Source organism: Hemitrygon akajei, chromosome 19 (assembly GCF_048418815.1).
Source record: "Hemitrygon akajei chromosome 19, sHemAka1.3, whole genome shotgun sequence".
NCBI lineage: Eukaryota > Metazoa > Chordata > Chondrichthyes > Myliobatiformes > Dasyatidae > Hemitrygon > Hemitrygon akajei.
Genome location: NC_133142.1, coordinates 51,289,724 through 51,422,136, shown reverse-complemented (window position 1 = coordinate 51,422,136; position 132,413 = coordinate 51,289,724). Strand labels below are relative to the sequence as shown.

The following is a 132,413-nucleotide window of genomic DNA, read 5'->3' as shown; positions in this document are numbered from 1 at the left end:
CTAGGAACTGCTCTTGAAGCTCTTTTTTCCCCAATTCTTCTTGGAGGTCTCTTGCAATGACAGAACGGAGCACCTGTTTCAATAAGCTGGTGCCAAATATATTGATGATGTGGGGACCCACCGAAGCTGGTTAAGCATTGGTTATCTAACCCTTGCAATGATTTTGAAGACAACAGCACTGATGCTTCATCTGCAATGTTTCAGAGTTCTCTAGGATATCTGTGTATCTGAAGCACACAAGAAGCTGATGATCATAATTGTTCAATAGACCATGAACTTGGAGACAAATTTTAAGCCTTTTACCTTCAAATACATTTTCCTCAGTCAGTCATCCACATTTTTCAGGTTTTACTCATAGATCTGAATTGTTGAGAGAGGCCATCTGCCGCAGATGCAAGTTCATAGAGGGTTGGTTGAGGTCATTCAACTACTTAGTTCAAGACCAACCTATCACATATTGTATTTCAGTTTCCAAGTCAATAACAACATTTTAACTGATTCCAGATTGCACTGATTTTCTGAATTGGGCACAATGGTCACAGATTTCATGTCACAGAGCTAGACAAGCATGATAAACTTCTAAAGATATACAGATTTGAGCAGGATTTGCCTTCTCAGTTCACAGACTTAGACTTAGCTGCACATACAAAGTGCTGGAAAACTCAGCAGGAACTCTATGGAAAAGAGCACAGTTGACATTTCTTTGGAGAAGAAAAAGATGAGGATTTGAGTTAAAAGGTTGGGGGAGGGGAGGGGATAGGGTTCCTCTTGTCCTCACCTGCCACTCCACCAGCCTCAACTTATACAAGTACTTCTCTGACAATAGACGTGTAACAGCCTAATGTAACATTGTATAGAAATACAAGATAACACTGATGCAGACATGTTTTATACATTTAACAAGGTGCTTTATTAATTTATTTTTTTTAGTTTTGAGTTCTCCTCCGCGAGAGCCAACAGCTCTCTGTCGTTTTAAGATTTTCCAGTCTGTAACTACACAAACGCGTACTTTTACGGCGAGATTCGGTACCAAACGTGTCTCTTGTTTTTGGGAGATGTGTCCTGCGCATGCGCAGGAGATTCGCCGACATCTCCGTTTCACTGTGGAGAGAGATATTTTTAAAAACGCATAGTGTGGACACGTATCGTTTTCGCGGGAAACAGGCGTTTTCAAAATTATCCGGTCTAGTGTGGATGTAGCCTTTGAGAGCGTTCGAGAGCCTGAAAAGCTCCGATTTCGGGGACAAAAACGCCGTTTTAGTGTGGACGAAGGTGATGCACCATCAATAACTCTCGGAGACGTGAGTGAGGTGGGCTTTTATTGGCTGGAAGAAAGCACAAGCAGCAAGTGACCACCACACTACATCCTGGAGACTGAGGAAGGGTCTGTGCCTCCGATCGCCTTTATACCGGGGGTCTGTGGGAGGAGCCACAGGAGCAGTCAGCAGGGGTCAGTGGGAGGAGCCACAGGAGCAGTCAGCAGTGGTCTGTGGGAGGAGCCACAGGAGCAGTCAGCAGGGGGTCTGTGGGAGGAGCCACAGGAGCAGTTGGCAGTGGTCTGTGGGAGGAGCCACAGGAGCAGTCAGCAGGGGTCTGTGGGAGGAGCCACAGGAGCAGTCAGCAGGGGGTCTGTGGGAGGAGCCACAGGAGCAGTTGGCAGGGGTCAGTGGGAGGAGCCACAGGAGCAGTCAGCAGGGGGTCTGTGGGAGGAGCCACAGGAGCAGTCAGCAGTGGTCTGTGGGAGGAGCCACAGGAGCAGTCAGCAGGGGTCTGTGGGAGGAGCCACAGGAGCAGTCAGCAGGGGGTCTGTGGGAGGAGCCACAGGAGCAGTTGGCAGGGGTCAGTGGGAGGAGCCACAGGAGCAGTCAGCAGGGGTCTGTGGGAGGAGCCACAGGAGCAGTCAGCAGGGGTCTGTGGGAGGAGCCACAGGAGCAGTCAGCAGGGGTCAGTGGGAGGAGCCACAGGAGCAGTCAGCAGGGGGTCTGTGGGAGGAGCCACAGGAGCAGTTGGCAGGGGTCAGTGGGAGGAGCCACAGGAGCAGTCAGCAGGGGTCTGTGGGAGGAGCCACAGGAGCAGTCAGCAGGGGTCTGTGGGAGGAGCCACAGGAGCAGTCGGCAGGGGGTCTGTGGGAGGAGCCACAGGAGCAGTTGGCAGGGGTCAGTGGGAGGAGCCACAGGAGCAGTCAGCAGGGGTCTGTGGGAGGAGCCACAGGAGCAGTCAGCGGGGGGTCTGTGGGAGGAGCCACAGGAGCAGTCAGCAGGGGGTCTGTGGGAGGGGCCACAGGAGCAGTCAGCAGGGGGTCTGTGGGAGGAGCCACAGGAGCAGTTGGCAGGGGTCAGTGGGAGGAGCCACAGGAGCAGTCAGCAGGGGTCTGTGGGAGGAGCCACAGGAGCAGTCAGCAGGGGTCTGTGGGAGGAGCCACAGGAGCAGTCAGCAGGGTTCTGTGGGAGGAGACACAGGAGCAGTCAGCAGGGGTCTGTGGGAGGAGACACAGGAGCAGTCAGCAGGGGTCTGTGGGAGGAGCCACAGGAGCAGTCAGCAGGGGTCTGTGGGAGGAGCCACAGGAGCAGTCAGCAGGGGGTCTGTGGGAGGAGCCACAGGAGCAGTCAGCAGGGGGTCTGTGGGAGGAGCCACAGGAGCAGTCAGCAGGGTGTCTGTGGGAGGAGCCACAGGAGCAGTCAGCAGGGGGTCTGTGGGAGGAGCCACAGGAGGAGTCAGCAGGGGGGTCTGTGGGAGGAGCCACAGGAGCAGTCAGCAGGGGGTCTGTGGGAGGAGCCACAGGAGGAGTCAGCAGGGGGTCTGTGGGAGGAGCCACAGGAGGAGTCAGCAGGGGGTCTGTGGGAGGAGCCACAGGAGCAGTCAGCAGGGGGTCTGTGGGAGGAGCCACAGGAGCAGGGGGTCTGTGGGAGGAGCCACAGGAGCAGTCAGCAGGGGTCTGTGGGAGGGGCCACAGGAGCAGTCAGCAGGGGGGCTGTGGGAGGAGCCACAGGAGGAGTCAGCAGGGGGTCTGTGGGAGGAGCCACAGGAGGAGTCAGCAGGGGTCTGTGGGAGGAGCCACAGGAGCAGTCAGCAGGGGTCTGTGGGAGGAGCCACAGGAGCTGTCAGCAGGGGTCTGTGGGAGGAGCCACAGGAGCAGTCAGCAGGGGGTCTGTGGGAGGAGCCACAGGAGCAGTCAGCAGGGGTCTGTGGGAGGAGCCACAGGAGCTGTCAGCGGGGGGGTCTGTGGGAGGAGCCACAGGAGCCGTCAGTGAGGGTCAGTGGGAGGAGCCACAGGAGCAGTCAGCAGGGGGTCTGTGGGAGGAGCCACAGGAGCAGTCAGCAGGGGGTCTGTGGGAGGAGCCACAGGAGCAGTCAGCAGGGGTCTGTGGGAGGAGCCACAGGAGCTGTCAGCGGGGGGTCTGTGGGAGGAGCCACAGGAGCAGTCAGCAGGGGTCTGTGGGAGGAGCCACAGGAGCAGTCAGCGGGGGGGTCTGTGGGAGGAATCACAGGAACAGTCAGCGGGGGTCTGTGGGAGGAGCCACAGGAGCTGTCAGCAGGGGGTCTGTGGGAGGAGCCACAGGAGCAGTCAGCAGGGGTCTGTGGGAGGAGCCACAGGAGCAGTCAGCAGTGGGTCTGTGGGAGGAGCCACAGGAGCAGTCAGCGGGCGGGGAGGAGCCACAGGAGCAGTCAGCAGGGGTCTGTGGGAGGAGCCACAGGTGCAGTCAGCGGGGGGTTAGTGGGAGGAGCCACAGGAGCAGTCAGCAGGGGTCTGTGGGAGGAGCCACAGGAGCCGTCAGCGAGGGTCAGTGGGAGGAGTCAGCAGGGGTCTGTGGGAGGAGTCACAGGAGCAGTGGGTCAGTGGGAGGAGCCACAGGAGCAGTCAGCAGGGGTCTGTGGGAGGAGCCACAGGAGGAGTCAGCAGGGGGGTCTGTGGGAGGAGCCACAGGAGGAGTCAGCAGTGGGTCTGTGGGAGGAGCCACAGGAGCAGTCAGCAGGGGTCTGTGGGAGGAGCCACAGGAGCAGTCAGCAGGGGGTCAGTGGGAGGAGCCACAGGAGCAGTCAGCAGGGGTCTGTGGGAGGAGCCACAGGAGCAGTCAGCAGGGGGTCAGTGGGAGGAGCCACAGGAGCAGTCAGCAGGGGTCTGTGGGAGGAGCCACAGGATCAGTCAGCGGGGGGGGAGGAGCCACAGGAGCAGTCAGCAGGGGTCTGTGGGAGGAGCCACAGGAGCAGTCAGCAGGGGGGTCAGTGGGAGGAGCCACAGGAGCAGTCAGCAGGGGTCAGTGGGAGGAGCCACAGGAGCAGTCAGCAGGGGCTGTGGGAGGAGCCACAGGAGCAGTCAGCAGGGGTCAGTGGGAGGAGCCACAGGAGCAGTCAGCAGGGGCTGTGGGAGGAGCCACAGGATCAGTCAGCAGGGGTCTGTGGGAGGAGCCACAGGAGCAGTCAGCAGGGGGGGGTCTGTGGGAGGAGCCACAGGAGCAGTCAGCAGGGGGTCTGTGGGAGGAGTCACAGGAGCAGTCAGTGAGGGTCTGTGGGAGGAGCCACAGGAGCAGTCAGCGGGGGTCTGTGGGAGGAGCCACAGGAGCAGTCAGCAGGGGGTCAGTGGGAGGAGCCACAGGAGCAGTCAGCGGGGGTCTGTGGGAGGAGCCACAGGAGCAGTCAGCAGGGTCTGTGGGAGGAGCCACAGGAGCTGTCAGCAGGGTCTGTGGGAGGAGCCACAGGAGCTGTCAGCAGGGGTCAGTGGGAGGAGCCACAGGAGCAGTCAGCAGGGTCTGTGGGAGGAGCCACAGGAGCTGTCAGCAGGGGTCAGTGGGAGGAGCCACAGGAGCAGTCAGCAGGGGTCTGTGGGAGGAGCCACAGGAGCAGTCAGCAGGGGTCTGTGGGAGGAGCCACAGGAGCAGTCAGCAGGGGTCAGTGGGAGGAGCCACAGGAGCAGTCAGCAGGGGGTCTGTGGGAGGAGCCACAGGAGCAGTTGGCAGGGGTCAGTGGGAGGAGCCACAGGAGCAGTCAGCAGGGGTCTGTGGGAGGAGCCACAGGAGCAGTCAGCAGGGGTCTGTGGGAGGAGCCACAGGAGCAGTCAGCAGGGGGTCTGTGGGAGGAGCCACAGGAGCAGTTGGCAGGGGTCAGTGGGAGGAGCCACAGGAGCAGTCAGCAGGGGTCTGTGGGAGGAGCCACAGGAGCAGTCAGCGGGGGGTCTGTGGGAGGAGCCACAGGAGCAGTCAGCAGGGGTCAGTGGGAGGAGCCACAGGAGCAGTCAGCAGGGGGTCTGTGGGAGGAGCCACAGGAGCAGTTGGCAGGGGTCAGTGGGAGGAGCCACAGGAGCAGTCAGCAGGGGTCTGTGGGAGGAGCCACAGGAGCAGTCAGCAGGGGTCTGTGGGAGGAGCCACAGGAGCAGTCAGCAGGGGTCAGTGGGAGGAGCCACAGGAGCAGTCAGCAGGGGGTCTGTGGGAGGAGCCACAGGAGCAGTTGGCAGGGGTCAGTGGGAGGAGCCACAGGAGCAGTCAGCAGGGGTCTGTGGGAGGAGCCACAGGAGCAGTCAGCAGGGGTCTGTGGGAGGAGCCACAGGAGCAGTCAGCAGGGGGTCTGTGGGAGGAGCCACAGGAGCAGTTGGCAGGGGTCAGTGGGAGGAGCCACAGGAGCAGTCAGCAGGGGTCTGTGGGAGGAGCCACAGGAGCAGTCAGCGGGGGGTCTGTGGGAGGAGCCACAGGAGCAGTCAGCAGGGGGTCTGTGGGAGGGGCCACAGGAGCAGTCAGCAGGGGGTCTGTGGGAGGAGCCACAGGAGCAGTTGGCAGGGGTCAGTGGGAGGAGCCACAGGAGCAGTCAGCAGGGGTCTGTGGGAGGAGCCACAGGAGCAGTCAGCAGGGGTCTGTGGGAGGAGCCACAGGAGCAGTCAGCAGGGTTCTGTGGGAGGAGACACAGGAGCAGTCAGCAGGGGTCTGTGGGAGGAGCCACAGGAGCAGTCAGCAGGGGGTCTGTGGGAGGAGCCACAGGAGCAGTCAGCAGGGTGTCTGTGGGAGGAGCCACAGGAGCAGTCAGCAGGGGGTCTGTGGGAGGAGCCACAGGAGGAGTCAGCAGGGGGTCTGTGGGAGGAGCCACAGGAGCAGTCAGCAGGGGGTCTGTGGGAGGAGCCACAGGAGGAGTCAGCAGGGGGGTCTGTGGGAGGAGCCACAGGAGGAGTCAGCAGGGGGTCTGTGGGAGGAGCCACAGGAGCAGTCAGCAGGGGGTCTGTGGGAGGAGCCACAGGAGCAGGGGGTCTGTGGGAGGAGCCACAGGAGCAGTCAGCAGGGGTCTGTGGGAGGGGCCACAGGAGCAGTCAGCAGGGGGGCTGTGGGAGGAGCCACAGGAGGAGTCAGCAGGGGGTCTGTGGGAGGAGCCACAGGAGGAGTCAGCAGGGGTCTGTGGGAGGAGCCACAGGAGCAGTCAGCAGGGTTCTGTGGGAGGAGCCACAGGAGCAGTCAGCAGGGGTCTGTGGGAGGAGCCACAGGAGCTGTCAGCAGGGGTCTGTGGGAGGAGCCACAGGAGCAGTCAGCAGGGGGTCTGTGGGAGGAGCCACAGGAGCAGTCAGCAGGGGGTCTGTGGGAGGAGCCACAGGAGCAGTCAGCAGGGGTCTGTGGGAGGAGCCACAGGAGCTGTCAGCGGGGGGTCTGTGGGAGGAGCCACAGGAGCCGTCAGTGAGGGTCTGTGGGAGGAGCCACAGGAGCAGTCAGCAGGGGGTCTGTGGGAGGAGCCACAGGATCAGTCAGCAGGGGTCTGTGGGAGGAGCCACAGGAGCAGTCAGCGGGGGGTCTGTGGGAGGAATCACAGGAACAGTCAGCGGGGGTCTGTGGGAGGAGCCACAGGAGCTGTCAGCAGGGGGTCTGTGGGAGGAGCCACAGGAGCAGTCAGCAGGGGTCTGTGGGAGGAGCCACAGGAGCAGTCAGCAGGGGTCTGTGGGAGGAGCCACAGGAGCAGTCAGCAGTGGGTCTGTGGGAGGAGCCACAGGAGCAGTCAGCGGGCGGGGAGGAGCCACAGGAGCAGTCAGCAGGGGTCTGTGGGAGGAGCCACAGGAGCAGTCAGCGGGGGGGTTAGTGGGAGGAGCCACAGGAGCAGTCAGCAGGGGTCTGTGGGAGGAGCCACAGGAGCCGTCAGCGAGGGTCAGTGGGAGGAGTCAGCAGGGGTCTGTGGGAGGAGTCACAGGAGCAGTGGGTCAGTGGGAGGAGCCACAGGAGCAGTCAGCAGGGGTCTGTGGGAGGAGCCACAGGAGGAGTCAGCAGGGGGTCTGTGGGAGGAGCCACAGGAGGAGTCAGCAGTGGGTCTGTGGGAGGAGCCACAGGAGCAGTCAGCAGGGGTCTGTGGGAGGAGCCACAGGAGCAGTCAGCAGGGGGTCAGTGGGAGGAGCCACAGGAGCAGTCAGCAGGGGTCTGTGGGAGGAGCCACAGGAGCAGTCAGCAGGGGGTCAGTGGGAGGAGCCACAGGAGCAGTCAGCAGGGGTCTGTGGGAGGAGCCACAGGATCAGTCAGCGGGGGGGGAGGAGCCACAGGAGCAGTCAGCAGGGGTCTGTGGGAGGAGCCACAGGAGCAGTCAGCAGGGGGGTCAGTGGGAGGAGCCACAGGAGCAGTCAGCAGGGGTCAGTGGGAGGAGCCACAGGAGCAGTCAGCAGGGGCTGTGGGAGGAGCCACAGGAGCAGTCAGCAGGGGTCAGTGGGAGGAGTCAGCAGGGGTCAGTGGGAGGAGCCACAGGAGCAGTCAGCAGGGGTCTGTGGGAGGAGTCACAGGAGCAGTCAGCAGGGGTCTGTGGGAGGAGTCACAGGAGCAGTCAGTGAGGGTCTGTGGGAGGAGCCACAGGAGCAGTCAGCAGGGGTCTGTGGGAGGAGTCACAGGAGCAGTCAGTGAGGGTCTGTGGGAGGAGCCACAGGATCAGTCAGCAGGGGTCTGTGGGAGGAGCCACAGGAGCAGTCAGCGGGGGTCTGTGGGAGGAGCCACAGGAGCAGTCAGCGGGGGTCTGTGGGAGGAGTCACAGGAGCAGTCAGTGAGGGTCTGTGGGAGGAGCCACAGGATCAGTCAGCAGGGGTCTGTGGGAGGAGCCACAGGAGCAGTCAGCAGGGGGGGTCTGTGGGAGGAGCCACAGGAGCAGTCAGCAGGGGGTCTGTGGGAGGAGTCACAGGAGCAGTCAGTGAGGGTCTGTGGGAGGAGCCACAGGAGCAGTCAGCGGGGGTCTGTGGGAGGAGCCACAGGAGCAGTCAGCAGGGGGTCAGTGGGAGGAGCCACAGGAGCAGTCAGCGGGGGTCTGTGGGAGGAGTCAGCGGGGGTCTGTGGGAGGAGCCACAGGAGCAGTCAGCGGGGGTCTGTGGGAGGAGCCACAGGAGCAGTCAGCAGGGTCTGTGGGAGGAGCCACAGGAGCTGTCAGCAGGGTCTGTGGGAGGAGCCACAGGAGCTGTCAGCAGGGGTCAGTGGGAGGAGCCACAGGAGCAGTCAGCAGGGTCTGTGGGAGGAGCCACAGGAGCTGTCAGCAGGGGTCAGTGGGAGGAGCCACAGGAGCAGTCAGCAGGGGTCTGTGGGAGGAGCCACAGGAGCAGTCAGCAGGGGGTCTGTGGGAGGAGCCACAGGAGCAGTCAGCAGGGGGGGGAGGAGCCACAGGAGCAGTCAGCAGGGGTCAGTGGGAGGAGCCACAGGAGCAGTCAGCAGGGTTCTGTGGGAGGAGCCACAGGAGCAGTCAGCAGGGGGTCTGTGGGAGGAGCCACAGGAGCAGTTGGCAGGGGTCAGTGGGAGGAGCCACAGGAGCAGTCAGCAGGGGTCTGTGGGAGGAGCCACAGGAGCAGTCAGCAGGGGGTCTGTGGGAGGAGCCACAGGAGCAGTCAGCAGGGGGGGGTCTGTGGGAGGAGCCACAGGAGCAGTGGGTCTGTGGGAGGAGCCACAGGAGCAGTCAGCAGGGGGTCTGTGGGAGGAGCCACAGGAGCAGGGGGTCTGTGGGAGGAGCCACAGGAGCAGTCAGCAGGGGTCTGTGGGAGGAGCCACAGGAGCAGTCAGCAGGGTCTGTGGGAGGAGCCACAGGAGCAGTCAGCAGGGGGTCTGTGGGAGGAGTCACAGGAGCTGTCAGCTGGGGGTCAGTGGGAGGAGCCACAGGAGGAGTCAGCAGGGGGTCTGTGGGAGGAGCCACAGGAGCAGTCAGCAGGGGGTCTGTGGGAGGAGCCACAGGAGCAGTCAGCGGGGGGTCTGTGGGAGGAGTCAGCAGGGGGTCTGTGGGAGGAGCCACAGGAGCAGTCAGCAGGGGGTCTGTGGGAGGAGCCACAGGAGCAGTCAGCAGGGGTCTGTGGGAGGAGCCACAGGAGCAGTCAGCAGGGGGTCTGTGGGAGGAGTCACAGGAGCTGTCAGCTGGGGGTCAGTGGGAGGAGCCACAGGAGGAGTCAGCAGGGGGTCTGTGGGAGGAGCCACAGGAGCAGTCAGCAGGGGGTCTGTGGGAGGAGCCACAGGAGCAGTCAGCGGGGGGTCTGTGGGAGGAGCCACAGGAGCAGTCAGCAGGGGGTCAGTGGGAGGAGCCACAGGAGGAGTCAGCAGGGGTCTGTGGGAGGAGCCACAGGAGCAGTCAGCAGGGGTCTGTGGGAGGAGCCACAGGAGCAGTCAGCAGGGTCTGTGGGAGGAGCCACAGGAGCAGTCAGCAGGGGTCTGTGGGAGGAGCCACAGGAGCAGTCAGCAGGGGTCTGTGGGAGGAGCCACAGGAGCAGTCAGCAGGGGGTCTGTGGGAGGAGCCACAGGAGCAGTCAGCGGGGGGTCTGTGGGAGGAGCCACAGGAGCAGTCAGCAGGGGTCTGTGGGAGGAGCCACAGGAGCAGTGGGTCTGTGGGAGGAGCCACAGGAGCAGTCAGCAGGGGTCTGTGGGAGGAGCCACAGGAGCAGTCAGCAGGGGGGTCTGTGGGAGGAGCCACAGGAGCAGTCAGCAGGGGGTCTGTGGGAGGAGCCACAGGAGCAGGGGGTCTGTGGGAGGAGCCACAGGAGCAGGGGGGTCTGTGGGAGGAGCCACAGGAGCAGTCAGCAGGGGTCTGTGGGAGGAGCCACAGGAGCAGTCAGCAGGGTCTGTGGGAGGAGCCACAGGAGCAGTCAGCAGGGGGTCTGTGGGAGGAGTCACAGGAGCTGTCAGCTGGGGGTCAGTGGGAGGAGCCACAGGAGGAGTCAGCAGGGGGTCTGTGGGAGGAGCCACAGGAGCAGTCAGCAGGGGGTCTGTGGGAGGAGCCACAGGAGCAGTCAGCGGGGGGTCTGTGGGAGGAGTCAGCAGGGGGTCTGTGGGAGGAGCCACAGGAGCAGTCAGCAGGGGGTCTGTGGGAGGAGCCACAGGAGCAGTCAGCAGGGGTCTGTGGGAGGAGCCACAGGAGCAGTCAGCAGGGGGTCTGTGGGAGGAGTCACAGGAGCTGTCAGCTGGGGGTCAGTGGGAGGAGCCACAGGAGGAGTCAGCAGGGGGTCTGTGGGAGGAGCCACAGGAGCAGTCAGCAGGGGGTCTGTGGGAGGAGCCACAGGAGCAGTCAGCGGGGGGTCTGTGGGAGGAGCCACAGGAGCAGTCAGCAGGGGGTCAGTGGGAGGAGCCACAGGAGGAGTCAGCAGGGGTCTGTGGGAGGAGCCACAGGAGCAGTCAGCAGGGGTCTGTGGGAGGAGCCACAGGAGCAGTCAGCAGGGTCTGTGGGAGGAGCCACAGGAGCAGTCAGCAGGGGTCTGTGGGAGGAGCCACAGGAGCAGTCAGCAGGGGTCTGTGGGAGGAGCCACAGGAGCAGTCAGCAGGGGGTCTGTGGGAGGAGCCACAGGAGCAGTCAGCGGGGGGTCTGTGGGAGGAGCCACAGGAGCAGTCAGCAGGGGTCTGTGGGAGGAGCCACAGGAGCAGTGGGTCTGTGGGAGGAGCCACAGGAGCAGTCAGCAGGGGTCTGTGGGAGGAGCCACAGGAGCAGTCAGCAGGGGGTCTGTGGGAGGAGCCACAGGAGGAGTCAGCAGGGGGTCTGTGGGAGGAGCCACAGGAGCAGTGGGTCTGTGGGAGGAGCCACAGGAGCAGTCAGCAGGGTCTGTGGGAGGAGCCACAGGAGGAGTCAGCAGGGGGTCTGTGGGAGGAGTCACAGGAGCAGTCAGCAGGGGGTCTGTGGGAGGAGCCACAGGAGGAGTCAGCAGGGGGTCTGTGGGAGGAGCCACAGGAGGAGTCAGCAGGGGGTCTGTGGGAGGAGCCACAGGAGGAGTCAGCAGGGGGTCTGTGGGAGGAGCCACAGGAGCAGTCAGCGGGGGGGGGGGCGTGTCCAGACAGGTATATGTAGTTCACCACAGAAGGGTAAAAACGAAGAGACGAGGCTTCGGTTACGGATTTATCCGGTGTAGTGTGGATGTAGCCTGAAACTCTCTCCAGGAGCACCCACAGGCTCTGTCAGTGGGAGCAACAAGAGGGTGAGTCGTATGCTTTAACTTGAGTCCACACATATCATTGGTTAAGAGGACCGTCTGTGGTCCTATCCACTTGGGGGCAAACCCCGGCCTTTCTGGCAGCACCCTCACCATGATTTTGTCGCCGGGCTGTGGAAGGACTATCTCCTTTCCCTCTGATCAGCGATTCACTGCTGCTGTTTCGCTAAATTGGTTACAAAGGTTTTTCACATATTGGGTCATTCTATCCCTGTAAACCCCAGGCTCCCCGCAACCCGTAATTACCCCATAGGGGAGTCGCATTGTTCGCCCCATCAATAATTGGTAACGGTTGGGAACCAATGTGCGTTTCGGGGTTGCGTGTAATCTCAACAGGATTCCCGGCAATACCTCAACCCATATATCTCAGCTATAGCTTTTGCCAACGCATTCTTGATTGTTCGGTTCATCCTTTCTACCATCCCTGAACTCTGAGGGTGGTAGGGTATGTGGAACGGTTGTCGAGTTCCTAGCGCTCGGCACATTTCCTTCATCACTTTCCCCGTGAAATGTGCTCCTTGATCTGAATTCACCTGGACCGGGGTTCCCCACCTTGGGAGGATTTCCTGAACTAGAATCCATGCAGCAGAGCTGGCAGTGCAGTCCCTTGCTGGGAATGTCTCTACCCACCGGGTGAAGTGGTCCATAATTCCTAGACAGTAGCTTTTCCCCCTGCTATTTTGGCAGGGGCTGATGATTTGCCAGCTGTAGCTTTCTGCCCTTACCAGGGTTATGCTGGGCACAAATGATACAACGGCGGCAGAATTTCTCAACATCCCCACCCACCACAGGATCATGTTCTGTCTTCCCTGATGCATCGCCCCATGGTATAACTTCAATAGTATCTGCTAATACATGGTGACTCATTCCTCCCCGTGTGTCCAGCACCCGTCTGGTCCCTCTTTTGCCCCTGTTCTCCTCCATTTTTCCTTCTCTTCTGCCTCCATCTCTTCATATAATTTTACTAAACTGGCTTCGCTCGTTCCTTCCCGCACGCTTACAATTTCAATTGCCTCTTGTTCCCCTGCTGCCTTATTCGCAATAATGTCTGCCCTCGGAGGGAGTGGAAAAACATTTGAGTTCTGGAGTGGCTGCGGTCCCTCTGAGTATCCCCTGGTCTTTTTGTTCCTTCGTTATATTCTGAACAGCGGTCAGTGCATCAGTTTTTATAGAGTCCTGCTTAGGGAGTTTATACAGATCCTCCTCTGTTTTAACTGGGTTTATCTTTACTCGACCACAATCGTGCTTGTGTGTAGCCCACACTGCTGGGAATTGATGACAAGGTAACCCAGACACCATCCGGGCTGCATTCTCTGGTGATCGGGGCAGTTGCGACTATGCTAGACAGGTTGTGTATTCTGTTGGTTGTACGCGTTCGCAGCCGCTGACTTGTCCATATTATTTCTCCCCTTCCAGAATCTATAACAGCTCCTGCTTCCCTTAGGATGTCTATTGCAAGGATAGTGCCCTCGATATTTGGACATACCCAGAAATACACTGGAAGCTGCACTCCCCGATTTCTAGTATTTGCGACTCGCTTCTTTCTGCTTTTTCTGTTCTCCCCCCCCCCCCCCTCCCCCGTAATATAAATGGCCTGTCCGATTGTTGGGAAGGGTAGGTCAGTTATCCATACCGATGCCCCGGTGTCCACTAACATCGCATTGCCGCCCCCCCCCCAACAATGCTGTTGTGTACATCCGCGGTGGAGCCCGCCGCCACATCCTTTTCTGACCTAGGAGCCGTCTTTACTAGTTCTATGATCTGATCGACAGTCAGACTGGGCACGATGGGGTGGGAGATTTTGTGTGTCTGCTGTGACGTTCGCCTGGGTTTTCCCCCTCCCCTTTGGACACTGTCTCCAGCCATGTCCCGATAGGACACAGCCGTAGCATATTAACTCTTCCACAGTCTATACCTAGTCCGGCAGTCCTTTGCTAGGTGCCCGGGTTGTCGGCACCTGAAACAAACCCTCTGTGTCTTCGTAACAGCTGCATCCACTATAGCCACTTTACGATTCCTCTTGCCTTTCCTTTGGTCTATCTCACTGGCCCACAAAACTATCGCAGAGTAGATCGACACCACTGTTGTGCCTAAATCTAAAACTTCCTGGTGGGCTGAGCTCAGGCCATCCTCCAGCATTTTGAGGAAGACTGGGTCGTCCCTCCTGGATTATCCAACCCTGAATACTACTCATAAACTCGCTATTTACGTTCTGCATAATCCATGGCCGCCTCATCAGCCTTTTGAGTCACTGCCATTATCGTTTCCCAGTTACTCTCACCTCCCCCCAGTCGCTGCCTCACTTCCCCTTTTTAAAAAAAAGTGATATCTTTCTTCATTGCTGGCGCTCCCGGTACCATCCCGCACCCCTTGGGCCATCCTGTCCCACACATTCCTCGGGCACTTCGCTTTTACCAACGCGTGCATCTGGTGAATTTCAACAATTTCCTCGAACTTACGCCAGAATTCTGTATTTCCATATGCAACTTTAAGTGAGGGTAACTCTGACAAAATGCTCTGTTTCTCCCTGGGGGTGAAGGGTTTATGAATGGTCGTAATCAGGGTCAAGGTCTGGCTCGGATCATCAGGGTTCTCAACCCGACGTTGCCTGACCTCAATAGGTGCCATTCTGGTAGTGTCATGGTCCGGATTGGGTTCCCTTTAAATTTACCTGGGTTGTGTTACGATCCGGACCCTTGACTCCTTGTTTCCTTTTAATTCCCTGTTTTCCCGTGTCCCTCGGGCATGGTGATTAAAGGCAATTTACACTCGACCGGACAGGCAGTTTATAAATCTCAGGCTTCAGCTGGTTGGTGCTAAAGCGGTAACGAAGTCACCGAAGCTAGTGCGAGCCAAAGTCATCTAGCTGGAGCCAACTAAGTCTCTTGCCGGAGCAAGCCAAGACTCCTCCCGAAGCAAGTGCCAGCAAGCTTCCTGCTGCTTGGAACAAACTTGGGCCCAGTTATAGCACCGTCCATTGTTTTGCCGTCTCGTATCCCGCTCAGTAGGCAGGCCGTTTGCCGCTACTCAAGTGGACTGTCGTTTGTGTTCCGTGTATGAGTCCCGGCCTTATGTCCTGTTCCCAAGGAGGGGTCCTGACTGTGTAAAGCCCCGGCCCTACGTCCTGTTCCCAAGGAGGGGTCCTGGCTCTGCGTTTGGCGTTCCACGTATCAAGTCCTGGCTCTCTGTCCAAGTCCGGTCCGGGTTCCGAATCCTGTCTCCGATCCCCAGCTCCAAGTCCTAGGCCCCACACCCTGAGTCCTCGTCCATTACGCATATTCCTGCTTCCTCTTTGCTCTGTTTATCTCGGTTCTATCCTTGCGTCACGGCTCTCCTTGTGAATGGTAATAAACTCTATTTAGTTAACCTTGTACAACATATTTGGGTCCTCCTCCAGCACCCTTGCCCCTCCGCATTGTGACAGGTAGATCTATCTGGGTAAAACTTCTCCCCGAGATATCCCCACACTAATTCCCACGCTACGCAAAATATAAAAGACAGGTACCAGTTAAGCAGTACATACTTAAAACTGAAATATATATTCCACAATCTGCCACTTTTGAGCACCTGAACTCATGATGCCTGCTGTATTCCTTTGCATCACACTTGTAAAACGTACAAGAAAATGCAGCTTCTCGATCCCGAACTGTCGGTAACCACCTTCAGCAACTTGGTGGCTCGGTCTCACCAAGTTAACACTTAGGATGTTTCCTCATTTACATAAACACACGCACACATCACTTTGATATCTACCAGTTCAGCTCTCTGCGTTCGCGACACCTCGTGTTCCTGTGAACCACCGACCCGAACAGATCCCAGTGTGAGAGCTATTTTAGAAAATACTCACAACTTAGACTGCTAGGATCACTGGTCACACGATGGATCACAAAGGTATCCCACTCCTGACACCAAATGTTGTGGCGTGAATGTAAGCACAGGAGAGGGAGTTACTGGTAGATACAAAGCAGCTTTATTAGACAACACAAGGTTCAGCAGGCATCATATGGACGGAGACGCTTTCGGTGGAAAAGTCTGTCCAACGTGGTCTCGATATTTGTTTGCCACACACCCAAAGGACAATTCCATATCTACAAAGTATAGACCATGCTTTCTTTTGAAGCTACATACATTCTTCACGCCTCCCGATTACACTCATCCCACAGACGCCAGCAGGTCATTTGCTAAGTGTGAATGACCTCAACCCAAAAATTCACACGAACACACCCATTCTGCACATCCACATGCCTGGTTGGATTGGGTGGGATTTTGGGCGCTCCAGCCTTAAAGGATTCCCTTCTAAGATTCTAGAAGAAATTGAGCACCAACTTCTTGCCAGGAAATCTGTTGCAAGCTTTGGGGCTGAGGTTAACGAACCAGTACTTGTCTGTTTGCAAAACTAGTAACACTGAAACTCATCCTGCCACACTGGAATATTCACTAATATGCTTACCAACAGAACTGCTCTGCAACAGATGGCATAGCATCAGTTGTGCAGCTGGCCCTGACACATCTGGAAACAAGGACACTTACATCAGAATGCTGTTTCTGGATTTCAGTACTATCATCCCAGAGAACTTGGTGAACACACTTCTAATCATTAGTTTAAATATACCTCTGTATAACTGAGTGTTGGACTTCCTAACCAAAAGATCTCAGACAGTCAGGATGCTCTACTGCTCCTCCCTCTCCATCATCCTCAACATGGGTGCCCCCCTCCACAGCTATGAGCTGATCCACTGCCGTACACTGTTCACACGATTGCACAGCCAAACAGCCGATCAATTCCACTGTCAAGACAGTCGGTGAGCTCATCACCAACAAAGATGAGACGACCTTTAGAGAGGAGATGGAAGAGCTAGAAGCCTGGTGGCAGGAAAATAAGTTCTTCCTCAATGTCAACAAGACGAGAGAGATTGTTAGTGATTTCAGGAAAACCCACACCACTCACACCCTTCTTCACATTGGCGGCACAGCAGTGGAAAATGCAAGCAGTTTCAAACTCCTAGGAGTGCTCTTCTCACACAACCTCATGTTCCCAGAGAACACACCCCAGTCAGAAAGTTCATCACTGTCTCTATTTTCTGAGGAAGCTGGACTATACACACAATACTCACAATCTTTGACAGATACACAGTTCAGAGATTCCCAATATACTGCATCACTGTGTGGTACAGAAACTGCACTGTGGGCAGTGGGCTCTACAATGTACAACACAGCACCAGCCTATCCACCATCAAGGACATGTATACAGAAAGGTGTTGGAAAAAAGCCAGCAATATAACAAAGGATCTCACCCACCCTGCTCATGAACTGTTTATCCCATTCCCAGAGGGCAGGGAAGAGACTACAGTGGGACCACCAGACTCAAATTTTTTATTAACGACCTGGATGTGGGGGTAGAAGGGTGGGTTGGCAGGTTTGCAGACGACACACAGGTTGGTGGTGTTGTAGATAGTGTAGAGGATTTTCGAAGATTGCAGAGAGACATTGATAGGATGCAGAAGTCGGGCTGAGCAGTGGCAGATGGAATTCAACCCGGAGAAGTGTGAGGTGGTACACTGTGGAAGGACAAACTCCAAGGCAGAGTACAAAGTAAATGGCAGGATACTTGGTAGTGTGGAGGAGCAGAGGGATCTGGGGGTACACGTCCAGAGATCCCTGAAAGTTGCCTCACAGGTAGATAGGGTAGTTAAGAAAGCTTATGGGGTGTTGGCTTTCATAAGTCGAGGGATAGAGTTTAAGAGACACGATGTAATGATGCAGCTCTATAAAACTCTAGTGAGGCCACACTTGGAGTACTGTGTCCAGTTCTGGTCGCCTCACTATAGGAAGGATGTGGAAGCACTGGAAAGGGTACAGAGGAGATTTACCAGGATGCTGCCTGGTTTAGAGAGTATGGATTATGATCAGAGATTAAGGGAGCTAGGGCTTTACTCTTTGGAGAGAAGGAGGATGAGAGGAGACATGATAGAGGTGTACAAGATATTAAGACAAATAAATAGAGTGGACAGCCAGCGCCTCTTCCCCAGGGCACCACTGCTCAATACAAGAGGACATGGCTTTAAGGTAAGGGGAGGGAAGTTCAAGGGGGATATTAGAGGAAGGTGTTTCACTCAGAGTGGTTGGTGCGTGGAATGCACTGCCTGAGTCAGTGGTGGAGGCAGACACACTAGTGAAGTTTAAGAGACTACTAGACAAGTATATGGAGGAATTTAAGGTGGGGGGGGTTATATGAGAGGCAGGGTTTGAGGGTCAGCACAACATTGTAGGCTGAAGGGCCTGTAATGTGCTGTACTATTCTATGTTCTAAAAACAATTACTTCCCCAAAGCTGTTGGGCTGATTAACCCCTTCCACAACACACAAGAAAAAAAATGTTCTTGCCTACTTTCAGTACTTACAACAGCAAGGATGGAACTCAAGCAACACAAAGTGTCTCTGTAATTTACCGGTAATCATTCCCTGTCAAGAATGTCACACTTTTATATTGCATTGAATATGGAATAACAATCATTATGTTCTCCTTTACACTTGTGTACTGAAGAATGACAATCTTGAATCTCAGTTGTTTTGTCAATTCTTTATATCAGATTTGAAAGAAGGCTGATACTTGATAACAGTTGCACCCTCCACCCCAGAAAGCAATCATTCAAGAGAAAACCGGTGGCCAGAAAGAGAACACAAGCCATTGGTTCGTGACACATAAAGACATCTTGTTTGAGTTGTAAATCAGCAAAGCTAATCAGATATTTAAGTGTCTGATCGTCTTTCAAGTTCTTTGTAGTTGAAACATCAGCAGCATCTAGTAATCAAAGTTGACTACAAATAATGCAGTACTCAATTAAAAATAAAACAAATAAATCATGTAACCTTAGAAGGCACTGTTGGAAAAATAACAGTCTGAACTGCCATTATTTCCATGCAAATTTTCTCTTGCACTCTATTTTCAAAATGCAAGTAACTGGTATTATATTTTGAGAGATTTTGTCAGTCGTTTATATTCCATATAATCCTTCGGTATTTCTTCTCAATGCATAAAGAACTGTGGACAGTTTCATCGCTTTCAGCCTAGCGATTTCCTTTACAGTATACAAGCCAAGTCCTGGGTGGGAATAGGTACAAATTCCTTTAGAAACCTGAAAGCAAAGCAAACATACATTATGTTTAGGTTCAAATATTTACTTCCAGCACCCTGCACAGTAATTTTTAATGTTAAGTAGTAGTAAGAGCATGTACAAAGGTTTTTTAGTTTTGTTGCATTTATAATAAAATCTTATCTGCTTTCCAGCATTGTGAAAAAGTACCTGGCTCTCATCTACATTACTGCCACTTTGATGAAAAATTGTCTTCAGTACCAGCAAGCAGAGCAGTAGTAAAAGGGCATTTCTTTGTCTGGAGTTTAAAGTGGGTATTCTGAGGTTTGCTAGGGGGACCTCTGATTATAATATAGATTAATGAAGTGGACAATTTTGAATAACCTAGAGATGTAGTGAACATTAAATGGAGATAATAGGATTCAAAAGCTTAGATACAAGACAGATTGTAAAATGGGCAGATGGGTGGTGGGTAAAATTTAATGGAGGGAGATGCAAAGGGTCATGTTCTAGTTAGAAGAACAAAGGGGCAATATAAATCAAGGAGCAACACTGGTTCACCTGCATCTGCAGTGATTATTTCCAATTCTATGTGCTTCATTTCAGAAAAAGACAGGAAGACCTTAGGAGTGCAGAGAGGGACTTTAGTTACATAAATAGGCTTCAGAATTTGGGGACAGAGGAAGTTGCAAAGTACAGATAGTTACAATCATGAGCGTAGCTATATTAGAAACTTTACACTGGCAGAAGGATTGAGGACTAGAAATACTGAGGGATATGCAGTACATCATCTGGAATGCAGGGTGGAGCAGTGGCAAAAGGAATTTAATCCAGAAAAATAAGGTAATACATTTTGGGGTGTCACATACCAATAAGACACAGTAAATGATGGGAAACTCAGAGGAACTTGGAGTGCAAATTCATAGCTCTCTGAAAATGGCATTATACATGGACAGACTGCAGCAGTGAACAGAAGAATTGGGATGTCACATTGCAGCCATGCAACATGGTAGTTGGGCGCTACAACTCTAATCCTCCATAGACTTTAAGTATTTTAACCATTTTAAATTCTGTCCAGATTTTCAAATAGACATCAAGATTGTATGTGTGTGTATGTAATATGTATGAAATGCACATTTCAGTAAGCTTACAACTTCTGCTTTTATCTTTGGAGCTTGACAACATGGGAAATATGAAAATTGTACAACTGACCCCTCTAGGTAAAAAGTATGGTGCATCAGTCTCTACAACAATCCGTTCCATTGGGATTTTTCTGACTGCTTCCTTGGTCACACCAGCAGATGGGTAGGTGATTAAGGCTGTGAATCCAACGGATAAATTTGGAAATTCATGTAGAAATGGTTCAATCACCTCATAAGAGCCTGTGAAGCAATGCCTGCAGAACCAAATTAAAACACAAGCAATGTAACAAAATTATTGTTTCTCACAGGGATGAAGTTTCCTTAAGTATTCTTTAAAATTCATCTTATGCCTGGGAACATTTATCCAGATGCTGGAGAGAAAAATATATTGCCCTTAGTAGAACTCAACACCACGTTACTAGTTAAAAATTCACTTCACTGTGACATCTGTGCACCTCTAGGATCAGGAGCGTGGTTGTTCTCTTATCCTTGTTGTACAGTCAACTTACTGCAACAGTTTATCAATCTTGAAAATATGGACTATATCTGATTTTGGACAGACCACATCTGAGAAATGGTAGTTAGATTGTTCTAAACCTACGGAACATGTCATATTCTGAAGTGGTTCGGTTTGCCTGAACATGTCATGATGAAACTTTCCACAGAACTTACTCTCTTTTTGCTCTGGAGTTGCTTCTCTCAGTCAGGGGTAAGTGCAGGAGGGTGTTTCCTCCTCCCTCTGCTCTTTATACTCATTATTTCTCTTGGTCCAGACATTGGCAAAATTTCATCAAATTTAAAGAGATAGGAATTGTTCTTGTATCAACAGAGCATATTGCAGTGTCAGTGAAGTTGTTGGGAAAATTCTCCATTGGCTAGTCATACCTAGTACAAACTATTGGGAGGTCATTCAACTTCAGGACCTTGCTAGAAGAGTTCCTTACCACAGTATAATAAGCTCTATTATATTCAAATATTCCATCAATCACCTTCTCAACATCATAAAGGCTAAGAGTGGGAATGTTTGCTGTTCATTGCAAGTTCAGTTCCATTCACAACTATGCTAATAAAGCAGCTGTATCTGCATGTTGCATGGACTGAAAGTAGCATATAGCTGTCGTACCACACAACTGAAAGTTAATTATCAAATGTAACAAAATCTCTATTGTCCACCTGTCCTGGACATTCAATGGTATAGATAGTCATTGCTCAGAAACTTAAATGGACCTGGACACATCAATAGCAGTCAGAGGACACTATTTTGGGATGAGACTCTGTTGACTCCCAATGTCTTTCTACTACTTATAATAAGAGCATGATGGAATGCTTACTATTTATGAGTTCAGCCACAATAATGTCCAAGAACAAAACAGCGTCTTGGATAGAACAGCTGCCACATTGACCACTGTTGTCCTCCACACCAAAGCATTGTGGCTTAAGTACAAACCACCTGGAGGATGCAATTCAGCAACTAACTATAGCTCTTTGTATCTTCTCCTAAATCCACCACTCCACTACCTAGAATGGCAGAAATAATTGGTAGAACACCATCATTTGCAAAGGTTCTTATTCCCTGTTTGGATAAATTTGGAAACTGCAGAAAGGATATAGACAATAGGTGCAGAAGTAGACCATTCGGTCCTTCGAGCCTGCACCGCCATTTTGAGATCATGGCTGATCATCTACTATCAATACCCGGTTCCTGCTTTGTCCCCATATCCCTTGATTCCCCTATCCATAAGATACCTATCTAGCTCCTTCTTGAAAGCATCCAGAGAATTGGTCTCCACTACCTTCCGAGGCAGTGCATTCCAGACCCCCACAACTCTCTGGGAGAAGAAGTTTTTCCTTAACTCTGTCCTAAATGACCTACCCCTTATTCTCAAACCATGCCCTCTGGTACTGGACTCACCCAGCATCTGGAACATATTTCCTACCTCTATCTTGTCCAATCCCTTAATAATCTTGTATGTTTCAATCAGATCCCCTCTCAATCTCCTTAATTCCAGCGTGTACAAGCCCAGTCTCTCTAACCTCTCTGCGTAAGACAGTCCAGACATCCCAGGAATTAACCTCGTGAATCTACGCTGCACTTCCTTTACAGCCAGGATGTCCTTCCTTAACCCTGGAGACCAGAACTGTACACAATACTCCAGGTGTGGTCTCACCAGGGCTCTGTACAAATGCAAGAGGATTTCCTTGCTCTTGTACTCAATTCCCTTTGTAATAAAGGCCAACATTCCATTAGCCTTCTTCACTGCCTGCTGCACTTGCTCATTCACCTTCAGTGACTGATGAACAAGGACTCCTAGATCTCTTTGTATTTCTCCCTTACCTAACTCTACACCGTTCAGATAATAATCTGCCTTCCTGTTCTTACTCCCAAAGTAGATAACCTCACACTTATTCACATTAAACGTCATCTGCCAAGTATCTGCCCACTCACCCAGCCTATCCAAGTCACCCTGAATTCTCCTAACATCCTCATCACATGTCACACTGCCACCCAGCTTAGTATCATCAGCAAATTTGCTTAAACTGCTTTGGGTAAACTGCTTACAGCAATATGGTATGAGGTCCTGTCATGTAGGGGAAGAAAGGAGAACCAGTAGTCTAAAGAATTACATATTTAGGGTTCTAAACAGCAAAGATGAAATGTCTGGGTGCAGCATTGCCTATCCAGTACCAGGTTTAAGAATGTCTCTTTTGGGCTGAAGCAAGTGTGGAAGAGGGAGAATCCAGTTAAATGTAAATATTAACAAAATACACTGAAAATCCAAACATACAATAAATGTGCTAGTTTTCACTTTGCTATATACCAATAACATCCTCAACTAACTAATGTAAGTTTGTCCCTTTCATAAATTAATTAAAAATTCCTGGGGTGCTTTAGCAGTAACACTTAGTTTTGGAGAGCTTTTTTTCTTTACCATCCTGTATAACTTACACTCAGTGCTATTTTATTAGGTACCTCCCGTTGTTAAGGTATGTTCATGGTCTTCTGCTGCTGTAGCCCATCCTCTTCAAGGTTTGACATGTTGTGGTTCAGATATGTTCTTCTGTACACCACTGTTGTAACACTTGGTTATCTGAGTTACTGATATCTTCCGGTCAGATTAAACCAGTCTGACTATTCTTCTCTGACATCTCTCATCAACAAGGCATTTTTGTCCACAGAACTCTACTGAGATGATTGGCAGTTTCTGAGATACTCAAACTGTCCTGACTGACACCAGCAATCATTCCATGGTCAAAGCCATTTAGATCATATTTCTTCCCCATTCTGATGTTTGGTCTGAACAATTGAACCTCTTGATCATGTCCATATACTGTTATGCATTGAGTTGTTGCCACATCATTGGCTGATTAGATATCTACATTAACGAGCAGGTGCACAGGTGTAACTAATACAAGGTGGCCAGTGAGTGCAAGTAGGACTAGAAAAGAGATTTTGCTGAGGGAGATCACATAGATGATAATCTCCCTATCATGTGAAATTTTCGCCCTACTTGTCTCTCCTTCAACTTTCCTGCAACATAAATTTGTCATTCAACCATACACATGTATACAGCTGAATGAAGCCTCGTTCCTCAGGGACCAAGGTGCATATATCATACATATGAAATAATAGTTATAGATTTTAAAATTTTCTATGGATGTACAAGTTGACATAAAATGCATTAATGGCATTTATTTAAGTACACACCGGTATTACTGCTACTGGTGTTGTCATAAATATGTCCTGGGTGGCAGCAAAGTGCTCAGAAGTTTCACAGCCTGAGGGGAAGGAGCCAAACAGCCCTTGTTCTTATACTGTGGTACTTTCTTCCTGATGGTAGGAAATCAGAGATTGGTCCTTGCCAATTCTGAGGGCTCTGTGAATTCAGCATTTCTGGTGTATGGCCTGGATGGGAGAGGAGGGGAAGAGATCTTGATGATTATCTCAGCAGTTGTCACAATCTGTTGCAGGGTCTTGCTATTCCCATACCAGATGGTGATATAGCTGGTCAGGACCCTCTCGATGGTGCTCTGGTAGAGTATGGTTAGAATGGGAGTAGGGAGCCTCACTTGCCTCAATCACCTTAGGAAATGGAGGTGCTGTTGTGCTTTCTTGAATAAAGAGGTGGTGTTCAGGGACAAGGTGAGATAATCCGTGATGTGCACTCCAAGAAACTTGGTCCTCCAAGTGGTGTTGATGTGCAATAGTCAGCCTTCACCTTCCTGAAGTCCACAATCACCTCTTTAGTGTTGTCCATGCTGAGACTCAAGTTGTTGTGTTCACACCAGACCACAAGCTGCTCTACCTCCTCTCTATCTGCTGATTCATCATTGTTGTGGCTTTCTCCAGGTAACCCATACGGACATGCTCCTTGATGCGGGCTTCCACTGTGCCCCGTCTGGTCGATATATGCTGCTCTGCATTCACAGAGAATCCTGTAAACGCCAGCTACCCTGAGCCCAGGTAATCTTTTATCTGTATAAACTGGGATTTGAGCTTTCTTATGGGTTTGTGGATGGTATTAATCCAGTATTTCTTCAGGATCCTGGCGAATCTTCCAGAAACCAACAGTAGCAGAATATTGCATGTGCAACAGCCACAAGATTGACTTCGATGGCACAGAACTACTATGCTGCACCAATGGCTTTTGGGACCACCTGGTGAAGGAAGCCATTGAAAAAAGACTAAAGAATTTTCACAACGACGAAGGTCTCTAAGTAAGATCTGGAATATGATTGTAAACAAGGTGGGACAGTGGAAACCTGATTAGTTGAAGACTAACCAATCATGAGGGACAGTCGACGGGTATATATACCATCGTACCTGATGAAAAAGGCGGAGCTTGTCATTGAAATATTGGTTAAAATTGACACGTAACTGGCTGGAAGGCAAAGAAGAGCTTATGCATCATATACACAGGGAAAGCACTAGATCCTTTTTGTAACAGTTTATTCTGCATTCTGTTATTGTTTTACCTTGTGTTACCTCAATGCACTGATGTACTGAATTGATCTGTATGAGTAGTAATAAGGTTTTCACTGTATCTGGGCATGTGTGATAATAATAGACCAATTTACACCTGATACACAGTAATATACCCAATGGAGCCAATGAGCATGTATATATATTAATAAAATAATCCACCTGACCACTTCTTCTTGTTTCCAATCCTGCACTATGAGGAATAGGTCTTGCATGAGCACAAATCTCCAGAATGTTTTTAATTCTGGAAGCGTTCAAGGCAAATTTCCGACAGCCAAACAAAAGAAATACAAATTACCTACAAGTTCCTTATATTACGTACCCTATAAAATATCAAGCCTCAAGATCATTTTACCATCAGGGAAACATAGCTGAATCATTGGTTGATAAAAACACTAAATAAAACTAAAACACGAATATAATGACCTTTTACCTATGAATTTTGTAGTCCTTTGGCACGTTGATTTTCATTATCTCAAAAAGATCCCGATCGGCGTCCCTGCAGTGGATAACGAGTGGCTTTTTTAATGCCACCGCAAGTTTCAGCTGCCTCTCAAAGACCTGGCATAAACAAAAATCTAATTATTTATAAATAATTATTCCCGTATTCATTTACCCCTTCCCACTTACCACTCCACCTTTGTGTGAGTACCTGTATTTTATTGATTTATTTATAACCTGATTCTAATTGTGACATTTAATTTTTAAAATTCATGGATTAATGGTGTGAATTTCAAGAAAAACAAATATTTAATGGTTTTTGAAGGACAGATTTTAGCAAATCTTGTAAGTCAGCAGACAAATTCACTTGTTGATGAACAAGTTGTCCCACTTGTTTTTCCACTTACCTGTTTTTGTTTAGGGATGTCTGTTGTACACTTGTATGAATAGTCCAAACCCATCTCTCCAAAAGCAACAGCTTTTGGGTGTCTCAGTGCTTGGATAATTGTGCCTTCTTGTACATTTGTGTAGTAACGGGCAAAATGCGGATGACAGCCAAAAGCACCCCAGACAAGAGGGTCTTCCAGTAAACTTTCCCATAACTTTCCAAGAACTAGATGGCGAGGGTCACAGAAATCGGTGATACAGCCATGAAACTCAGCTGGAAACGTGCTGTCATAAACTTTCATAAACTTTGCAAAAGTCCCCTTAAAAGATAATTTAGAGTATAAAAAGTCCAGATGACAATGTGTATCCACAAAGCCATTCCTCTGGTAATTCAGTCCCCAGTTATGGTCCAAACATTCTGAATCTTCAAATGAAGAGTTGAAAGAACCTTTACTAAAATCCATGCTATTGCTATGATCAAACTGATGTGGTGAGTAACTTAATGACTCAAAAGACAAATTATTGCAAGTAGCAGACGATGAGCCTTGTAAACATTTTTTTGAATGTCTTGAGGAAGATTCTGTTTCATCGTCACTAAGGTTAAGATAACAGCAGTCATCATTAAATCTGTTGGTTAATGAAGGTCGCTGAGGTGTTTCAGGGCTTGACCAATGTTTTGAACCTGGATAGGAGGGTGTAGAATACACAAAAGATGGTTGTGTGATATATTCGGCATTCAGTGGTGTACCAGATTTGTAACTTTCCAAGTTAATCACTGGACTGGAATCTTCTTGTGAAAAAGTAGCTATTAGAGCAGGATCTTCAACATCAGACCAGTCACTTCCAGCAGATGCATCATCATCAGAGTTCAGTTTCTATTTTTTTTTAAAAAAGGAAGAGATGTCATAATTTTGACAAAATCAAGTTCAAAACAAAATAGAAATATGCAAACAGCTAAGGCAATACATTTGTATTTCAAGAGGTGAATATACACTATACTTTTTGGGCTTCAAAAAATTAACCACTGAAAACAAAAGATTAGGTCATAATAGGATTTGCTTTAATATCTCTGCAACTATCTGCTGACTAGTAATTGGAAAATAGAGAAAATGTCTTTGAACAACCAGCTCAATGAAAACAAAGAAAACATATCTTCTACTCATTCACAGACGACGTTCACAAAATATAAATATTTTTGTAAAAGAGTTAAATAGGATAAATTAAAATAAATTAAAATGTTGAAGGATCAGTGGACAGAAGTGGCTGGCTTCAGGCAAAATTGAATTTTACCCCCTTAACCTGAAAATAAGAACTCCCATCAAATGGTTTTTCATTGACTTTTAACAAAACATTAACAGAATACACACGATGGAAAACATTCTGAAAAGTTAGTTATAAGCAACCAAAATAAATATCTTCCACCCAACTTGTCTGTGTGTATCCATACACCACAAGATTCCAATCCCATGCGCTTACCCTGTTCTAAACCTATATTTTCATTCAAACACCTATTCAGTGTAATACAAGACAGTCTGCTTCAGTCACTGAAACTCTAGTAGCATATTCCACCAACCTTTCTGTAAAGTCAGTTTCTCACACTTACTTTTCTAAATCTTGCATCCTATCTTTTTTTGCTCTCGACTTAGCCCCTTATTTACCATGTCCCATATTATTTTTAAATACCCATCAGACAGTGTTGAAATCTCCTACTAGTGGAGGATTTTTTCTTTTGTATTTCCTCCCTTAGATAGACTTCTATTTAATATTTTCTGCATCCTTAGTATTCCTTCAATATTCTTTATTTGCAAATGAAGTCTGAAGATTTGTATAGATTTATAACTCACAATTCTTATAATTTATACTTTGTCATAAAGTTGGTATTTCATTAAAATGTAGAAGGCTTTTGTCTTTTTCCACTTGGCATACTGCTTTTAAAATCATTTGAACCCCAGCTCATGATAGCTCCCTTCTCATCCACAGCACTTAGATGTTTTTAATTATGATTACTAAAAAAAGGGGAGATAAGCCAAAACTGGATAAGATCAGTTGCAACAAAGTGGGGAATTCAAGGAAATGTCAAATAAGTATATCCAAAAATAGATGGACACCCTGAAAGACTGAAAAAGGTAAAAATGTAATTTCTAATTACATTTAAAAGTACCTGGACATACACCTAGGAATGAGGATCAGTCTGAATAATTTTCTGGCCAGCCTAAAGATGATGGGCCAAATGACCTCCTGACTGTAAATATCTATAATTCCCCATACTATCTCCCAGCTACTGGTATTAGGCTCAATTTGTAATTATTTTTACCCATTTTATCACCCCTCAAGGTCCAACCCTGTGAGAGGTTGGAAATGTGTAGGGTTGGCCAACAAGGCTCTGGTGATGTTGTATAGGCCAATTCCCTGTACCAATGGATTATGGAAACAGTGATGAACTCCAACCATACCATTGGCTTCAGAGGACAATGGAAATAGGAGGTCATCAATGTCCTATGCTCCGCTAAGGGCCCAAGTAAGTACCGGTAAGTACTTTACCATTTTATCATTCATTACTTCATAACCTCTTGCAGTTCTTTAGCTAAACATTTGGAATTAAATGTATTGTTGGTGCTTATTTTAATAAAAATGGTTGCAGGTTGAAACTAGATGATACATACCAGATAGCAAGAGTCTTTTGTAATACTTATGTATGAACATTTTCCTGAAATCTCAGATTTTTGTATAACTTGTTTTAGATTCAAAAATAACATATGCAAAACAATTGTTCCAATTAGCTCTGAAAAGTATACCTCTATCACTATATAACATTGAGATAAAACGAAGTCTAGATATGAATACCTTGTAGCCAACGCTCTCACTTTGTGGACAATCACTACTTCTTTCTTTCATATGTGTCTTAGCATTCACAGTTACATCTGTAGATACCCGTCTTTCATTCATGTTATTTTCACTGGCCTTTAATCCAACATTCCATTTTTGCTCCACAAAATAATTTTCAGAATCATTTTCTTGTTGTTGATTGCTATATTGAGAACAAACCACATGAGATGCTTCCCGACAGCTGTTTTCTTCAGTTTTCTTGCATTCTTTCATTAGATGTTTAGCCGATCCAGCCAATATCTCCTCCGAACGATCACTGTTTTTGGTACGGCAATGCTGATGTGCTTTCTGGAAATCTCTACCAATTGCTTCTGATATTGCTTTAAGGTAGAGAACTTTAGTACCCTGTGGTGGCACTGCCTTCCGAGCCTTTGGCTGAATGATGCTGTTGTCATCTCTGGTCTGAAATGTAGACTGAGAGCTTTGTTTTGTGGATCTACTTAATGCTGATCGACATTCCTCTGCTTTCACATTCTGAAATTTAGCATTAAAAAGTAACATTAATAACAATGCAAATAACAAAGAGCAAGTAACAGGTTTTTTTTAAAAAAATAGGGATTTTGCTTGTATGCATTCAACCAAACAGAACATCCTTCAGGTACTTTAATATATATAGTGCAACCTTTGTTAATCATATTTAGAATCGTCAGCACCTTTTATGGCTATTCTTTTATAATCCCAAAACTTTCAATTTCTCATGCTAACTAATCTTTTTGTGTCTGATGTACGAAAAAGTGTTTTTCAAATGGGGCAATGAAACTGTCCAGGCTCCTTGCATATTTGGGAATACACTCTGATAAAGCAAACACGAACTTGGCTTCCCCCCCCCAGAGACTTGGTGAAAACTTTCAGAAATGGTTACCAGCACTTCACAACAAAACGGTGATGATTTGTGTGCTTCATATAACATTTCATTGCTCATCACATTCTTGTTTGTCCAACAGATGGGGCACCAATGATGGAATCAACTATGGGGTTATTACTTTATTAAAAAAGTTGTACTGAACATATTTGCCATTCACTATGCTGTAAACAACCCAAGTGATCGGCTGCACAAATCATTAAATACTTTTATCACAGAGTTAAATAAAATCAAGTCCCATACTCTCAACAATTTTGAGAGCTTTGTATTTAGAATGATGAACATTTTAATTGTTTGCTTTTTGCACACAGAATTCAAATGGCTCTCAAAAGGAAATTGCCTGAGACTCTTTTTGAGACGGTAATAAAATTCTTTGAAGACTCAAGCGCTTCATTCAATAATCAACTCAATAATATTAGGCATGACATTGCTTATTTGTCAGAATTATTGGCAAAGTTTAATTATATCAATCTTCAATTGCAAGGAAATAATGTGAATCTAATCAAAGTCAAATTGGTCATCTCCACATTTCTGTCCAAGTTAACCTTATATAAATTATTGCCGTCACAATCTTTTCCAATTTCTGAGCAATTCTGAGTTGGAAGAGAAAGAGAGAATACCAGATGATGATCTTTAAGAATATTGTGCCCACCTGGGTAAGCTAAATAAAAGCATATCAAAGAGATGTTAGGGTCTTCGCTCAATCCAAATTCTGGATTAGATAATAAATCCGTTCTTGAACACTTGTAATGAGGAATTAACAGGAAGGATGGAGGAAGAACTGATCTCGCAACAAAATGATTTTGAGCTAAAGCTGAAATTTAAAAAAAAATCATATCAAGACTTTTGGTTGCAGCAAGATATCGCTGAACACTATCTGCACTGTGGAAAAAGGTCAAGCGTTCTTTATTGCTTTTCCAACATATATTAAGTGGAGCGCAGTTTTGGTGCAGTCACCCAACTTCTTTCAAAGCAATAAAACTGCAAATTACTGAACGTGGAGATCTGAGACGCATTCTGAGTGACATTCACCCTGATGTTCAGAAGCAGATATCACTGCACCAAGCCTGTGCATCTCATTGAAGGGTGAAAAAAGCAAAGAAGTAGTGAATAGTTGGACTACTAATGTACGCTCTAAAATTGCTGATGAAAACTATTGTTTTTGCAATTAATTAATGAAATAACTTTATTTGTAGCTTTGAATGGAACTGAAAAATTTTTGCAATTATTTGTTACTGCTTTTAATTTGCAGTTTCCTATTTTCTTTTACTATGCATTGTAAATCAAAATTCTTTATAGTTTTTATGTAATGGCCAGAAAGGGAAAGGGGGCACTAGGGAAGTGGCCAGGAAGCCAAGGGGGTGGTAGCCCAAAAGTTTAGGAACCACTAATCCAAGATAATCCTAGGCAATAATGGCTTTATACTTAAGAGCCCTTCTACTCCTAATTTCTTTCAACAGTTTAGTTTGCTTTCCATAGGCTTTGCTCATTCTCATAGTAATGCTGTAAGCTAAGGGGAATGCCTACTAAAAACATGTAACTGGTTTGCACAAATTGTGAACTCACTAAATAGTTGTGCAAACCTTGCTATATCATTTCCATTGACTTTACAACTGGAAAGATGATAGAATGCAGTAAACTGTAAATCATTCAGCAATCAACTTGCAGGCAATTGAGTTCTTTAAATGTTTGTGGTAAGGAGTTTCTCTTGCTGGTTAATACATGATCAATGTACAAGTGTAAAAGACAGTATAGGTTGGAGTGCTGATCTACAAAGAGGCAGCAATGCACACGAAGATCAGAATTTTCCTGTTCTTCATAATTTAATGGACAGGTGCTAGTTCCATCAGTCAGTGAAATTAATGTTAAACATGGAAAGATAATTTGTTTCATAAGTAACTCATGTCAGCACTATTAAAAAACAACCCCTGATGCTGATTTGGTGTTTAGAAATGTACTTTCGAAATGGTAATTGAGGTAATAGCATTACAGCTAACCAAATCTTGAACAAGAGCTTCAGAGCAGGAAGAAAGTTCTGTCAAGTTGATCTTGGATGGTAGCTTAAAATGGCCAACTTGCTTTCCTAGAATGCAAATGATTATCAATGACATACAACTAATTGTATGATTAAATTATTGAAAGTCTGCCATGCACAAAGTTACGAAGGCAGTTTGAGAAATTGCACAAATGAAAAACCAGGCACTAGGTGGAGATACAGTGCCATCCAGGGAAGGACATGCACATTTCTAAACACAGGTTTGGAACTGCATGACTGCTGGAAATGTAACATATGACAGAAAAATCATGTATTTTTACCTTGCATATAATTTATTTTTCCTAGTCATAAGGGACTCAGACATGGACATCACATTTCTGAACAATTTCCATTAGCAATAAATTACACAAGTTATGCAGCTAAAATCACCAGATTGCGAAAAGAATTATTCCAGTGGTGCACACCTTTTCTTAAAATAGAGGGCTAGATTATAGAGTTTGGAGAAAAGTACAGCTTTTCTGGATTGAATTCACACAAAAGTATTTTTTATTTGCATTACAGTACTGGTCACTGACAGTTTTCTAGCAGGCATCAAACAATCTTAGATAAATTTTGCAGCCTAATCTATTTCCCCCCCGCCCCAGTGTAACTGCATTTATAGCAGAAAAAACAAATCACTTCAGACAATCACAGATGTGAAACAAGTTAGCCATACTGAGATTCTTACCTATGCATTTGCTTACAAATGCCAGCCTAGTTTCGGTTTAGATTGCTATGAATCAACAAGTCAATAACAGTTTTGTTGTTTAAAATGCATGAAATTATGACTTGTTTTTTACTTGACAGCACAATTTGCAGAGTCAGGTTTAGTCTTTACAAGTGCAGGCAATCGACAAAATTTAACTGTCTGCTTATTTGATGCATCTGATAACAACTGAATCTATATTCCACACCCAAGACTGGTCTTGTCAAATATGCTACACATCTTGCATTTAAACCAGAAAATTTAGAACATAACATTAAAAAAATCAAGAGCAGTAGCAGACATGCGTGAAGTCTCCTTCTGGTGCTCCTTCCCTCTTTTTCTTTCTTCCATGGCCTTCTATGTCTTTCACCAATCAACTTCCCAGCTCATCACACACGTCTGCTCTTACCCCATCCACCGACCAGCCTACCAGGGACAGCGTTCCTCTTGTCCTCACCTACCACCCCACAGCCTCCGCATCCAACACATAATTCTCCGAAACTTCTGCCACCTCCAACAGGATCCCACCACCAAGCACATCTTTCACTGCCCCCCACTTTCTGCTTTCCTCAGTGATCACTCCCTACGTGACTCCCTTGTCCATTCATCTCTTCACACTGATCTCCTTCCTGGCACTTATCCTTGCAAGCGGAACAAGTGCTACACCTGCCCTTAAACCTCCTCCCTACCATCTAGGGTCCTAAACAATCCTTCCTGGTGAGGTAACAATTCACCTGTGAATCTGTTGGGGGTCATTTACTGCGTTTGGAGCTCCTGGTGTGGCCAGCGAAATGTTCCCCATGCCACTGGCTGCAACACAAGCCCAAAGCATGATCAATCCAGCTCTGTGCTTAACAGTTGGAGAGGGGTTCTTTTCTCCAAATCCTTTCCTGCGTCCTCATCACAAAATTCAGCACCAGAAGTTTGCAAAGGAACATCAAACAAGCCTGATGCATTTTGGAAACAAGTCCTGTGGACTGATGAAGTTAAAATAGAACTTCTTGGCCACAATGAGCAAAGGCATGTTTGGAGAAAAAAAGTGTGCAGAATTTCAGGAAAAACCTCTCCAACTGTTAACCACAGGGGTGGATCGATCATGCTTTGGGCTTGTGTTGCAGCCAGTGGCACGGGGAATATTTCACTGGTAGAGGGAAGAATGAATTCAATTAAATACCAGCAAATTCTAGAAGCAAACATCACACCGCCTGTAAAAAAGCTGACAATGAAAAAAGGATGGCTTCTACAACAGGATAATGATCCTAAACACACCTCAAAATCTACAATGGACTACCTCGAGAGGCGCAAGCTGAAGGTTTTGCCATGGCCCTCACAGTCCCCCGACCTAAACATCCTCGAAAAATCTGTGGATAGACCTCAAAAGAGCAGTGCATGCAAGACGGCCCAAGAATCTCACAGAACCAGAAGCCTTTTGCAAGAAAGAATGGGCGAAAATCCCCCAAAGAAGAATGGAAAGACTCTTAGCTGGCTACAAAAAGCGTTTACAAGCTGTGATACTTGCCAAAGGGGGTGTTACTAAGTACTGACTATGCAGGGTGCCCAAACTTTTGTTTCACACCCTATTCATTTGTTGTTATTTTGAAACTGTAAATGACAGAAATAAAAAAAGTAATCTTGCTTAAATTATTAAAGAAATGTGTCATCTTTAAAACTTTATGCCTTTTGGAAATCAGGTCATCTTTTACTCGCTTAGCTATTCACAGTAACAGAAATTTTGACCGGGGTGCCCAAACTTTTGCATGCCACTGTATGTACCTTTTCACTGGACAACAAAGATTTTGCTTCCTGAATACCTTTAGGTGTATCTTATGAAATTTGGGCTACTGATCATGAAAATCACCAGGAAATTTCCCTATTACACACCATTTTTAAATAAACTTATGTTTATTATTTCAATTCATAATTCAAGTCAATTAAAATGTTGCCTACAATATAAGCCAGAAAGTTTCCTATCTTGTCCAGGCATGCTTGGGCATGCTTAGGCTGCTGCATGGCAGGACAGGTTTTAGTAATAATTATTGGGTTCAGGACTGTAAGAATGGAATTTGCTATCACCAGGCACAAAAATTTCTATGAAGGATTTTGATAAGCTTCCCAGAATAACTGATGCCAAGATTAAGCAAAGCATTTTTGTTGGTCCACAAATCAAACAGGCCATCAATGACAGGCAATTTGAAGAATTTCTAGTGGGACCGGAGAAAATCACATGGAAGGCATTCAAGGAAGCTGTTGAAATTTTTCTCAGTACCTACACAGCACCAAACTACATGCAGCTGGTTGAAAGCATGCTTCAAGCATATAAAACCATGAAATGCAACACATCACTAAAGATTCATTTTCTGCATTCCCATTTAGACTTCTTCCCTGCAAATCTTGGTGCTGTTAGTGACGAGCATGGTGAAAGGTTTCACCAGGACATTGTGGTCATGGAGAAAAGATACCAGGGCAACTGGAATCCATCAATGCTGGCAAATTATTGTTGGACACTTAAGTGAGAAGCCTCAATACAAATGAAAATTATTAACGAAATATTTTTAACTTAGTTGAACTATTACAAAGCATCAGCACCATCATGCAAACACATTATATACAATAAAAGTTAATCTGTTGTTTCTCCAAACTCCTACGTGATACAAGTAGTCTGAAATAATATTTGTGTTCATCTTCAAGCAGTCTATCATAAACAAAAAATTTTGAGGAAGCAATTGAAAAAATTTGTTGTCCTGTGTAATAAATTTACTTTGAACTTTGATCATCTAAGCACAGACAGCCATGAAATAAGGGAATGAGGTAACCCTAACCCATCCACAAAACTCACTACATGTTAGACAGGGCCATTAAATTATAACATTTTAAATGATTAAGATAGGCTGTATTAAATGTAAACTCAGATTAATAGAGCATGGAAACAGACCATTTAGCCCAATCCATCCATGCTGATCAGTGGCATTATCCATTTTAATCCCACCTTCCAACCATTCGTTCATAGTCATCCATGCCTAGGCAATTCAAGTGTTCACCTAAACACCTCTTCAATGGTCTTAGTGACACAGCTTCAGCCACTCTCATGCCAAGTACATACTATTTTCTAGGTGAAGAGAGATTTCACCCCCTCAGGTCTCCTCTAAATCTCTGCTCACTTACCTGATGTCTAGTTTTATACACCTCTGAAAAGGGGAAAGTTTCCCTACATGTACCCCTCATGTTTCCTCACTCCTGAGAGAAATGACCCATCTTCTCCAGTGTCTCTTCATAACAGAACTGCTCCATCTCACACACCATCCTGCTGAATCTCCTCTGTACCCTTTCCATTGCTATCACATTCATACCATTGTATGCTGATCAGAAATCCATGTAGTGCTCCTGTTTAGGTCTGTTCAAAGTTTTATAAGGCAAGAGCGTAACCTCCCTACTGTATTCAATGCCCTGACAAATGAAAGCCAGTATCCCATAAGCCTTCCTAATCACTTAACTACCTGTGTTCCACCTTCAAGGATCTATGGACTTGAACCTCATGCCCCTCTATTTCTCAATACCTTACCATTCCTGGTGTATGTCCCAGCCTCAGGAATAGTCCAAAGTGCATCACCTCACACCTGGATTAAAACCTGAACTGCCATTTTTCAGCCCGTTTCACCAGTACATCAATCTCTCAGCTACCTAAACATCCATTCTATCAACAACTCCAGCAATTTTGTGTCATCTGCAAATCTCCTGATGTCTCTGACTTCGACTTCATTCAGATATAATTCAAACAGCAAAGGACCCAAAACAGATCCTTGTGTGACACTAGTCACATGCATTCCATCAGAATAAAATAATCCTCTACCATCAAATGTCTCCTACTACCAAGTCAATTTTGGATCCAATTGCCATCTTGACATGAGGGACTTGTCAAATGCTTTACTGATCACACATATGACACTGCCCTCATCAATAAACCTTGTTATCACCTTAGAGCCATGCTTGCCGTCTTTGATTAGCCCTACCTTTCAAGTGATCATTTATTCTCTCCGAGAAAAATTTCCACTATCTTCTGCACCACTTACCGGGTATGTTAGGATAATAGGGCTTGAGTGCTCGGTGGAGGGTGCAGATGCTTTTCTTGCTGGTGGGGGAGGGGGAGTTGTTGCTTTGCTGCTGCTTATGCATGGGAGGGAGGAAAGGGGGGGGCTTTGGGTTCTAACATTTAACTGACTTTCATTCTTTGGCGCACTCCTGTTTTCATGATGTTTGCGAAGAAGGATTTCAGTATGTATATTGTACACATTTCTCTGACATTAAATGTACCTATTGAAACTATAATTATCATGCTTTATCCTGTTGTCTTTCTTGAGAAGGGATAGCATGGTATTTTCACTTGTATCAGCAAAGATTTAAAAATCTTAATCAGAAGTCTTCCCTTGCGTCCCATAACAGACTGGCATAAATCCCATTCCGTCCTGGGGAGTTTTCCACCTTTAACCCCATTGAGGCATCAAGTACTTCCTTAATTATGAAGAGCTATGATTTGCCTTCATACGGAGGGGATCTGAACTAAATGTTAGGACTTGCAGTCCAGCTGCCCACACTGGAGTCAGCAATGGCTGAGTAGACAAAAAGAAAGACCTTGTGAACCAGCTGCAGGCTGTACATCATGCACCAATGAACTATCCCATCTCACATCACAAAAAGGGACTCATCAATTTAATTGTGTACATTTACAGGGATTATGGGTTTTGTTTCACCTACCTGATAGGTGATTTTTTTAAAGAAACAAATTCTTTTGCACATAATGTTGAGTCCAAATAACTGCAACCATCAGATTAATGCAATATGGGTTCATAGCTCTTTAACTACAAAATAGAAGATTATACTGTTATAAAGTACCTTATCAGGCTCCACCATCACAGATCTTGACACAAAACTTCGTCGATGGTAACTTTTGTCACTAAATGAAGTTTTCCTCAGTGGATAACACCTTTTTTGTTTATCATAGAAACTGTGGCCTCGTGAATGATCAGAGTTTTCAGAAGAAATTATATTTGATGTGACATTCATTTGTTCATTATGGCCATCAACTGGCTGCTGTCCTTTGCCAGTTTTCTGAATGATCTTCCTTGTGTGATCACATCCTAAGCCGCCACTATCATCTGTTTGGTCCTGTTGGAGCTGAATTGCGTATTTCCTGTATTTTAACGGAGAGGCAGTGATGGTGTCATCCCTGAACATCTTTTGCTTCTGACAACTCGGCCTCAAAGCTAGCTCACTGCAATAAAATAAAATCGTGGTTATCAAGCATTCAAAGACCCTCATATAAATGAATGACTTCAGCATCAATACAAAGACAGCAAACACACAGGCAATTATTCATGATCACACCCATATTCATTGTCCATTTCAATGGATAGTGAAGCTGTTTGCAAAAATTAATGACTTAGATCCCCTGATCATAGACACTATATACTTCTCTAAATTCAATAAGAATTTTTTTTTAAACTTCAGATGATGAAAGTCTGCAATGAAAAACAAAAATGCAGTAAACATTCAATAGGTCATGAAGCATCTGTGGAAAAATAAATGTATCTGAAAGAGTTGAGAAAGAAGGGTATTGAAACAAAGACTGTTCTGGGGGCCGCACAGAGGCATAACAGCCATGTCATAACTTGATCCTGACTTCTGGTGCTGTCTCCATAGAGAGACAGTAGAACTTGCACTTTCTTCCTGTGCAATTCTGTAGGCTTTTCCTGTGTTCCTCCCGTATCAAAGATGTGGGTTGGCTACGATGAGTTGTCCATATGTACTGAAGAGTGTTAGAATTTGTGGGATGGGCATAAAAAATGAGTAAAATACATTAGTGCAAATGTGGATGCTTGATGGTCAATGTGGATTTGGTGTGCTGATGGTCCTGTTTCTGTGCTGTATCTTTCCACATATTCCACAAATGAACAGATATAGGTGGGCCTATGAGAGTTCCCATAGCTACTTTGATCTGGTGAAAGCAAGTAGACCTGAAGAAGTTCATCAATGCAAGATCAAGTCCAAGTATGTGAAAGCATGTGTTGGTGGAGAGAATTAAGACCATCTAAGAATGGAATTGAAGTGTAAAGTGTTTGTATGTCCATGGTAAAGATGGACCAAATTGGCTCAGGGAGTTGAAAAAGGTCAAATGGCGGACAGTACAAGACATACTATATTTGTATCAGATGAAAAAGGATGGAATCAAATTAGGAAGAGCTAAATTTGATGGAGGACTAGATGGTGTTCTCCGAAAGTCCTGCTCGTGGATCTTGATTATGACATAAAGCTAGCCATACAAGGATATGAGATTATAGTGCTGGAAGATATAAAGGGAAGATCTAAGGAAATATTACGGCTGATATTGATTAATGGGGTAGTGGTCTACATGGAGATGAACTAGTGTCTGAAAGATGATGCTTGGCCTCCTGCAAGAAAGAAAGAATTTCAAAGTGTGATACTGCCAGTAAGTTTGAAGATGGTACTTAGTTGGTCCTGAGCGAATGCAATGCTGTAAGATCAGAAAGAGATAGGGTAGAATGAGCAAAGGATGTGGAAAAATCAAAGAGGTCAATATTGTGTCAGTGATTAGTAAGAATAGGTCTGAAGAAGAGACCAGGAAGATGATCCAGGTGAATTGGGAATTCTGGAGAAAGACATAAATTAACAGTGATGTGTTTTTTTCTACAATAGCAAATGAATGCCCTCCAACATCAATATGTCCTTGGCTACGTAGCATTTTAGCATGTAGGACCTCCAAAACATACACTGTTACTACTGTCTCAGATTTTGCAAAGGAATCCCTGTCTCATTCCTCTGTGTACTTGAATTCTCATTGCTTAAGCCTAAATTGTACATTACCAATCTTTGTTCTTATCCAAGGTGTCTCTCCTCATCCTCACTTCCCCGATACCTTAGACAATCTTAACTCATAACTGCTATTTATTCTTGCTATCTTTCCACCCAGAACACCCTCAATGTTCACCTGTACAAAACTAGTACCCTACACTCTTACTCGGTCCTTATTACTTTCTCATTTTCCCTTTATGCTTACTTTAAACCGCCATCTTCCCTTTGAACATCATCATAACCCAGGCCCCCACCAGCATCACCTCACCACTCCTGATTTCCGCTCCTTGAATTCAATATCACTCTCATACTCATACTCCAAAAGCACCTCCTCAGACTTGCTCTCACTCATGGGGACCTCCCACCATACATCACTCCTCACGTTAATTCTCTCCTCTCCATTAATTCTGCCCACCCCACCCCAGCCATGCAGTGCAGGCCATGACACCCTATAGCCCATTTTGGAGCTCGTCGTCATTCGCCTCACATCTTCCACAGCAACCTTTTCCTCACCCTCGCACTTAATTAGGACAACACGCCGCGCGCACCCTCTCTCCTACCCCGACCTATCCTCCCCTCCCCCGCGCGCGCACCCTCTCTCCTACCCCGACCTATCCTCCCCTCCCGCGCGCACACCCTCTCTCCTACCCCGACCTATCCTCCCCTCCCCCGCGCACACCCTCTCTCCTACCCCGGCCTGTCCTCCCCTCCCCCCGCGCACACCCTCTCTCCTACCCCGACCTATCCTCCCCTCCCCCCGCGCACACCCTCTCTCCTACCCCGACCTATCCTCCCCTCCCCTGCGCACACCCTCTCTCCTACCCCGGCCTGTCCTCCCCTCCCCCCGCGCACACCCTCTCTCCTACCCCGACCTATCCTCCCCTCCCCGGCGCACACACTCTCTCCTACCCAGACCTATCCTCCCCTCCCCCACGCACACCCGCTCTACTACCCCGACCTATCCTCCCCTCCCCCGCGCGCACCCTCTCTCTTATCCCGACCTATCCTCCTCTCCCCCGCGCGCGCTCCCTCTCTCCTACCCCGACCTGTCCTCGCCTCCCCCGCGCGCGCACCCTCTCTCCTACCCCGACCTGTCCTCGCCTCCCCGCGCGCGCACCCTCTCTCCTACCCCGACCTGTCCTACCCTCCCCCGCACGCACCCTCTCTCCTACCCCGACCTATCCTCCCCTCCCCCGCGCGCGCACCCTCTCTCCTACCCCGACCTATCCTCCCCTCCCCCGCGCGCGCACCCTCTCTCCTACCCCGACCTGTCCTCCCCTCCCCCCCGCACACACCCTCTCTCCTACCCCGACCTATCCTCCCCTCCCCCGCGCGCGCACCCTCTCTCCTACCCCGACCTGTCCGCGTGCGCACCCTCTCTCCTACCCCGACCTGTCCTCCCCTCCCCCGCGCGCGCACCCTCTCTCTTATCCCGACCTGTCCTCCCCTCCCCCGCGTACACCCTCTCTCCTACCCCGACCTATCCTCCCCTCCCGCGCGCACACCCTCTCTCCTACCCGACCTATCCTCCCCTCCCCCGCGCGCGCACCCTCTCTCTTATCCCGACCTATCCTCCCCTCCCCCGCGTACACCCTCTCTCCTACCCCGACCTATCCTCCCCTCCCCCGCGCGCGCACCCTCTCTCCTACCCCGACCTGTCCTCCCCTCCCCCGCGCGCGCACCCTCTCTCCTACCCCGACCTATCCTCCCCTCCCCCCGCGCACACCCTCTCTCCTACCCCGACCTATCCTCCCCTCCCCCGCGCGCGCACCCTCTCTCCTACCCCGACCTATCCTCCCCTCCCCCGCGCGCGCACCCTCTCTCCTACCCCGACCTATCCTCCCCTCCCCCGCGCGCGCACCCTCTCTCCTACCCCGACCTATCCTCCCCTCCCCCGCGCGCGCACCCTCTCTCCTACCCCGACCTATCCTCCCCTCCCCCGCGTGCGCACCCTCTCTCCTACCCCGACCTATCCTCCCCTCCCCCGCGCGCGCACCCTCTCTCCTACCCCGGCCTTTCTGCCCGTCCGGGCGGACCCCCTTCTTCTATCTCTCCGCTTGCATGCACCTTCTCTACCCCGCTTCCCCATCCGTACTCACCCACTCTCCGAATAGTTTCGCTTTCTCCTCGCCGCTCGCTGTACGGAGGAAGGCGAACTCTGCTGCCAGTCACAAAGTCAGCGATGGTGAATGCGTAATAGTTTTCTATTGTAATGTAAATAAGCGGCGGAAACCGGTTGAGCCGGAGGTTAGACTGCTCCCGTCCAATGGCGTGCGGGGCCATTTTAACTCCGGCCCGAGATGAAGCGCCAAGTGTTGGTTAGGGAGAGAAAAATGAACGTGCGGCGAGCCCGGATGCAGATCTCTCTTTTGAATTATGAATGTGTTGCTTATGGATCAGCCTCACCAGCGGTCTTAAAGCCCGAAGGTGAAGTTGTGATTATGTTGTGGTGCTGTTAAATCTTCCCCAATTTGGTCATTACTGGATTACCTTTACATCGATGCAGATTATAGTTAGAAACGGTTTGTTGGGTTAACTTGAGGATTGGTCTGTCGGGCTGGTGGGTGGTGTAATGGCATCAGCACAGATCTTTGAGGTACCGAATCTGGCAGGGTCCCCAATCTGGGCAGCAGTATCTGCGTGGAAGAAAGGCAGATAGCCCTGTGGACAACTAATCTATCCCATAGGGGAGCCATCATTGACAGCACTCAACAACAACATAGAGTTGGTCATCCAAGAGTGTTGGGAGGTCTTGCATTTTGGGTTGATGGGAAATGAATGGGCACAAAATCCAGCTGCCTATCACCTCTCTCATGATTCTGCCTTCTTCTACTACCCATAATGCTTTCCCCTTACATTCCTTCTTCACCTCTCCTGCCTATCCCCTCCCCCATCCCTTGATCTTTCCTCTTACTGGTTTTCCAACTGGCACCTACCAGCATTCTCCTTCCCACCTTCTTTATACATGTTGCTTTGACCCCAGCATCTGCAGTGTACTTTGTGTAAATGTAGTGGTGCCTTTGCACAAAGGGGAGATGAAAACCATAATTTAAAAGTCTATTCAATCATTGTAGCAAAAAAGTTGGGATAATGAAAATAAATGATAGCTTTTATATAAAATTCAAAAGATGGTAGGAACTCAAATGGGAATGGGTATAAAAGGAAAGAAGAAGTCAAACTTACATATTTACTTATTGAATATACTAGGCTTAATAATTCCCTGTTCAGAATTGATATGCATGATACTGGCATCTGTCAAGAGATGGTGCGGTATATAGTGTTTCGGTGCAGTTCCAATGAGACGTAAAGGAAACATAATTGGTAAACTGAGATCTTTGGGACAGATATAATTTCACATGAAAAGTTCTTTAGGATATCACTGCTATTGTAATGTATATAAGAGGGTATTTGACTCTGAAAAGCATTAGACTTTTTAAACTTATTTGTGTCTTTTGGGTGGGCGGGGAGAGAACTTAATGGGTATACTTCCTGTCTCTTGGCTCCACACTCCAACTCAGTGGCAAAATGTACTTTATGTTGGTTTGCCAATGGCCGTTAAACTTTACAAGAAGAAAAGCCCAGAGTGGTTAGAGGGATAGGTGGCATTAGAAATAGGGAGTGGGGATGGGGCTAGAGTGGGGACAGGAGCTTGGGGATGGGTGGGCAAGACCAGAGTGGGGGCGGGATCAGGGGATGGGTGGGCGGGCTTAGATTGAAGTTAAGGGATGGGTGGGCATGAGGGAGTAATTGTGAATATTCAGCATGCTGGTTGCAGAAATTTAAGAACAAGTGCGGCATTCATTTAAAAAAAAACTTGTGGTGATAGAGTGCTGATCATGTAGCAGCAGAGAAATTCATTAATGAGTTTGCCAAAATCGTCACTGATGAAAATCCAACACACTGAACAGGTACATTAGTACATATCTGTAAGACAAAGATTGCTAACTGGTAGCACACCAATTCAGAGTCAGAAATGATGGTGATACCAAACTGCCACTGGCTGTCCATCTGGTTGGCTGAGGTAGTGATAGCTTACCTTTCTGTTGGTTCAATGTGCACATTATTGTTTCATGCACAAGATTATTAAAAATATACAAAACTACCTTCAGGGTATATGTATAGGCTTTATATGTAATGTAAATGGGTTTTGTGTTTAGAGTTGGGTCCCATCCCCAAGGTAACTCATTATATAGATGCAAATATTCTAAAATCTGAAATCCCAAAGACTTCTAGCCCTAAGCATTTTAGATAAGGGGTGCTCAGCATGTATCTGCATATCTGCCTTTATTCTATACCTAGAAATAATTAATTTACTTAACTTGAAAGCTTTTGGAAAAAAATGTCAAATTCCTACCACCCTTTGGAATTAGGAAAATTTTGGGTCTCATGTTTGTTAAATATGTTAAATCAAAGAATGTTATAAAAAGTACATTAGCTATATCTTCAGAATCACAAGTGCTCATCACCGGATCTAACCAACAGGAACCAATATCTTTCTTGGCTGGCGGTGAGAGGGACTCTCCCGGTCAGATGCTTCATGCATGCCCGGAACATCATTCCTTCCATGTGCTACACCTGTCCCTACACCTCCTCTCTTACCACCATTCAGGGCCCCAAACAGTCCTTCCAGGTGAGGCAACACTTCACTTGTGAGCCTGTTGGGGTAATCTATTGCATCCGGTGCTCCTGGTGCGGCCTCCTCTACGTCAGCGAGATTGGGGGACTGCTTCGTCAAGCACCTGTGTTCCGTCCGCCACAACAGATAGGATCTCTGGGTTGCCACTCACTTCAACTCTCCTTCACATTCCCATTCGGATATGTCCATACATGGCCTCCTCTACTGCCATGATGAGGCTAAACTCAGGTTGGAGGAACAACATCTCATATACCGTCTGGGTAGTCTCCAACCCCTTGGTATGAACATCGAATTCTCCAACTTCCAGTAATTCCCTCCCTCTCCCTTCCCCCATCCCACCTTCACTCTGTCTCCTCTTCTAGCTGCCTATCACCTCTCTCAGGACTCTGCCTTTTTCTACTACCCATAGTGCTTTTCCCTTAGATTCCTTCTTCACCTCTCCTGCCTATCCCCTCCCTGCTTCCCCTCCCACACCCCTTGATCTTTCCTCTGATTGGGTTTTCACCTGGCACATTCCACCCTCCCCCCACCTTCTTTATAGGGCCCCTGCCCCCTCCTTCTTCAGTCCTGATGAAGGGTCTCGGCCCGAAACGTTGACTGCTCCTTTCAACGGATGCTGCCCGACCTGCTGAGTTCATCCAGCCTTTTTGTACGTCTTGATTTGACCACAGCATCTGCAGTGTACTTTGTGTTTACTATTCCGTCCATGTGCTGCTGCGGGATGACAAGTGGGGAAGAGACAGTACATCACCTCTTTGCAGACTGGCTCTCTGTTTAGGTGGAGGGGCCTCGACTTTTCCTCGCCTCTGCTTGCCTCAAATCTGCCTGATCTTCATGTTGATTTCTCCTTGTACCTACTTGCATCAACACTTGACTCTTCCTACCCATATCTGCTAGAGGCAATATACAGTGGCAAATTAGTTTAGCAACGCATATTCGTTATGGCGATGGCAACTGCAGCATACAGGGAAATCCATATGCTCACAAATAGAATGTGAAATCTTCACACAGCACCCAATGTCAGAATTAAACCTGGCTTGTTATCTTGGGTGATCTCCACTTAGAAAGGCAGGGATTGATCAGGGATAATCAGCACGGATTTGTTGATGGAAGATCCTCTGACAAACTTATTTGAGATTTTTGAAATGTATGCATTGTTTACATGGAGTTTAGACAATAGGTGCAGAAGTAGACCATTCAGCCCTTCGAGCCTGCACCGCCATTTTGAGATCATGGCTGATCATCTACTATCAATACCCGGTTCCTGCCTTGTCCCCATATCCCTTGATTCCCCTATCCATAAGATACCTATCTAGCTCCTTCTTGAAAGCATCCAGAGAATTGGTCTCCACTACCTTCCGAGGCAGTGCATTCCAGACCCCCACAACTCTCTGGGAGAATAAGTTTTTCCTTAACTCTGTTCTAAATGACCTACCCCTTATTCTCAAACCATGCCCTCTGGTACTGGACTCACCCAGCATCTGGAACATATTTCCTGCCTCTATCTTGTCCAATCCCTTAATAATCTTATATGTTTCAATCAGATCCCCTCTCAATCTCCTTAATTCCAGCGTGTACAAGCCCAGTCTCTCTAACCTCTCTGCGTAAGACAGTCCAGACATCCCAGGAATTAACCTCGTGAATCTACGCTGCACTTCCTCTACAGCCAGGATGTCCTTCCTTAACCCTGGAGACCAAAACTGTATACAATACTCCAGGTGTGGTCTCACCAGGGCTCTGTACAAATTTAAGAGGATTTCCTTACAATTGTACTCAATTCCCTTTGTAATAAAGGGCAACATTCCATTAGCCTTCTTCACTGCCTGCTGCACTTGCTCATTCACCTTCAGTGACCGATGAACAAGGACTCCTAGATCTCTTTGTATTTCTCCCTTACCTAACTCTACACCGTTCAGATAATAATCTGCCTTCCTGTTCTTACTCCCAAAGTAGATAACCTCACATTTATTCACATTAAACGTCATCTGCCAAGTATCTGCCCACTCACCCAGCCTATCCAAGTCACCCTGAATTCTCCTAACATCCTCATCACATGTCACACTGCCACCCAGCTTAGTATCATCAGCAAATTTGCTGATGTTATTCTCAATGCCTTCATCTAAATCGTTGACGTAAATTGTAAACAGCTGTGGTCCCAATACCGAGCCCTGTGGCACCCCACTAGTCACCACCTGCCATTCTGAGAAACACCCATTCACCGCTACCCTTTGCTTTCTATCTGCCAACCAGTTTTCTATCCATGTCAATGTCTTCCCCCCGATGCCCTGAGCTTTGATTTTACCCACCAATCTCCTATGTGGGACCTTATCAAATGCCTTCTGAAAATCGAGGTACACTACATCCACTGGATCTCCCCCAACTTCCTGGTTACATCCTCGAAAAACTCCAACAGATTAGTCAAGCATGATTTACCCTTGGTAAATCCATGCTGGCTCGGCCCAATCCTATCACTGCTATCTAGATATGCCACTATTTCATCCTTAATAATAGACTCTAGCATCTTCCCCACCACCGATGTCAGGCTGACAGGTCGATAGTTCTCTGTTTTCTCCCTCCCTCCTTTCTTAAAAAGTGGGATAACATTAGCCATTCTTCAATCCTCAGGAACTGATCCTGAATCTAAGGAACATTGGAAAATGATTACCAACGCATCCGCAATTTCCAGGGCCACCTCCTTTAGTACCCTAGGATGCAGACCATCTGGACCTGGGGATTTGTCAGCCTTCAGTCCCATCAGTCTACTCATCACCGTTTCCTTCCTAATGTCAATCTGTTTCATTTCCTCTGTTACCCCATGTCCTTGGCCCATCCATACATCTGGGAGATTGCTTGTGTCTTCCTTAGTGAAAACAGATCTAAAGTACTCATTAAATTCTTCTGCCATTTCTCTGTTTCCCATAACAATTTCACCCAATTCATTCTTCAAGGGCCCAACATTGTTCTTAACTATCTTCTTACTCTTCACATACCTAAAAAAGCTTTTGCTATCTTCCTTTATATTCCTGGCTAGCTTGCATTCGTACCTCATTTTTTCTCCCCGTATTGCCTTTTTAGTTAAGTTCTGTTGTTCCTTAAAAACTTCCCAATCATCTGTCCTCCCACTCACCTTAGCTCTGTCATACTTCCTTTTTTTTTAATGCTATGCAATCTCTGACTTCCTCTGTCAACCACTGTGGCCCCTTTCCCCCCTTTGAATCCTTCCTTCTCTGGGGGGATGAACTGATTTTGCATCTTGTGCATTATTCCCAAGAATACCTGCCATTGCTGTTCCACTGTCTTTTCTGCTAGGCTATCCATGCAGTCAACTTTGGCCAGCTCCTCCCTCATGGCTCCATAGTTTCCCCGTTCAGTTGCAACACTGACACCTCCGAGCTGCCCTTATCCTTCTCAAATAGCAGATAAAAACTTATCATATTATGATCACTACCTCCTAATGGCTCCTTTACTGTAAGATCGCTTATCAAATCCTGTTCATTACATAACACTAAATCCAGAATAGTCTTGTCCCTGGTCGGCTCTCGTACAAGCTGTTCCAAGAATGCACCCCGTAGGCACTCTACAAACTCCCTATCCTGTGGTCCAGCACCAACCTGATTCTCCCAATTCACCTGCATGTTGAAATCCCCCATAACTACTGCGACATTACCTTTGCCACATGCCAATGTTAACTCCCTATTCAACTTGCACCCAATATCCATGCTACTGTTTGGTGGCCTGTAGACAACACCCATTTGGGTCCTTTTGCCCTTACTGTTCCTCAGTTCTATCCACACAGACTCTACTTCTCCTGACCCTATGTCCCTCCTTGCAAAGGACTGAATCTCATTCCTCACCAACAGGGCCACCCCACCCCCTCTGCCCACATTTCTGTCCCTACAATAGCACGTATACCCTTCTACATTCATTTCCCAGGTCTGGTCTCCCTGCAGCCATGTCTCCATTATCCCAACAACATCATAGTTACCCATTCGCACCTGAGCTTCAAGCTCATCCGCCTTATTTCTGACACTTTGTGCATTCAGATATAGAATTTTTAGCCCATTTCTCCTCGCTCTGTTTGAATTGCTGCCTATTGTGCTTAACCCAGCTCCCCAAACTCCCATCGGGCTATACGCCCCTAGAATTTTGTTGTCCTTCCTAAATTTACTTATTCTTTCAACACATTTAACTTCATGTTCCGTCAGACCATCCCTCTGTATATGTGTCCTCCTTATCACTTGTTCCGCCTCACCTTTCTCTACTACACACTTAATATTCCGGAACCGTGTAGTCCCCACCTGTCCTTTATTCTTCCTCTCGCTATCCTCTCTCACATTCTGGATCCCCACCCCCTGCAAATTTAGTTTAAACCCCTCCCAAGAAGCACTAGTAAACTTCCCTGCAAGAATGTTAGTACCGCTCCAGTTCAGGTGTAAACCGTCCCTTCGGAACAGATCCCACCTTCCCTGGAACAAAGCCCAATTATCTACAAACCTGAAGCTCTCCCTCCTGCACCATCCTCTCAGCCTCATCCTCTCAGATTATTAATCTTTATAATCTTTCTGTTCCTTGCCTCACTCACACGTGGCACAGGTAGCAATCCTGAGATTGTTACCCTGGAGGTCCTGCTCTTCCAGCTTCGCACCTAACTCCCTGAACTCCCTACGCAGGACCCCCTCACTCATCCTACCCACGTCATTGGTCCCTACATGGACCACAACATCTGGATTCTTGCCCTCCCTCTCGAGAATAACCTGCACCCGATCTGAGATGTCTCGGACCCCGGCACCAGGGAAGCAACATACCATCCGAGACTCCCAATCTTCCCCACAAAATCTCCTATCCGCCCCCCTGACTATAGAATCCCCTATCGATACCGCTCTCTTCTCTTCCCTCCTCCCCTTCCTAGTCGAGGGTCCAACCTCAGTGCCAGAGACAGGACCACTGCAGCTTGTTCCTGGTAGGTCATCCCCACCAACAGTATCCAAAACGGTATACTTATTTTTGATGGGAACAGCCATTAGTAAGGCTTTCAGAAGGTGCCCCATGAAAAATTGTTTCCACAGGCTAAGGCTAAAGCAAAGGGGATCCAAAGCAAGTTGACAAAGTGGATCTAAAATGTGCTGTGACCCTTGCTTATTATGCATTAATTGCAGGTGGTGGGATGGGGAGGAGAGGCTAATATGGTAGGACATACTGCATAGTATGAATGGTAGGAACCCAGTGAGTATTGAAGAACAAAAGGATTTGGGTATACATCCAAAGTTCTCTGAAGGTGACCACAGGATAGAATAGTGAAGATAGCATTCAGGAAACTAGCCTTCATTAGTTGGTGCAATATAAGAGCAGGGTGGTCTTTATACAACTTAAAGCATTGGTTAGGCTACATATTGTGTGCATTTCTGGTCACTGTACTATAGGAAGAACATGATTAGTTGAGGTTGTAGAGGAGAAGTACACAATATTTGCCTAGGATGCAACGTTTTTTATGAGGATATATCAGACAGGCTACATTTGTTTTCCCTGGAGAAATGGAGGCTAGGGTTTGGCCTAGTAGAGATACATAAAATTATGGGTGGCTTAGAGTAACTTCATCCCATAGCAGATGTAAGGCAAGGACATAGATTTAAGATGAGGAGTTAGAGATTAAGAGGAAATCTGAGAAACAATGTTTACTGAATCTGGAATGCACTGCTTGAGTGGCAGAAGCAGGTAATCTCACAATTTAAGAAGCATTCAGTACAGACTAAATGCTGGTAAATGGGATTATGATAGTCGGCATGGACATGGTGAACCAAAATGTCTGATCCTGAACTATGGGTTCTGTGCCGAGCCCTTAGTTTAGACCCATTTCAATTAATTCCAAGCTCGACATTGCCTAGATGTTTTGGCCAGGACTCTTCATCCCAAATCATGGACTCTCACCCACATCTTCAGTACTGCTGATTTGTCTGTACATCTCCTGCTGGCCCATTACCCTCAGATCTATTCATTGCTAACCACTGATGTGATAATCATTGTTTTGACTCTTCTACACCTGTCTGAATACAGCAATTTATTAACTAGTAATACACCCTGATAGGACTATGAAAACTGTTGTATTGGTGGTGCTGTTGTGATCTGGTGAACTAAGCTCTACCTCACAGATATTATCTTGTGCTTTCCCATGCTCACATTTATAACATCCTCTGTTTACACAAAAAAAGAAAACACGAGTTTGTTTATTTTTAATAGCTTAATTTTTAAAAACAGGAACCTGCTGTTCTCTCATTACAAGCATATTTTCAACTAACATTGCTGAGTTTATTAATCTTACTTTTAAATATGATTAAAAGATTGACATAAAATATTTTACAAGGATTTCATATGATTTATTTAAATAAGATTTTGCAGCATACTGAGGTTAATATCAATATCCAAAATCATGAGTTTATAAAAGGAATCAACAATCTTAAAATTCAGCCTGATAATCAGCATCTTCCAGAATTTCCCAGAATAGCACATCTCAAACCCTATTATGTTTATTTTTTTTACCTTATTATGCCCTATTATGTTATTTTTAATTTCTTTTGCTCTAAAAGATTTTGCAGCTGCAAATTATTGGCACTGTTAGAAAATAACAAGGTACCCAGGAGTTAAATGAAACATGAGTTATCTCTTAACCAAGTGTATTTAGGGACAAAGAACAAAATAAAAAAGTAACTGATGAAAACAGGACAAGCTAGATAAGAAAACAGAGGGGAAGATAGGTAAGAAAGACCAAAGTGAAAAAGTTATAATTTAAGATGTTTAGAAACTTCATGCAGAAGGACAATTCCACAATTTCAATTATTTTTGTGGCACTCTGAGGTTGACTCATTTTACAAGAATGTAGAATTAGTTATGAGAAAAGTTTTTGCATTGTTAAACACCAAACTCAACTCTCTACTGTGAATTTAATTAGTTATAATAGCCAAAATGCAGTGTTTTTCTTCAAAACTCACGCAAAGATTAATGGTAAGTTTCTTTTTATCCTCCTGACCAAAATTTGTGGTGATTTGAGATTCATGGCATATCCTTGTCATAGAATTTGTTAAAAAAAGACATTAACTATGCCAAGAAAGCTTAACTGGAACTACTTTCTAGTCAATTAGAGGCCATTCTGCTGTAGCGTCTGCAGATCAGTTTATACAAGGTTAGGAAGCAATCAGTTTACTTTGGATCAGTTGGAACTACAACAATTTACAAAGCTATAATATAGTTTTGATGCAATGAACTGTTTCATCAACTTATTTTTACTCAGTAGTTCAACAGCATTGTACACCACGGTAACGTAGCAGTTAGTGTGATGTTATTACAGCTCTGGGCATCGGAGTTTAATTCCAGCGCCGTCTGTATGTCCTCCCCATGGAAGTGTAGGTTTTCCCCATGTGATCCGCTTTCCTCCCACAGTCCAAAGATGTGCCGGGTAGATTAATTGGTCCTTGTAAATTGTCCCATGATTAAGTTATGGTTAATTCTGTGTTGTTGGAGGTTGCTGGGGTTGCACAGCTCGAAGGGCTAGAAGGGCCTTCTCCACACTGTATCACTAAATAAAATAAATAAAAAGCGTCACTTAGATTGATTAGAATGTGCAGTCTATCTGGTATTGTCAGATTTAGAATAACAAAGTGATTCCTATCGCCTTATCAGAATGGCCTGGAACAGTGATGATCAATAATTTCATAAAAACAAAACTGCTCTTTAGTCACCTGCATTGTGAATCTTCCTACATCAAGAATAAAAATAAGAGACTTGTTTCTTTTTTAACTTTAAATTTTCAAACTGCTTTGTGCTAATTTCTGAAAAAAAAAGATAAATGAGCAGCTTGTATCAGCTCCTAATAAAACTTTAATGATTCTCCAATCTCTGTTCTTCCTTTCAAATACTTTGCTTAATAGTAGAGGTTACTGAACCCAGTTTAATCCTGCAGTTATTTGATATTCACACACAGATACTTTCAGGAGATGTGTTGATCAGGTGTAGAAACTTCACTAATCCAGAGATACTAAAGCCTTATTCAGTACTCCAGCTGAGATTGGAAAACTCTGCCTTTTCTAAAGATGGAACCTGGAGTCTGGCAGTTAGCACTTAAATTAAACATAAAGTAAACAAGAACATATAGTAATGCAACATAACCTCAGGAACAGACATAAAAATAAGGATGAATTTATTTTAACTGAAAGACTTCTAATTCCCCGTGTTATTCAGAAGCCTCCATCTGTGGGTCTAGAGGCATTAAATGGGATATTTATGAACGGGATAGCCCTGATAGGTCTTGACTTTTTTGAAATATGATAATAACATATTAACCTTTTTACATAGTCAGCCATCAAATACTTCTAATAACTGAAAAACTAAAAAAAAAATCACTTTTAGATTGTGATTTAGCCATTTCAAAATTCACAGCTTTTGAATATGGTTTTAGGGAGTCTAGTTTGAAGTGGGGTACTCTAGGAATAATGATATGAGCAAACAGAAGAAATATGAAATGTTACGGTCTAGATTTTTAGATTTACTAAGTAAAAGATCTGAAAAATGCACAAATGTAAAATAAAAGCCAAGAATATATTAGTACTACAGAGATGCAAGAACCTCTCAAAGTCCACCCCATGTCCCAGTCGTGAGAAGTTGGAACGGGTAAGGCCAGCCAACATGCTCGCTCTGGTGAAGCTATATAGGCTAATCCCCTGTACCGTAGATACAACAGATTACAGTAACATTGATGAACTCCAACCATACTGTCAACTTTGTGAAAAGAGGCTCATTATCAAGTGAGCACATGACACAGGGCAGGGAAAGTCATCAGGATCCTGTGCAGCCAACAACTCTTTTGTCCCCACTGTCCATACCAACCTTGGTAACCATTTACCAGGCAGGAAAATCTACCATCATAGCAAATGAGATGAAAAGGTACAAACTGTCAATTCTTGGATTGAGTGAGACAAAATGGACGTCACCTACAGAGGCTCGACTGACAGGTGAGATAAGTATCATCTACTCAGGCCATCAGAGCAATGATGCACCACATACAGAGGGTGTAGCCTTCGTGATGACACCAGAAGCACATACAGCCATGATCGCATGGGAGCCATCAGTTCCAGAATCATCACTGCTAGCTTTAAAACCAAGCACAAGAAGGTAACAGCTCCAGTTTTACAATGTTATGCATCAACAAAAAATGCTAGTGAAGAAGACAAATTCGAGTTCTACAACACACTCAGTGGAGACATCAGCAGAGGAAAGAAAAAGATGTGACCATTGTGATTAAACCCAAAAGAGGCAGGGATAATGCAGGTGACGGGGAAACATGGTCTCAGAGAAATGAACAAAAATGGGGAATAATTTGCTGAAACTTGTGCTGACTTCAAGCTAGTTATTGGAGGAAGCTTATTCCCACACAAGCAAATACACAAGGCAACATGGCTGTCACCAAACAAAGTAACAGAGAAGCAGATTGACTACGTATGCATCTCAAAGAAGTTTCGAAGGTCAGTCCATGATGTAAGAGTGAAGCGTGGTGCAGATGCAGGATCAGGCCACCATCTTCTAATTTGCAAAGTACAAATGAAGCTAAAAAGAAGCCACGCACCACCCAATCAGTGACTGAAGAACAATATGAACTACCTGAAAGACAAAGAAACAACTTACAGATTGGTCCTCACACTTTCCAACAGCTTCCTGGTAATTGAGGACCTAAATATCGAAGATGAATAGACTGCTGTCAAAGAGGCAGTAAATTAAACTTGTGAGGAAGTGCTGGGAAAAGGACACTTGAGCATAAGATACAGGAGCAGAATTAGGCCATTTGGCTGATTGAGTGTACTCTGCCACTTCATCATGGCTGATCCAATTTTCTTCTCATCCCTAATCTCGTACCTTCTTGTATCTCTTCATGCCTTGACCAATCAAGAATCTATTTAACACCAGGGATGATGGAAGCAGTCAAGAAGAGGAGAACACTGAAAAAAATGCATTAGAAGCAGAAATAGGAATGAGAAAGCGGAGGCACAGAGAGAAAATGACAGAGCGCACAAGAAAGCAAGCAGAAACATCAAGAGGGGCAGGAGAGAGTACATCAGCACCCTTGTGTCCCAAGCAGAAGAAGCCTCAACAAACGGGAATACGAAAGAACTATATGATACTACCAAGAAATTAGCAGGCAAATTCAACCAGATCAACACCCAAGTGAAGGATAAGGATGGAGATGACTCAACTAAAAAAGATGAACAGCTCTGACGTAGGGTACAGTTCTTCAATGAGCTTCTGAGCAGACCAACTCCTCCAGAATCCAGAAGCACTATCAGACTTGGATGTCAACTGTGCCAAGCCATCAAAGAAGTAAATCATACAGGCAATCAAGAGGCTAAAGTCAGGAAAAGGAGCTGGCCCAGACAGCATACAACCAGAGGCATTGAAGGCAGACCCTAAACTTTTGGCAGATATCCTATATACCTTGTTCTGCAACATCTTGGACAAAGAAGAGGTACTACAAGAGTGGAAGGAAAGTCACATAATCAAGCTTCCAAAGATCGTCACCCACAAGACTAAAAACTATAGAGGTATATCTTTAACGTCTGTGGTTGGAAAGGTGCTAAACAGAATTATTCTGCAACACCTTCAACAAGCTGTTGACACAACATTATGGGACCAGCAAGCAGATTTTAGGAAAGATTGCTCCTGCATGGACCAGATAGCTACTTAAGAATAATCATAGAACAGTCAGTCAAAAGAAATTCAGCTTCATTGACTATGAGAAAGCCTTCGATAGCTTAGACAGAAACACCCTATGGAAACTTATAAAACATTATGGAATACTGCAGAAATTTATCAATATCTTTAGGAACTCCTACAATGTCATGCAAAGTCATACATGCAGGAAAACTGTCAGAAAGCTTTGCTGTCAACACTGGGATGAAGCGGGGATGTTTGATGGCTCCTTTCCTGTTCCTATTGGGAATAGACTGGGTTATGAAACAGACAAGTCAAAAATGAAATGGAATCCAGTGGAATATCCAGCAGTAACTCAATGACCTAGAATTTGCAGATGACATCACCCTACTGTCTAGCTCTAACCAACAGATGTAAGAGAAATCAACACCCTTGACCGCTAACTCCGCCATGCTGGGTCTAAGATCAAATGTAGATAAAACAAAAGTGATGAAGCCAAACTGCACCAACAATAGACCATAGTGTTGAGAGATTCAGCACAGGAAGAAATGACTTCCTTTGTCTATCTTGGAAGCATTGTGAGTACATATGGTGGAAGGGATGAGGATGATCAACGTCAGGGTCAACAAGGCCAGAGTAGTCTTCAACATCTTGAAAAATGTGTGGACATCCAGAGTCAAATTAAGGAAAACCAAAATCAGAATCTTCAACTCAAATGTTAAAGCAGTGTTTAACATTTAACATAAGCAGTGTTTCCTATATGGCTCTGAAACCTTGAGAATAACACAGACACTACAAAAACTGTAGGCTTTTATCAACCAGTGCCTGAGAAGGATCCTAAACTTCAGGTAGACTGACAATGTAACCACTGTGGGAAAACACCAACCAGGAATCCATTGAGATACAAATATGGAAATATGGAAATGATACAAAAATGGAAATGAAGGTGGATTGGCCAGACATTGAGGAAGCCAAACAGCGACATTACCAGGCAACATTAAAATGGAATCCCCCCAGTAAAGAGGAAAAAGGTATGTCCAAAGAATACATAGAGGAGAGACATTGAGGTCAGAATTAGATTCTGGTCCACCCTCCAGATACTGGCTCAGAACAAAGGATGACAGAGACGGGAGGTCATCGATGGCCTACGCTCCACTGGGAACTAAGGGCTCAACAACAACAACAGGGACATGAGAGAAATTAGGTTTCTAATTCCTGTGCAAGAAGTAGTTTTACTTGATCTACGAGTCATTTTTTTATCCATGCAGAAAATCTGTATAAAGAATAGAAAAGCTCATTTTAAATACTTACAATAAGTCAGCTCCCATCAACTGCCAGGGCAGAGAATTCTAGAGATTTGCCACTTTCTGTGGGGAGAAATTCCTATGTACCTCACTCATATGTAGTTTCACTCCATTTGGATATTAAATACCATTTGCAAGTCTTTAGCCTGCTCTCTTTATTTATCTATCTATATCCTGTTGCTAAATCACAGTACCTTATCACTTTGTGCCATTTCCCATATTTTCATATCATTAGCAAAAGTGAAAATGTATATACTGTTCCTTCTGTCAGGTCACTAATGTAAATAGCGTAGAATTGAAAGCCAAGAGCCGATGCCTGTTGTAATGCACTTGTTGCCTCCTTCCAATCTGAAACAGGACCTCTTTATTCTAACACTCAGTTCTCTGATACAGACAGCTTTCAATCTGTTCCAACATGTCCTACAATACCATGGCTTTTAATTTATATACCAGCCTCCTATGTAGCACCTAGTCAAATGTGATATGAAAATCTAAATACACTGCGTCTACAGGTTCCCCTCTATCAACTCTCCCTGTTATATCCTCAAAGAGTTTGAAAGATTTGCCAAATATGATTTACATTTCATAAAACCATGTCAAATAGGTTTAATTATATTCAGATTTCCTAAATAATTAGCTACAGTATTTCCTTTTTTGAATATTGACTCTAGTATGTTGCCAATAATGGGGTGGCACAGTAGCATAATGCTTTACAGTACCAATGACTCGGGTCTATTTCCCATCACCGCCTGTAAGGAGTGTGTGTATTCTCCCCTTGACCACCTGGGTTTCCTCCGACTGCTTTGGTTTACTCCCACAGTCCAAAGACATACTGGTTGGTAGGTTAGTTGGTCACTGTAAATTTTTCTGTAATTAGGCTAGGATTGAATCGGGAGATTTCTGGGCAGTGTGACTCAAAAGGCTGCAAGGGCCAATTCCCCACTGTATGTAGATAGATTTATAGATAGCTGCTAAACTAATTGTCTGTAGTTCCTTCCCTTTTGCCCTTTCTGAACAAGGAAATCACATTGGCTGCTTTCCAATCTGAGAAGCATAGATTGAGTGGACACCAGAGACTTTTCCCCAGGACATCCCATATATGGCTAATACAAGGGGGCATAACTTTTAAGGTGTTGGTAGGGGAGTATGGAGGGGTGATGTCAGAGATAAGTATTTTTTCTTACACAGAGAGTGGTGGGTGCATTTAATACACTGCTGGATTGGTAGTGGAGGCAGATACATTAGGGATATTTAAGAAACTCTTACATAGGTACTTGGATGAATGAAAAGTGGAGAGCTGTATGGGAGGAAAGGGTCAGATTGATCTTGGAGTAGGTTAAAGGGTTGGCACATCATGGGGGCCAACGGGCCTGTACTGTAATGTTCTATACAATTATAGTTTTATTTTATTTCGAGATATGGCACATTAATAAGCCCTTCTTGTCCAATAAGCCCACATGATCCCATTACAGCCATGTGACCAATTACCCTACTAACCCATACATCTTTGGAATGCGGGAGAAAACTGGAATAAAATTGCCTAAATTGAAGGCGCTAGACTGCCCTAAGGTGTTCATCCTTTTAGTGGAGATCTAACATTTTGTTGGTGATTGAATCTACAAGATAAAGATTCCTGAGGGGATCCTTAACCACAAGATCTCTGATTTAACCCTCCTCAGCCCAAATCTAAAGTAGCCTCTATCCAGGTAGGCTCCTCAATGTAATGTGCTAAAAGCATTTCTTGATGCATTGCACAAATTTTACAATACCCTTGCCAGTTTATGGGCAGGCCAACTGACATAGTCTGTTATTAAGCCGTTGCCATTTTAGAAACACTTGTAATGAAGCTTATATTGCGGTTTGGCCCTTGCATAGCTCAGGCTTACAACAAATTAACTTTTAAATAACATTAATGTGGTTAAGGTGAAAATAAATCCGAAGGGTTTCTACAGTTATAGTAATAGCTAAAGGATAGTGAGGGATAAAATTAGTTCCTTAGAGAATCAGAGTGGACAGCTATGTGTGGAGCTGAAAGAGATGGGGGAGATTTTGAACAATTTCTTTTCTTCGGTATTCACTAAGGAGAAGGATATTGAATTGTGTAAGGTAAGGGAAACAAGTAGGGAAGTTATGGAAACTATGACGATAAAAGAGGAGGAAGTACTGGCGCTTTTAAGGAACATAAAAGTGGATAAATCTCCAGATTCTGACAGGATATTCCCTAGGACCTTGAGGGAAGTTAGTGTAGAAATAGCAGGGGCTCTTACAGAAATATTCCAAATGACATTAGAAACGGGGATGGTATGGAGGATTGGTGTATTGCTCATGTGGTTCCATTGTTTAAAAAGGGTTCTAAGAGTAAACCTAGTAATTATAGGCCTGTCAGTTTGACGTCAGTGGTGGGTAAATTATGGAAAGCATTCTTAGAGATGGTATATATAATTATCTGGATAGACAGGATTTGATTAGGAAGAGTCAGTATGGATTTGTGCATGGATGGTCATGTTTGACAAATCTTATTGAATTTTTTGAAGAGGTTACGAGGAAAGTTGACGATGGTAAAGCAGTGGATGTTGTCTATATGGACTTCAGTAAGGCCTTTGACAAGGTTCTGCACGGAAGGTTAGTTAGGAAGGTTCAATTGTTAGGTGTTAATATTGAAGTAGTAAATTGGATTCAACAGTGGCTGGATGGGCGATGCCAGAGAGTAGTGGTGGATAACTGTTTGTCAGGTTGGAGGCCGGTGACTAGCGGGGTGCCTCAGGGATCTGTACTGGGTCCAATGTTGTTTGTCATATACATCACGATCTGGATGATGGGGTGGTAAATTGGATTAGTAAGTATGCAGATGATACTAAGGTAGGTGGCGTTGTGGATAATGAAGCAGGTTTTCAAAGCTTGCAGAGAGATTTAGGCCAGTTAGAAGAGTGGGCTGAACGATGGCAGATGCAGTTTAATGCTGATAAGTGTGAGGTGCTACATTTTGATAGGAATAATCCAAATAGGACATACATGGTAAATGGTAGGGCATTGAAGAATGCAGTAGAACAGAGTGATTTAGGAATAATGGTGCACAGTTCCCTGAAGGTGGAATCTCATGTGGATAGGGTGGTGAAGAAAGCTTTTGGTATGCTGGCCTTTATAAATCAGAGCATTGAGTATAGGAGTTGGGATGTAATATTAAAATTGTACAAGGCATTGGTAAGGCTGAATTTGGAGTATTGTGTACAGTTCTGGTCACCGAATTATAGGAAAGATGTCAACAAAATAGAGAGAGTACAGAGAAGATTTACTAGAATGTTACCTGGGTTTCAGCAGCTAAGTTACAGGGAAATGTTGAACAAGTTAGGCCTTTATTCTTTGGAGCGTAGAAGGTTGAGGGGGGACTTGATAGAGGTATTTAAAATTATGAGGGGGATAGACAGAGTTGACATGGATAGGCTTTTTCCATTGAGAGTAGGGGGAGATTCAAACAAGAGGACACGAGTTGAGAGTTAGGGGGCAAAAGTTTAGGGGTAACACGAGGGGGAATTTCTTTACTCAGAGAGTGGTAGATGTGTGGAACGAGCTTCCAGTAGAAGTGGTAGAGGCAGGTTTGGTATTGTCATTTAAAGTAAAATTGGATAGGTATATAGACAGGAAAGGAATGGAGGGTTATGGGCCGAGTACGGGTCAGTGGGATTAGGTGAGAGTAAGCGTTCTGCACGGACTAGAAGGGCCGAGATGGCCTGTTTCCGTGCTGTAATTGTTATATGGTTTATACGGTTATATGGTTGAGATTTTGAATGACATTCATGAATTTTAAAATATTGGAAAATGTAAAATAGAGCTTGTAATTGATATCAATAAACCGATTTTGCATATTGTTTAAGAACATTTCTATCAGACCAGTCCATTTTATTGCACCATGAAAAATATTTAGGGTGCTGGTCATGCACTTTGTTAAAAGCTAGATTAAAACTCCACAAAAAAGGATATTTCTAAAGTTTATATGATTCGTCACTTTAGTTTCCATTGTTTCTAAGTAAAGCATCCCAACATATTTCAGTGAAGATGAACAAAAATTAAGTAGTATTAAGACTAGTTTATATCTTTTTAATTGCATTAATTTTTAGACAGTTTGTGGTATTGGACTTCTGAAATTGGAAGTCCAGATTCCTTTATCAATTTTGAAAAGGGCAGCAACATATACTTGTTTTCTTACCTTTCAAACTTGCAGTTATTCATTGCTAAATATAAGAAATGCAAGAGACAGCAGAACCAGCAGAAGCTACAATAAATCTGTTGGAGGAACTTGAAGGGTTGAGCAACATCTGTCTGGGAGGACTTGTCAATGTTTCAGATTGAAACCGTCCATCAGGACTGAAAGTAGACAGGAGAAGTAGCTAGTGTATAGGGGAAAGAAGAACAGTTTCAATCCATAACATTGGCAATTATTTCTGCCCCACAGATGCTGTTTGATCTGTTTTATTTCTGCAGCAGAAAGTTTGTTGCATTAAAACCTTAATTGCCTTAGGGATAATGTTATAAATGATGTTCTCTTGGAGTGGTGTTTTCTGAGTGTAATTTTAGTGGGCTGTTCATTGGAAGTCATGTTTTCTGAAAATAACAGTTCCCATTATGTCAATTCTTCACATGTGCAAAATGAAATTATTTGCAATCATTAGATATTTGAAGCCATTGAAACATATAAACCTATCATTTGGACACAATGAAAATACAGTATCTTCAGACTTCTGGCTTGACTGTATAAATTCCATCATGTTCTTTTTTATTGTAGTTCAACATTCTGGTTCATTCTGTTTAAAAATAATCTAATATTAAATCTTGATGTTCACATTTGAAAACAAGCTGAAGTTTTGCAGCATACCAGGCTAAAATTTGCTGTTTGTAATCCTGGGAAGCAATTATGAAGGTACAAACATTGATATGGACAATATTCTACTCAGAATTGATTGGTGATATGATCAGCAAGAGCAGCCAATCAGAAAGCAGTCTGTAAATCTACATTGGCACATTCAATGTGACAACACAATTTCATATTTTCTCTTTCATTGTAGTAGTTATTACCTCAATGATGTTAATCTACCTCTCTGAATAAACATTTAAGAAACAATATTTTAGGCTTTATCCATCAACAGATTATACAAATTCCAATGATATTTTGCTCCTGTTTGATAACAGGCACTGAAATTCTTGCATGACTGAAAGGTGAACTGAGAAAGGTTCTCTTTTCATTATCCCAGGCACACCATGAAACCTACTCAGTGATCACTCACATTCAAAGACACTGGATATAGGGAGGCAATGATCAGTTATGTTGTGATACAGGTCAAAATTTATCAACAACAAATATGGCAAGAAAGCCCTCCAAAGAGGGGATTACATGAATCACCCCGATAATAAGCAGCCACCATACATACCCTCAGTTACAAAGGGAGCCGAGAGGAGTTCAGTAGTATTGATCTGTTCCTCTTCATATAAAACGATTTTATCTACTAGTTTCTTTTTGTGAGGATTGATCTCAATACTTGAGGAAGACAATGTTACTTCTGTAAAATGAAGACAAAGAAATTTAATGTGGCATAACCACTTGGGTAATTATCACAAAACAAATTGTATTCCCCATTTTAATAAGAGGGAACACTGACCTAAAACAGGATCATGAAAGTAGTGCTGCCCATTTGTGAACTTAAGGTTGTTATAGCCGGGGTGGAAATGCAGACAAGCTCCCAGTACATATTAAATGCTCCCAACAGCATCTGGCTCAAATAGCCTCTGACAACCAAGCCCAGCTTCTGGCCTTCGTGTGTGGTTTAGCTAATAACCCCGGTGGAACCGTTTCCACTGACAGGAGAAGGGGCAACAGTGGCAAAAAGCAGTTGCTTCGGGTAGATGGGGCTCATCTGCCATGGTTGGCAGCTCGTCTAGGGGAAGGAAAACTCTGATCTCAAACTTCTGCTGCCTTGCGATTCTTCCCACTCATGGGGAAGGCTTCAGGAGTAAACCCAGAAGGAAAAGTCTGGAGCTGGAGACCCCAAGGCAGTCCTACATTGAGTTCAATGCTGACTGGCATCTCCTGTGATGCTTCTGGTACCAACTACTCCTTTGGATTCATCAGATGCATGGAGAGGGGAGGCTTGCTACAATGGGCAAAGCTTACTCTCCATATCGTGTTGCCCAGGCTTGCATATCTAGACAGCTGGAGCACAATATCCATGGCCAACTCTGACCGACGGAGCCTCAACTCAATTACACCACCTTGTGCAACAAAGTAACATTTCTGAGAAGCCATGCCAAGACGCAAGTTTATTCCATATATCTAGATAAGAATTGTTTGAAATGATCATATAAACTGATTAAGGATACAAACTCTATATAACCACTGCCAGCCCTCTTCATACAAATAAAAATAGATATAAAATTTATAGCTTTACAAACATTGAACTTTTACATACTCAGCTATTAAATACTTCACTGTCGACGTTTCGGGCCGAGACCCTTCGTCTGTCCTGACGAAGGCTCTCGGCCCGAAACGTCGACAGCGCTTCTCCCTATAGATGCTGCCTGGCCTGCTGTGTTCCACCAGCATTTTGTGTGTGGTGTTGTTTGAATTTCCAGCATCTGCAGATTTCCTCGTGTTTGCTCTTTAAATACTTTACTGATTTGGCCCCCAATGAGTTGTAACCGATGTTAAATACGCTGATGTTTATTGAACAGTCCTTGTTGTGTTGCAGCCTGAATCAAATTTGTTATCAATCTTTTTGTCAGTTGTCCCACCATGCACTCCACAAATGCGACAAATTAGATTTAAGTAACATTTATGCTTTTCTGTATTTATTCAGATCAGATATACTTTTAAGGCAAAGTACAGTTCTAATAACAGTCTCAGAGCAGGGACAAATATTTATTAAATAACTCTATTAAATAAAGGCATCCATAAAAATTATTGTAACCGATGATTTCTAGAGAACAGAAATCTTGAACAGTGTCACGAGCTTCTTAAACAAAAACTTCACACCATTTTAAAAGTTTCTTCCGGTAGGCAGTTAATCTGATCAACCATTCTAGTCAGCCCTCCTGACTCCCCTCTATTACCTCAATCACAGCACGTACTGTAAACATTTTAAACCACTTTTTATAATGCTGTCTTCATTGTCAATAAATGCTGGCATTTATGTATTAATGCACATTTTATTCCATATCCATATTTGAAAAGCAAACACGAGGAAATCTGCAGATGCTGGAAATTTAAGCAACATACACAAAATGCTGGTGGAATGCAGCAAGCCAGGCAGCATCTATAGGGAGAAGCACTGTCGATGTTTCGGGTCAGGACGTAGGGTCTCGGCCCGAAACATCAACAGTGCTTCTCCCTATAGATGTTGCCTGGCCTGCTGCGTTCCACCAGCATTTTGTGTATGTTGCTGTCCATATTTTAAACCCCTGATTTTATTTTTATATAATTCTTTATTCTTTAGAGTTGTTGAAGATTGGTGTTTTTTGGTGCACGTTGTGCCAACATACCACAGAAAATTATTAATACATGTAAATGTGTATGGTGAATAAAGTTGATTCTTGATTTAGACCTCACAGATGGTGGCTTTTCTTCAGCACACTTTAACACTTCAATTTACTTTTAAAAAAAATTTTCTCTGGAGTGCTGTGACTGCTCACTTCTGTTGGGGTCAGTTGATGTTCTGACCCAGATCCTGTTCTTCAAGAATGTGACTGGGGAAAATAAAGGCTTGTTTTCCCTTTGAGAAGTTGGTCATGGCCTGAATCAACTCCAGCCTAAGCAAGATTCTGGAGCCATTGCTGCTGGCCTATCGCCATGATAGGTCTACTGCAGATACAATCTCACTGGCGTGTCACTCGGCCTTGGATCACCTGGACAATAGCAGTACCTACATCAAACTGCTGTCTATTGATTACAGCTCGGTTTTCAACACAATCATATCCTCAGTTCTAATCAATAAGGTCCAAAGCTCTGTACCTTTTACTGCAACTCTGACTTCCTCACTGGAGACCACAGCCAGTGCAGATTGGAAATAACATCTCCTCCTCGCTAACACTGCACCTCAAGGATGCGTGCTCAGACCACTGCTCTACTCTCTCTATGTCCATGATTGCATGGCTTGGTACAGCTCAAATGCCATCTATAAATTTGCTGAATACACAACCACTATTGGCAGAGTTGTAAATGGTGATGAGGAGACATACAGGAGCAAGATAAATCAGCTGGTATAGTGTTGTCACAACAACAACCTTGCACTCAACATCAGTAAGACCAACAAACTACTCAGGAAGAGGAAGTCAAGGAAGCACACACCAGTCCTCATCGAGGGATGAGGGGGTAAGCAGCTTCAAGTTCCTAGGTGTCAATTTCTCTGAGATCGATCTTAGGTCCAACTTATTGATGTAATTACAAGGAAGGCAGAATAGCAACTACATTTCATTCAGAGTTTGAGGAACTTGGTATGTCTCTAAAGACTCACAAATTTCGACAAATGTATCTTGGAGAGCATTCTAATTGGTTGCATCACCGTCTGATATGGGGGGGGGGTGCAATGTACAAGATTGTAACAAGCCACAGAACTTTGTAAACTCAGCCTGCTCCATCATATACACTAGCCTCCCCAGCAGCAAGGACACAGTCAAAAGGATATGCCTCAAGAGTTGACATCCATTATTAAGGACTCCCATCACCCACGACACGTCCTTGTCGCATTGCTGTCCGAGGAGGTACGGGATTCTGAAGACACTTAACATTTCAGGAAGAGCTTCTTGCCCACTGCTATCTGCTTTCTGAATGAACAATGAACCCTTGAACACTACCTCAAGGTAGTTTTTGTTCTCTTTTTGAAATAATTACTTAATTTAATGTTTTTTTAAAGTACTGTGCATTGTTGTATTTTTTTTTACAGTCTTAGACACATAGGCTAGAGTGGCCTAAGACTTTTGCACAGTACTGCAGTAATTTTATGTATTGCACGGTTCTGCTGCAAAAAACAAAAACAAATTTCATGACATATGTGAGTGATGATAAACCTGATTCTGATATGGGTCTCTATGGTGGACCAAGAGTGGGAAGAGGACAGGGAGAGAGGAATCATGGTTGTGAAAATGTGAAGGGAGAGGAGAGGGAGCATGAAGCACCAGAGAGACATTTTGTAATGATCAATAAACCAATTGTTTGGAAACAAAGGACCCTGCCTGGTGTCCAAGAGCTGGATGTGTCTCCACTAGTGCCACCCACTGCCCCGGGCACTCCTTCTCTGCCATCTGTCCCACACCCCTCCCATGGCGCTCCACCCTTGCCAGATTTACAAATTCACTCTGCCCACTTTCACAAATACAATACTGTGCAAAAGTCTTAGGCACCCTTACTATATATATGCACCACAGACACATATATATGCCACATTTGTGCTCCTGACTTGTCCTCTAGTGATCTGCATTGGTTGGGTACACCAAGGCCATTAACCTTCAAGGGACTGTGTCCAAACGTGAGACTTCCAGGAAGCAAAGGCAGAATACTTTTCAGTTGTGTGCACATACATCTGCTTTCACAGACCTGAACATTACCTGGACTCGTGCCATTGGGCATTGCTGGGCAATTTCCCACAGGATTCTCTGAAGCACATGCTTCATGACAGAGTTCATTGATGTTATAATTCCAGTAGGAAAGATCTCTTGAGGGGGTCTTTGAATTTGCAGATCCTGAATTGATTATTGCTTTGTCTCTGCTCTGAAGAGACAGCATAGGAGAATCATCAGAACTACAGCAATAGTTCTTCGAACAGTCTTTGTAGTTGTCTCCAACGTGGTTCAAAGTATTTGCTGTCCTGCCTTTTGGATATGGAGCAAATTCACAAACACCGTTTGATGCAGTACTAGAATAGTCATGTGAAACATAAGGTTTATCTAAGACCCTGTATCTTGGTGGAGATAATTCTTGAACAAAATGTCTGTTGGGCCTGCGACCAGGTGTTTTGATTTTTGAATTGTCTTCAGATTTGTTACAGCAACAGGTGTACTCACTGTACGTACACTTTGTCTTAACATTGCATGCTTTGTAAGACAAATGGCAAGGCTTTTCCAGCTCAGGGTAGGAAGAAAACATGTCAGACTCATCTGATTCACATGGTACATTAAGCAATTCTGGATCAGGTGGCTGTTCTGAGTCTCCTTTTAAGTCTTTGAAAATGGTTGGACTCTGGGGTAGTGAAAACTTAACACCATTATTAGGGTCCAGAAAAGGAGAGAGGATCTCCCTTTTTTCCAGTGGAGACAAGGCCAATTGATTTAGCTTGCATGCAACATCATCTGTCTCCTCAGGAGAGCTGTGCACATCATAGTGATTAAGGTCATGCTCTAGACTTTCCAGCAGAGAGTAAACCTGTAAAATACAGACAATACATGTTAGATAACTCTGGCTCAATGCATGTAATATGATTGTAGAAGAAATGAACATATTTGGACTGCATACCTCCATCAGGAGAAGTAAAATCCACTCTCTTTCTAAAATATTGTATCAAACTGTGAATGTATTCTTTTTTCATTTTCCATATTAACCAACATTGATACAGTATTGACATCTTTTAAAGGCTTAGCTGGTTTACAAAGCAAATAGTTATCTTATATAGAAAATTGTTCTGCCAAATGTGACGATGCGGGATTCTCAAGACTTTCAAATTGTGTTATACATAAATATCATAACACTATTGCACAACCACCTTTCATCAAAAGCTTTTAAAGTTTTTAAAAGTTATTTAAAGTAATACTTGGCTTTTGCCTTACAGATTTTGATCTAAGGGAGAAATTGATGATAGATTTCAGATTGCAAAGCAAATAGTTGAAGATGTTGGTACAGAATACAATATACCAAAGCCATTCTGGCAATGACATCATTGTGCAGCCAATGACTCATCCTACAACAAATTTGGTTGACATGGTTTCCATTATATCACTCCTCAATTTAACAGGTTAGTTCTTCATGCATTACAATCTAGGCAGAGATGCTATCTTCTAAGTATCTAGTTACTGGTTGTTCCATGCAGATAGTGGTGCTTACCTGAACCAAGCTATCGGAAAAGGTGATAGAGCCAGGTACAATTATGTTTCAAAGGCATTTGAATGATAATTGATTAGGAAAGGCACAGGGATGCAGACAAATAAGATCAGAGTGGATGCGCATCAAGATGAACATTAGTGGTCTGCTTCTGTACTGAATGATTCAGTCAATGGAAGAGGAGATTTTCAGGCAGATGGGTCTCGCCAGCCGTGGTTGGCAGCTCACCTAGGAGAAGGAAAACTCTGATCTCAAACCTCCGCTGTCTTGCAACTATACCTACTCACGGGGAAGGCTTCGGGAATAAACCCTAAGGGAAAGTTATGGAGTCCTTAAGGCAGTCCAAAGTTGAGTTCAACGTTGACTGGCAACTCCCGTAATACTGCTGGTGACAAGCTGTCTACCATTCCTTTGAATTCATCGGCTGTGTGGAGTGAAGGAGCCTGCTGTATGGGCAACAGCTTGCTCTTCCTAACGTACTGCCCAGGCTTGTGTATCATGTAGATGGCTAGCACGCAACATCCATGCATGACTCCAACCAACAGAGGGCCTCACAGGAGAAGATTGCACCACCACAGACAAAATGCATTAAGGCATCTGCAATGAAATCTGATACACCTTCAAAAATGTATTCTTATCTACACGTAGGTGACATACAATACTGTAGTGAGAAAAATTTGAATTAAGTGTGACAATGATAGTCTTGTTTGACTCCAGTCTTTATAGGGTTCTAAATACATTTATTATACAAATACGTATGTAATATACAACCCTGAGATTTGACAGCCACAAAACAAAGAACCATGGAACCCATTCAAAGAAAAACATCAAATGCCCCTCCCCTGTGCACAAAGAAAAACCAAATCATGTAAATGGCAACAAAAAAGAAGAGCAGAAACACAGAATATAAAACACAAAATCAAAAGGCATATTTCAGCTCAGTTCAGGGTTCGTGATTTGCAGGCTTCAAAAATCACCCAAAAATAGCAACCAAGAAAAGGAACGACCAGAAAATAGAACACATCATAATGTGAATTAGAGTCCAATCTACAAATGGCATTGATTAAACCTTGCCCTGGCACCATTATCCGACAACATCTTTATTGAGATTGGTTAGTACTCTGGCTTTTTTGACCTCATTGACCAAATTTCTATGGGCTAAACTTGAGGAGGGCATTCCACAGTCCTTCCCAAGTGACAGGCTTTAATGAGGTTAAATAGCAAGGCAGTCTAATCCCTGAGAGATAATGAGAAATTCTGTATTGGATCTGTGTGACTCTGGATGCCACTGCAACAGTGCCCAATTTTACATTTGAAATCATAGGTGAAATTATTTTAAACGGTTACCCTACAGAAAAACAGATGCAACACACACAAAATGCTGCCTGGCCTGCTGCGTTCCACCAGCATTTTGTGTGTGTTGCTTGAATTTCCAGCATCTGCAGATTTCCTCGTGTTTGCGAGGAAAACAGATGCTTCATTTTCAAAGCACAGCATTGCTAACAATGCAGTATTACAATAATTACATGTAACTCAGAACATTCAACCCAACAAATCCTTGTAGGTAATTATCTTCTACAGAAGCTCTAGTTATAATTCTATATAACTGTCTTGTCCCCATATTCCTGTATCTCCCTTGCCTTAAGTAATCTACCTAACTTGCTAAATGTTAATATGGTCAATTTTCCCAGCACCACAAATCTGTCTAATAACCCCAAATGTTTTCTTCTTCTTCATATAGCAAGGCATTTTTTTAAATTTACCTCTTTCATTTTGGGTCTTTTCTTTCTGATGCACAGACAGGCAATTGCAGCAAACCTAACTGCAAAATGAAGGGGAAGCAGTCCAGCTTTTGGATCCAGATACATCTGACAAATTTTGAATGCCACTTTCTCTGGATCTGCACAATTTTTCATTTGCTTTTCTGCCTCCAGTTCTCCCAACATGAAATCTTTCTGTTGACAGGAAGATCAAGTAATGCATCATTTCCAGATATTTGTAAACATTTTCAAGTATTAAATATTTTAGTGCTGATTAAGGCAAAAAATGTGAATGAGAAAATAATATGTCAGCATGAAACATTAAAAGGGCACATTTGAGTAAAGCTACCTCTGCCAGGCCACAGTATAAATAGATCCCCAAATCATATACACAATGAATATTATTTTGCAGTTAATAAATCATTCACAAATGAAGATCTTAAGAAAATGCTGCCATATGATTATGATAAAGATAGAAGGAAAAGAAAAGGGTAAAGGCACAAAGGAGAGCTTAAAACAGAACTCTCAGAATGTCTTGTGAGATTGGCATAAACAGAGACAAAACAAAGAGGTCAGTCTCCAAAATAGGGATGCCATGGTAGTGCAGCAGTTTGCACAACACTATTACAGCTTCGGGTGGAGTTCAGAGTTCAAACCCAGCACCAGCTGTAAGGAGTTTATACATTCTCCCCATGACCAAGTGGGTTTCCTCTGGGTGCTCCACTTTCCTCCCACAGTCCAAAGACATATTGATTAGTAGGTTAATTGTTCATCGTAAATTGTACTGTGATTAGGCAAGGGATAAGCAGGTGGGTTGCTGGGTGGTGCAGGTCATTGGGCCAAATCATCTCTGGTTAAGTTAAATACATAGATAGATAGATAGATAGATAGATAGATAGATAGATAGATAGATAGATAGATAGATAGATAGATAGATAGATAGATAGATAGATAGATAGATAGAATTATTTGTGGCATTGTATATTCATTATCCAGTCAATAGCTACTTTATTAGGTACACCTGCTTGTTAATGCAAATATCTAATCAGCCAATCATGTGGCAGTAACTCAATGCATAAAAACATGTAGGCATGATCAAGAGTTTCAATTGTTGTTTAGACTAAACATCAGAATGGAGAAAAAATGTGCCCACAGCAACTTTGACTGTGGAATGATTGTTGGTGCCAGACAGGGTGGTTTGAGTATTTCAGAAACTGCTGATCTCCTAGGATTCTCACGTACAACAGTCTCTAGAGTTTACAGAGAATGATGCAAAAAACAAAAAAAAAAGTCATCCAGTGAGTGGCGGTTTTCTGGGTGAAGATGGCATGTTAGTGAGAGAAATCAGAGGAGAATGGCCAAGCTGACAGGAAGGTGATAATGACTTAAATAATCACACATTACAAGAGTGATGTGCAGAACAGCATCTCTGAATGTATGACACATCAAACCTTGAAGTGGATGGGCTACAGCAGCAGAAGACACAAACACACACTGCGTGGCCATTTTATTAGATTCAGGAGGTACTTAATAAAGTGGCCACTGAGTGTAAATCAGATATAAAGTGATTGCTGAACAGCTTAGAGTAAAGCTGGTTTGACCAGATCTCTCTTGATCTCGTATGGATTAATCTAATCAATAAACCTAATCAAAACATACATTCTCAGGTTAGGAGCGTTATAAATCTCATGGGTTATTTTGTCAGATTTCTGACTTTTGAGCTAACAGAAAGGCAGACTTTGGAGAGGGTGCAAAAGAGGTTTATCTGGATGTTGTTACATTCTCTGGAGCAGTGGAGGCCGAGGAGAAGATCTGATAGAGGTTTATAAGATAATGAAGAGCATGATAGTGTAGAAAGCTGATATCTTTTTTTCCCAGGGTCGAAATACTTAATACTAGAGGGCATACATTTAGGTGAGACGGGTTAAGTTAAAAGCAGATGTGCAAGACAGTTTTTGTTTTTCAAAAAGTGGTAGGGCAGGGGTAGTGGTGGAGGCAAATACATTAGAGGGATTTGAAAAGCTCTTCTACAAGCATTTGAATGTACAGAAAGTGGAAGGATATGGACATTGTGTGGGCAGAAGTGATCAGTTCAGTTAGACATTTGATCGCTAATTTAGTTAGTTCAGTACAACATTGTGGGCCAAGGGGCATGTTCCTGCCCTGCACTGTTCTACCTCAACTGTCTGTAATGCTGCTAACTAATATTTGAACAACTATAGTTGGAGTACACATGCAGGTTGTTGGCAAATGATTTTTTGGAACCTTTGTGCTGAATTGGCCTTGCCCATCATGCTCACTTGTGGAGAGACAACTAAGGGATGAAAAGGTCCTTAGATTAGAGATAAATGGCACAAGAGATTTTGCAGATGCTGCAAAGCTTGAGCAACACACACAAAATGTTGAAAGAATTCAGCAGGTCAGGCAGCATCTATGGAGAGGAATAAACAGTCAATGATTTGGGCCATGACACCTCATCAGTACTGGGGCAGAAACTAGATCAAGTTGGTAGGGGAAGGGAGGAAGAAGAATAAATGCTGGCAGGTGATAGTTGAGAGGGAAGGTGAGGGAACATGATGTAAGAAGCTGGGAGGTGATAGATGGAAGTAGTAAAAGCCTGGAGGAGGAGGAGGAATCTAATAAGAGAGTTAGATATAAAAGAGATGGTTTTCTTTAACAGAATCAGAAGAAAACAAGAAATGGAGAAAACTCAAGTGTTCATCTCATTTGCAGTTGGACAAAGGTAGTAACTGGAAGGTATCCACTACTCAGTGAACTGACAAGTCTTGTTCCATATAAAGATGGAAATGTGTATAAACAAGGTAGTAAACTACTGCTTAATAAATTTTTTGTAAATGCCGATGCAATGAACTATTATCACTTAGCAGAATGGTGTCAATGTACATCCCCGGTGAAACTTAATTGTATATTATCACTTCTTACCAGAAATGCTGGTTGCCTGCTCTCATCCACCACTTTCATACCAGTCAGAATTTCAGCAAGGACCTGTGATAAAATTATAATGGTACTTGAGCCTTAAAGAATTATGGAAAAAGCACCTGTATGAAATAATCATTATTTTAAAACATGGTATGTTGATTGTTCTCTATAAAGAATGAAGGAAGGGACAGGTATATTGTGGGTAGAGTCTCACAATCTCATCGAACACTTAAAAGTGGGTTTGTGTCAGTGAATTCTTCTTAATTTCGGGAAGGAAAACCCTGGATGGAGTCAAACCAGCTACCAATTAGAACCTGAGGAACAGGGTATTCATTCAAATAACTGAGTTCTCATATCATTCTTAAAACTGTAAAGTACAATCAGATATTTTTAAAGTATTTCAGTGACTTCTTATTGTGACCTACTGCATTTCACAATGCACCCTCTCACAGAATATTTATGTTCACTGTCAAGCTGCAAACACACCAGTTTTCAAACTGCAGCATGCAAGCTCAGTAGCTCCATGGATTGCAATGTTATGTCAGATAGAAAATGCAAAAAAATGGAAGATCTGAATTATATTCAAATTTCCTCTTTTAATGAACATAAACACAAAGTTCTGCCCTCTGTAGTAAAACACCAGAGAGCAACACAGTTAATGAAGGATTATCAGACAAAGGGCTTTCTACTTGAAGCATCACTGATTCTCTTTCCATGCATACTGCCTCACCTACTCAGTGTTTCTAGCATTTTTCATTTTTGTTGCCTTCCACCCCAAAGGAAATAAATTCTGACGTCTCCCTGAGTCAGGCTTCAAAATTCCAAATGTTGTTTTATACAAATGCGTTAATACCCAAAAGTAAGCTGGAAGCCTATCATTATCATTCTGAATGAAACCTCACCCAAGATTACCCGAGATCAGATTAATTTAATTAATAATCAAAAACATTATGCAGAAATCACTTACTATTCCAAAACTGAAGGTGTCAATTTTTTCAGACAGCCATCTGTGTCGTAAAAACTCATCTGGTAAGTAGGCTAGATGTCCCTGTAAAGTCTTGGTCTTTAATGTGGTATGGCTGTTGATCTGACTTGCATCTTTGCTAAGAGGGCCCATTTTCACCAGCCCAAAGTCTCCCAATTTTGGTGTAAGATATTCATCTAGCAGGATATTTGAACTGTAGAAAGAAGACATTTTATCAAATATGATTATTATGTTAATTAAGCTAAATGATAGCCTTAAACTTCCAGTTATATTCTTGGATGCTCAGTATGTTTTGATACTTGATGTCTACAGTTACCATTAAATATTAAATACTACTAAAAATGTCTCCTTGGATGGAATTGCTATCCCATCCATCTCTGAGAAACCAGTCAAGAGCCTGAGGAAGCTCTTTGACTGCAGCCTAAGAGATGCAGCTGCCATCTGGAAGACCACCAAGGAGTTATAAGTCTGGCTCACCAGTGTGGACAAGTCAGGCCTCCCTGGCAAGTTCAAGGCCTGGATCTATCTGAATCCTCTGGCCCGTGCTGATATATGAGGTAGCCACGTCAACAGCTGAGGCTCTTGAAAGAAAATCAATGGCTACCTTTGAAGAGGGCTCGGCCTCCCACATAGCTTGAACAGCATTCCTGTCTCTATGGGAAGAGAAATAAACTGCAGCTTCCCTTCAACAGCTTGAACAAGGAGTTCATGGTTTCCTGTATAAGAGAATTGCTGCTGTACAGAGATTCCAGCAACCCCAAAGCCTCAACAGCAGCTATTGAGGTCCGGACGGACAGGTAGTGGAAGGCCAAGGGCATAAGGGAGATGGCTGAGTCACGTCTGAGACACAGGGATCTGGTAGGGATAGTGGCATCTGGTTAGGTGGGGCTGGACAGCTTCCCTTCTACCCACTTCAACAAGGCCCAGGGCAGGGACAGACACAAACTGGTCCAGGAAGAGGTGCAAGCAGCTTTCAACGAAGGGACAGAGGGAGCTTGGACAAGATGAGAGAGTGTGCTGAAGCAGAAGATCTTCTGGTCCAACATCTGATAGGCAGAAACCCTCGCATCCAAGCTGTGGATGACATCCTGCCTAGTCCAACGAACCTTTTTGCTTGGGGCAAAAGTGAGGCACCATTATGTCCTCTCTACCCTGGCAGAGGGACCCTGGAATATATCCTCAGCAGCTGCCCAAAAGCCCTGGGAGAAGGCTGTTACCTCTGGCATCGTGACCAGGTGCTGAAGGCACCTCCTCAGAAGTTATCTCCTCAGCCATTAACAACATTAAGCATCTCCACCATCCCAGAAAGCCCATAGGCTTTGTCAAAGCTGGAGACCAACCACAGCCTCAGCCCAGATCACCAACAGGCTTGCTTGCCATGGCGTCTGACTGGCAACTAAAAGTCAATCTTGGCAAGCAATTAAAGTTCCCTGACTTCATCACACCAACATCACTGAGGCGTGACATGGAAGTTCTGTCAGAAACCTTGAAGCAGGTGGTCCTGGTACAATTAATAGTGCCTTGGCAAGACCTGATTGAGGAGATGTTCGAGAGTAAGAAAGTCAAATATCAGGAGCTGGTAGAGGGGTGCCAGAGTCAGGGGTGGATGGCATAATGCAAGCCTATGGTAGTGAGGTAGAGTGTAGAGGTTATGTTGGCGGTATACTCTGCAGGACCTACTCTCACTTTGGCATTACAGGGGCTGCAAAGAAAAGTGCCATCAGAACTGTCACAGAGGCTGCTAAGCAAGCCTCCAGATGGCTGTGGATCAAGAGGTGTGATCCATAGACCAATGCTGCTGGGACACAAGCCAGGGCCTGGTCAACAATGGCTCGGTCGCCTGGGTAAGGGTAATCTGATGTTAAAAGACCCAAAACACCCAGTGACCCCAGATTACATCACCGATATGTCCCAGCATCATGATACTTGATGTCTACAATTACCACTGAATATTAAATAGTACTAAAGAAAAGTCCTTCCCAAGTTCTCAATGAATAGTGAAAATTAATAAGAATATTGTTTTATTTTGGAAATCTCATCTCATGGTGAAAAACTGTGTCACTCTGAATATGTGGAATGGTGATTACATTATCATTTCAGCTACATCACAAACCCCCCAAAATCTATAGGTTCAGCTGAGGCACAGATCATTTTGACACAGGATTCAGTGCCCCCAAAGTGCAGGATCTTACTTTCTAAATGAAGGCAATTTGATAAGATAATAGCTGAACTATAACTTTATATTTGAAGAACTGAATAAACTAAACTGTAAAAAGAAATCAAGACAGGCTTTGCAGTGCAGTCAATCTGCTGCATCAACAGAACACAGGAGCTTACAGCAATAATGCCAGTCGTAGGTGTTTGCAGGTCTAGGAACTTGCATTCTGAGCTGATGAACTGGGTCTTGGACATGGCAATATTCAGGAAAGGGGCACATTACGATGACTCTTTGTTCCAGGAGCAGTCACCCTCCTGCATCAAGTACTGCAGAATTGGTCAGTTATGGAGGACTGGAGGAGTTGGGGTGGCTATGAGCAAACCAGATTTGAGGCAAATCAGCTCTTGCAATTGTCCACCAGGTAGTGTATGTAAGCATTAAATAGAGGCTACGTGAAGGATGAATAAATTGTCCATAGCATTGTGTCCAGAGAGGCATTTAAGCTTGGGAAGTTTACTTTTTTGTTTAAGTTTTATACCAATAAGAATAAATAGGAGTGATCTGTAACCATCGACTGACCATGACTGGGAATTAAATTTCAGGATTCTTATCTCTTAGATAATAGGCAAAATGGAAAAAGACAAGGAGTAGCCTTTATATTAAAAGTTGAAATAAAACCAGTGAACAGGAAGAATGTTAGCCAGGTGAATCAGCTAGAAAATCACAAGAGGTGGAAATCACTGATGGGAAATAAATGATAAAGCAAGTTTATCAAAGACAGTTTTCTTTTCTGGGAGATGACTTGATAGAAATGTACAACAAGAGGCAGAAATTGAGTGGCCAGACAGATTTTTTCCCCAGGGCAGAAATGGCTAATACGAGGGGGCATAATTTTAAGGTGATTGAGGTGAAGTAAAGGGGAAATGTCAGAGGTTTTTATTCAACAGAGTGGCAGGTATGTGAAATGCCCTGCCAGGTTGGTGGTAAGAGACAGACACATTAGGGACATTTAAGCAACTCTGACATAGTTAGATGGATGATAGAAACTGGAGGGCTGTTGTAGGAGGGAAAGGTTAGATTTATCTTAGAGAAGGTTAAAAGGTCGGCACAACATTGTGGACCGAAGGGCCTGTACTCTGCTGTAATGTTCTATACACTCTTTGTTCTTGATCAGAGAATTGAGAAACCAGTGAAGGAACAGCCTATTTTGAATCCAATAATGTGCAATGAGAAATATTCATTACTTAAAGGTCCTTTTGGAAAGCATGATCATAATGTGATATTATATTATGAAATTATAATCTTACATACAGATTGAGAGAAATTTAGTTCAATGTGAAACAAGGCAAGCTATGAAGTAGGAGGCATGGGTTGGCTTTGGTAGATTGAGAAGCTACTACCATACACAGGTATCCAAGCTTCCAATACCCTACAGAGTACTGATTCGTATACTAGACAGGGAAAGCAGATAAAAAGCTTTGATAATATCCATCTGAACAATACTGGCATAACAGTGAGTTGTATAGTGCTCTTCATCATCGAGTCCTTCTGTACTCCCACAGATGTATACTTCAGAGCAGATGCCTGGATGCTAGGAACCTGGAACCAACATCTCCCCTCCCACTATTAATGTTGCTATTCTGGAACCTGAGTGGTGAGAAGCCAGTGCAAACCACTGCTACATACTGCAATGCCTGGGACCTGCATCCGCAATCCCATTGCGAAACTCTGCTCTCTGCAGGCTCTCGTGACCTCATGGCTGCATGTGGAAAAACTGCCCAAAAGGGCCTGGCGTAACATAGGTTGGGGAGAAGGGTGCAGCCACTAGGTGCTGTGATGTGAAGTTCAGGAGTACACTTTGGCTGATTCGTGAGTGTGGGTGATAACTGTGGACCAACAGTGCCTGTTCCATGTGTTTGCAGACCACCTGGGTCCTATGGCCTCCCTCATCACCACCCACCGGATGTGATGGAAGCTGCCATCTCCCCCTCTGTGTGTCTAGCTGCAGAGCTTTCTCTAACCCAGACTTTATTATTTCACATATGTTCGATTAAAAGACTTTAAAAGTTCTTAGCTACATCATGCAACAAATTCTATCATACCTGTACCTGTTCAGGTACACTCAAAGGATAAAGTGTTGGATCCTGATACTTCTGCGATCCAAAGGTTCTTTAGAAGTTATGAATGATGTATAAAACCTATTGCTAATGATCGTTTCATTAAATGTCACGAGTGGAAGAGGAACATGAAAGAGGAGCCAAGACAAACGAAAAAGCAGTCATGGTCATCTTCTACTCCGACTAGAGTTAACCGAATTTCCATTGGTAACAATTAACCTATAAAATAGCCAGACTGAGGTAACCTGACACATGCTACTGAAAACTATAAAGTCTCTACAGAAAAACAGAAGCAACCATCTTGTAATTACTGAAAATTTCACTGAACAATAACAAGCATATAGGTGATTATATAATACAAGCAAGCATAGGAAAGCCACACTACAAGAAAAATAACAATATACACCTAATTCCTACAGGAAAAAAGGAAAAACTCAGCACAACTTGGGAACATTGTGAATTTAACAGGATTTTGAGGAAGAATCTTGGGAAACATAAAACACTGTTTCAAAAATAAAAGAATATCTGGTTGTTAATTGTGTGTTAGAAAATTAAATGTATGGGTAAGGCATCAGAAGGGCTAACAGCATTCATCAGGGTTCATACCTTCAGAAGTAGATTATGAAGAAAGTCTGGGAAAACACGCTGGAGGATGGGAACACGTCACATTTTCACATTTCTGCATATACCCAAAACTATAGCCTGTGACCAGCAGCCCTAAATATGCTATACAGTAGAGATCACATTTTGCAAGCTGTTGAATTTCAGAATCTGAGCAGCGCACTCGGTTGCAGTGTATATAACCTCAGTGGCCACTTAATTACATGCTTCCTGAACCTAATAAAGTGGGCACTGAGTCTGTTCGTTGTCTTCCACTGCTGCTGTAGTCCATCTTCTTCAAGCTTCAATGTGCTGTGTGTTCAGAGATGTTCTGCCCACCTCTGTTGTAATGTGTGTTTTTTTTTGTGTTATTGTCACCTTCCTGTCAACTTGAACCAGTCTCTGACCTCTCTCATTAACAAGGCGTTTTCACCCACAGAACTACCGGTCACTGGATGATTTTTGTTTTTCACACCATTCTCTGTAAACTGTTGTATGAGAAAGCCCCAAGTGATCAGCAGTTTCTGAGATATTCAGACTACCCTGTCTGGCACCAGCAATCATTGCATAGATCACGTTTCTTCCCCATTCTGATGTTTAGCCTGAACAACAGTTGAACCTCTTGACCATGTCTGCCTGCTTTTATATATTGAGTTGCTGCCACGATTGACTGATTAGATATTTGCATTAACAAGCAGCAGGTGTACAGGTGTACCTAATAAAGTGGCCACTGAATGTCTATCGTGTATATACGTGTGGTGTTACATACCTGGAAGCTTAGCTCATTACTTTTCCAATTAGAACACAAGTAATTTAGTGGATTATGTATGTGTGTGGGCGGATGTGTGAATGGGAGAGAGGGAGGAAGGGGTCTCGTTTCATGTTTCTCATTTCTTGACATCAGTGGTGGGAAAGATGCTGGAGTCAATTATAAAAGAGGAAATTATGACACATTTGGATAGCAGTAGAAGGATCAGTCCAAGACAGCATGGATTTATGAAGGGAAAATCATGCTTGACTAATCTTCTGGAGTTTTTTGAGGATGTAACTATGAAAATGGACAAGGGAGAGCCAGTGGATGTAGTGTACCTGGACTTCCAGAAAGCTTTGGATAAAGTCCCACATAGGAGATTAGTGGGCAAAATTAGGGCACATGGTATTGGGGGCAGAGTACTGACATGGATTGAAAATTGGCTGGCTGACAGGAAACAAAGAGCAGCGATTAACGGGTCCCTTTCAGAATGGCAGGCTGTGACCAGTGGGGTACTGCAAGGTTTGGTGCTGGGACTGCAGCTGTTTACAATATACATTAATGATTTAGATGAAGGGATTAAAAGTAACATTAGCAAATTTGCTGATGACACAAAGCTGGGTGGCAGTGTGAAATGTCAGGAGGATGTTATGAGAATGCAGGGTGACTTGGACAGGTTGGGTGAGTGGGCAAATGTACGGCAGATGCAGTTTAATGTGGATAAATGTGAGGTTATCCACTTTGATGGCAAGAACAGGAAGGCAGATTACTATCTAAATGGAGTCAAGTTAGGAAAAGGGGAAGTACAACGAGATCTAGGTGTTCTTGTACATCAGTCAATGAAAGCAAGCATGCAGGTACAGCAGGCAGTGAAGAAAGCTAATGGCATGCTGGCCTTTATAACAAGAGGAATTGAGTACAGGAGTAAAGAGGTCCTTCTGCAGCTGTACAGGGCCCTGGTGAGACCCCACCTGGAGTATTGTGTGCAGTTTTGGTCTCCAAATTTGAGGAAGGACATTCTTGCTATTGAGGGAGTGCAGCGTAGGTTCACAAGGTTAATTCCCGGAATGGCGGGACTGTCATATGTTGAAAGATTGGAGCGACTGGGCTTGTATACACTGGAATTTAGAAGGATGAGAGGGGATCTGATTGAAACATATAAGATTATTAAGGGATTGGACACGCTGGAGGCAGGAGGGATGTTCCCGCTGATGGGTGAGTCCAGAACTAGAGGCCACAGTTTAAGAATAAGGGGTAGGCCATTTAGAACAGAGATGTGGAAAAACTTTTTCACCCAGAGAGTGGTGGATATGTGGAATGCTCTGCCCCAGAAGGCAGTGGAGGCCAAGTCTCTGGATGCATTCAAGAGAGAGTTAGATAGAGCTCTTATAGATAGCGGGGTCAAGGGATAAGGGGAGAGGGCAGGAACGGGGTACTGATTGTATATGATCAGCCATGATCACAGTGGATGGCGGTGCTGGCTAGAAGGGCCAAATGGCCTACTCCTGCACCTACTGTCTATTGTCTATTATGTTGTTGTTTTGCTGCTTGCTATGTTCTGGTCTGTAGTGTTCTGTGCTGTTTGGCTGAACATTTCGGGCACACTGCGTTGGCGTCAGAATGTGTGGCGATACTTTTGGGCTTGGGTGGTACGTCTGGTACATCCTTGGGTGTGTTGGTTATTAACACAAAAGACACAATGTGCATGTGATAAATAAATTTGGATCTGAACCGGAAGTTCTGACACAATTCTACCTTTTAATATTTCCATGAATTAGAGGTACTTCACACTGATGCAGGTATTGTATCGCCCTTGCTGTTCCAACTGCAATCTTAAGACGTGCTTCCCATAAAATCACATCGGCAGGGTTCTGAAACAGAAGTGATTTTTAAAACTGGATTAGAAAAAGACAAAGAAAGATCGTTATGGATAAATAGTAACCTAGAGCCTGTTTTGAAGTGTATGCACCCGTTTGCCCTTGAAGATTATTTCCAGTCACAACTCACACCAATGCAGGTGTCATACACCATCCAAACTCCACAAGGTTGATGATGTCATCAATGCACAAGATACTCATTAATTACTTATCAGCAGAGATTGGATCAAAATTTCATAACATCATAAGTAAACTACAGCTCAACAAGGTGAAGTTTACATGATCTAACTCCTATCCCCAACAAGATGTGATTTTCTGTGGTAAAAATAATCCACTGTCAATTTTGCTGTCGAGTCTTGGTACAGATGAAGGTTTCTGTTGGCTAATAACAACTATTGGAGAGGATAGTGTAATAACTCGAGTCAAGTAAGATGGTCTCAAGTGGTTGTCTATTGGTAGGTCCTCGGGTGGCTGTAGAGCCTGATCTGGGATCCACATATTCTACTGCAATGTGGACATGTGTAAGTGGTGGCTGTAGTTAATGTCTGGATCTTCTGGTTGTTCATTCTCTCCTTTCGCAGTTGCCACTTTTTCTCTGTGGCACAGAGGAGGTCACTCTCATGTAACACGTCCCCCAGGTGCATCAATTGAGTGCAAAGTCTTCCCGGTGTTTAGATGGAACGTTGAATTTCTCCAGGCTGATCTTCATATCTCTGAAGCGTTTCCTTTGCCCACCAGGGTCTTGCTGACCTTCCTTCAACTGGGAGTGAAGGAACTGTTTGGGGAGATGTGAACTAGGTATCTGAATGACATGACCTATCCATCGGAGTTGGTATTGCTTTATCATAGTGGAGATGCTGTTCATGTTCACCTCCTCCACTACACTGGTGTTAGTGTGCCTGTCCTTCCAGCTGATCCTCAATCCTTTGTAAGGTTTTTGGTGGCATTGTTCCAGAGTTTTTAGGTGTTTGTGTGGTCCGTGATTCAGCTCTATACAGTAATGTTGGAAGGATTACTGCTTTATAGACCAAAGGTTTTGTTTGAACCCGTAGGTCACAATCTTCAAAGGCTGTTTTCCTTAATATTGCATAGGCTTCTCTAGCACTACTCAGGTGTTGGTTGATCTTTGAGTTGATGTCTGCTTTTGAGGAGAGAGTGCTGCCAAAGTAGGGAAAGTGGTCTACGTTTTCAAGCACAATATCGTCAACTTTTATCAAGGACTAGATGAATGGCTGCTTCAGCAATGGCTGATACAGGACCTGCATCTTTTTTACATTCAGAACAAGACCTAGGCCCTGCATACCTTGGCAAAGGCATTCAGGATACACTGGAGATGTACTGAGCACAAACCAGCATGCAATAGCCTCAGTGTTCATAAGTACTTGTCAGGACAGCCATGTCTTGATAGTACACACCAGAATGCTTGGAGGTCAACTGTATCAAATGCCTCTGACAAATCTATGAAAGCCAAGTACAAGGATTGTCTTAGTCCATGGCACTTTTCCTGTAATTGGCGTGCTGTGAAGATCATGTCTGCAGTACCTCTAGGTGGGCAGCAACCACACTGTGATTCATGGAGTACTTCCTCAGGTAGCAGAAGGAGTTGGCTGATAAGGATATGTGCAAGCACTTTGCCTGTTGAGGACAGGAGGGAGATGCCTCTGTAATTACCACAATCTGCCTTGTCTCCCTTCTTGAATATGGTCACTATTAGAGCATCCCTGAGCTCTGAGGGTGGCTGTTACTTTTCCCAGACCTTCAGGACCAGCAGACCCTTAAGCTGGTCCATCTTCCTTAAGGATCTCTGCTGGAATCTCATCAGCAACAGTGGCTTTGTTGCTGTGTTCCAGGTTCCTGATGGCATCATGGACCTCCTCCATACTGGGAGGTTCCCCCATGTCTTCTCTCACAGATCTCTGGAGGATTTGGTTAGTAACCTCTGGTTCAGCAGTGCTGTTCTGGTTAAGAATTCCCTGAATGTGCTCTCTGCACTGATCATTGATATCCTTCTAATCTTTTAGTAAGTTCTTCCCATCCTTTGAGCGCTTGCAGCCAGTCCATGCCATTGAGAGCTTTGGCAGAATCATCTACTCTCCCTCTTCTGATATTGCCTCTCACACATCAGTTCTTACTACTGCTAGAGTTGCTCGTGAATGCTGTTGCTGCTGCCTGAAATGCCCAGGCCAAGTGCTACTGCTTCTTAAAAGGAGTAAGCCACAATAAAGATAAAACAAGCATTTTCCAATTTCACAATATCTTTGCTGGCTCCCATTCATCAAAAATCAAATACCTGTTTCGCACAGTAATCCAATTTCTGTGAAAGCATTTTAGCAACTGAGCCTTTTGAGAATGTCTGCATGAATTTATGCATTGAGTTGCTACCGCACTTTTGGTTGATTAGATATTTGCATTATTGAGCAGGTGTACAGGGGTACCTGATAAAGAGTGTATTTTCTCTCTTTCCCAGTTGTGACAAAGAGGCCTTGACCAGAAAAATTAATTTACTGCTTTGCAGATGATGCTTGACAAATGAGTGCTTCCAATACTTTCTGTTTTTATTACAATTTCCAGCATCTGCAAGTTTTTAAAATTAATTTTTGTACTTCAACCAATGGGAATGCTGATGAGATTCAAGTGGAGTCAAAGCTTCCATTGCATTGGACACACAGAGAGGGATGTTCAGAATCAGGTTTGATAGCAGGTTTAGGTGTCCTGGATAATATTTGTTCACGAACATCTTGAAATAAATCATTGCTGTAAACCAGTCAGCTACTGTTTCCCAATGTTAAAACAAGGATGGCACTTCAAAAAAGCTTTTTTTTTAAACTGTGATGTGCTTCAGGAAACGGAGATTCATTGACGTTCTACCGAAATAAAAATCCTCCTTTCCTTAAGTATTTACACCAAATGGCTGCTAAGGCTACGAAGTATTGTTTATTGGAATTCATCGGATTATAGAGAGGAATGCAAGTGTTCTTACTGTAAATGACCTTTGAGTGAAGAGTTATACAATCACAATTACTTAAGAATAAAAGAACAGCAGCTTACCTTGCAGTGAAGCTTGTTCTCAAGAGAGCCATTGGACATATACTGATAAATCAGGCAGTAAGAATCGTTTTCAGCACAGTAGCCTTCTAGAGCTATAATGTTGGAGTGCCGATACCTGAGGAGCAAGAGGGAAGATTAAGTTCAACAAACTTTAATAAGAAGCCAGTATTTCCTTAGGCGTCACTGCAGCAGCAAATCACACCCTCCACATGTGTACAAGATGATAGGCATAGATCAAGTTGATACCCAGAGACTTTTTTCCGGGGTGGAACAAGGGGACATAATTGTAACGTAATTGGAGGAAAGTACAGGGGGGATGTCAGGGGTAAGTTTTTTTTTTCACGTAGAGAGCAGTGGGTGCACAGAACGCCCAGCCAGGGGTGGTGGTAGAATCAGATACATTAGGCACATTTGAGGAGCACTTAGGCACATGGATGATAGAAAAATTGAGAGCAATGTGGGAAGGAAGGGTTTGATTGATCTTTGAGTAGGTTAAAGGTTGAGACATCATGGGCTGAAGGGCCTGTACTATTCTGAAGTGTTCTATGTTCTATAGTCTTTTGTGCAAAGATTTGCCACTTTATACATCTCATTTTGAGGAGCTGGAAAAAAAGCTAATGTAATTTTGTTGCTTAGATTCACGGAAGGTTCAATTAGATTGTAAAATTGTAAATATAAATCCTTTTATTCAAAAAGTGATAGAGAAAGATAACAGAAATATTAACATTTGTCATAGGGAAAACATTAGAAGCTATTGTTTAAAAAAAGTTTCAAAATAATTTTGCCATAGTTCTGAGGAGATACTAGATTGTGTACAGCTAGTAGAGAGAGAGAGAGAGAGAGAGAGTTTAAAAAAGCCAATGGGGGCAGTCAGCACATTGTCATGGAGATGTTGGATTGTGCATAATTAGGTACTTTGCAAGCACCAATAAAAAGAATTTAGGTTTAAGTGGAGTGGCCAGCCTTGGAGTGGGGAGTTGAGGCTTTGGCTTATTGAGGCTTCCGCAAGGAGAAGTGTAGGCTGTAGGTAGATTTTTTTTCTTTCTTTATTTTTTCTTTCTTTCTTATTGCACTCTTAAGGCAGTGAAGAAGCCAGACAGGATACTGGAATTCTTCCCTTGTGGGATTTGGAAGGCAGGGAGACCTCCAGTGTCCCTGACGTCTACACCTGAAAGAAGTGCATCCAGCTACAGCTTCTATCAGACCATGTTAAGGATTTGGAGCTGAAACTGGATCATTCAGGAGGCTGAGTGATTAATGAACAGAACATACAGAGAGGTACATACACCCAGTCTCAACTTGCAATGATCTCTACAGCTGGAAACAAAGTTCTTGACAACATTTTGGTACACGTGCCAACAATAAACCAATTACACATGACCCAAGCACAGACAAATGAGCCAACTTTAAGGCCAAGCTTACCAAAACATTTTCTCTATCTAATGACAAATTATGAGCTATCACCTATAGAGGTGATCAATAGGTAAACATTTACTCCTAGGCTCTTTATCTTATTTTGTTATTCCCATTATTCATAGCCACTGAAGGAATTCCCTCTAATCGCACCTGATTATCTTGACCCCCTGTATCGCTCAAGGCAATACAATTAAGATCAGGAGTCAGGGATGTGAGTTATAATGGTGCTGCTACCATGTTAGTTTCATTTTCTCATTACTCAAGGCATTCTAATGTCTTGTCGCTTAGCCACAGTGTACTTACTGGTACAAACTTTCAACCTCTCTGCAAAAAAATTCCCGAGCGCTTTCCAAGTTGACGTCTTGCAGCTGTTCAAAAGAAAGCTCAACACTATAACACATAGAGCATTGAACATAAAACATTACAGCACAGCACAGAAAAAGCCCTTGGGTCTATCATTTTGGGAGGATCTTTTAACTTGCTCTAGGATAAATCTAACCCTCCCCTCAAAGTAAATTTATTATCGAAGTACATATATGCTATCATATACCATCCTAAGATTCATTTTCTTGTGGGCATGCTCAATAAATCCACAGAATAAGAACCATAACAGAATCAGTGAAGACTGCACCAAACTTGGGTGTTCAATAAACTGCGCAAATACAAAAATATATAATAATAATAAATAAATAAGCAATAAATATCAAGAATATGAAATGAAGAGTCCTTGAAAATGAGTCCATTAGTTGTAGGAACATTTTACTGATGGGGCAAGTGAAGTCACATAGCCCTACATAGCCCTCTATTTTTCTATCATCCATGTGCATAGTTAAGAGTTTATTAAATGCCCCTAATATTTCTGCCTCTACCAGCGCCCCTGGCAAGGCGCTCCATGCATGCACCACTCTCTGTGTAAAAAAGGTTTACCTCTGACATGCACACTAAAGATTCCTCTAATCACCTTAAAATTATGCTCCTTTGCATTAGCCATTTCTGCCCTGGGGAAGAGTCTCTGCTATCCACTCGACCTATGCCTCTTATCAATACAAAAAGCCAAACTGATAAAACAGAGGCTTCTGCTCAGGGCTTTTTTCCACACAACAAGGTGGATGCATAGTGACACACCTCAAAGCATTTGAAACAGAAAACAAAACAGCTCAAAAGATAAAGGCTAGGAAGGCAAAACGTAAATTTAGTCAAAGATGGATAATGTTACAAAGAAGTGTCCTATAATAGGTTTGGAAGTTCAGCTGAATCAGGATCCTGGGCCAGGGTTACCAGAGACAGAATGGAAATAGCCATTAGGGTTGAAGAAAGAGCCCCACTGCCAGCCCGAAGAGAACATCACATTGAGGAGAAAAATAAGATAATATACCATAATATATTGTAGAAATAATCTGATGGACGACTAGCAAAGAAGACTTAGGTGGACATCCTTCCTATTCCACTTAATACCTAATTATTCAGGTCAACACTATAAAATATTGGAGCAGAATTAGGCCGTTCAGCTCTTTGAGTCTGCCTCAAGAACTAATGCTCAGAACCCTGAGAGTCTGCCTCAAGAACTAATGCTCAGAATCTAGGCTCTGTTGTTCAGACAAACTCCTAAGGGCTGATCTGAACCGTGCCTTCCCAGCACAATACCATGTTGGTAGTTAAAATGACTGCGGTAACTTCCCCACCTGGCTCACAATATTTTCTCTGAGCTTGGATAGATGAGGGAAGTACCTACAGGGCTCATGACTAAATGCACTATATGGATTCCAAAACTAGAAATCTAAAGAAAGGCAAGCCAATTTTGTTTCAGACCATGAGTACAAGAATGGTGCATGTGGAGTCACTTGGCAACTCCTAAGGTATCCCAAAATCCTGGACTGTCCCTCTAACTATGCTGTCTTCCCAACTTTTCCTTCTGGAATTTGTTCCTTTTGCACCCCCAATTGTTGCCTTCTGTTGCCTGAAGCCCGTATCTCACCATAGAGGTATGATGTGAGAAAATGAAGGTGCCTTTGCAGGTGAAGTCCATGAGTTAAAATCTGCAAGGATGGGATAGTTTGCTGTCTAACTTGATGTATGTGGAAACAGTCTCCCTCCACACGCCTAACCTGAAAATCTATTAAAAGACATTCTTTGATCTCAAGTATTAATTTAATTTCCCCTCACGTATTTTGTAAAACTACACAGATTGCTAAAGCATTGTACAGAATATTCCTCCAATTACTATATCTTTGTAATATCTCAATACAACGTTTATATTCAGATAGTGAAAAGCACTCAAAGCCACCTCTCACGCACAATGAAGAGACTTACCTTATCTAACAGTTTTATGGCATAGTCAGTATTGAACCGGTTGGCTTTGTAGACACAGCCAAATGTACCTTGACCAATCTTAAAACTTTCATTGAAATTATCAGTGGCTTGTTTCAAGTCCATCAAGGACCACATGCAGCTGAGTATCTTGGCAGGTTGAATAGTTTCCTGGTGGGGTCTGTGGCTAATGTCATCCTGTACAAAGAAAGAAAACAAAAATTATACTGCCTTGGAGGGGAACTGAAAGTACAACCCATATACGTATACAGATTTTAAGTGAACACAGCTGGTAACACTTAAGTATTGGATGTGGAGTCGGAGTTAGAAACTGAGAGGAGATAATACGATGCATTTTGTAGTTGGTAGACATTGCAGTCACAATGTACCAGTGATGGAGAGAGTGAATGTTTAAAGCAGAGCCAATCAAGCAGACTGCTTTGACCTAATTGGTGTTGAATTTCTTGAGTGTTGTTGAAACTATGCTCATCCACACATGGAGAATATTACGTTGCACTTCTGATTAATACTTTGTAGTTAATGCGAAGGCTTCATTTGGCCAGGATGGCATCGCCGACTACAACCTTAGATCCCGTGCAGATCAGCTGGAGGGAGGGGGACAGTATTTGCAGACATTTTTAACTTCTCCCTACTTAAATTTGAGATTCCCACCTATCATCCCAGTAGTTAAGAAAAGTAAGATAATATACCTTAATTACTACAGCCATGTGGCTCTGACATCCAGCATCATGAAATGCTTTGAGAGACTGGTCATGGTATACATGAACTCCAGCCTCCCAGACAACCTCAAGACACTGCAATTCACAGACCCATGGTAGATGTCATCACCCTGGCGATACTCATAGTAAAGAAACCTGCATCAGTCTATTATTTATTGACTTCAATATTATAATTCCAAGCAAACCCATCACCAAACTTCTATACATGGGAGTCAAATTCTCTTTCCAACTGGATCCTTGACTTTCTGACCAACAGACCACAGTAAGTAAGGACAGGCAGTAATACCTTTGCCACGATTATTCTCAACACTACAAGGCCTCATCCTCAGCCCCCTGCTCTACTCCCTATACACTGCAGGGCCAGGTGCTGCTTTAACCTCACTTGCAAGTGTGTAGGTGCCACCACCATAACGGGCGGGATCTCAAATAACGATGGGTCAAAGGAGATGGAGCACCTAGTGACATGGTGTCATGACAACAGCTTTTCCCTCACCGTCAGCAAGACAAAAGAGTGGGTCACTGACTTCAAGAAGGGGCAGTGCAAACACTAAAATTTACATCAACTGTGCTGAGGTTGAAAGGAATGAGACCTTCAAGTTCCTAAGAGTAAACATGACCAATAGCCTGTGCTGATCCAACTATATACGTACATCGATGTTATGGTAAGAAAAAGCACTTCTGCTTCCCCAGGTGGCTAAAGAAATTTGATGTGCCCTCATTGACCCTCACCAAGTTTTTATAGATGCACCATAGAAAAGATCCTATTTGGATACACCATGGGTTGGTATGGCAACTGTTCCGCTCAAATCCACAAGAAACTGCAAAGAGTTCTGGACACAGCTGAGCATGTCACAGAAACCAACCTCCCCTCCATGCACTCTGTCAACACTTCTCACTCCCTCGGTAATGCAGCCAACATTATCAAAGACCCTATCCATCCCAGACATTCTCTCTTCTCACCCCTCCGTCCCATCAGGCAGAAGATATAAAGAAAGCCCCAAAGCACATACCACTGGGCGCAAGAACAGGTTCTGTATTGTTGTTATAAGACTACTGAGCGATCTGCTTGTATGGCAAGATGGGTACTTGACCTCTCAAATTACCCCGTTATGGGCTTGCAGCAAACTGACTGCTTGCATTGTACTTTCTCTGTAATTCAAACACATTACTCTGCATTCCATTATTGTTGCATTCTGCACCATTGTGATGAAATTATCTGTTTGGATGCATGCAAAACAAAGCTCTTCACTGTACCTCAGTACATGTGACAACAATAAACCAGTTTCACAATGTGTGGTGTCAGGAGGCAAGTTACTCACTGCAGAATACACAGCCCTGACCTGCATGGCCCTTTACAGCTTTTGGTCAATCATATATCCAGTGGGTTGACGGTGAGTGACATCTTTGGATATTTAATAATCACTATTTGTTGGAAAATTTTAACTAGTCTCACTGAAATGCCAAAATGCATAGCTATTTCTGTCTAATCTTACCATCGCTGACGGTATATCAAGTCTGTCACAGTTTGGCTTGGAGTTCAAGTAACTAGGAGGGCTCGATGGTCCAGGAAGTAGATCAAGCTTGTGTACTGTAGGTTAAAAAATAAATAATGATTACAAGAAACAACGACAAAATAACAAGGCAGAACTCTAATTTGGAACTGGTTTGCACAACTCTACGTCTGTAAGAGGTACATTCAATAAAATACTTTACAGGTAGATTCAGATTTATTACATGCACATTAAAATGTACAGTGAAACATGTCATTTGGGTTAACAACCAGCACAGCCTTAGCGATGTGCTGGGAGCAGCCCACAAGTGTTGCCACACAGTCTGGTGCCAATATACCATGCCCACTATGCTTGGCAGAACAACACAGATCACAACAGGAAACAAAATAACAGCAAAACAAACTCCTTTCCTCCCTCCTTCCCACCCACACCACATACACAGTGCTCTAACTCCAGGAGAGGCCATCTACGGCCTTCAGCATTGTAGATACGAAAACACTAGACTTTCAAATTCCACAGCAGACTTGCAAAGAATTGCAGACCTGGAGGTCCAGCCAAGGGGCCTCGACTTCTGGACTTCCGATCGAACTTTGTTTTTCGATCTGGACTTCCAGTTGATCTTTGCGCTTCGATCTTTGACACTGAAGCAGGACTTGATGTCCCTAACAAATGAAGTCTCTGGATGAGGACTCAAACTCCAGTCTCGCCAGTGATGGGACCTCAAACATCCTCTCTGGTATGCCGATGCAACATCAACTACGTCCACGTTGTTGGCCTTCAAACACGAAAATGAGACAAACTCTGGTTTGTCCTCTAATTCCCCCACATCCCTATAGTTAAACTCAAAACCTGACCTCGAACTCTCCTCTCTGTCCTTTGGTCCTCTAAACTATCTCTAAAACCTAAAAGAAAGTTTATTTCTAACTATTCTTTATGTGTCTTAATATTTTAATATCTTTGGGATGGAATGTTATGTTGAAGTTGTACAAGACATTGTTGAGGCAGAATTTGAAACATTATGTACGATTTTGGTTAACTAGCTGCAGGAAAGATGTAAATAAGGTTGAAAGAGTACACAGGATGTTGCTGGGACTGAGTTATGAGGAAAGATCGGATAGGTTAGGACCTTATTCCTTGGAATGTTGAAGATTAAGAGGTATACAAAATTATGAGGGGCATACTGTGGATGGGGTAAGTGCAAGCAGGCTTTTTCCACTGAGGTTGGGTGGGACTACAACTAGATGTCTTGGGTTAAGGGTGAAAGGTGAGAAGTTTAAGGGAATATGAGGGGAAACTTTTCCACTCAGAGGGTCATGAGAGTGTGGAAAAAGCTGCCAACGCAAGTACTGCATGTGAGCTCAATTTCAACAGTTAAGAGAAGCTTGGACAGGTACATGGAGGGATATTGTCCTGGTGCAAGTCAATGGGAGTAGGCAGTTTAATTGGTTCACCATGGACTGGATGGGCCGAAGGGCTTTTCCTTTGCTGTATTTTCTATGACTCTTTGTTGCAATGAATGTTGAGGCTAACACAACACAGACTGGTTCATGGATTATAAAGCAAAGCAGAATGGACAGTTAAGTTGGAAATAGTGCTAACTACAAATAATGCACCGAAACAGTATCTTGCTAAAAGTTGCAAGGTTTAAAAGTCATGGTTCTGATATAGTTGATGATATTATTTTGAAGCAGACCGATAGCCTGGAACAGAATAACTACACGTCCTCCCCAGGTCATGGACCCCTGTCTTACGTACAGCCCAAACACAGGAATCAGCATCTGGGAGTCTGACCATCTGACCTATCCTGGTTATGAACAGATCAAAGGAAGGTAGCCCTGTCGTAACCTGGACAGGACCTGTACATTACATTGTCTCATGAGGAGAGGTTGAGCTTTTTCTCTCTGGAGCGAAGGACGATAAGAGGTGACTTGATAGAGGTATTCAACACGACAAGAAGCATAGATGGAGTGGACAGCCAGACAATTTTTCCCAGGGTGGAAATAACTAATATGAGGGGGTGTAATTTTAGAGTGATTGGAGGAACGTATTGGGGGATGTCAGAGGTCAAGTATTTTTTACACGTGGACTGGTGGTGGTAGTGGCAGATATATTAGGGGCATTTAAAAATCTCCTAGGTGCATGGATAATTGACAAATGAAGATCTGTATAGGAAGGAAAAATTAGATTGATCTTGGAAAATGTTAAAAAGTTGTCAAAGGACCTGGTCTGTAGTGTTCAATGTTCGACAGTATACTACAGGAACGTGCTGACAAAGCATTTGAAATCTGTGCTCTGGCCTTATTAAGAGACAGATCAAGGAAAGGGTTGTGTTACGATCCAGCAACACTGAATGTAGAATTGAGACAGGTTTTTATAAACAAATAAAACATTTATTAAACACTGCTCAAAAACCCCCCAAAAGTAAACAAACGACTAACTTAACCGGAAGTCGGCTGCTATACGGCAGCTCGAACAGCCCTTGAAATGAGAAATGCGAACAGTTCTTTAAAAGTAGTAATGCAAAAGTCCAAATGATTTACACAGTCACTTAGGAGAGATTTTCCTTGAAGTAATAAATTCTCTTACAACACAACATTACTGCTGATCCCAGCCGAAAAATGCCTTGCCCAAGGATTTACAATGAAGGAAATAAAACGGCTTAAAGGCACTGACCTTTCCTTGGCAAAACCCTGCTCCAGCCCTTTCAATAGTCTCTGCTCTTTAGCAGGGACTATCTTGGATTTGCAGGTTACTAATTCCTTCCGAATGAGGATCAAATAAGTTCGAACCTGTTTTACTGCCGACAACACCAACTTTTCTCAATCCTTTGAGTTTTCCGTACTTCAATAAAATTCTTTACTCTCCGACTAGACTTTAACTGGCAGCGATTTTCAGAACTGCTGGCACAACAATTCTTACAGTAGAAATTAAAACTCCACTTTTAAAACGAAACTGCAGCATAAAATCAAGTACGCAGCAGCACAGAGTCACTGATGAATTAAGCCACAAACTGACTTGCGTCACAGGGATGTGTGCTCCTTTTATACCCTGTTGAAAGAGGCTATCACATGATGTCTCATTGGTGGGAAAATTACATCACAAGACCATTACATCATTCCCAGCGAGCCTCAATTACATCATGGTCATGTGACAGTCAAAAGATACCCATGGGTACGTAACAGTTGAAACTAAAGGGCCACTTCAATTAAAATTTCTGATAGAATGCTAGACAATTCATAGAGGGCAGCATTGAAGGACTAGTTCAGTCTACTAGAAATTTAACAGGTGTATTGGCTAACTCTGCAGAAAAAAATGGGGTTAGCAAGATCAAGGATTAGGGATCAAATGTGTTCACCATATACATTTACAGGTATTAAGTATGAAATCCAGATCAATTTTAACTGGATCATCTACAAATCTGTTAATGAACTGCAGTGAATTCAGAAAATTTTGTGTTATGATTTTGAGAAATGACTTGACCAGCCTTTTAAAAGTCTCCCATTATGACTGATGTGAGTGCAACTGGTCTGTAGTCAATGAGCCCAATGATCGGTGATTTTTTGGGGACTCGAGAAATAACAGATTTCTTGAAAAACGCTGGAACAGTGCATAGTTTAAGAGACTGATTGGAAGTGTCTGTGCAGACTAGACAGCTGGTTAGTGCAGTGTTTAAAGATGACAGGGGAAACAGAGTCAGGGCCAGCAGCCTTCTTGATATTTTTCCTTCCTGAACAAGTTTCTCACCTCCTCTTCCTTGATAACAAAGGGTATGGGGCATTGGTGATGGTCTGGCTGAAATACAAAATGTGTTAATGTATTTTTGAAAGGGACAAGGGTAAAGTTGCTCTGGAAACTAGGGGTAGGAAGACTGCAAGATCAAAGAGAAAAAATAAATCACAAAAACATAAGTGTAACCAGAAAGAACTTGGCACAGCATATTGAAATAAAGACCTGTGCAGCTAGCCACCAGATTATGAAAAGGGCATTGTGTTTATCATCTTTGTTTATTATTGCTCCTTTACGCTGAAAGTAAGTCTATTGTAACCATCTTACCTATTTGTTGTCATGAACAATTCTCACAAATTAGGTTAAAGTATAAACTGGTAAATCTGTCAAGGCCCAATCTGTATAACCTCAGTTTATTGTACTTCATTGACGATTCCCTCACGTTTTCCTTTTGCCACACATTTCTTAATAAAACTGGACACATCTGGCTTGTTAAATAGATCATTGAACATGGAACACTACAGCACAGTGAAGGACCTTTGGCCCATAATGGTGTGCCAACTTCATAACATCTCTAAGATCATTTTAACCCTTCCCTCCCACATAGCCCATTTTTCTATCATCCATGTGCCAATCTAAGAATTTGTTAAATACCCTTGACTGCATCTGCATCTAACATGAAGCTGGGTGCTCCACATACCCACTACTCACTGTGTGAAAAAAATTTACCTCTGACATTCCCCTATACTTTCCTCTAGTCAGCTTAAAATTATGCCCCCTCATGCTAACCATTTCTGCCCTAGGAAAATGTCTCTGTCTGTCTGCTCGATCTATGCCTTCTTATCCTATTACATGTTTCTATCTTACTGTAAATGTGTGACAGTGTAGCAAGGTTATTGTATGTATATGGGGTTAATTGTTTTGTTCCAAATTGTTCTGTGGGGACACAACTAAATATAATTCATGTGATTCAGTAAACCTTGTGAAACTGAGACAGCTTTACATGAACAGAATAAAGAGGTTATACTGAATCCAGCTCGCATATTTTCCTGACCCGATCCACCTCACTGATAACTGCCAAGAATTAATATAATTACCATTGATATCTGAGTCCACATAATCCATCAGTGGTCTGGAGGAAACTGAAGACTGAAGCATCTTGGCAGTTTCTGGCAGAGGTATGTGAGAGGAAGCAGGCTGAGCAATGAAAGAATCTTCAGGCTTCCCTGAAAGATAAGATTCCCTATTAATACTATAACACACTTAAAACTAGTAAGCCCTTAATATTGACAATGAATCTTACCACCCAGTCACCCACAGCTCCAATCTGCTAATTAAAATTGCTGACAATACTACATTGATTGGCCTTATCTCAAATAATAACAAGGCAGCCTACAGAGAAGACATCATCACCCTGACACAGTGGTGTCAAGAAAACAACCTCTCCCTCAATGTTGCAAAAACAAAGGAGCTGGTTGTGGATTACAGGAGGAATGGAGACAGGCTAACCCCTATTGACATCAATGGATCTGGGGTTGAGAGGGTGAACAGCTTTAAGTTCCTCGGCATATATATCACCGAGGATCTCACGTGGTCTGTACATACTGGCTGTGTGGTGAAAAAAGCACAACAGCACCTCTTTCACCTCAGACAGTTAAAGAAGTTTGGATAAATTCCCCAAATCATAAGGACTTTCTACAGGGACACAATTGAGAGCATCCTGACTGGCTGCATCACTGCCTGATATGGGAACTGTACTTCCCTCAATCGGAGGTCTCTGCAGGAGGTGGTGTGGACAGCCCAGCGCATCTGTAGATGTGACCTTCCCACTATTCAGGACATTTACAGAGACAGGTGCATAACAAGGGCCCGAAGGTCACCCCAACCACAAACTGTTCCAGCTGCTACCATCCAGAACACGGTACCGCAGCATAAACGCCAGGACCAACAGGCTCCAGGACAGCTTCTTCCACCAGGCCATCAGACTGATTAATTCACTCTGATACAATTGTATTTCTATGCTTTATTTACTGTCCTGTTGCACGTACTATTTATTACAAATTGTTTTAAATTGCACATTTAGATGGAGGCATAACATAAAGATTTTTACTCCTTATGTATGTGAAAGTCGTAAGAAATAAAGTAAATTCAATTCAGTTCAATGGGCACCATCCCCATTGTTGGATGGCGGTGCAGAATTGCTATTTTTTTGTAGCTTAACTTTTCTATGCTTGTTTGTATTTTTATATAATCACCTATATACATATAATCTCTCAGTGAATTTTCTAGCAATTATGGTTGCTTCTGTAGTTTTCTAGAAGCCTCTTATTTGTCCTGTAGCTGTTGTCACGTCACTTGAATCTGGCTATTTTATAGGTAAATTGATCGCACTGGTATGCTTGTTAAATCTAGCCTGAGAATGAGAAAACCACGACTACCTTTTTCCCTTTTTCATTTATGTGATTTCTCAACTCTCTTTGTTTGTTTTCCTCTCTTATAAAATGATCATAAGCAACAGGTTTTATGCCATATTCTTGGCTTCCAAAGGGTCTCTGATCACAAAAGCATCAGGATTCAACACCAGGTAATCCTCACTGAAAATTTTGCATGAAATGAGATTTAAATTAAAAATTGAATGCTATCCCAGTTATCAACGACAATCCAAACCCAGAGATTTCTACATATTTTAAATTATATTTTCAATAAAAGAGCTTTTAAATCACTTGACACACACAAAATGCTGATGGAACACAGCAGGCCAGGCAGTATCTATAAGGAGAAGCACTGTTGACGTTTCAGGCCGAGACCCTTCGTCAGGACTAACTGAAAGGAAAGATAGTAAGAGATTTAAATCACTTGGTCAGTTTATCAACTAATCTGAAACCCTCTTCATGTGTCCTCCAAGCAAACTGTGATTCCCGACACCCAAAATTAGAAGAAGCTTTATATCCTCACTAAAATTGGAAGTTCCACCCAGTGATCTACTTGGCTCAAGAAGTTGGACACTTGACACACATGGACTGAATTCTCTCTTTAATACGATAAAGAAGGCTGAAGGGCAACGGAGAATGCCAGAGTACCTAAAGGTTTAAAAAATTAAAGATTAGCTTTATTTGTCACAAGTGCAATGAAACATACAGTAAATTGTGCTGTTTGCATCAAATCGACTCAGTTCCTAGATGGCACTGGGCAGCCCACAATTTACTTTGGGTGCCAACATAGCATGCCCACAACTGTATGTCTTTGGAAAGTGGGAGCATCCAAGTCAAACTCACGCAGTCACAGGGAGAATGTATGAACTTCTTTCAGATAGTGGTGGGAGTTGAACCCTGAGCTTAGAGCTGGCTGCCATTGTGCTAACTATGCTGCCACTTTTTGATTGAGGTCAGAAATAATCGTTTCCTCTTTGCTCTTTGGAAGTGGAAAGGCTGAGCGATGTGGCCGTTTTGTATGCCTCTAATGCAAACGAGGGAAACATTCCCAACCCAGAGCGTAATGAAAGGGCTTGTCCTGTACTGACACAAGTACGCAGCCTCTGCCACATGTTGAGTATAGTTCTATAACCAGACGTGTCTATGTTTATCATTGAGTTGGATACCGAAATACAAATAGAAAGCATAAAAAATACCCAGGAGGTAAGCCAGCAGCTTTGGAGAGAGAAACAAGCTCGATTTTGTGGCCAGAGGCAAAGGAACAAAAGAAAGATGCCCTCAAAGTTTTGGTGATTCATAGCATAGAATTCCTGACACAAGTTAGTGGCAAGCTTCATTTCATCAGGGTCCCTGGCATCATGGTAGGGAGCAACATGCTGCCCTCATGATGGATACACTGGAAATGCCCATCTCCTTTCGGCACATGCATTTACAGGAACAGTTTGGGAGGAGATGCAGAGGTACATATTTAAGTTTGTCCCAAAAAGCCACATACCACAGGCTGTGCCGACTATTCCCAGGTATGAACACTGCGATAAGCAGCCAACTGTGAATGTCTTTGGCCACATCTGGGAGCCACTGGAATTCCAGAGGTTGTTATTGTCCTTGATGGAAACTAGCATGGTATGAGGCATAGGACCATGCAACGAGAAAGGTGCTGAAACTGGATGCAGCCACTACAAAGGCACAGCTTCCAGTCCTCCCACGATGACATAGTAATTGGTTAGAACTCAGCTTAAAACCTCATGAACTATTTACTCAAACTGTACGGTACTGGGTAAACGTCTCAGGCACATGTAAAATAAATTCTGTAAAGTGACGATGCTTTCAAAAATAACAAAATGAAAATTTTTAAGTATCAAAAAATACGATAAAGAGCAATAAACAGTAAAAAAAAAAGAAATCAGATCAATATTTGGTGTGACCACCCTTTGCCTTTAAAACTACACCAGTTCTCTTAAGTACACTGTTGTGCAGGTTTTATAAGAGAGTCAGCTGGTAGGTTGTTCCAGGCGTCTTGGAGAACTTGTCACAGTTCTTCTGCAGACTTTGGCTGTCTTGCTTGCTTCAGTCTCTCCAGGTAATCCCAGACAGCCTCAATGATGTTGAGACCAGGGCTCTGTGGAGGCCAGAAAACATCTAGGGTGCCCAAGATTTTTGAACAGTACTGTATATATGTGATAATTGGAATAATTGGAATTATGATGTAAATGTTGACTGAAACATTACGTAGCATAAAGATCTGACTTGGATAAATTTAGAAATTTAAAAAAGGGAACCAGAGTTGTTTCAGTCCTTTAGAAATATATCAAATGATCATACCCTCAGCACAGCTAAAAAAATAAGCAGGAAAGAAGGGCCTTTTTATTAAGTTTCCAAAATGAGGATCTTACTTTTGCAGAACTAAAACCAGCTTCAGTTCTCCTAATTTCTTGTTACCACAATGAATTAAAGGCTTAACAATCAGCAGAACTAAGAGGCTAAACAAAATCATTGTTCTTCTTTACTGCTGTTTTACGTATTTCCTCAATTGCCGTTAATATTGTACTGAAACTTGAAATTGGACAGCAACATTGAAATGTTAAAGCTGGCTATTTTGATCATCTCATAAAAAGAAACAGAACTGAGTTTGTTTTCTTTTGATTTTTGTTTTTATGATAACTGTATACATACTTATTAACTTCTCTGTGGATTGTCACCTTGTCGTGGTGGAGAAGCTTGTGTGGTCCTGAGATCCTGAGAGTGATGCCATCTGGAGCTATGGTCCTGGTAAGGTCACCCATGGCGGTAAGGTCGAGGGTGAGGTCCCTGACAAAGAACAATCCAACCAAGACCTCAAATGTGGAACAGGTGGACAAAGTTACTTCGAACTCAACGGCTGTGAAGGCAGATGAAGGCTGCAACAAATCCATCAGCTCCAATCGTCGTGGTTTCCATGCCATTGGAATCAGTTGGTTGATTTGTGAAGTATCATGTGCTTCTTGGAGTGCAACATCGAGTACACGTTAAACAAATACACGCACAGGCGTCTTCGCTCTGTGAGCCCATAAATAGATCAACAGAACGAAGACCATCATCCTCGACCTTGAGGGATAGCCATGATGATAATTATTAGCATATCAGCAAGATCTTCTGGTAAGAGGGCAGTGTGTGTGAGTGCAGCAGCCTCTTGCGGGCCAACCAGAGATGCTTTTTGCTTTGTAGAATGTGCTTTTTACAATCCAAAGACAATTCTACTCCAAGAACTTTGGGCAATGCATTCCTACTCCATCAGTGAGCTTCCCGCTGATCGGAGTAAATGGACTGGAGTCGGCGACGGAGCCGGCCAAGGTGTCAAAGGGGTTGGCTGAGGTGTCAAAGGAGCAACTCAGGATCTCAGAGGTGCCCGCTGATGTGTCGGAGGAGTTGGTTGGGTTATCGGAGGTGCTGATCTGGCTAGAGACTGTGTTGCTGCCCGCTACTTGGAAGCATTGAAGTTGGTGCGGTTAACCATGGGAGATGGTCTTGGACATTTCACTTGCGATTGCAAGACTCTGTTGCACAGTGATAATACAAGTTGCCACAGGCCTGTAACCCTTGTCTGGTAGTGGGACAGTCGTCATGGGAGCTGTGTGGCTTCAGTTGTAGCGAGAACTAGGCCTCAAACCTTGGGCTTTCCCGCTGCTGCAGACCTGGTGAGAGACGTGGAAGCACGACAGCGTGGTTGAGCCGGGCTGGGGCCTGGCCTCACCCATCGGTGCAGCCCTCCCATGTTCAAGCGGTGGAATGACAGGCTGAATTGTGTGTGTCTGCGCCCTGCTGGGAGACTGTACCATCGATTGCTGGACATTGCCATCAGGGTCTTGAACTATATAGGTTTTATTTTCAGGTGAATATGCTTCTTTGCTCAATATTTGAATTATATTACTCACGATCTTTGAATGTCTGCTTGCTATTTTGAATGTTTTGCACCTTGGCCCCAGAAGAACACTGTCTTGTTCGGCTATATCTATGTATAGTTTGAATGATAATCAAACTTCATTTAATTTGATTTGATATTTGAGATAAAGTGAATCCAGATTTCCAGAATAAAAATAGTTCTGATTGTTAGGTTAATGTTGAAAATGCCTGGATCTCGACCCTTTCTCTGAGCTGTTTGCAAGCACTGCAAGATCCTTCCTATTGGAGCTTTGTGAGTTATATGGTTACACATTGTGGCAATGGAACCCCAGACACCCTGACAAGTTAGTTAAATCAAAGAGGAGATTTACTAAGTTCCACTCTAAGTCACATACCATCCAAGTCTGGCATCATAATTACCAACCTTCAGGGTCCAAATACCAAACTTTGCTTTGAGCAGCGGTTTGAAAAGACATTAAGGGGAATAGATAGAGTGGACAGCCAGCGCCTCTTCCCCAGAGCACCACTGCTCAGTACAAGAGGACATGGCTTTAAGGTAAGGGGTGGGAAGTTCAAGGGGGATATTAGAGGAAGGTTTTTTACTCAGAGAGTGGTTGGTGCGAGGAATGCACTGCTTGAGTCAGTGGTGGAGGCAGATACACTAGTGAAATTTAAGAGACTACTAGACAGGTATATGGAGGAATTTAAGGTGGAGGGTTATATGGGAGGTAGGGTTTAAGGGTCGGCACAACATTGTGGGCCAAAGGGCCTGTACTGTGCTGTATTGTTCTATGTTCTATAATTCACTCAGGTTTTCTGATCGAGTATAAAAAACGAGCAACTCACGGCAGTTTTTGAAGCCTTGAGTCCAGGAGATGGGATGTAATGCTGAGGTTGTGTAAGACATTGATGAAACCTAATTTGAACTATCGTGCAAAGTTTTGGTCACCTACCTACAGGAAAGGTGTAAATAAGTTTGAAGGAGTACAGAGAAAACTTACAAGGATGTTGCTGGGTCGGGAGGACACAAGTTATAAGGAAAGATTGAATAGGTTGGGAATTTATTCTTTAGAACATAGAAGGTTGAGAGGAGATTTGATAGGGGTGAATTATGAGGGGTACAGAAAGGGTAAATGCAAGCAGGCCTTTTCCACTGAGGCTACACTGAGGCTGGAGATCATGGGTTAGAGATGAAAGGTGAAAAGTTTAAGGGGAAACTTCTTCACTCAGAGGGCTGTTAGAGTGCGGAACGTGCAGCCAGCACAAGTGGTGGCTGTGAGCTTGATTTCACTGTTTCACTGTTTCTTCTTTCCGGCTGTCCATCAGTTTCGATGTTGACTATGCTGGGAATTTCCTGGATTTCAATGTTCAAGTGAATTATGGGTAGGTACATAGATAGTAGTGGTATAGAGGGCCGGGTACAGGTCCATGAGAATAGGCAGTTTAAATGGTTTTGGCATGGATTAGGTGGGCCGAAGGACCTGTTTCTGTGCTGTACTTCGCTATGGCTCTATGACTCAAACGTTGCTGGATCGAGATCCAGGAACTTGCTACTCAGCCGCACCACAGAAGTTTCCTCATCGTGCAGATGGCATCTTTTTGAGACTCACCACTACGTTGCCAAAGAGAGCAATGTGGAAAATCATCGATAGCTTTGCCAGTACATCCGCCTCTTTAAGAAGCTACTCATAGTAAGTAACATTAGGAAGCTGCACTGCTCAAGGATCAACTTTATTCACCATATACATGTACACGTACTAGCAATTTGCTGTGGTGTGTTGGTGCAACATTCAACAAAAAACAATATTCAAAAATTATAAAAATAAAAATATGTAAAAAAATTAACTTGGAGATTAAAGGATAGATTTGAAATAAAATGTGCATGAATACTTAAATACTGACAAATATTTGCATAATAACATCATTGTAAAAGGTGATGGTGCTTTTACAGTGCAGTGCAGTGACAGGGGTAATACATAGAGCGGGGCTGGGGGGCTATTTGGAATGGTTGGTCAGATTAACTGCCTGGGGGAAGAAACTCCTAAGATGGTGTGATTTTGTTTTCTTGTAATAGCCCTGTAGTGCTTTCCAGAAGAGAGTTTTTGGAAAAGGCCTTTTGCCAGGTGGATAGTGTCCACAATGATTTTTCTTGTCCTGGACAGATCCTGCGGTGATGCTAGACTTCAGCCAGTGACCTTTCTGCTGACCTGAGATTTCACTGTAGCTTTCCTATATTGTGAGAGGATGCTGCATCGAACCAGACATTTGTGACTGGTGTGAGGATGGCAGTGTAGAATTGCACCAGTGTGTCCTGGGAAAGATGGAATTTTACCAACTGCCGCAAAGGGTACATCCTCTGCTGAGCCTTTTTGTTACTGAAGGAGATATGGTTCTCCCACATGAGGTCCTGAAAAATAATGATGCCCAGGATCCTGAATGTTGAAACGGTGCTAACTGTTGACGATGAGTGGGTGGAGATGAGACAGCACTATTCCAAATCATCAATGCAAGCACCGTAAATAATCCTAAAGGTATTGTTACTAGACTTCACATACATAGTTCATAAGTAATTATTTTAACAGGTTGCACCACAGCCAATTAATTGTCTCACAGTGTGTTGTCCAGGTCACACACAGCATGCTATGTACAGTTTAGTTCCCTTATTTAAGGCAGAAGACACTAGCTCTGGCAGCAGTTTAGAAAAAATTTGCTAGCCTTATACCTGGGATGAGATGGTTGTCCTGTCAGGAACAGCTATAAATTTAGATCTGTTTTCTTTGGAGTTCAGAAGAATGAAGGGTGATTATACTGAGCCATACAAGATTTTAAGTAGACACGATATGGTAGAGACGTCTCTATTAATGTGAGAATGAGATGAAAAAGTGATGAGGTTGGTAGGGATGTTCTATTAAAAGCAGGTCCATAGGAATTTCTTCTCACAAAGGTTGGCAAATCTATGGGATTCTCAGTCTTGGAAGATTGTGAAGGGGCTAGATTACTCAAGAAATTTACACTGGAGATAGAGATTCAGTTTAGAAAGACTGGCAAATTGATAGCTACTTAATAAAAGTTGAAGCCGAGGTTAGATCAGCAATGACCATAGTGAATGACAGGACTAACACCTTGTAGTGATGAACATTCTCTTTTTCCAAGAACCTATTCTACTTCTGCTCAGCTCAAATAAAAAATAAACAGTAAATATTGGAGATAAAGCTTAATAGCTGTGATCTTTGTGGTAAAACTCTCAATCTTTATGGTGATGGACTCTCCAACCAAGCCACTGGAAGAGCTTTTTGCTTATGTTAAGCTACCTCCAGCTTTTTGAGTGAGATGAACATAGAAGAAATAAATCAGAGGTGAGGAAGAGAAACAGGATTTTATTGTGTAAATCTCTGCAAAGTTGACAAAAGGTGCTTTAAAATTGCCTTAGTATTAACATGACATTTCTAGACTTTTTGACTGATTGGCCTCATCAGCTCGTGAGAATTGTATGTACTTGTTTCAGTCTTGGAGGATGACAGCAGAGAAACAAGGACCGTCACATCCATACCAACCTTTTTGCCCATCTACATTAATCCCATCAGCCTGTGTTAGAAACACACCCTTCAATATCTTGTATATATAAATTAAACTGGTTTGTTAAACTAGTTCTATTTAACCAGAGCTTACGTTGCCAGTAATCAGCAGGAACTCAAGAAACTCAGCTACGACATGCGCAAAGTCATCAAGGCAGCAAAACAACAATACAGGGACAAGATTCAGACACAACGCTCCACCAACACCACACACAGCTTATGGCAAGGTGTTGCACACTATTGCAGACTTCAAAGCTAAACACAGTGGTGTTTCCAACATTCCAACATCTTTTTTACTCTCGGTTTGATATTGCCAACACTGAGCCCCCGAGGAGAGCCGCCAATGTGACCTGCACCTTGGTCATCTCTGAGGCTGAAGTACGCAGATGTTTCCAATGAGTGGACAGTCGCAAGGCTGTGGGACCGGATTGCATCCCAAGGTAAGTACTTAGAGTGTGCACGGCACAACTGACAGGTGTGTTTACAGACATTTTTAATCTCTTCCTCTCCCAGTGTAGAGTGCCCTCCTGCTTCAAATTATCCACCATTGTTCCTGTACCTAAAAAGACCAGGGTAATATGTCTGAATGACTGGCGTCCTGTCACAGTCACCTCAATAATAAGCAAATGCTTTGAGAGGCTGGTCAAGGACTACATCTGCAGTATGCTACTACCCAAACTGGACCCCTTACAATTCAACTACCGACACAACCGATCGACAGATGATGCCACAGCTCTACACAATATCCTTACACATCTGGAGAAGAAGGATGCTTATGTGAGAATGGTGTTCTTGGACTACAGTTCAGCATTCTATGCCATAGCTCCATCCAGGCTCGACAAGAAGCTAAGAGACCTTGGCCTTCACCCTGCCTTGTGCACTTGCATCCTGGACTTCCTGTCAGATTGCCAGCAGGTGTAAGAGTGGGCTCACTCACATCTGCCCCCTGACCCTCAACACTGGAGCCCCCCAGGGCTGTCCTAAGCCCCCTCCTTTACTTTCTATATACCCTTGACTGCGTTGCCACCCACAGCTCCAATCTGTTAATTAAATTTGCTGACAATTTTACACTGATTAGCCTAATCTCAAATAATAATGAGGCAGCCTACTGAGAAGTCATCACCCTGACACAGTGGTATCAAGAAAACAACCTCTCCCACAATGTCGCAAAAACAAAGGAGCTGGTTGTGGATTACAGGAGGAATGGAGACAGGATAACTCCTATTGACATCAATGGATCTGGGTTTGACAGGGTGAACAGCTTTAAGTTCCTCGGTATACACATTACGAGGATTTCATACCGGCTGTGTAAAAAGGCCCAACAACACCTCTTTCACCTCAGATGGCTGAAGAAGTTTGGTATGGTCCCCCAAATCCCAAGAACTTTCTACAGGGGCACAATTGAGAGCATCCTGAATGGCTGCATCACTGCCTGGTATGGGAACTGTACTCAATCGCAGGACTCTGCAGGGAGTGGTGCAAACAGCCCAGCGCATCTGTAGATGTGATCTTCCCATTATTCAGGACATTTATAGTAACAGGTGTGTAAAAAGGGCCCAAAGGATCATTGGGGACCTGAGTCACCCCAACCACAAACTGTTCCAGCTGCTATCATCCAGGAAATGGTACCGCAGCATAAAAGCCAGGAACAACAGGCTCTGGGACAGCTTCCTCCACCAGGCCATCAGACTGATGCACTCACACTAATACAATTGTATTTCTAGGTTATATTGACTATCCTGCCATACATACGATTTATTACAAATTACTATAAATTGTACATTGCACATTTAGACAGAGACATCACGTAAAGACTTTTACTCCTCATGTATGTGAAGGATGTAAGTAACAAAGTCATTTTAATTGAAAAAAAGAGGAACTAATTTAAGATGGTATTTTAAGATTGTATCTGATTCTACCACCTTTTCTGCCAGTGCACTCAAAACATCTACCACTCATACATTTAGAAATGTTTTCAGATCCTCTTTGCAACTCCTTCCTCTCTGCTTAACTCTATATGGCATGCTAGCATAGTGGTAAGGATAATGCTATTACAGCACCCACCACTGTCTCTAAAGAGATTGTACGTTCTCCCTGTGACCACGTGGGTTCCCTCCAGGTGCTCTGGTTTCCTCCCACATTCCAAAGATGTACAGTGAGGGTTAGTGAGTTATGGGCATGCTATGTTGATGCCAGAAGCACGGCAAAACTTGGGGTCTGCCCAGCACAATCCTCACTGATTAGATTTGTTACAAAACAATGTATTTCACAACTGTATGTGTACTGTATAGCTGCTGTATAATATGGGACTACTTTATGTTGTAGGGATATATTGTTGCACGCGCTATTAGGCGCATATTGATCTGTACGTGTGTGTTCAGTCCGGTTTCAGTCAGTAAAGAACCCTGTTAACTTAGCTCACGTCTCCAGTGTTTTTATTTATAGCTTTGTTGTGTAACCAGGCCACATACACAACAAATTGGTGACGAGGTTAATGAACCTACATCGTATCGGAACGCTGTGTTTTAATTGATAACAACACTCGGAAGAAGAGCACAAGGTACGAGCCAAGGCAGAGTGAGTCCGTGAGTCAAAAGGAAATGGAAGCACAGCCACAGGTTGGGAACGTCGGGAGACCAAGAGACACAGTCGGAGCTGCAGCGCGTCCAGGCGAGACCACAGCTGGCGCTGACCCCAGGGACTAAGGGTCTGCCTGTCCCAGAAGCGAGATAAAAAGCACCACACACGTCTAGATGGAGTGCGCACATGGCGCTAGCAAAAAGGACATGCGAGTCAAAAAGGAAAATAAGGAGAGAATGGGCTTAATTAACATAACAAAGATGGCAATGATTGGAACCATTACAGCATTTGATAGTGGCATTGAAGACTGGGCAACTTACATTGAAAGACTGGAGTAATATTGTGAGGCTAACAGTGTTTATGATGAAAAGAAAGCCAGCGTCTTACTCAGTCTTATGGGAGCAAAACCATACGGGCTGTTATGGAGCTTGTTAACCCCTGAAAAGCCAGCTGACAAAACGTTCAAGCAAATAGTAGACACTCTCCAGCAGCATTTAAACCCCAAACCACTGGTCATTGCTGAAAGATGTAAATATTACAAACGAAATCAGAGCAAAAATGAAAGCTTTTCTGAATATTGTGCTGAATTGCGCAAATTAAAAGAACATTGTCAATTTGGAGCTGGTCTATTGGATGCATTGAGGGACAGGTTAGTGTGTGGCACACACTGTGAAACCACACAGAAGAAGCCCCTCTGTGAAAAAGATCTTACCTTAGAGAAGGCGCTAAACATCTCAATATCATTAGAAATAGCCACACAAGGTGCTTCCGATATACAACAAAAATCTCTGGAATATGCCACGAATAAAATGTCACTGAGCAGAAATGAAGGAAAGAAATGTTACCATTGTGGGAAAAGGTCAACATGACCCTGATGATTGTTAGTTTAAAGATAAAGAATGCAGAAACTGTGGCAAACAGGGCCACATTGGCAGAGTATGCAAAGCTAGTAAACAGCAGAAAAAGGACAAAATACTGTTATGAATATACCACAGCTCTGAGGGGCCGAAGGGTGCGGGACCAGCCCCCTCCTTCTGGAGAATCGCAAGATCGCTATTAATTCGGGTCTTGGACCCAGGAAATGAGAGACAATGCAACGGATTTGACCATTGTTCTTAGAGGCACCTGTGTGAATTACAATGCTATAGTACGTGCCAGCTATCAGGGACATGGACACCCTCGGGCAATGTGGGGGTGGGGATTGTATCACCCTACCTTGATTGACATTTACAAATCTGCCAGTCATGATAAAAAGGAGACTGCAGGAGGCAGTACTCCAGAGACGCACCAGAAGACACGCTAGAAATCCGGTGACAGCGTTTAATAGCGACAGCCGGTGGGGGGCTCGTGTGCGTCCTTTCCTTGCCTGGGATTGGCGACCTCACCACGGAAGAACGGCTTTAGCTACAGGAGAAGCCACAAGTGAACGGCCACCCCCCCCACCCCCCCAACGAGACTCTGACGGATCGAACTCATAAAGGTTGGAAAACCCGCCGGGTAACTGTTCCATTCTATACCTATTTCTCTCTCTCTCCAACAAAGTGCACCACCGCGACACCCAAAAGACGGCAGCTGGTGGAACTGCAGTGACCTCGAGAGACTTTTATATTTACATCGGACAATATATTACCCCTAGACAACGATAGAGCTTATTTCTTATTGATTATTACTATACCTGCGCTTTAGATTGAGTATTGACGACGTATGTTATCTGAATGTTTGTATTAACCTTACTTTTGTGCCCCTTTATAAATAAAAACTTCAGAAAAATAGTGCCATCAGACTTCAACAGACCTCTCTATCTTTGCTGGTAAGTGATCCAGTTACGGGATACGTAACAATACAGAGAAACAAGAAACTCCAGAAAGGAAAACACAACAATGTACACAAATTGGAAGAAAGCAGTTCTGATGAAAATGACTCAGACAAAAGTGAATTGTCTAGTATGCAACTTCACAGCGTGGAAGAGACAGATGATCGAAGAGTAATAAGGATCACTCCACAAGTGGCAGGCGTGAGACTAAAAATGGAGTTGGACACAGGCTCGTTTAACAGTGATCTCTGTACATGACTACAAATGACTGTTTCTCACATACCTCTGAAACGAACTAAACTACTGCTGAAGACTTACACAGGACAGAAAGTGCGTCCCAATGGTAACATTAAAGTGACAGTGACCTACGGAGACAAAGCACAGCAGCTGAACCTCTATGTACTGATAAATGGAGGGCCACCGTTGCTAGGACGTGAATGGCTCAGGAAAATCCAGTTGGATTGACACATCATCAAGGTACTAGATGTGTCAACAAAGGAGGGCAGCTTGGTGGAGAAGATGTCCGCAGCTCTCCTCTCACCCATTGTCAACTATTATAACAACAAGGAGGAGCAAGACAGCATCAACGATGAGGACGAACATGGTATCTGTGGCCGTGACTCGGATGAAGATACAGAGGATGCAAGGGAGACAGATATTGCCAATAAGCAGGATGATGAAGACTACCTGGAAGTAAAAGAGCAGATGTACCAGGAGAAATTGACATCTCTGAAAAGACAGCTACAGCGGTTACGAGAAGGCACTTTGCAGGAGTATCAGAAAAGGATGAAGAAACTAGATCAACAATACAAGGAAAGAATACAAAACACAGAGCTTTTTCTGCAACTGGAGACAGAACAAGTGGAAAGAAATTACATTAAAGAGAAAAAGCAGCAGTGAAGGAATTTGAAGATAAAAAAATTGAGTTAGAAGAAAAAGATGATTGAGAATGAGAGGCTAATGATGGAACTCACAGGAGATTCTATGGAGGTAAAGCCAATAATGACTAGGAAACTAAGGAGGAGACCTAATGACCTGGTTCCAATTAAAGACAAAAGATGAAAACCTGCACCCATGCAGTTAAATTACTTGTTAACAGATGAACAGATAATAGAAGATCTGCGAACTCTCAATAAGCTTAAATCTCCAAAAAGAGCAGCATCTCTGTCTTCTCCTGAACAATTTCCTTGGGAAAGATCCATGAAAATTGGTCACCCCTTAAAAGCACTTGGACAAAATCAATTCCATTCAAACAGAACAGCTTTCACACAAGGTAAATCTTGAACCAATCATTTCCTCCATTGAGAATCATACAGATAATCCTTTGCAGGAACGTTTCTTTTGCACGTACATATTTTGAATCCTCAGCTAATGTGTCTTGTTTTGTACAAAGAAGTTGGGAAACAGCATCAAAACAGAGGCGAATTCTGGCAACAAACTGTGAGGTTTCTATTGTTGTATTTTCACACTTGTGCTGAATGTGCATCTGAAGGAATTCTCCCTCTTGAGCTAGGTACACAATCTTTTCTTGCACTGTGCACAACTGGGATTTTTCATACATAGAATCCTCCAAACAATTCAGAAACAGTGCTTAGAGTTCAGTCTCATTTTCTTGACCAAGATTTGGTTTTTTTTTTGGAACTTCAACAACAGATAGCACTGCAGGTAATCCTTAATATCAGCAAAACTGTACTTTAACAGCAGCTTAAGAACAATGGAACGAACAACATGATTTCCATCAACTGCTGCACCAAACGGTGAAAGATTATGGGTAAAGTATTGATCTTCCTGTGAGTCATTGGATTGTCCTGACTTTTAAATAACTAGCAGAGACAGCAGATCACCAACCACTTCTTTCGGAAACCAAAGCTACGAAAAATGCATCACACCTCTTGCGAAAAATGACTAATTTTGCTATAGCTTGACTTATTTCTTCTGTTACCACTGGTACATAATCATCATCTAGAGAAGTACGACACAGTGGGTAGAGACCCCCTCACCCCCCCCCAGAGACTTGAGTTACAAATGGGTCTTAGACCAAAAGTACAAAAAAAGCTTGTTATAATTTAATATTATTATGTTACTTTGTTATAATTTGATATTATTAAGTTACTAAGTAAACAATTGGTAACCGTTTGTATGTTAAGGGTAAACATACATCCTTTAAATTTGAAACATCCTTTAAATTTGAAGAAGCCTGGTGACCTTTTATTCAATATTTTCATATGGTTTGATATATTGCTCTTCCAGTTACTTTCTCAAAACTTTGGATTTGATCAGAAAGTTTCTCTTTTTTCTTGCTTTTACTGTCAGTATGGGCTGCCCAATCCCTTTTTTCTCTCTTTTTCTTTTTTTTTGTTTAGTGGGGTTTTTATGTATATAAAAATTATAAAAGTTTCTTTATCTTTTTTCTTCTTTTCATGGAATGATAAGAGGAGAATTGATTATCTTTTAACAATGGAAGGGTATCAGAATTAGTGAAACAGTTGCTCACTTTGTTACATAACTAAATTGTCTGGGTGGCTTGTTCGTGCAGCTGCAATGCATTCAATATTCAGGCAGGCTTGGCAAAGCAAGAGGGGAGGAAGCCTGGTGCTGAGTGAATATCTTGACCAAAGACACTCACTGGGCAGTTACAGGATTAACAGTGAGAGTTAAAAGAAGCTTTCCAGTGTACCCAGTATCTGGTTAACTCAATGGTACTAAGGGAAGGAGTGACCTCAGGAGTGAACATCATTCCATTCTGAACCACACAGATGCCATGGTCAAGAAAGTTGACCAGTGCCCCTAGTCCCTCAGGAGGCTTAAAAACATTGGCATGTCCCCTTTGCCCCTCACCAATTCTTATTGATGCACCATGGAAAATATCCTAAACACAAGAGATTGTGCAGTGGAACTCAAACAAGATTCTGGAGGGACTCAGCAGATCAGACAACATTTATGAAGAGGAATAAAGCTGATGAAGGGTCTCAGTCCAAAACGATGACTGTGCATTCCTACATAGAAAGCATCTGATTCAGGTATGGCAACTGCTCTGCCTATGACCACAAGGAACTGCATGGAGACTGCTGTGAACACAGCTCAGCACATCACAGAAACCGGCCTTCCATTCCGTAGCCTCCTTCCTCACTTCTTGATAAGGTAACTACGGACTCACAAAATCACAGTCTACCCTGTTAATGCCTTTAATCTTACCATCTTCCTACACTTCCTCTGTAGCTCTTTATTCTGCATTCTGGTTTCCTTGTAGCTGGTATAAACCTCAGTAAGGTGGAACAAATATTCCTACAGCATTGAACAAATCTGATCACATTGTATAATTGAGAGGATAGGTGCTCAGGCTTATATTTTTAAATATAGCCCTTCAAATTTTTAACTTGACAGTGCTGAGACTTTAATTTTGAAATTCAGTCAAACCATGTCAGGAGGGCAGCCATTTTGTTTCTGATGGAGTTCATATGCACAAACCTATCTCGTCATCTTTCGTTTGCACCATCAAAATCATTGTCTGTAGATGTTGCTTTAGTTCATAATGGAGAAACACTATCTGAGCAATATTTTGCATTAATATTATGTAAAAGTTTGTTCCTGATTATCAGTAAAATGTTTAACCAGCCTTGGTAACTTAAGGAAAAATATAAGAGATGTCCAGTCCCTAGACACTTCCATACCCCACCAGTAAGGCCTCAATAAGGTTTCTTTCTAGACACCAGCCCTAATCAGTTCTCCTCCATCTCTACTCTCCTCCACCTTGCAGAACTTGTCCTCACTCTCAATAATTACTCTTTTGGCTCCTCCCACTTTCTTCAAACACGAGGTGCAGCAATGGGCACCAGCATAAGTCCCAGTTATGCCTGCCTTTTTGTCGGTTACGTGAAACAGTCTATGTTCCAAGCCTATACTAGTGTCACTTCCCCACTTTTCTTACACTACATCAACAGGTGCTGCTTCCTGGACTCATACTGAACTCGCTGAATTCATCAACTTTGCCTCCAACTTCCACCCCGCCCTCAAATTTACCTGGTCCATTTCCGACACCTCCCTCCCCTTTCTCGATCTCTCTGTCTCTGTCTCTGGAGACAGCTTATCCATTGATGTCTACTACAAACCCACTGACTCTCACAGCTACCTGGACTATACCTCTTCTCACATTGTTATTTGTAAAAATGCCATCTATTCTCTCAATTCCTCCATCTCCACCACATCAGCTGCCAGGAGGAGGCTTTTCATTCCCAAACTAAGGAGATGTCCTATTTCTTCAAAGAAAAGGCTTGCCTTCCTCCACCATCAACGCTGCCCTCAACCACATCTCTTCCATTTTGCACACTTCTGCCCTAACCCCATTTTCCTGCAACCACACCAGAGATAGGGTTCCTCTTGTCCTCACCTACCACCCAACCAGCCTCCACATCCAGCACATAATTCTCCAAACTTCCGCCATCTCAAGCGGGATCCCACCACCAAGCACATCTTTCCCTCCTCCCCACTTTCCACAGGGATCGCTCCCAATGTGACTCCCTTGTCCAGTCATCCCTCTCCACTGACCTAGCTCCTGGCACTTATCCTTGCAAGTAGAACAAGTGCTACACCTGCCCCCATACCTCCTCCCTTAGAAGCCTAAACTGTCCTTCCAGGTGAGGTGACTCTTCACTTGTGAGTCTGCTGGGGTCATGTACTGTGTCCAGTGCTCCCGGTGTGGCCTTCTGTATATCGGTGAGACCTGATGTAGATTGGGAGACCGCTTCACCGATCACATACACTCCGTCCGCCAGAAAAAGCAGTATCTTCCAGTGGCCACCTATTTTAATTTCACTTCCCATTTCAACATGTCCATCTATGGCCTCCTCTATGTCACAATGAGGCCACACTCAGGTTGGTAAAGCAACATCTTATATTCCATCTGGGTAGCCTCCAACTTGATGGTATGAACCCCTCCCCCTCCCAGTTTCACCTTTCAGCTAGTTTTTTTTTCCTCCCTTCCCTTCTAACTCTGACTCCTCATCTGTTTTTCTCCAGTCCTGCTGAAGGGTATCATCTTGAAAGGCCAACAGAACTCTTTTCGATAGATGCTCCCTGGCCTGCTGAGTTCCTTCAGCATTTTGTGTGTGTTGCTTGGTACTTTAAGGAAGGCTTATATGATATTAATCTTCAATACTTTAAAACATTGCTTACTTATGTTGTGTATAAGTTTTGGACTTTTTACATGCAAATCTAGCTTCATATATTTCTAACTCCTTATGAATGTGTAACTTAATTGTCATAAGTTTGCTGCATTAAGTGCTTATTGAACTTTTCTGGTTCTCTCTCAGTTTTACTCTATTCAGTTGTATGAATGAGCACTGGCCAATTTAGCACCCAAAGCTTGGGGGCTAAATCCTGACTCCAGTGTTTAAATGAGTGGAGTTTGGCTTACTGATGAATTCTATATTTCACTCTTAACACACAAGCAGAGCTGCACAGAAGGCTTAAAGGTATAATAATAATAGCTGGAATGTTCATTTGAAAATAATGTTCCTGTAATTGAGGCCAGAAGTCTTTATCATAAAGTCAATTTTGGGCTGAGAGCAGCATAATGTTAAAAAAGGCAATATAGATCAAGATAGGAGAGATTTCATAGAACCCTTGTCTGAGCTAAATGGGGAAAAGAGATTAACCGACTGTGTATTGCATTGCAGGCTTGTATTGCAGGGAGTACTGATGAACCTGAAACAGGAGAGTAGAGAGGAGTCAACACAAGGGCAGAAATCAGGTTAGTGCACAATGAGTTTAAGTGAATGCTTAACGGCTAGCACAGGCTCAGTGGGCAAAAGGGCATGTTTACGCACTGTATGATTCACCAGCTCTCCCAACAAGTGTAATAGTTTATACTTCTGGTATTAATCAGACTGTGATGTGGTTGAATAAGTACCGTATACCACACGGTTTTGCAATGTGGGCTCATTTTCCTCCCAGGGAATTCCAACTCCACAATTTATGCAAATGGCATAGACAGAATCCGTTGTCACTTGCAGCAGTAACATCACAGCTCCAATCAATATGCTCAGTATTAACCATTCGAAAGCAAGCTCTGTGGTAAGTGCTTTTATCTAAATGGAGCACACTTACATGACATGATTACACTGGCAGCTCTGTACAGCTGCAGCTCATTCAGGACGTCCAGAAGCTGTCGGACAGTGGCTTGTTTCATTCCCCAAGCCCACATCAGCTCTCTGGTTTTGCTGCTGGGCTTTCGGCCACAAGATTCAATGTTCCTTAATTCTGTCTGATCAGTGATGATGCGAGAGCCTGTAAGGGAAGTTTTAAGAGAATGAATTTATTTTCCTTCCCTTTCACCAACAAAAAATGCAAGCAAAAGGATTGGAAACAAGCTGATGTTTCCTCTTGTTCAATATGTTATGACTAACCCTGCCAGCCAACATCAAAAAAAGACAACAAATTAAAAGAGTCCAATCACAAAAAGAGAAAATCTGCTAATGCTGCAAATCAAAGCAACACACACAAAATGCTGGAGGAACTCAGCAGGCCAGGCAGCATCGATGGAAAAAAGTACAGTCGACATTTCGGACCGAGACCCTTCATCAGGACTGGAAAAAAAGATGAGGGGTCAGAATAAGAAAGTGGGGGAGGGGAGAAAGAACCACAAGGTGAGAGGTGATACCAGGAGGCAGGGAAGGGGTGAAGTACAGAGCAGGGAAATGGATTGGTGAAAGAGATACAGGGCTGGAGAAGGGGGAATCTGATAGGAGAGGAAGAAGGACATGGAAGAAAGAAAAAGGGGGAGGAGCACTACGAGGTGATGGGCAGCTAAGGAGATAAGGTGAGAGAGGAAAATGGGAATGGGGAATGGTGAAGGAGAGGTGGGGGGCATCTTTGGAAGTTCAAGAAATTGATGTTCATGACATCAGGTTGTAGGTTACCCAGATGGAATACAAACTGTTGCTCCTCCAACCTTATATCCTGCCTGAGTAGCCTCCAACCTGATGGCATGAACATCGATTTCTCCAACTTCTGATAACGCCCCATCCCTTTACCATCGCCCCTTCTCCAGCTCTGTATCTCTTTCAGCAATCAACTTCCCAGCTCTTTACTTCATCCCTCTGCACCCGTTCCCAGTTTCACCTATCACCTTGTGGTTCCTCCTCCCCTCCCCCCACCTTCAAACTCTGACTCTTCATCTGCTTTTCCAGTCCTGGTGAAGGGTCTTGGGCCGAAAACATCAACTGTACTCTTTTCCATAGATGCTGCCTGGCCTGCTGAGTTCCTGCAGGATTTTGTGTGTGTTGCAAATTAAAAGAGGATGGATTTAGTTATCACTGGGCACAATTGCAGAACATCCAAAAAACTCAACAGAGAAAGAGTTTCGAAGAATCATCACTGCTAGCATGTAGAGAATGTTTAAAAGCAAACAAATTATAAACAGAAGAGATCCTGGAGATGTTGGAAATCCAGAGCAACACTCACAAAATGCTGGAGGAACTCAGCAGGTCAGGCAGCAACTATGGAGTGGAATAACAGTCAACGTTTCGTGCTGAGACCCTTCATCCAGACTGGGACACATCTCAAAGAGACTTCACAGGGGAGAAGCAAATGATATATACAAAAGATTCTGCAGATACTAGAAATCCAGAACAACACTCAAAATGCTGGAGGAACTCAGCAAAATCTCATGTTTATGATTTGCTGTTCAATTGGAATTCTAAATGATTTGTTAGGCAGGATTTCCCCATAAGGAAATCATGTTGACTTTGGTCTCCAAGTAACTCAAAACCTCAACCTTAATAATTCACTGTTAACGCCTTTCCAACCACTGAAGTCAGGCTAACTGGCCTATAATTTCCTGTTTTTCCTCCTCGCTCACTTTTTATAGAATGGAGTGATGTTGCAGTTTTCTAGACTTCCAGACCTATTTCAGAATCTGGTGATTCTTAAAAGATCGGTCCTAATGCCTCCACAATGTCCTCAGCAACTTCTTTCAAAACTCTGGAGTTAGTCCACCTGGTCCAGGTGACTTAACTACCTTCAAACCTTTCAGCTTCCCAAGCACCTTCTCCTTAGTAATAGTGACTACACTCACTTCTGCCTCTTGACATACCTGAATTTCTGGCATGCTGCTGGTGCCTTCAACAGTGAGGACTAACACAAACTACTTATTCACTCCACCATTTCTTTGTCCCCAATTACTACCTCTCCAGCATCATTTTCTAGTGACGCACACAAAATGCTGGAGTCTAATAACCACTCTCATCTCTCTTTTACTCTTTATACATCTGAAAATCTTTGGTATCCTTCTTTACATTACTGGCTAGCTTACTCTTATATTTCATCTTTTCTCTCCTTATTGCTTTATCAATTTATTTTTGTTGGTTTTTAAAAACGTCGCAATCCTCTAGCTTCCCACTAATTTTTGCTATGTTGTATGGCTTCACTTTAGCTTTTATGCTGTCATTGGTTTCTGTTGTCTCACCTGCTGTTTAGAATGTTTCTTCTTCTTTGGGATCCACCAATTCTGAAACTTCAGTCATTGCTGTTCTGCTGTCATCCCTGATAATGTTCCCTTTCCTAAGAACTTTGGCCAGCTACTCTTTCATGCCTCTGCATTTTTCATTACTCACTGTAACACCAGCACATCTGATTAGCTCTCCTCTCAAAGTGCAGAGTGAATTACAATCACTGCCTCCTAAGGGTTCATTTGCCTTAAGATCTTTAATCAGATCTGGTTCATTATACAACACCCAGTCCAGAATTGCCTTTTCCCTAGAGAGCTCGACCACAAGCTGCTTTAACAAGCCACGTTGTAGGCATTCTACAAATTCCTTCTCTTAGGATCCAGCACCAACCTGATTCTCCCAGTCTACCTGTATATGAAATCCTCCATGATCATCATAGCATTGCCCTTTTTTAACTACCATTTTAATTTATACTCCATACCAGGCCACTGTTTGGAGGCCAGTGTACAACTCCCAAGAGATGTAAGTAAGTACTCGATAAGCCAAAAGGCCTGGCTCTGTGTTATGTGACTATATGACTCAGCAGGTCAGGCAAGATCCAAGACTCCTCAACCTGAAACATTCATGCTGCTTCTCTCACCTCAGATTCTGCCTGACCAGTTGAATGTATACAGCATTTTCTGATTATATTTCAGAGTTCCATACATGTGCTTGAAATTAGCCCAATTCCACCAAAGCATTGTCTGCCAAGATTCAATGTTATTTGTCTTGTGTATATCAAAACACAGTGAAATGTGCTGCTTGCATTAATGACCAACATACCCAAGCATGTGCTGAGGGCAGCCCGCAAGGGTCACCAGACATTCCAGCGCCCACATAGGATGCCCACAATGTTCAGCATAAAAAGACCACACCATAGATCCTCAGGGAGAGTAAGCTCCTGAAAGAAATGTTCCCCAGGAAGGGTGGGCTTTATTGGGAGATGAATATATTGCATCTTGAATCAACAATCTTTCATTGATGAAAGGCCATCAACCCAAGTCTTCAACTCTGCTTCTCTTTCCACAGATGCTGCCTGACCATAGTGTTTCTCTAGCATGTCCTGTTCTCTTTGCAACAGGCATCGTTGAGGAAAAGCACATATGCCTGAATGCTTTTAATGCAACCCATAATCAAAGCAATCTGACCTTAATTCTTGCATACTCCCCTAGCTGACATATCAAAATGTCTGCATTTGAGTACAAGAATTTTTAAAAAGTGTTAAAATTAGGTGTTAAGGCAAAAGTTTAACGGTGGAGTCACTGAGTGAAGTTGAGGTTGGGTATACATGTTTAAAGCATACTTTATCAAAAAATCTATTTAAAAATAGGAAGTAAATATTTCAGAAAGAGGAAATAGTATTTGTGCAAGGAAACAATACTTGAAAAATTTTATTATGAATAACGTTTGACAATCTGTCCTTTATAAAGTAATCTAGCATAATGTCAATTGTAATTTACAACTAAACACTGACTGGAAGTGCTGAGTTAGCTATGGGGGGGGGGGGTGATTGATAAGTTTGTGGCCTAAGGTAGGAGGAGTCCATTTTAGAAAACCTAGCACATTTATTTTTCAACATAGTCCCCTCCTACATTTGCACACTTAGTCCAGCGGTCGTGGAGCATACGGACCTTGGACCTTCAGAAAGCGTCCACAGCATGGGTGATTGATAAGTTCGTCGCCTACGGTAGAAGGAGATAAGTTATTAACTTCAAACTTTCTGCATAATCACTGCATGTGCATGTAACAAGAGTGGTATAACTCATCTCCTTCTACCGTAGGCCACAAACTTATCAATCATGCATGCTGTGGACACTTTCTGGAGGGCAAAGATCCGTATGCTCCACGACCGCTGGACTAAATGTGTACATGTAGGAGGGGACTATGTTGAAAAATAAATGTGCTAGGTTTTTTAAAATTGACTCCTTCTACCTTAGGCCACAAACTTATCAATCACCCCTTGTACAAGGAGATACATAATCAGAATAGTATCAGTTTATTATCACTGACATACGTCATGAAATTTGTTGTGTTTTACAGCAGCAGTACAGTGTAATAGATAAAAACACATACAAAAGTTAGAATAAGAAATATTTTAAAAATGTAGAATAAAATGAGAGCAAAAAGTGAGGTAGAGTTCATGGGTTCCTAGTCCATTCAAAAATCGTCTGGCATTAAGTGTGTGTCTTCAGGTTCCAGTACCTTCCCCCCGATGGTAGCAAAGAGAAGAGGGTATGTCCTGGACGATGAAGGTCCTCAAAGATGGATGCCGCCTTCTTGAGGAATTGCCTATTGAAGATGCTCTCGATGCTGGGGAGGCCAATGCCCATGATGGAGCTGGCTGAGTTTAAAACCCTCTGCACCTTTTTTCCGATCCTGTGCAGTGGCCCCTCCAAGCCAGACTAGTGAGAATGCTCCCCATGGTACATCTATAGAAATGACATAGCAAATCTCCTGAAAGACCCCAAATGCAATATAGCTACTGATATGCCTTCTTCATAAGTGCTTCAAGATGTTGGGCCCAGGATAGATCTTCAAGGATGCTGACACTGAGAAACTTGAAACTGCTCACTCCTTGCACTACTGACCCCTCAGCATTCTCTCGACTTCCCCCTCCTGAAGTCCACAATCATTTTGTTGGTCTCATTGATGCTGAGAGCAAGGTTGTTGTTGCAAAATCACTCAACTTCCTTATCTATCTCACTCCTGTAGGCCTCCATGTATCCATCTGAGACAACAACAGTTGTTATCAGCAAAATTGATAGATGGCATTTGAACTGTGCTGAGTCAAATAAACAGGTTACAGTATCTTAGAACTAGATTACAGATACATAGGTTTAAATTTTTACTGAGCTATCTCCTGTGGAACTTGAAAGACTGAATTAGTATTACCACCACACACTAACACAGTCTGGAGACCCACAAGATTCACACAACACTTGAGTCTTTAACATCAGAAGAGAAATTAGGTCCATTTTACCAGCACCAATTTTCTGGCAGAGGGAGCTTTCTGTCATTTACCTATTCTTTTTGACCTTTGCCTTTTCATCTATTTTTCCAATATCTTTTAAAGATTAAATATTGAATGTGTTTTCCACTATCACCTCAGGCAATCTAAAAGTACAAATGCAAATAGATGGAAAATAAAAGGAAGATCAAAGTTCAAAGTATTTTTTTATTAAAGTATGTATATGTTACCATTAACTCTCTTAAGATTCATTTTCTTGCAGGTGTGTACAGTAATTTACAGGGGCAGGTAGGAGTGTAGCAGTTAGCACAATACTCTACAGTGCCACTGTAAGATTGGCGTTCAACTCCCACCGCTGTCTGTAAGGAGTTTGTACGTTCTCTCTGTAGCCACATGGGTTTCCTCAGAGTGTTCTGGTTTCCTCCTACATTCCAAAGGTGGATGGTTAGGGTTAGTGAATTGTGGGCATGCTATGTTGGTGCTGGAAGTTTGCTGACATTTGTGGACTGCCCAGCTCAACCCTCGCTGATCAGATTTGATGCAAACAAACACTTCACTATATGTTTTAATGCAAATGTGATAAATAAAGCTAATCTTTAATCTTTCAAAAGAAAAAAAATCAGAATTTATGAAAACAATACATAAACAAAAACAACCAATTTCCAAAAAAAGATAAACTGCAATTTCTTTTTAAAAAATCCTGAGAACACAAGTAATAAAAAGTCCTTGGAAGTCCTTGATATGGCACTGCCAATGACATCAGTGTCAGATGGGCATATTGTAAAACTGGCCCTATATACACATTACAGAGACCAAAAAAAATGTACAATACATCATCTGTCTTGCATGAAGGACAATGAGTACCTAGGATGTGGTCTACACTGACAAGCTCTATAAAAAGACCTTCTGCCAAAGCCCAAAGAAGTCACGCAATGTCTGCAGTACAAAGGTTTGTGGGAGATATTTCATCATAAATTTATTTTTGTTGTTGGCATACAAGATAAAGTATAATTGACACAAAATTAGCTTTTAGAGTCACAGGGAACCACAGTGCAGAAGCAGGCTCTTCAGTCCATAAAGTCCATGCTGAACTGTTATTCTGCCTCATCCCATCGACTGGCACCTGGACCATAGCCCTCCATACACCTCCCATCCATGTACTCTTCTTAAATGTTAAAATCGAGCCTACATCTATCACCTCCACAGCAGCAGCAAAGTATGTCACACGATGAGTACTAACACGTTAACAAATTATATATTAACTTAACATGTGTGCAAGTACTCAGAGGGGTGGAGGGGCATAGCAAAGTCAAGATGGCACTAAATGGCAATTCCTTTGCTTGCATCTTTGGAATCATATCTATTTCTATCTTTGATATCTCTTTTGTTTTCCTTTTCAAGGTTCTTTTGAGGACCCTGACCTGGAGTTACACTCTGTCTTTTGTTCTTTGTGGGAATGGGACTCGCTCTCAGGGCCTCCTGACCAGCCTGGAAGGCAAGCGTGACTTCAGGGTTCTGGATTTTTGTGGCTCTGGAGATGGGCTGATCCTCGGCTGACGCCCCTGACTGAGGCATCGCGGGAGAACACGGAACATGGGGAGTAGCAGGTTAGCTGCTGGGGGTTGTGTGCCCAGAGACCTGAGCCTTTCTGGGGCCGACTCTCTGGGCGCAGAGCTCACAAAAAGTGATGCGTTAGATTTTTAACTTTGTAAATCAGCAAGTTGTTTGTTACGTCTCCCCTCTTCGCTGAGAAATGGGGACTCCTCTTTTTCCCTTATCAGGGAGAGAGAGCCTGTGGTATGTCAAATTACTGGGTGAACGAGTAGTTTCTGTGTCTTGCTGCATGTAAATTTGCCAATGACACAATTGTCAGGAGACTCTCAGATGGTGACAAGGGGGTGTACAGGACTGAGGTAGATCAGCTGGTTGAGTGGTATCACAACAACAACCTTGCACTCCACATCAGTCAGACCAAAAAGTTGAATGTGAACTTCAGGAAAAGGAAGTTGAGGGAGCACACACCAGACCTCATCAAGGGGTCAACACTGGAAAGAGTGAACAGCTTCAAGTTCCTGGGGTGGCAACATCTCTAAGATCTATCCTGGGCCCAACACATTGATGCAATTACAAAGAAGGCACACCAGCAGCTATAGTTCATTAAGAATCCAAGGAGATAGCGTATGTCACGTAATACTCTAACAAATTTCTATAATGTACCATGGACAGCATTCCAACTGGATGCATCATCATCTGGCATGGAGGGGCCAATACACAGGATCAGAAAAATTCTGCAGAGGGTTGTAAATTCAGTCAGATCCATCATGAGCACTAGCCACCCCACTATCAAGGACATCTTCAAAAGGTGATGCCTCAAAAGTGGCAGCATCCATCATTAAGGACCCATACCAATAAAGCCATCCCTTCTCATTACTACCATCAGGGTGGAGGTACAGGAGCCTGAAGACACACACTCAATGTTTTAGGCACAGCTTCTTCACATCCACCATCAGATTTCCGAATGGATAATGAACCATGAAAATTACCCCACTATTTTTGCTCTCTTTTTGCACTAGTTATTTTGAATATATTTCATTATAATTTATAGTATGCATTTCACAATACTACTACCACAAAGCAGTAAATTTCACAACATACGGCAGTGATAATCAGCTTGATTCCGATTCAATCAATATCAGAATGCAAGCAAGCCATTCTCGATCCCAAGAGACGGTCACTGAAAAAGGCAACAAGCCTTCGCTACGGATGTTCAGCTAATAATTCTGCCTCTGTTTAATCACCCCCGTTTGCAGCAACGTAACGTAATCGCAGAAAGGCACTTTCGAAGGTTCATAGGCCAGGGAATCATGCCCTGACACCCCAGTTAGACCTGAATTTCACGGGGGAGTTTCGCTCCGCCAAAGTAATTAAATAAATAATGTTATCGGTAAATCCGATTTGGCCAGAATTTAGATATAACGAAATTAGAAGCCAGAAGCGTCAAGTCTGATTTCGCAAAATTTATTGAGCAAGGAAGTAGCCGTGGAAGTAACGCTGGTATTAAAGAGGGCGTTGCCGTCCTGCGGGGGAGGTGGGGGGGGGACCAGCTTTCCTTTACGCATCTGGTCACCTCATCGTTTCCTGTTTGCACATGCCTGAAGCATGAATGAAACCTGTAAAATTTCCCTGCCGCTAATGACACAGCGAGACTGCAAGGGTTACCATAAATCAGTACTGAATAATGGCGAATTAAGTCAGTGTAAACAAAAGCTCTTGTCAAATCGGGTGAAAAATGCTGGAAACACTCGGGAGGCCAAGCAGCATCGGTGGAGAGAGAAACTGAGCTAATGTAGAGTAGTAACCACGAGGAAATCTGCAGATGCTGGAAATTCGAACAACACAAACAAAATGCTGGTGGAACACAGCAAGCCAGGCAGCATCTATAAGGAGAAGCGCTGTCGACGAAGGCAGAGACCCTTCGTCAGGACGGTGTGTAATGTAGAGTAGTACACCCTTCATTTATTTTTCTCTCTCTACAAATGGTCCCAGACCTCTGAGCGTTTCAAACTCTTTTTAATTCCAGGTATGGTTTTTGATTTTTAGTTTTCTGACCACGAAGATGCTTCGGCGGTGATCAGCAAAAAGGACCGGTGAAACTCAGTCTCAAACAGCGAGGATTGATATATCCAAAAGTCGGGGACTCCTGAAATACTTTAAAACTGACCCCCCCTCCCCACCCTTCATCCAAATGGATGGAGCTTAAGCAGCAATTATTCTTAACAACTGACCCGCAATCACTCACCAAACTGACGCCATACTCCGGTGGCCAAGGTGTCCATCAGCAAATAAAACTCTTCCATAATTTTGGCGGGAATGTCATAAATAAAATATTGAGAAGTCGGTGTATTTCTCTGCTGCTGACTCCTCTGTCTTCCACTTAAATCCATCCTGATTGAGAACCACCAACTGACTGGCAGAGCGGAAGACACACAACTTTCTTCAGTATTTCGAAAGGAAATACTCTGACAGATTACACCCCTCCTTCGCGTCACGAAGAGGAAATGCCGAACTGAAACTGCGTGTTATCAGCAGCAATTGATGTGTTTGGTGGCTGTACTGTATCGAGTATTTCCTCAGTTCCCAGTGCATCGAAGCTACATACTAGACGCTTGTTCCGTATAAAAAGCAAAACACCGCAGAGGCTGAACACTGGAAATATAACAGAAATTTTAAAAAAACTTTTCTGTGTTTGTGCTTCGTACAGCCACCCGAGAATGGTCAATACCACAGACCTGGAAGTTGGCGCTCGTTAGTCCTCTTACTATCGGGCAGGAGGAGGAAGTGGGCTGATCCCTCCCTCCGCCTCAGAGGCACGGACCCTGTCAACGCCTGAAGGAGTTATTCCGGCCACTGATGTTGTCTGACCTGCTGAGATATACAGCAAAGAAATGACCCCTTCAGCGTATTCCATTCATGCCAGCTATCAAATACCTGTACGAATCCCCATTACAAACCCCTTCTGTGCAGCACGTGGGTTCAGTTTTAACAAGGTCCTTAATTAGAATTTGACCATAAATTGGAAAATATACAAAGTCATTCACTCTCCACACCTCCACAGTATTGCAATGACTGGCTTAAAATGCACCCAAGATTCAGATTAATTTATTTACTGAAATGTACAGTGAAATGCATGGTTTGTGTTAAAGTGCAAGGGCAGCCCACAAGTGTTGCCAAACTTTCCAGAGCCAACATAGCTCGGCAGAACAACAACAGCAAAATAAACTCCTTTCCTCCCTCCTATCACAACGATTACTGAAGATGGAGAGAGTGACAGCGAGAGAAAGGGAACTACTGGCATTCGTCGGAAGTGACATAATACTTACAGTGAAATCTTGAACTTAATAGCATTCAACTCATTTGTATGTCTTGGTGTTGGTGAATTGGATGTTATTAACCTGGGAGCAGCCTGTATCGGGACCTGATACATAACCTTCCATGCCTTGGCAATTCAAGTGTAGGCTACACCTTTCTTAGGTGCAGTGAGAGTCTACCTCCAACAACCTCTCAGGCCGTGCACTCCAGATTCCAGCCACTCTGCAAGAAAATATTCTTACTCCGATCCTCTCTAAACCTCTTGTCCCTTGAACCTATGCCCTCAAGTTGATGTGCCTAGAACAGTTCAGTACACCAAGCCCTTTGATCCACAAATATTGTGACTAACTAATTAAAATAGCAATTAAATACCAAACTAAATTAATCCCTTCTGTCTTCACAATATACATATCCCTCTATTCTCTTCACATTCATATGTGTAACTAAAAACCTTTTAAAAGCTTGTATTGTATTTACCCTTCACCACTGGCAGCACTTTCCCAGCACCTGTCGATATCTCTTTAAAAACTTGCCTCGCAGATCTCATTTAAACTTACCCCTTCTCACCTTAAATGCATGGCCGTTGGTATTAGACATATCAACACCAGGGGAAAAAGATACTGATTACCTTCCGATTGCTATGTTGGAGTCAGAATCAGAATCAGATTTAATACCACCAGCATATATTGTGAAATTTGTTAACTGTATGTCTTTCATAATCCTATAAACATGTCAGATTTCTATCGTTTATCCAGAGATCTATCAGATCTCTGATTGTGTAGAAGAGAGGCTAAGAAAGTAGCTGTTTATAGATCAATTGCAAATAAGGGCAGAGAAATAGCAGATGCAGTTTAAGCCAGCTAAATATGAAGTGTTGCACCTTGGTAGCATAAATATAAAGAGATGGTTCACTGTTAAGCGCAAAAGCCCTGTTGTTGAGCGGATGGATCTTGGGGTCCAGGTTCATAGCTCCCTGAAAGTGGGTACACAGGTTGGTGGGGGTGGTTAACAAAGCATATGGCAGTACTTGCCTTCGTTAGTCATGGCACTAAGTTCAAAATTCAAGAAGTTATGTTGCAGCTTTATAAAACTCTAGACTAGAGTATTGTATACAGTTCTGGCTGGCCCATTATAGGAAGGATGTTGAAGCTTTGGAGAGGGTGCAGAAGAGGTTTACCATGATGCCTCCTGGATTAGAGAACGTGCACTGGAGCTTTCTCTGTTTTCTCTGGAGCTGTGGAGACTGAGGGGAGATCTGATGGAAGTTTATAAGATTATGAGAGGAATAGTTAGAGTAGACAGACAGTATCTTTCTTCCCAGGATTGAAATGTCTACTACTAGAGGGCATGCATTTAAAGTGAGAGGAGGTAAGTTCAAAGGAGATGTGAGGGGCATTTTTTTTTACACAGAAAGTGATGGGTGCCTGGAATGTGCTGGCTAGGGTGGCGGTAGCAGCAGATACATTAGGGACATTTAAGAGACGTTTAGATAGGCAATGGATGTGAGGGGAATGGAAGGATATTGACATTGTTTAGGCAGAAGGAATTAGTTTCATTGGCCATTTGGTTACTAATTTAATTGGTTCATTACAATAGTGTGTGCTGAAGGGACTGTTCTATGTTCTATATTCCATCCCCTCTCAATCTCTATCATTCGAGAGAAAACAACCCAAGATTCTCCAACCTTTTCTTGCAGCTCATTCCCTCTATTGCAATAGGCATCCTGGTAATCCTCCCCAAAACTCCACATTCTTCCATGAATAGGGCAACCAGAACTGTATGTAATACTGTAAATGTGGCCTAACCAGAGTTTTATAAATCTCCAATATAACTTCCTGAGTTATGGGGAAAAGCATCCTGCTATTTATCCTGTCTCTCAAATTATACTGTATGTACCTCCCCTCCTCTGTCCCAAAGAAAATAATCCAACGTTTCTGGGATTTATTCGAAACTAAATTTGTAGACGGCATCTTTTCAATGCTTCGGAAAATTAAAGAGCTGGGAATGCTGACCATGCATGTCAGGATATTGAATATAGGAGTTGGGCCATTATGTTGCAGTTGTTGAGATTGCACTTGATTTCAAAACCAGGGGAGACAACACACTGGACTTGGTTTATACAAACACACCACAGGCATACAAAGCAGTCCCCCACCCTCATCTTGGCCACTCTGACCACATATCTGTCATGATAACACAAGCATATAAACCACTGCTTAAATGTGTGAGAGCAGAGAAAAGACAGATAAGGGTCTGGCCAGAAGGAGCAGCCTCAGCACTACAAGACTGTTTTTTGCACGCAGACTGGGACATATTCAACACAGCAGCCTCCTGTGATGACCATATAGACATTGAGGAGTATGCGGAGGCAGTAATCAGCTACATAGTCAAATGCACGGAGGATGTCACTGTGATGAAAACCTTCACCGCTCGTGGTTATAAAAAGCCATGGATGACAACAGAGGTGCGTTCACTACTGAAGGCCCGTGACACAGCCTACAGATCGGGGGACAGGAGTGATGAAAACCTTCACCACATGTGGTTATAAAAAGCCATGGATGACAACAGAGGTGCGTTCACTACTGAAGGCCCGTGACACAGCCTACAGATCGGGGGACAGGAGTGCGCTTCACTCAGCCAGGTCTACGCTTTCACTAGGATTCAGGAAAGCGAAAAGGGCCTACGGGGGCAAAATACATGGACACTTCTGTGACACAGGTGACACCAGACGGATGTGGCAAGGAATTCAAGCTCTGATAGACTACAAGATCAGGCAGAAAACTGATGACAGCGACGCCTCTCTTCGAGACAGGCTCAACAAATTCTTTGCACGCTTCGAAGCATCAAACACTACAGCAAGGGGGAGAGCCAGTCCCTTCTTACCATCTGACCAGCCGGCTCCAATCATTGATTCAGAGCACACACGGAGGACCCTTACCAGGGTTAACCCACGAAAAGTGGGAAATCCCATCAACATCCCTGGACATATGCTCAAGGAATGTGCTGATGTATTAGCAGTTGTCCTGAAAAACATTTTCAACATCTCCCTTAGTGAAGCCATTGTCCCCAGATGCTTCAAAACCTCCACAATCATCCCTGTAGCAAATAAATCAGTTATAGCCTGTCTGAATGATTACCGTCCCATTGCCCTGACCCCCATAGTGATGAAATGTTTTGAACGGCTTGTCAAGCCTCATATCACAACCAGCCTCCCCTCATCGCTGGATCCTCTACAGTTTGCTTATCGTCCAAATCGCTCTACGGAGGATGCAATATCCACCACACTGCACACAGTTCTCTCTCACTTGGACAACAAAGACACTTATGCCAGAATCCTGTACATTGATTTCATTTCAGCGTTCAATACCATCATCCCGCACAGACTAGTGGAGAAACTGTCACTGCCATGTGTCACTGGATTCTGGATTTCTTGACAGAGAGACTACAGTCAGTCTGTGTTGGCAGGAACATCTCTGACTCCATCACACTGAGCACTGGATCCCCACAGGGCTGTGTGCTTAGCCCATTGTTGTTTACACTGCTAACACATGACTGTGCAGCCAGATTCAAGGAGAACCTGATCATTAAATTTGCTGATGATACCACGATGGTGGGGCTCATCAGCAAAAATTATGAAACAATGTACAGGGAGGAGGTCAAACACCTAGAGAGCTGGTGCAGTGACAACAACTTGATGCTTAATGTCACCAAAACCAAGGAGATGATCATCGATTTCAGACGGTCTCAGCCTGTGCACACACCCCTCAGCATCAGCGGCTCCACAGTGGAGAGAGTGGAAAACATCAAGTTCATTGGGGTGCAGATCTCGGACAATCTCACCCGGTCCAGGAACACCACTGGGATTGTGAAACGAGCCCAGCAGAAATTGCACTTTCTGAGGAAGCTTAAACAAGCATCACTCCCCACTAACATCTTAACTACATTCTACAGAGGCGTGGTTGAGAGTGTGCTGACCTTTTGCATCACAACCTCGTACTCCAGCTGCAGTGCTGCCGACAAAAAAGCCTTGCAGAGGGTGGTTAGGGGAGCAGACAAGGTTATTGGGGTCTCCCTACCTTCTGTCCAAGACCTCTTTCAGAGTCGATGCCTCCAGAACACACGGTACATCATTAAAGACCCCTCACACCCTCTCCATGAATTGTTTGTTCTTCTGCCATCAGGTAAACATTACAGGAGCATCAAAACTAAAACCACAAGGCTACTAAACAGCTTCCTCCCACAGGCAGTCAGACTGCTAAATAGCTGCTCTACCTGACTCTGCTTTGGACACTTTTAACTTGCACTGGACACTTATAACTTGTTTTTAACTGACATGTGGCTGTTGTGTTTTACTATTTATTGTTTTTTTTTAGGTATGTGAAGAGAAAGAAGATAGTTAGGAACAATGTTGGGCCCTTGAAGAATAAATTGGGTGAAATTGTTATGGGAAACAGAGAAATGGCAGAAGAATTTAATGAGTACTTTAGATCTGTTTTCACTAAGGAAGACACAAGCAATCTCCCAGATGTATGGATGGGCCAAGGACATAGGGTAACAGAGGAAATGAAACAGATTGACATTAGGAAGGAAACGGTGATGAGAAGACTGATGGGACTGAAGGCTGACAAATCCCCAGGTCCAGATGGTCTGCATCCTAGGGTACTAAAGGAGGTGGCCCTGGAAATTGCGGATGCATTGGTAATCACTTTCCAATGTTCCTTAGATTCAGGATCAGTTCCTGAGGATTGGAGAATGGCTAATGTTATCCCACTTTTTAAGAAAGGAGGGAGGGAGAAAACAGAGAACTATCGCCCTGTCAGCCTGACATCGGTGGTGGGGAAGATGCTAGAGTCCATTATTAAGGATGAAATAGTGGCATATCTAGATAGCAGTGATAGGATTGGGCCGAGCCAGCATGGATTTACCAAGGGTAAATCATGCTTGACTAATCTATTGGAGTTTTTCGAGGATGTAACCAGGAAGTTAGACGGGGGAGATCCAGTGGATGTAGTGTACCTCGATTTTCAGAAGGCATTTGATAAGGTCCCACATAGGAGGTTGGTGGGTAAAATCAAAGCTCAGGGCATCGGGGGGAAGACATTGACATGGATAGAAAACTGGTTGGCAGATAGAAAGCAAAGGGTAGCGGTGAATGGGTGTTTCTCGGAATGGCAGGTGGTGACTAGTGGGGTGCCACAGGGCTCGGTATTGGGACCACAGCTGTTTACAATTTACGTCAACGATTTAGATGAAGGCATTGAGAATAACATCAGCAAATTTGCTGATGATACTAAGCTGGGTGGCAGTGTGACATGTGATGAGGATGTTAGGAGAATTCAGGGTGACTTGGATAGGCTGGGTGAGTGGGCAGATACTTGGCAGATGACGTTTAATGTGAATAAGTGTGAGGTTATCCACTTTGGGAGTAAGAACAGGAAGGCAGATTATTATCTGAACGGTGTAGAGTTAGGTAAGGGAGAAATACAAAGAGATCTAGGAGTCCTTGTTCATCAGTCACTGAAGGTGAATGAGCAAGTGCAGCAGGCAGTGAAGAAGGCTAATGGAATGTTGGCCTTTATTACAAAGGGAATTGAGTACAAGAGCAAGGAAATCCTCTTGCATTTGTACAGAGCCCTGGTGAGACCACACCTGGAGTATTGTGTACAGTTTTGGTCTCCAGGGTTAAGGAAGGACATCCTGGCTGTAGAGGAAGTGCAGCGTAGATTCACGAGGTTAATTCCTGGGATGTCTGGACTGTCTTACGCAGAGAGGTTAGAGAGACTGGGCTTGTACACGCTGGAATTAAGGAGATTGAGAGGGGATCTGATTGAAACATATAAGATTATTAAGGGATTGGACAAGATAGAGGCAGGAAATATGTTCCAGATGCTGGGAGAGTCCAGTACCAGAGGGCATGGTTTGAGAATAAGGGGTAGGTCATTTAGGACAGAGTTAAGGAAAAACTTCTTCTCCCAGAGAGTTGTGGGGGTCTGGAATGCACTGCCTCAGAAGGCAGTGGAGGCCAATTCTCTGGATGCTTTCAAGAAGGAGCTAGATAGGTATCTTATGGATAGGGAAATCAAGGGATATGGGGACAAGGCAGGAACCGGGTATTGATAGTAGTTGATCAGCCATGATCTCAAAATGCAGGCTTGAAGGGCTGAATGGTCTACTTCTGCACCTATTGTCTATTGTTTATTATTTAGTGTTGTGTTTGTTATGTTATGATTGCACTGCTCCTGGGAAACGCTGTCTCATTCTGCCCAGCAGAGCTGATGTACAGTTAGAATGATAACAAAGTTTTTGAATCTTTGAATCTTTGAAATAATGTGTATAGTTTTGGTTACCGTGTTATAGGAAAGACATCATTAAGCTGGAAAGAGTGCAGACAAGATTTCTGATAACATTGGAAGAACATGAGGGCCTGATTTACTGGGAGAGTATGGGCAGACTAGAACTTTATTCATAAGATCGAGAGGAGATCATATAGAAGTACATAAGATGATGAAGGGCATAGAGGGTGAATGCACACAGTCTTTTTCCCAGGGAAAGGGAAACCAAAACTAGATGGCATAGGTTTAAGGTGTGAGGGGTAAGATTTAGAACATAAAACATTAAAGCATTGTAGAGGCCTGTCAGCCCACAGGTTGTGCCGACCTTTTAAACTACTCTAAAATCAATCTACATAGCTCTCCAATTTCTATAATCCAACTTTCTTAAATGTCCCTAATGTATCTGCCTCTCCCACCACCCCTGGCAGGATGATCCACGCAGCCATCACTCCCCGTGGGAAAAAAATTACCTTTGACATCCCCCTCTATACCTTCCTCCAATCACCTTAAAATTATGCCTCCTCATATTAGCTATTTGTTTCGTATGTGCCCCATATAGGGCACTATGGTAGGGTTGAGGTTAGCGTGAGGCGTTGGAGTTCAGAGTTCAATCCTGGCATCCTCTGTAAGCAAGTTTGTACTTTCTTACCCATGTGCGCGTGGGTTTCCTTCCCCCCAGAGTCCAATGACGTACCTGTTAGTAGGTTAGTTGGACATTGTAAATTGTCCTGTAATTAAGCTGGGGTTAAATCGCTGGGATGCTGGGCGACATGACTCAAAGGGTTGGAAGGGCTTGTTCTGCACTTTATCTCTAATTAAAATTGAAAAAAAATTTCAGCCCTGGAGAAAAAAATCTTTGCCTATCCACTCAGTCTATGCCTGTTATACTCTTGCACAAATCTATCAAACCACCTCTCATCCTCCTTCGCTCCAGAGGAAGAAAACCCTAGCTTGCTCATCTTATACCCATAAGACATGCTCTCTAATCCAGTTAGGATTCTGGCAAATCACCCCTGCACTCTGTCAAAAGTTTCCATATCCTTCTTACAGTATATAAGGCTCCCAGGGGACAACTTCATACAGAGGGTGCTGTGTAAATAGAGTGAGTTGCCAGTGAAAGTAGTTGAGGCAGGTGCAAACCCCCACCATGGTGAAGTGCTTTGGGAGGTTGATCATGGAACACATCAACTGCCTGAGAAGTTACTTGGATTTGCACCAATTTGCCTACTGTCACAACAGGTCAACAGCAGATGCCACTTCATTGGCTCTTCATCTAACCCTGGAACATCTGGACAGTGAAGATACATACAGTGCATCAGGATGCTCTTCCTTGACTACAGCTTGGCATTCAATGCTATCGTTCCCTCAAAGCTTATCAATAAGTTTCAAATCCTAGGCCTTAATGCTTCCTTGTGCAATTGGATCCTCGATTTTCTCACTTGAGAGAAATCAAGACAAGTCAAGTCAAGTCACTTTTTATTGTCATTTCGACCATAACTGCTGGTACAGTGCATAGTAAAAATGAGTCAATGTTTTTCAGGACCCTGGTGCTACATGAAACAATACAAAAACTACTGAACTACGTAAAAACAACACAGAAAAAAAAACTACACTAGACTACAGACCTACCTAGCACTGCATAAAGTGCACAAAACAGGCATTACAATAAATAATAAACAAGACAATAGGCACAGTAGAGGGCAGTAAGTAAATACTTGTGTCCCAAGAGTGTGCATGTTCTGGGTCTGGTTATTTCAGTTATTTTAGTTATTTTATTTTGTTATTATTGGAGACAGTTACTTCAGCTGTTTCATGCAACAGTCTGCAATCTCTCTACAAATTTGCTCCTCAAAATCCCGCTATTTGGAGGTCTATAATATAATCCATTAACGTGGTCATTCCTTTCTTATTCCTCAGTCCCACCCATATATTCTCAGTAAACGAGCTCTCCTGCCTGTTATGTCTGAGCACTGCTGTTACGTGTCCCCCAACTAGTAATGCCATCTCTACACTTCTATTCCCACTATTGGCTCCGCTGGTTTCCACCCCCCTGCAATTCTAGTTTGACCCCCTTCATGCAGCACCAGCAAATCTTCTCAAAAGGATATTAGTTCCCCTCCGGTACAGGTGCAAACCCACCTGTCTGTACAGGTCCCACCTTCCCTGGAAGACCTTCCTCCTGCACCCTTAGCCATGTGTTAAACTGTACGATCTTCCTTTTTCTGGCTTTACTAGCAAGTGGCATAGATAGCAATCCTGAAATCACAACCTTGTAGGTCCTGTCCTTTAACTTAGCGCCTAGCTCCCTAACATCACTTTGCAGGACCTCATCACCCTTCCTACCCATGTCATTGGTACTGACATGGACCATAACCTCTGGCAGCTCACCCTCACACTTAAGAATGTTGTGGACGCTATCGAAGATGTCGCTGATCCTGGCACAGGGAGGCAACATACCATTTGAGCATCTTGTTCTCATCCGCAGAACCTCTCGTGTGTCCCTAACCAATGAATCCTCCTTCAATACAGCTGACCTCATCTCCTCTCTTCCCTTTGGAGTCACAGTGGCAGACTCAGTGCCAGGTTAAGAAAGGTTATGGACAAGTTCTGCAGTTGACATGGAACAACTGGACTGAAAGAGCTGTTTTTATGCTGTTTGACTTTAGCCTCTCCTCCATCAGTCACTGGAGTTGATGCAATGATCTTCAACATGGCAGAGAACCCAGAACATAAGGGATGCAAGAAGAAATCTCAATCTTGCTAATCCAGGCGGTTGCTGGTGGGTACAGTAAACACTTATAGTGTTTCTCTCTAATAATTTATGCATTTCATTCATGGAGAAAGATGGGCTAAGAATGGATGTCCATTGCTTTGGGCCAAATTAGTTTCCATTGCTTTGCCAAATGGCTTCAGAGGAAGTTAAAATGGTCACTCCCACAAAAACTGGATCCAAATCTGATCAACCTACATAGTTAAAATACATTTTGCAGGTTTTCTCTGTAATAATGTGGATTTATTCACAATGCTTTTGTTTCACCACACTTCCCAAAGACATGTTAGTAG

General features: G+C 43.8%; 2 protein-coding genes and 1 long non-coding RNA gene across 8 annotated transcripts; 1 reads left to right on the top strand and 2 right to left on the bottom strand.

Annotated features, from left to right (window-relative positions):
• The first annotated feature begins 11,232 nt into the window (after positions 1 to 11,232).
• LOC140741928 (uncharacterized) lies at positions 11,233 to 24,735 on the top strand. Its single transcript, XR_012102173.1, has 3 exons — positions 11,233 to 11,365; positions 23,964 to 24,077; positions 24,156 to 24,735. It is a non-coding gene; the product is annotated as an uncharacterized lncRNA (long non-coding RNA).
• Positions 17,945 to 41,134, bottom strand: tatdn2 (TatD DNase domain containing 2). Of its 4 annotated transcripts, none has more exons than XM_073072498.1 (7): positions 40,877 to 41,134; positions 36,801 to 37,179; positions 28,269 to 28,784; positions 25,445 to 26,299; positions 25,030 to 25,157; positions 19,686 to 19,869; positions 17,945 to 18,515 (listed from the first exon to the last, which is right to left on the bottom strand). In XM_073072498.1, exons 2-7 carry the CDS (start codon positions 37,140 to 37,142, stop codon positions 18,375 to 18,377), a joined length of 2,166 nt encoding a protein of 721 aa, XP_072928599.1. In that variant the 5' UTR covers positions 37,143 to 37,179; positions 40,877 to 41,134; the 3' UTR covers positions 17,945 to 18,374. The 4 variants fall into 4 exon arrangements, with proteins under 4 accessions (XP_072928599.1, XP_072928597.1, XP_072928600.1 ...); XM_073072496.1 differs by lacking the exon at positions 40,877 to 41,134 and adding an exon at positions 39,046 to 39,311; XM_073072499.1 differs by lacking the exon at positions 40,877 to 41,134 and adding an exon at positions 38,983 to 39,310.
• Positions 41,135 to 50,488: 9,354 nt separating this feature from the next.
• On the bottom strand, positions 50,489 to 122,210 carry LOC140741924 (interleukin-1 receptor-associated kinase-like 2). 3 transcript variants are annotated; one of them, XR_012102172.1, is made up of 15 exons: positions 121,949 to 122,210; positions 112,801 to 112,980; positions 93,514 to 93,642; positions 88,673 to 88,767; positions 86,443 to 86,637; positions 84,436 to 84,500; positions 82,717 to 82,831; positions 79,547 to 79,662; positions 72,148 to 72,358; positions 71,184 to 71,246; positions 68,244 to 68,435; positions 64,995 to 65,808; positions 60,830 to 60,958; positions 59,611 to 59,791; positions 50,489 to 50,980 (listed from the first exon to the last, which is right to left on the bottom strand). XR_012102172.1 is itself a non-coding variant. In XM_073072492.1 (14 exons), exons 1-14 carry the CDS (start codon positions 122,091 to 122,093, stop codon positions 50,895 to 50,897), a joined length of 2,535 nt encoding a protein of 844 aa, XP_072928593.1. In that variant the 5' UTR covers positions 122,094 to 122,208; the 3' UTR covers positions 50,489 to 50,894. The 3 variants fall into 3 exon arrangements, 2 of the variants coding, with proteins under 2 accessions (XP_072928593.1, XP_072928594.1); XM_073072492.1 differs by lacking the exon at positions 59,611 to 59,791 and having other exon boundaries at positions 121,949 to 122,208; XM_073072493.1 differs by lacking the exons at positions 59,611 to 59,791; positions 93,514 to 93,642 and having other exon boundaries at positions 121,949 to 122,209.
• Positions 122,211 to 132,413: the final 10,203 nt, after the last annotated feature.

Coding starts and splice junctions, on each gene's coding strand:
- LOC140741924 (XM_073072492.1), bottom strand. CDS start 122,093: ATGGATTTAAGTGGAAGACAGAGGAGTCAGCAGCAGAGAAATACACCG. Junction 86,638..88,672: donor TTGATATACCGTCAGCGATG/GTAAGATTAGAC, acceptor TTCTTTGTACAG/GATGACATTAGCCACAGACC. Junction 82,832..84,435: donor GAGGTTGAAAGTTTGTACCA/GTAAGTACACTG, acceptor CTTGCTCCTCAG/GTATCGGCACTCCAACATTA.
- tatdn2 (XM_073072496.1), bottom strand. CDS start 39,092: ATGAGTATGAGAGTGATATTGAATTCAAGGAGCGGAAATCAGGAGTG. Junction 26,300..28,268: donor GTGAGAGCGTTGGCTACAAG/GTATTCATATCT, acceptor AAAAAAAAATAG/AAACTGAACTCTGATGATGA. Junction 19,870..25,029: donor AAGGACTACAAAATTCATAG/GTAAAAGGTCAT, acceptor TTGGTTCTGCAG/GCATTGCTTCACAGGCTCTT.